Source organism: Eretmochelys imbricata, chromosome 9, assembly GCF_965152235.1.
Source record: "Eretmochelys imbricata isolate rEreImb1 chromosome 9, rEreImb1.hap1, whole genome shotgun sequence".
Classification (NCBI taxonomy): domain Eukaryota; kingdom Metazoa; phylum Chordata; order Testudines; family Cheloniidae; genus Eretmochelys; species Eretmochelys imbricata.
Genome location: NC_135580.1, coordinates 89730814 through 89857106, shown reverse-complemented (window position 1 = coordinate 89857106; position 126293 = coordinate 89730814). Strand labels below are relative to the sequence as shown.

General features: G+C 42.0%; 1 protein-coding gene across 4 annotated transcripts; it reads right to left on the bottom strand.

Moving 5' to 3' along the window:
* Positions 1 to 35717: 35717 nt before the first annotated feature.
* KIAA1210 (KIAA1210 ortholog) lies at positions 35718 to 125944 on the bottom strand. 4 transcript variants are annotated; one of them, XM_077826971.1, is made up of 12 exons: positions 125907 to 125944; positions 75013 to 75089; positions 67019 to 67187; positions 61607 to 61736; positions 57595 to 57753; positions 53483 to 53548; positions 47750 to 47959; positions 46168 to 46264; positions 43086 to 44687; positions 42207 to 42358; positions 41198 to 41303; positions 35718 to 37876 (listed from the first exon to the last, which is right to left on the bottom strand). In XM_077826971.1, the coding sequence occupies exons 2-12, from the start codon at positions 75077 to 75079 to the stop codon at positions 37701 to 37703; spliced, it is 2934 nt and encodes a 977-aa protein (XP_077683097.1). In that variant the 5' UTR covers positions 75080 to 75089; positions 125907 to 125944; the 3' UTR covers positions 35718 to 37700. The 4 variants fall into 4 exon arrangements, with proteins under 4 accessions (XP_077683097.1, XP_077683095.1, XP_077683096.1 ...); XM_077826969.1 differs by lacking the exon at positions 125907 to 125944 and adding an exon at positions 102638 to 102792; XM_077826970.1 differs by lacking the exon at positions 125907 to 125944 and adding an exon at positions 102638 to 102792 and having other exon boundaries at positions 35718 to 37873.
* Between the last annotated feature and the right edge of the window lie 349 nt (positions 125945 to 126293).

The following is a 126293-nucleotide window of genomic DNA, read 5'->3' as shown; positions in this document are numbered from 1 at the left end:
TTTGCTATGTAGGGCTCCAGGAGGGCTCACAAGAAGGAAGGTATTTTAATAAACTTTCTATTTATTCCACCTCCACCTCCAGATTTTTCCATTAGCCACAAGTCTCTACCTGATCTTTGTGTCTCCTGTCAGACTGTGAGCAGCTTGATAGCTAATGGTTAAAACCCCAAAGGCAATTGAAAACTGGGTTTCACTTTTTCTGCATCTTTTGCACTGTGTAAGATTTTGGGCCTGATCTTGCTTCTGTTAAAGTCAGTTGGAGTTCTGCTATGGACTTAAGTGGGAGCAAGTTTGGGTCTTTGTATCTAAGCTATGGATCTCTCTTCAGAGAGCAAGTAGGATGGATGAAAATTCATGATATTGCCCAGAATAGTGTTTATTAGTGCATACCCTTCTGGAAAAGTCCTGTAGAATTTAATAGAATATTGTCTTGTTTCCATAGGCTTTTAAAATCATTTTAGTTTGAGATAATTTATTTCAGTTTTATAGTTTTGAGTAATTTATGAACCCTTTTAAGTTTCTGTAGAATGTAGTTTTTCATCCTTATTAAATTCTACGGCACTCTTCTTTAAGTGCCGTAGAAACAAATTGTCACACGTTTCAGTATTCCATCTAGTGAGGCAGATTGAAAGTATATTTTGTTGTTGCTTTAGCTACCTTGTAAATACTACAGGAAACTCATTTCTATGCTGTTAGTTTGCTACACTTTTCTGTGGATGGTACTGTGCCTGTTTGTGAGAATAATATATGTATAGGGCTTCTGTTTTGGGGGTTTATTAATTTCATTTTTTGGCATTTGTTTTGAGTTCTATGTAGATATCCAAAAATGGGGCTTTTCTCTTTGTATATACACTTAGTACAGTTTCAAACAGCATTACATTAGCGGGCACTAGGGAACCTTTTAGTGTGAATCAACTGGGTCTCTGCAGACCAATTAGTGTGCAATATACTAGTGAACTTCAGAAATCACACATCCCTAGTTCACATTAATGCTCTGTGTTGGCAAATCCTTACAAGCCAATGAGCAGGGACATCGCCTATATAAACAAACTGCACTATGAAACAGGTGAAGTCAACATGAATTGAGTAACCATTTCCAATTTCTTTTTTTAATTGGGATGTTTTATCCATGTCTATTAAAAACCAAAAATCAGAAGCCTTACGTATGTATTATGTACACCTGTTTTAAACTGTAAAATGCACAGTGGCTGCTGTCTGCAATGGCATCTGTGTCTTCATAATGAAGAAAACAGATGAGTCACTTCACAGAGTGACTTCTCATCTTAGTTGCAGGTGATGTCACATTAAATGCAGTTCTGACCGAAGCCATTTCTGTATTAGTAATGTATAACTTGAGACCGGTCCTGCTTCCATACAAGTCAGTAGGTGTTTTTGGTCCTCACATCCGTGGCAGCAGGATTCGGTCTTTAAGTATGTTGTATTTTGGGGCTGTTTTCTCACTGATTTTTTTTGCTCTTTTCTGCATGCTAGAACTTCTGTTACACATTCATGTTACTGGTTCACAGGTAACTATGGAGAGTCCTTTAATTACACTTGACAATGCCTATTTTTAAAATAGGCCAGCCCTTTCCATCACCCTCGGTGAGTTGAGACCACCAAGTTTCAACTCTTTTGGAGTGAATTACAGAACATCTACCAGTTTCTACATACACCACTGTGTAGTGTTTATTTTTGAGATACAGTAAATTTGGCATCTTTTCTGAAATGTGAGACAATAGCTTTAACAGTCACTTAAATTTTATATACTATGTTGATCTGATAGTATACTTATTATTCTTACCATCAAGTTGTGCCCATAACTAGGTGTACTAACCTACTGTAGAATAAAAACAAACTCAAAAGTATTGACTGCACACCAAATACAAGCTTGGGTTCATAGTTCTTTAATAGCATAGGGTAAAATTTGCCCCTATGTAGCAAACCCATTTAAATCCCATTTAACCCCTATTTTGGGGGTTTAAACAACATGTATGCTTTTTGCTGGTCGTTCACACAAGTTAAACTTTCACTGGAGCTCAATTCAGCAGACTTGAAGTCACCAGCAAAAGTTTGATTTCAGGGGGGAGTTTGGTCCCCAGTGACAATCAAATGAGAAAAAAGCTCAAACCATAGCTGAATGAAAGCCATCTGCCATACAAATATTGTAGGGCAAGCCAAAAAGCAGCCCGAGCATGGGTTTCCTGAAAGTTTTAGTCATTTACACTTGTTTGATATGATGACTTTGTTCATTTGCGACCTTCACCATTTATGAGATGTGATTTGTGCAAATGCATGAAAATAACTTAATATCGGTCATGTCATTATGCCACATTCCTAGGTAGGTGGAGGGACATACGTCAAATTTCTTCAGTAAATTTGTTTTCATGACACTAAGTACAAGGCAGACTCAAGCTAAATGACTCCTTCCTGCTTTGTGCACTACTTCATCTAACAACAAAAAACGATGATGGGAAAACATGAATGGGGGGGGGGGGGGGGAAAATACAGTATTTCTCTTGGCCAGCTCAACTTGGCCAAAAAACTAAAAATGGGTGAGAACGGAACAGAGTAGATAGAGCCTGATTCTGATCTCATTGACATGTGTAAATCGGAAGTAACTGCACTTAAGGCAATGGAATTACACCAGTATAAAACTGATGCGAGAACAGACTCAAGCAAAAGGTTCAGCAGACCCTGCTGGAAGTCAGACCTGGTTAGCCTCATGGTGGTAGCACTGGAGTTCCCTTTTCTTGAGTGCTATTTTTTTTATTAGCTGTTAAGCTGACAGCTGGGATTTCTCATTGCAAAGTGGCTGGTCCATGCTTGGGCTACCCCTCTGTCCTATATGAGTATTTATTAGCCTTTAGAGCGTGTATGAACCACTAATTTGTTAATCCAATAATTTTAATCTTGGTAAAAATGGAGTTTGACAGATTTGTATTTACTGGGTCTGAATCTGTTATAGATAGTGAGGTATAGAGGTTAGAGAGCATTTATAAACTGAAGTTTTATATTTTGGATGTGGTCACTCAATCATTTCTTTGATACTGGAATTTTACCAGTGTTTAAACTAGTTAATGAGGGCCACAGGTACATTTTCAATGCCTTGTTTTTTGGGGGGTAGTGGAGAGATTGATTCATGTAGCTTTTGTGAAAATAGGCAAAACATCTATCTAAGTAACCTGAGTCTAGTTTGTGCAAAATTCAGTAGACAATTGTGTCAATAGACTCACATTGACTTCATTAGGGGGTTGGATCAAGCCCACAAAGACTGCAGGCTCAGGAAGAATGCAGAAAAGTACCTTTGTAAATGAAATCCTCTGCCAAGATTTGCAGGATAAATATTGCCAATATACAAGAAACCAGATTGTTTAATACAGGATTTAATTCTTAAATGGCTGATGTTCAAAAGCTGAACTATTACACTGAGGTCTTGTCTACATGGCAGTGCAGTGGTAACTACAGCGGTGTGAACTGTAGAGTATGCTCTAATGGTCCTATGTAGACCCTGCTGGTGTGAACTAGAAAGTACCTAGTTAGCACTGCTGGAGCCCTATTTGAAACGGGGCAAGTACTACTTAGTTCACACTAGCAGGGTATACAGGGGTCAGAGCACAAGTTAGCATATTCTGCTGTTCACACCCCTGTCATCAGTACTGCCCTGCAGTGTAGACATGCCCAGAGTTATACATGCACGTATCATGTACAGAAGTGCTTACTAATATCTGAGGAGTTTTTTCGTAGGGTCTAAATTAACCCTCAAATAGAAGTGCCTGTATTTCTGTGTTGCTGGTTGCCATTCTTAATCTTCAATCATAGCCTACCCCCCCCACCCCTTTTTAATTCTTGACAGCAGATTGGAGGAACACAGGTTTACAGAGCAGCACTGTGGCAGAAACAATGTAATCGTTTTACATATATCTACTGGAAGGAAAAAAGCCGGTGGAAAAATCATTCAAGATATCTTCATGTGATGCTGTAGACTTGTCCTATTTAATACCATCAAGCTATGTGGTTATTAGAGAGCCAGAAATAAAATATCTATCAAGTCATTTTAAATAGTGACAAATTTCTTTGGGGGCTTGTGTATTCTACTTGTGTGTAAAGCATCCTTTTATTTTTCTTGCACTAATGAACTTGAAGTGAAATTAAATTCAATTAGTCATTGAACAGCAGTACTATTCCACTACCTCTACGTAAGTTTGACATATCTTTTTTTTTCCCATTCATGTTATGTTCAAGATATTAATTTCATAGTTCTGTCAGCCTATGTATCCAATAGTACTAATTATGTTGTATGGACATAAGTCTGTATGGATACTTGTTTGCTAATTAAAATTTGTGTTCTTTACTCTCTGATCTGTATCTGATAACAAGAAATTACAAAGATAGAAAGAATGCCCTAAATCACTATGGCACTTGTCATTTAAGGCCTGCTTCCCACTGCAGTTAATGGAAAGATTCTTATTGCCTGCAATGGATGCTCAGTCAGGCACAACTTGAGAAAAGCACTTAAGTATGTGCTGAAGTCCATCCCCTATTCAGAACAACAGATGCTTAAGTTCCATTGATTTCATAAGGATTGAACAGGGCTGCTTTTCTGACTTGGGGTCTTATAACAAGAGTCTCTAGAAAATATCCTGACACCTACTTTCCTCTAACAAGTAGCTACTGCATTTGTACAACTACTAGTTAAATTTTCTCCCTCCTCCACCCCCAAAGGACAACTGCACCACCTGGACCAAATTCTGCTGTAAGATAGGTGAATGGAATTGCTGTTGATTTCAGTGGGACCTGTCTATTTGAGCATAGAGTAAGGCTAACTTATGAATGCATATAGGGGATCAGATTTTAATACACAGGCAATAGGCTTTCCTCATGCAACGGAGATAAGTCACAAAATTTGCAGGCCCAGTAAATTAGGTCCCCTAAAAACTTGGCTTAATGGATATATTCAGTAAGCTGTATTGCCTCAAAGGAGTTTAACTTGCTATTCATTCAATGTTTTAATAAGAATCCTCAAAACATTTAAACAGTGAGCAAGTAAAACTGCTGCTGTCTTATTAATTGATAAATAGTAATAATTAATACTCAACCCTCTGTTCAAACAACTGTGCACACATGAATTGTCTGTAATAAGTGTGCTTAGTATTTATTATTCCTAGTTTGTACGTAAGAAAAGTAAGTCAAAGGAGTCTAAGGCCTTGTCGAAGATCACACAAGCCTGTGGATGTGGGCAAGTTCAGGAAACTGACATAAATGGGGAGTAACTTGCTTAAACCCTATGGTCTGTTGCAGGGATCTTGAGCACCCTTAGGTCCCTACCATTCTCTTGTGCGCCACAGGCGGTCTAGTGTCAGGAGGGCTGTAAGACTTGGGTCTAATTGTGGTGTGAGAGTGGTTGGTGGCCTGTGATACATAGCAGGTCAGACTAGGTGATCTGGTGGCCCTTAATTCTAGTTTTCCTTTCTGGGTCAGGGATGCTGGAACCAGGGCTGCAGGGTATGTGACCGCACCCCCAGCTTGAAGTGGTTTCCATTATGTAGAGGGTTTTATTTTGTTCAATGACTTTCACCACACACACCCAACCCACCCCATAAAAAGTTCCAACACCCCTGCTGATAGGTACATTAGGCAGGATTTGGTGCTCCTTTTTATACTAGTGCAGCAGTTCTCAAATTCTGGGTGGGGGGCCCCCAAAGTGGATAGCAACCCCTTTTTAATGGGGTCACCAGTGCCAGCTTAGACTTGGTAGGGCCTGGGGCCAAAGCCTGAGGGTTTCAGCCTGGGATGGCAGGGCTCAGGTTACAGGCGTCCTACTTGAGGCTGAAGCCCTTAGGCTTCTGCTTTGTTCCCCCCACCCAGGGGGGCTTCGGCAGGCTCAGACTTAAGTCACCCCTCCTGGGGGTGTCATGTAGTAATTTTTGTTGTCAGAAGGGGATCACAGTGCAATGAAGTTTGAGAACCCCTGCACTAGTCTCTCTCCATTATCATGATTGTGGTCTGTCTTGATTGATATCAACATAAGTGAGCTCACAATCCAGCCTAATATTTTAAGCTTCATGTTTCTCAATGAACACCATGTGTGCAAGCCAACATAAGTGAAATTACTTAGTCAAGCTACAGCATGTCCTGCAGTAGTGCCTGATCCCCAAACTCCAAGTGATTTCAATGCAATTTGAATGACGACTGTATGGCATGCTTCTCAGCAAACTGATGACCACATCCTATGACTGCTTCTGGCAGTTAGCTGCCACTACTTTGAGAGCCCCTAGTTTGCAGCTGTGATATGCCTTTCATTACCATAAGTGATATGCCAGCAACTACTGGAACCACGGATTCAAAATGCTGCAGTATTTTGTATTGCTGAGTTAGAGGAATTTTGGGATCAACATTTACAGCTTGCATATGAAATTTGGAGCAAGCGCCCTACAAGTTGCATTTCTCCACTATATAGGCTGTTTGGACTCTTCAGTCACAGACGGATTACTTCTCATATGATGCTAATCACAGTTAATATGGGTACATAGGGTGCCAGTATAATACCTCTTAACTTCCCTGGAGCTACTTCTGATTTACATAACTGTAAACAAAAGGAGAGCTTGAGGCCTTTCGTATGTATGTATTTTAAGGGTGACCTGAAAAGGAAAATAAAGTTGAGCTTGTGCTTTTTTTTTTTTTTTTTTTTTTTTGTGAGCAGGAGGGTGGTTTGGTTTTTGTAAGGCACAAAGAAGGCCTGGAAAGTTTTGTAAAAATAAAACAGAAATGAGAGTATTAAATAATTTTTCTCAGTGTGATTTCTATATTAGAAATTCAATTCTTGTCTCCCCTGAGAGATTTTTATGGTGAGTGGCAAACTTATGAAATTGACATAATTATGAAGCAATTTTTGCAGGTCTGCGGAATGTAAATTGTGAATATTCATAATAAACTCTGTTGGTTAGTTAAGCAAGTCACATGCTATTCTTTCTCTCGACTGAGAGAGTAAGTACCATTAACTGGGCCTGTTACCACTGATTATTTGTTGAAATTTTAATACGAATTTGAAATTCATGTTGCAGGAATATTGTAGCTTCAATGGGGTTTCCATGAGTATTTGCACCAGTAAAAAACTCAGGTTCTTGAATTCGCTTTCTGCAAACATTCTGAATGTAGTTGAACGGAAATTTCCTTTTAAATTCAAGTGACTAGTCACTGAAATTTTCCTCACAATTCCTGTACTCGCTCTCTCACCTTCTATCGTGAATTTTGACTGTAGAAAAAAATTCAGGGTCAGTAGAGTAAATGTTTCTGTCGCAACTGAGCAGACACACCCTTCATAACCCATAAAATCACTTTATAGATCGGCAAAACATGGACAGAGAAGTGCATGATGGGAAGTTGATGTCCAATTATGTAACAAGGGTAACTAAAGGTCAAAGAGAGCAATTGAATAACGAGCTTTTTGCCAGGAACAATAGTGCAAATAAACACACAGTGTTTCCAAAGACCAGCTGCTGCACAGTAGCAATAGGTTATATGGCCAGTTAGGAGCTACTAAACTGAAAAAGAACCGGGGGGGTGTGGGTGTGGGTGTGGGTGTGTCAAAGCTTTGAATAATGGGACTTCAACACCCTGAAACAACACACACACACGCTGATTCCACAAGCAAGTACTAGGGATCATTTTACATTGATGGAGGAATGGCTTCACCCAAAGCATGGCTGTTAAGCCTATCTTCCTAGCCCATTGCTATGACTGTGTCACTTGCCCCTCCACTGACTCACCCTTCGTCTTCCCCTCAAACACAGCTTTTTGTCCTTATTTTTAAGGCTCGTCATCACACGGCTCTCCCTTACTTATGCACTTAGATTATCAGGGCCGGCTCTACGTTTTTTGCTGCCCCAAGCAGCAAAAAAAAAAAAACAAAAAAAAAACCTGCTGAATACACCACCACCAGAGAGAACAGGAACTTTGGAGTGTTGCTCTTTTAAGACATCTGAAAGCATTCTCCACACCTCATCACTCTCACATTTTGGAAGGCTCTTCAGATTCTTAAACCTTGGGTCGAGAGCTGTATCTATCCTTAGAAATCTCACATTGGTACCTTCTTTGCATTTTGTCAAATCTGCTGTGAAAGTGTTCTTAAAACGAACATGTGCTGGGTCATCATCTGAGACTGCTATAACATGAAATATATGGCAGAATGCGGGTAAAACAGAGCAGGAGACATACAGTTCTTCCCCAAGGAGTTCAGTCACAAATTTAATCAACACATTTTTTTAACCAGCATCATCAGCATGGAAGCACATCCTCTGGAATGGTGGCCGAAGCATGAAGGAGCATATGAATGTTTAGCATATCTGGCACATAAATACCTTGCAACACCGGCTACAAAAGTGCCATGCGAACACCTATTCTCACTTTCAGGTGACATTGTAAATAAGAAGTAGTCAGCAGTATCTCCCATAAGTGTAAACAAACTTGTTTGTCTTAGCAATTGGCTGACCAAGAAGTAGGACTGAGTGGACTTGTAGGCGCTAAAGTTTTACATTGAGTGCAGTTATGTAACAAAAAATCTACATTTGTAAGTTACACTTTCACAATAAAGAGATTGCACTACAGTACTTGTATGAGGTGAATTATTTATCATTTTTACAGTGCAAATATTTGTAATAAAAATATAAAGTAAGCACTGTACACTTTGTATTCTGTGTTGTAATAGAAATCAATATATTTGAAAATGTAGAAAGACATCCAAAAATATTTAATAAATTTCAATTGGTATTCTATTGTTTAATGGTGCGATTATTAATTTTTTTTAATCTCAGTTAATTTTTTTGAGTTAATCGCGTGACTTAACTGCGATTAATCGACAGCCCTAGTACTTATCACTGTTATCAGCCCTCCAGTTGTATGTTCCACCATATTGTTGCCTCTTGGCTTAATTTAGGTCTTAAACTTTTCAGGACAGACTATATGTTTTACTATATGTTTACACAGTCCCTAGCATAATGGGGCCCTGCTGCGATTGAGGCCACTGGTCACTGCTGTAATACAAAGAAAATATAATAATAATAGAAAATAGGCAACTACAGCGTGTGTCTCTTACCAAAAGAAAAGGAAAGGAAAGAAAAGAAAGCTCAAAGGGCTTCCCGAGGTTTAGAAAGCTTAGAGCATGCAAAGTAAATCTACAGGTTTTGGAAAATTAGTTAGAAACCTGAGGGCTCTGCCGAAAAGAACCTAAAATGGTGCACTTTTATCACAATTACATCTCCTGCTAGAGCTGCACATTGGATAAATACATTAATCAAAATGACCTCATTCTAGGCATGAGTAGCAGAGTGTTATATAACCATGTTATGTATGCTATTTTATTTCCTCCTGCTGAGAAGAAATCGTGTTTGTCTTAAAAGGCTTCCAAATTAGTCTGGTTATAACGTGATGGGGGAAAGAAGAAGAAGAAAAAAAAGAACTAATGAGCAAAATGACTCATTCCCTAACTGCAGAAATGACTTCAGTAGAGCAGACCTGCATGTGAGCGACTCCACTGCTGAATATCACATAGACCTAATGTTATCACCAGAGATCCAAGCATTCCTGTGCTCCCAATGCTTCCTGGAATGGACGAGGGAGACAACCTGCAGAATTGAAGTCCAGGGCCTACTTCCCTTCAGCCCTTACAATCAGATTACACCGGTTTACATTGGTTTTATGTTTTCAAGGCTATTCGCAAAGGCCGTCTGTTGTCAACAAGGGGCTTGCGTGAGCCCTCTCCAGTTCACTGTTTCTGACTTCTCCGTGGAGGCATGGTAAGGTCAGGGCATGAATTCCGTTTAGGTGCTACTTATCATGCATGAGACTAGGCTCAAAAGCACCTTTAAGGGCAGAATATACCTCTCACACAGCAAGGCAAAGTCTCATCTAGCTTTGCAGTGCATTACAGACTAGGGACTGTAAGGTGAACATTTTTGCAGGATAAGATCACTCAGGCACAGAGCACTGATAAGTGCTGAAAATGAGAAAAGCAAATGGCAGGATCTGCATTTCCCATTTGCTCAGTACATAGATATAAAAGAAACATTGCGTGGGCTTCACTGCAGCATACCAGTATGTCCAAAACTCAAAGGTTAGTTACATAAATGACAAGGCGTAGGCTTATATGGCTTCATTCAGCTAGTTAATTGCTTGCTTTGTGGCCTCTGCCAATGTTCTGAAACAGGTTCATTCAATATTGTGGTGCTTCCTCTGCATTTCCATCTATGCTATTACGCTAAAGTGCTGCGGAACAATTTGTTGCAATATATGGGAGCAGTCTATTTTCTTCAGTGTAAATAATGTATTCTCTTTTAAATGTCCTTACTATTTTGGAAATTATATGCCTGATGTCTTTAAGCATTCTCTTTAGAAAGTGTGTGTGGAGGGGAAGGAGGGACACTGGCAACCACAAACGGATCATTTCAGTGACATTTGCATTCTGAAAAATCCCTCCTGTTCCTTCATTTGTTAATCTACAGAGCCAAACTGAGGAAAGCATTCACCAGTAATGTGAAATGACCTGCAAATAAAATACTTGAGAAGTACCTGGGAAGAAACTTCAGCCTGGTCTACATGACAATATTAGGTCAGTAGAACTATTTTGCCCAGGGGTGTGAAAAATCCATCCCCTGGAGCGACGCAGTTAAATTGACCTTCCCCATCCCCCACCCCCAATATAGATGGTGCTGGGTTGATGGGAGAATTCTCCCATCAACCTTGCTACTGACTCTCAGGGAAGGGGATTACCTATGCCAATTGGAGAGTCCCTCCTGTCAGCATAGGTATCATCTTCACTGAAGTGCTACAGAAGCACAGCTATGCCGCTGCAGCATTTCAAGTGTAGACAAGCCCTTACTACCTATCCAGACACCTGTTTGACTGAGATGTTTAATGTCCTGAGTAAGAACAGCCTACTCAGTTTAATCATGTTAACCTGAAGAGGAAAGGCCACCTGGTCACTTCAATTGGAGTTACGTGAAGGCATGAATTGGAGGACGAGAGAAAAGTCTGGTCTTCACTAGGGACAAAGGTGTATTTTAAATATGTTAGCTAGCATGTTAACACCCTAGTGTAGACAAAGCAAGTTGTAGTTTTAGCACACAATTGGTTGAGGCAATAGCTTGGCTAATTTGTTAAAACCAGAATTTGCCTTGTCTTCAGCAGGAGATTAACACGTTAGCGCACACCTTTTTTCTAGTGCAGACATGGCCAGTGAGAGAAATTCATTCTGCCCTCGTGTAGACTAAAGTGGAAGTGAACTGAGTGCATGTATCCCAGAATAGTATTTGGCCCCCAAAACTTTAAGAATCGGAAAAATCACTCTGACCAATATACCACAGTCTCACCATCTTACTTTTTTCACGTTGCCTATTAATCTCCTCCCACATCTTCTCTGATGAAGTGAGCTGGAGCTCACGAAAGCTCATGCTCAAATAAATTGGTTAGTCTCTAAGGTGCCACAAGTCCTCCTTTTCTTTCTATGATTACTGTGCTAGATGAGATGTTTCTGAGCCACAAAATGCAGATCTGAATTTCAAGCCTTCAGCATTCAGGAGTGTCTGTGCTTTTGGTTCAGCCCATTACAGATATAGGGGCCAAGTGCAAAATTTAGACCCCAGTTCTAATTCTGAACCCTCTTCCTCTCCAAAAGTTCAGGGCAAGAAGGTTGCAGCAGCATCAGTGATGCTAGACCCAGAAAGGAGGTGTGATGGAGCATGGTAGGACTTTTCCATATCAAGGATAAGGAACTGTAGTGGGGATGTACATGCTCCCACTGATTCAGAGTGCTTTAGCTTGAACAAAATCAGAATGCCTCCAGGACTTCATGCCGCCATCAGAGGTAGAATTGGACTAGTTATAGTGCTTTGGTGATGGAGTACTTGTTTCTGGAGGCTGCTATCTTGTGTACCATAATCTAAATTTTCATTTAAAATGAAAATTAAAGAGTCAGATTACAGTGCTCAGCACCTGAACTGTCACGGGTCTGGGCATCAGCTGCCAGGTTAGTGATCAGAGCCATGAGCAACTGTGTCTAGTGGTCGCAGCCAAAGGTCAGGAGACAGAGCCAAGGGTCAGAAACCGAGCAGGGCTGGGAACAAGGCAGGAACGGGAGTATTTGATGCTGCAGGTGTAAGTGTTGACCTGCTAGCTGCTAGGGCTGGGCTTCAGAACAGGTCTCTTGGTTTCTCCAGCCAATTGGATGGTCTGGCCAATCAAGTGATTCTGCTGTTAGTCCTCTGTTGCTCATCTGGGAGGTAGAACCAGCTGGTCCCAGGCTTAGCTGCAACCTGACATGAACTCAGTGGGAGTTGTGGGAGCTGAGAACCTTTGAAAATCAAGCTTAAGGGTCTCTAGCCTTTATGGTTGGGGTAACCTAAAAGATGATACTCCAGTGTGAATTGATGCAGTGATGCCTGTTTGCATCTGCAAATAGCCTGAAATAATACTCTGGAGGGCAGCGTAAACTGCCTCTGATTATTTAAAGGGTTGTTAATTCTCAAGTGTATTAATGGCAATTTCAGTGTCAGCACTGTAAGCTACTGAACTACTGATCAGATCAGGCAAGAATTTACTGTGCGTGGAAACTCATTTTGGTGTCTCAAGTGGGTGGTTTGTTTGTAGGTGGAACTTGGGAGAGCATCAGTACTTTCTTTTTTCCTGTCTGAGTCCTGCCTTCCATAAAACCTTTCAGGTTCCTTATTGTTACCTGGAAACACTAAATGTAGGTATTAGAAGCCATAATGGAGCATTATTGTAAATCATTATTATTTTCCCCCAATATAGTAATCAGTTAGACAGTTTTCTGCATATAGTTCTTTCTATCTTTCCATGTAAATTCCTCCAGATCCTTCATTATTTTTGTCTCTATCTTGTGAATTCCCTCTAGTCTGTTGATCTGTTCTCAGCATTGAGGATCCTGGAGCTGTGTGCAGCATTTTAGGTATAATTTCAACAGTACACCTCATTCATAAGAACCTCTACATTTCTCCCACCATCACTTCCTTTTTGCCATTATATTGCACTGCTGGTTATAGCTCACCTTACCTGATCACTCTGGTTACAGTGTGTATGGTAACACCCATTGTTTCATGTTCTTTGTGTATATCAATCTCCTCACTGTATTTTCCACTGCATGCATCCAATGAAGTGACCTGTAGCTTACAAAAGCTTATGTTCAACTAAATTTGTTAGTCTCTCTAAGGTGCCACAAATACTCCTTTTCTTTTTGCGGATACAGACTAAGACGGCTGCTACTCTTTGAAACCTATTAATTAAACAAATGGAATTTCATAACCTAGCACATGTCTGAATTCTGTTAGGAAGTGAGACTCAACCACATTATTTAGCTGATTTCACTATACAGATCGCTCTAGTCTTCAGACTAAATATTATTTCTTCAAATTGAAGATGAAAATTGTAATTGGATATAGCCACAGATGTTCAGAATACAGAGGACAAAAATATAGGTTTCATAACTCATGAGTTATGCAACCAGTAGCTTTTTCACAAATTAAAATGTACATTTAAAGCTAAATGAATGAACAAAATCAATCTAAGCACAAATAAAACTATACTCATATCCTTAAAGCAGTGTTTTTTAAAAAGTCCCTCAGATTTTAAACATTGTTATTTTTTTCTAGAAAGGCTCATCAGTGTTTAGTGGATCTGGTTCCATTGAGACTATTTGAAATTAAGGAAGTTATTTATATACCCAGGCACAAAAACAATTTAAGGTTACCTACAGAAGTGCTGGGGTGTCTGCACTGGCTTCTCATTGAAAATAGGACCCAGTTTAGAATCTCTATCCTTTATTCAAAGCCCTAAGTGGGATGGGTCCCAGTTACCCAAGAGAGATTGTATCTCCCTCCATAAGCATCACTTCCCATAACAACTACATTCCATTGGAATTACAAGGCTCATAAACACAGGAGACTGAACTTTCATGCTAGCTGGATCGAGATTACAGAACTCAATCTCACAAGAGATAAAAACGACCGGAGCACTAACCGCTTCCAGAATTTAGCTTTGCTCCATTAAATTCTACACATACACACAAGTAAATGAACAAAACCAATCAAACAGGTTCTCCTACAGGCTAGAATGGATGACAGCAAAGAGAGAGAGATTCTTATGTTATTTCTATTTTTAATTATTCAGGAGATGCTCAGATACTATGGTTGGGGGTGGCGGGGCATGTAAACACAGAGAGAAGGAAATAGAAAGTGAAAGAGCACCCTGGGGGAATGAGATTATATTCCCATATTCTTAGTACCAGTGGGATAGAAATTTGTTCTAAAATATATTCAGGGATTGCATAGGTACAACTGAGAGCAGATTTTGACGACCACAGGTTTGCCCATGTGTCACTCAGGGCAGATGTTGCCCTGCAAAATCCTAATTCCTAGTTATGATGCAGTATCTGGAAGAGGCCCTGATTGTATTTCAAATCCAAGTATGAGTTTGCAGGTCTGGCTGGCACTGTTTTTATTTTTAACCTGATCATGTTGATTGTATATCCAGATCAAATTTGGAGTCCCACAACGCCATTTTACAGACCCTTTTCAGAGCAGAACTGCACTTCGAAGAATTCAGAGAAAAAGAACTGAGATTACCCAAAATCTTGGTTTGAGTAAACACATAACTATTAATCCCTGTGAAGGGGATGAGAAAACAAGAAGCTGATCACTGCAGAAACAAAAGACTTTGAAAACTTGTTCTATTGCTCCGTTTATAAAATCTTGATTCCTCTAAATACTTCTGTTCATATAGGCATGTTTCCCATAGTCCTGCCAAGGCCGTCCCCAGAAACAGATGCTCCTGATCCCTTCAGAAAATCTATTAATCTTCCCCTCAAGAATTTGACATGACTTGGTTGGCTGTTGTCAGTTTAAGTCAAGCTGTATGAATGTCAAAAGAGTCAGGAGTAGAATCTTATTAGAAACTAAGAGGGAGAAAAGCAGAGGGATGGTTATTTCAAATCCCCTGCAATAGTCAGGACAGTCCTGCTTCTGTGTATAGCACAAAGCATGCTCCTCACTGTCCCTAAATGCTTGGTGCAGTTACTAAATAAGAAGTGGCATCTCAGTGGGCTGCCTTAGTGGATTAATTTTAAATGCGTAATTCAATACTGTATAGACCACATAAGCCTTTAGGAATAGAAATAGAGGTTTTATAACTGAGTTATGTAAGCAAGTTTTTAGAGCTTGTAATGAGGCTTGGCAGAACTCATTTATTTATTTATTTATTTATAGTAATGTTGATGGACAATATTGATTATTTTTAAGCTTTTTCATTTGAATCCATTTACATTTTCACGGTTGTGTGAAATTATGGGTTTTAAGCATTTTTTCAATTTTTATCTATTTACATTTGTGCAGTTGTGGGAAATTATGGGAGGGTTCAGAGAATAGTTATTTAATTACAGTAGATGTTGAGATCCAAAAAGTTAAAACTTTGCAGCCATTAAAACAAAATTGTCAATATCACATGTCAAAATATACCAAGTAAATATCTTTAAATCAAACTCTATTAAGTTCTCAAGCAGCATTTTTCTTACTTAGCCTATCTGTAAATTTCGATTATCATCAATGAAAATATTTTTCTGACTGTTTCTGAGTGCACAGTGAAACTGGGGTTTACCAACATTTACCACTACAAGTCTAATCCTTGCAAGCCTACTTCTAACACAAAATTCCAAGTCCAATTCTGAGTGTAAAACAAGTGCTACCCTTTTTCCAATATTTTCATCTTCGCTTTGGTTAATTTCTTTCAAAATTTATTTCAGTGTATCAAATCAAAGCACTTTCTTCATCCAAGTGGACTACATTTAAATAAAAATGCCTCATTGCCAATGCCAGAATCCAGCTTCTTCCCTCGCTCCTTAAAGACAAATGTACCTCAGATTCCTCCAGTAGCTCCCCAGTCAAGGGCTTATGTCAATGACATTTAAAGAATGCCATTGAATTTGAACCCTCATTACCCTCAGTGCAGAACTGAATGCTCGGACCAAGTCTTGAAATGACCTGTGTGGTCTCACGAGGCCTAAAGTCAGCCGAAAAGATTCTGGGGGACACCTCTGGAGAGATCCAAGCTGGGGAAGCAAGCACAGCCCTTCTTCATGTCAAGGAAGTCACTTTGGCAGCTTTCAGCAAGGGAATGGGGAAGAGGGAAGCAAGTGTGTCACCTGCGAACTGGGCAAGAGCTTTATGTCCACTTCATGCCTAGTGTGGAACCACAAGGCTCAAAGCATGGCTCTGGGAAGAAGAATGAGTCAGGTCTCTTACTCTCACCCCATCCCAGCTGGTCATGGCCAGAATGAGAACACCAGGGTTATACCTCCACATACACATGAAATGACCAGGAGCAACTTTATAGTACCGGTGTTAGAGGAAGTGGTCACAGGAGTTATTAAGCGATTCAGCTATTATCTGCAATTTGATCCCACAGCTGTTACCTGACCAATGCAACAGACCCCAAAATACAGAAGCTTTGTGGGAAAAAAGGAAGTCCTACCTTAATACTGTTTTTCGTGTGCCAAACAAACTGTTTCCCACAACACAAAGGGTCGAAGCCAGTATCCATGCTATAAATAACTGTCACATTTCACTACATAAAAAGGACAAAGATGTCAAATTAGTGCAAAGATCTCAAAAATGCAGCTTCTCACTCTTCTTTTGGACACGGGATTAATAGTTGCCCTTGAGTAATATAAATCCCTATTTCTTTATATATATACACACACAAACCAGGTGTGCAGCTTTAATTAGCAGCTTCAACAAATTAAAAATATTGCATTACTTTGAAGTTAAAATGACGGACTTGGGCAACTAGCAGAAATACGTGTAAGGCTATGCTGGTACCTTAGCTAATGTGAGCTGCTCCCTTTTAAGATGTGCACTAATATATTCGGCATCAAAATAAACGGAGCTGTGAAACTCAGAGATTGGCATGAATAAGAATCACAGTTATAAACATTCCCAAATATTACCGCAGTGTCCCACAGCAGATCTGATCCTACCGCTTCACAATAAGCAGAACCATAAGCCTTTCTGAATTTTGGAAAAGTTTGTACCTAGCTTCATATCCAAACTTTGTGGCTCAGGTCCATCATATTATTGGTGTGAACAATTATGTTTTGAAAGTTCTTCGTAAGCGAGACAAACTTAATGATTTAGAGCAATCCAAAAAAACAGGCAGAATTGCCTAAACATGAAAAAAACATTAATTATGGGCCAAGTTCTGGGGGCGCTATACAGAAAACCCAGACAGTCATCTAGTCATTTTTTCATTGTGGAACAAATTCTGGTGGCAGGCACACTAGCATAAATCTGGAGTAACTTCAAGTAATTTCAGTGGAATTACTCCAATTTTATACTGGTGAAACTGGAAATAGAATTTGGCCCTAAATTCTTTTCCTGGATTTATTGTTGTGTCACAATGAAACAAAAGGCCTGATTCTAATCTTATTTACAGCAACATAATTCCACTGGCTTTAATGGATTTATTCCTGATTGACAGAACTGCTAATAAAATCAGAATGAAAGCCCAAACTTCCCCCAAAGTATCATTTAATACTGAAATCCTTCCTGTTATTTTACATTTTGCTTGGAAAATTGCATGAAATCTCCTCTTATTGCAGTAATTCCCTAGAAGGGAAGCTCTTCGCTGGAGGAACATGATTATAGACCCATATCACTAATTAAGATGGATGCAAAACTCTAGCAAAAATGTTAGCTAGGTGGAAAATTGTTGATCTTATCTGGTTATTCCAGAACAAATAGGATTTCTTAAGGTCTCTTCCTCAGCAGACAGCACAAAAAGACTGATAAACTGCCTGCCTGATGCACAGAAATTTGTCATTCCTCTGGTGCATTTTCAGGTACTTAGCAACGCCAACTGGCCCTACTTATTTCACATGTCATAGGCCAGGAGGAATTCATTTTGAGGACAAGATTATTATGCAATGGATTTGTTTACGTTAGCACAGGGTGGGCTCCTTTTGCATTATGGAACAGAAGATGACAGGGTTGTCCTTTCTACCCTCCAGTGTTGTGATCTGACAGCACAACCTCTCACACAGCTAAAATCAGGGGCCCTGAATAACAAGGCCTGAGAGTTCCTGGGATCAGTCAAAAACAGCGAGTAACTTGTCAGCGAGAATGGGGAATGACAGACCACTATAGTTCCCAACTCTGCCAACTTCTAATGTTCTGAACCATGAGTTAGGCCACAAAACATCACAAGACTAGTTAAAAATCAGGGCTTCTGGGCCTGCAAAGAGCCCTTGGCTCACGTTTTCTCCTCTTCTCAGTAATTGGGAGGGCCAGAAACCATTTTTTTCCTACCAAAGCCAAGACACTCGTGTAAGCACATGACCCCAGGAGCTGAGGCGCTAAGTGAACATCAACTTTTATGACACTCATGACAAAGTCATGGGAGCTGGCACCACATGCCTGGGAGATGGCTCCTCAGCTCTCTTCCACAGGGCCCTTCCCCTCTCTCAGAATATGTCTCCACTCCAAACCCCACCAAGAGCCAGTGTCCCCCCTCCAAAAAAAACTCCACCTCTGTGACTAGGTTTCCCTTCAGCTCCCTTCCCCAAAAGCTAGGGTGACCAGATGTCCCGATTTTATAGGGACAGTCCCAATATTTAGGGCTTTGTGTTATACAAGCACCTATTCCCCTACTCCCTGTCCTGATTTTTCACACTTGCTGTCTGGTCACCCTACCAAAAGCCCCCCAAGATCCTTGGGCCTCCCAGTTCCCCTCTCCCGTACCTGAACCTTCTTTGGAGGAAAGAAGTTACTGGGCAGGGCAGAACTCACCACAGCTCTTTCCTCTGGAATCAGCCCAGCCCAGCCCCCTGCCTTCCCAGAGTGGCCCCCTCCCTCTATACTCAGGGTCAGTGGAGGTGCTGGCAGGACTGAGAGTAGCCAGGAGAGACATAGCAGCCCCTAGTAACACTGCAGCTTCCTCCAGCCCACTCAACAGGTTGCTGATCATAGGGGAAGGTGAGAGAGAGACAGAGCTGAGGGCTGTCTCTCTCCTGCTCCCTCCCTCCTGGTGGGGGCTAGACGTTGGTGAGGAGAAATCTATTAATAATCCTCCCCAGCTGAAAGTTGGTTGGGTGGGGAGATGCCCCTTCCCCCCATGAAGTGATGCCTATGACCAAAACCTTTTGTGCTATGCTACCACCTAGCTATGGCATGGAAGATTACTAGCTCTTTCCAACCTGCTATCCTTTTATCCTTGTTCTTCCATATTTTATATTGCACTGCAGGAAACCTACCATGCAGTTAAAAAAAAGTATTGTCCAGTCCCTGAATCCAGTGTAAGCAGGGTTAATTCTCTACTAACTGTCTCTTCAACATTTTTTTGTTTATAAACAATTTGAATATGAACTAATGAAACAGGAAGAAACCATTTTGCCACCCTGACAAGACTGCATCAGCAGAGGAAGATCAGTGCTGGAGCCAGAGACACACAGAATGCCGGATTTCCACCCACTAAACCTAATCAGAAATATACAGAATGTACCTACACGAACTGTGGGAATCTCTTGCTGTCCCCTGTGTTTCTGGCTGAAATGCTCATGTTACTGGGACGCTTGGTTTGTTGGAGTTATCTCTATAATGACTGCTCGGCAGATATCACTGGAGATTTTGAAACATTTTAAAATACTGCTTTGCATTATTTATTAATTATTGTTATTGTTACAATAAAGGCTCAGAGCCTCACTGCGCTAGGCACTGTTCGGACAAGTAAGAAGATAGTCGGTGTCCCAAAGAAATCACAGGCTAGGTGTCAGAACAGAATTTCCCTTTTTTAATTTTCACGTTCTGATTAAGTGAATTTTCCTGTCCTGATCTAAGACTAATGCAGAGATATGAAAGGTTGCTTCAATTTCCCCTACAGGGAGTGAATTAATGTGGTCAAAACTAACACTGATTTCTTGTTAGGCCAGAGGATACCAGAGTGTGCATGCCTAAAATTAATGACACATTTACATATCTATGAGATGAAAAATAAACCAGGCTGGCCTCAAAGAAGTTACAAGTGCCAATGAAACTGGGAAGTCTTAACCAAAACAACCAGACATACTGCCTTTATTTTGAGCTGTACACTGAAGCAGTATCCTTCAGACACGGCCACTGAGGCACTCTCTGAGGAAAAAGAGGCAGAGCCTTTTCTCCAAGATTGAATCTAATCTAAACGCAGGGTGCCCGATGATATACAGACCCAGTCACAGGGTGACTGGCCCCTTTAAGAAGGAGTGGGGGTGGGGGGGAGTTTCCAGTGCACCTGGGATTCTTCAGCTGCTTCCCAGTTGGGTTTAAGAAAGGCACCTGAGCTATATAAAAAGGGAAGCAGGCAGGTAAGAGTTGCTGGAGGGAGAAAGTAGTGGCTATTACTGCCATACTAGACTAGAGAAATGGGGTGGGGGAACAAATGGTGAAGAGGGCTGTTGGTGAAGGCTGACTGGAGCTGAGGAATCCTGCTGAGTTACAGGAAAGCTCGTGTAGAGGCTCCGAGAAAGAAGGGCAAGAACCAGCTTGGTTAAGGAAAGCCAAGCCTGCGGGTAGATACGGGAGGGCGGATCCCAGGAGCAGCGATGGAAGTTGCACTGAGGGAGGCCTGAGTGAGTGAAACACTCTAGTGGCACGCCTGACTTGAGCCCCCTGGACAATGATTTCTTTCCCACAGCTCATCTGGGCACTCTCAGGTGGCTGGCCTGGGAAGTGGAGCCCAGGACAAGCCTCCAGAAAAGGAGGCTGGAGATGGCCTGTAAGGAGTGTGAGTGGGAAATGATCCCCTGAGGGGGCATGAGAAGCAGCTGTGATTTGGCTGTGCTTCAGGAAAAGTGGTTTTATGATGAGGGTTCTGTAGATTATTTTGGGTCTACAAATAAATTTGTGTGCCAAAGATGGGACTCTGAAAGGACATAGAGACTGCCTTCCTTTTTATGGGTGAGTGAAGGGGAAACTGAGGCAGGTGCACTGGTTGTGCTGAAGACTGCTGCAGGGGGGTGCCTGTGGCAGGGGCTGCCCTGTCACCCAAAATAGTGGGACTCTTTGGGAAGCCTTTCTGACTTGCTAGGGGTTCATTCAGCATGGTTTCAACAAGCCTTTCTATGGATAAACTCTCTCCTGAGGACTCCATCAGTGTGGCCCAGATACTTTTTAGTTTGCACCAGTGGGTTCGATATGGGGCAGTTAGAGCGCATATGTTAGAGCATTCTATAAATTTGTACTCTCATAATCTGGTCTGTGGCACCAGGTAGACAAGCCCTGAATCTGGGAAACGGAAACAGGGCCTACAGTGAGTCATCAACCTTAAATAGCCCTATGCTGGTGGGATGGGAGGGCTACTGGCAGAACCAAAGACTGTGAATGACCCTCTAGGACCAGCCACCCACAGGGGGATGGAAAACTCTAGAGTAAGAAAAGCAGGAAGAGGAGTCCAGCTGCTCCCTAGCAAGGAGGATCAGACCACTGCCAGAACCAGAAGACTCAGTGGGAGGAGTAGAAGCAGGAACAACTTGGCCTCCCTGAAGGACACATTAAAACCCAAAGACTCTTAGGAGTGGTGAGGAAGCTGAGGATGCGAATTGCGTGCAGCTGTGTCATGGGGTGTATAAATCCCACACTAATTAACCCTGGGTTAATAGGAGCCTGAGCCCAATTAGGCCACTGTAGCATCTGGTGAGTCTAAGGCATAATTGCATAGGCGCTGACTCCGTGGATGCTCAGGGGCTCAAGCATCCACAGGAAAAAAATATATATATTCATAGAATATTCAAGACCTCAGAGGTCATCTAGTCCAACGACCAATTCCCGCCCCAGATCCCTAAATGGCCCCCTCAAGGATTGAACTCACAACCCTGCATTCCCAGTGCTCAAACCACTGAGCTATCCCTCAGAACCCAGAAGACAGATCTTGAGTGTGGAGTCTGATGAGTTCTGTGCTGCTAACAACTTCTGCCCTTGGGGCAGGAAGTCTGTTTATAAACAGAGGCAGGGTGATTAAGATAATAGGCTGTCATTATAGTAAATTAAGAATCATTAGATGATCCTGAAAGCATTCCCAGGCACTCCAGTTAAAGATAGGAAACAAAGGGTAGGAATAAATGGTCCATTTTCAGAATGGAGAGAAGTAAAGTGATGTCCCAGAGGGACATGGTCATGGACCAGTGCTGTTCGACATATTCATAAATGATCTGCAAAAGGAATAAACAGTGAGGTGGCAAAGTTTGCAGATGATACAAAATTACTCAAGAGAGTGTTGCCGGCACCCAGTGCCGAGAGGCTGAACAACAGCTTGAGTTGTTCGTTACCCGGTGTGCTACACCCAATAATCACAACGGGGTGGAGAAGCAGAAAAGTTTATTTGCAGCTGCAAAAAGGTACAGGGAGAATAAAATCTCAAATCCTGCACACAGAGCAGGAAGTTACACAGGCTTTTATACATCCTTTTTCCCAGCATACTTATCCAATAGCAAGCTGCCCCAAGTATCCATATAGCCAGCCAATCCAGTTCCCAGCTAGTTCCCTGACTCTCTGTATCATTTGTTAAACTATACATAAAGCTGCTTTATTCAGCATTGTTCTTCCATATCTGCCCTGTTTGGCCTTGCTTAGTTTCAGGCAATCTGACTCTGCAACATATTGTTGCAGATCCTCAGCATAACTGCTGTGTGTGCCTCCAGGTGGGGGGGAGGGGTGCAAGGACACCTGGGCCTAGTGCGAGGGGGGCTTCATTGACACTCGTGGTCTTCCATCCCCTCGAGTTATCTAGTGGCCATGCCCCAGTGTCCCCAACAATAGTTTAGCCCAAAACAGACTGCAAAGAATTACAAAGGGGTCTCACAAAACGGGGTGACTTAGCAACAAAATGGCAGATGAAATTCAATGTTAAATGCAAAGTAATGCACGTGGCAAAATATAATCCTAACTATACATACAAAATGATGATGCCTAATTTAGCTGTTAACTAGCAAGAAAGAGCTCCTGAAGTCATTTCCAGTACTCTGGAAGCACTATGTTTCCAGAATACTGCAAATTTATAAATCCTTCTCACTGTGCCTATATTATCCTGAACTCATTCTCCAGTTTCAGAAGCCTTAAAAATTATCTCCAGTCATCAATGGGACAGATGTAACTGAATAATGTAGCTGTCCTTAATGTGCATCAAAACAATACCAGGGAACCTAGATGTAAATAAGATTGCTGACAGTTTCATCCAGAAAGCTAGTGAGTCATAATGTCTTTAAACCGGGATGTCAGTGAAGACAGCTTTTAGGTGATTGCAATGATTTTAATATGCTGTAATTCATGAGAATATAATTATATAGTTCATAACAATTGAATCACTAAAATAGTAAAGATACCAATGATAGACGCATATTCAATAACTAGAATATGAAAGAAGTGTATAAATATGCTGATAATAGCCTCCCCCCAAAAACTGGCAGAGTGTCTGCCCCAAACACGCACACCTCTTCTTCAAAAGCACCCATGGGCAAAACCAAAAGTCAGCACCTATGCATAATTGGTTATTAAACCCAGCTGGGGAGGAGTTGGGCCTTCATAAAGGAAGGAGCATAGAGCAGGGGAAACTGAGGCCAGAGAGGAGATCCATGGGAGAGATAACTAGGAACTTTCTCTCTTGGGCTAAAGGCTGATAAAAGCTAGGGAGGCTGGAAGTTTGGATTCAGAACAGGTTGGGAGGCTCTGCTGTGAAAGAAGAGCAAGAAAGGACTCTGCTGCTATTAAGCTGAGTCCCAACAAGAAGCCCTGATGAAGGAGGGTGGGGGACCTGGAAAGGAAGCCCAGGAAGCTGAGAGTGTCATGGAAGGCTGCTAGAGGCAGGGAAAACCCTGAGTATTGGCACTAAAAGGTAAAGGCTACAAGAAATGGTGATTTGCTCTCCTGTCTTCCTGGAAGAGGGCTCAATACAGAGCTGAGACCAAAGGAGTACCAAGCTGGCAGGAGATGAGGGGTTCTCACTGTGGGAAACCCAAGACAAGGATTGGTGAAGTACTGGGAGTTGAATGGGAGTAGGAGCACTAGAACTGATAGTTCCTTGTGTGGTCTACATTTGAAGATACCAGGTAGAACATGTGGATCTTAGGAACCACCATGAAGAGGGGCTGAAGGGACTGGAACTTTGGATATAGTGTAATGGGGACTTGGGAGTGGAGTACCCTGAAGGGGTTTGGAACTAACGTGATTTGGCTAGAGGGCAGAGTCACTGGAAGAGGCAAAGAACTGCCAGGCTGGAGTGACCCTCAGGGGGAATGATGAGGCGGAAAGGGCTGCTATGTCATGCCCTGCCACCCCAGTGGTGAGTCAACACTTCTACAAGCATTTTTTCCCATAAATCTGTCATTCTGTTGTGCTTACCAAGTACAAAGTGTGTGTGTCTAGAAATTCCTTTAAAAACCTATGCCCCTTGCTTTAACTGTCATGGGGTCCCAGAAGGGTGTACATGAAGAAACCAGAGCTTACGTAGCCACATGGATGCTGGAGGGAATGGGTCTAAGCAACGGATGAAGTGGGGTCAAGAGGGTTGTGGCACTGGCTCCAGGATCTAGGTGACTGGACTGTGGGACCCACAATCCAAAAAGAGATGTCAGAGTGTCTGCAGCTGGGGCCTCTGCCGGAGAGACCCATAGCTAAGAACGGTGATCAGTCACTACCCAGAGCCAGGTTGGTGAGCAGGACGTGGGATTCAGTGGTTGGGCCCCCTCACAACAGACTGCTGGCAGTTCAGAGAGTGGGACTGGAACAGGTTGTGGCCAGGAAATGCTGCTCCCTCGCTGGTCATGTGTGCATTTTTATGGATTTGTGATGGAGGCAAAAGAGGTTCAAAGTGGACTTTATTTAGTAGGGGAAATGAGTTAACTGCCATGAAGCCACATATTAACTCCTCTACAGTTAGCCTAGCTCAAGTAAGAGCAGCCAGACTGTAAAAATAACACTCAAGGCTACGAAGAGTAGTTGAGTTAGTCATTCATCAGCTGCTAACACAAGCTTTAGCCTGTTCCCCAGACGGGCCAGCCCATTTGAGTTAAATCACCCCCACCCTTGAGTGAAGGGTTTTTGTGTGTGGATGGGACTCCAGTTAGGAGCAACAGAAATTGCAGGGAAGACAAACTTTCAGTTTTCAGGGGAGTTGTTCATGTTTGTGAATTTTTTTCCTTTTATTTTGTTCAACATATTGGAGCCTGATCCTCTGCTGGAATAAATCAGTGGAATTACACCAGCTGTGAATCTGTCCCATTATCCCTTGTAGAGCAGCATCTTTACATTATGGATCTTACATCTATATGGGAACTTGGTTAATGTAGCCATTTGCTTTACTAAGTTTATATGGAATGTACAGTATGTCCTGTTTGGAGCTTATCATAACTCAAAAATGTTTCTCTCTCAGAAAAGGATTACTATAGTAGCACCAAAATGAGGGACTTGTGCTAGGCACTGTACAGAGACATAGTAAGACAGTCTTTACCCCAAATAACTTATCTAAATAAACAAGACAAAAGGTGAAGGCGGGGTGGGGAGGAGGAATTATGAATTGCCTAAAGTCTCACAGCAGGTCAAAGCCAAGACTCGAATCTTACCTGGTCTTCCAAGCCCCAGTCCAGTGATCCAGGCACTAGGCAACACTGCATCTCTACTTGGTGCACACTGCCTCTAAAGCAGTGAAACTGCAGCACCACGGTACAAAATGAACTTCAAGGGCCTTCAAAGGCACCAACTGTGTAGCAATTTCAAGCCTACCTGGCCAGACGCAGAAGCTCTCACTGTGAAACATGTAGATGTCAGCAAATCCTAACAAGTACGGTGTGTGGGTGGTTTTTTGTTTTATAAGCTTTCAGAGCAAACACACTCCACTGGTGCCTAGCACTTCAGCTTTACATGAAAGATGTTTGAGGATCCTGGCTGAAGAGAAGCTAGCAATGGTAATATACCTCCACCACCTATATTGTCACTAGGACACATTCATCAAAAGGAGAAATCTACATGAAAGATTATGGAGAAAAGCTTCAAACAAACAGAGTGGGTGGAGGGCATAAAGGGCCAAATTCACACCTGGTATATTTCCATGGACTTCAATGGATTTACACCAAGGATAGATTGGGCTCCTTACATTTAGCGCATGTTCAAGGCTGGTAGCCTGTAGTCTTCTTTTTTTTTTTTTTTTTTTTATTAAACCTGGTAAATAAATTGACAATGCTACAAGACACCAGGGAATACAGCGGGATAGTTACTGGCAGTAGCAACTCCCTCATGAAACTGTCAGAAGTGAAGCTGCATATATATCTCCTCTACTTTCTGTGGCAGTACGGAGCATCTGTCTGCCTGTGAAGCAAAACATACCGTTTTCAAGAGTCTTACTGGCATGGATGCAACTGTGCTATTCTGGCTAGCTGTTTTTTCACCTGCACTTAAAGAAACAGTACTTATCCCATCATATTTGGGGCTGAAGTCATACTTGTCAAAACCTAAAGGTTGGTGTTAACAGATCATTAAAATAGGATGCCTTTTCCCTACCAAAGAAAAAGACACAGTGAGAGCCATGACTCTAAAATAGTGTAGGGGGAAATATCTAGGGAGTAGGTCAGGGCTTTAACTGTACGTTCTGTTGGAGGTATGAGTGACCTGTCCAAGTTTCAGAGCCATATTGGATCCATCACCAATCCTGGATTCCCAGGAGCCAGTGGGTGCACGTAACATCTTTCATTTATGGCTGGAGTAAAGGCTGCAACCATGAACCTTGTTACAGTTATTCTTGAGTTTGTAACCTCCATGCTAGATTGATTGAATGCATGCTATTTGAGCCATGTCCTGTGCAGAACCATGCACTCATAGGAGTGGGAAGACATGCATGTTTGAGAGTCCTTAGAAACTATGTGAAACAGATTCACATTAGTAGGATTGTGCATCATAATAGAGATGGTAGTGGGGAATAAACCTAATTACTTACAAAAGTAATCTGTATAACACCTATTTTTAAGGAAGGTCAAATGTTGAGATAATACAACTTAAGTGTCCCTTCCAGAAGACTGGTTTAGGAATGAAAGGATGCTTCTCAACAAGCATCAAGGTAAACTATGCAGCTGGAAGGAGACACTACATATAGGATCAAGTGGAAAAGGAAAAAACATATTGCAGTACCCACCAGTCCAGGACTGTCAGCCTCTGCGCTTCAGACATAACTGGCTATTTAGATTAACACTTTCTTTATGCTTCATTCTCAGTAATGCTCTTAACTGCATTACCAGATTAACTAATGCAACCATTATTTCTGAAAATTAATGTTAAACTGTCCTTTTTATGGGCCCAATTCTGCTCCCACTGAAGTCACTGGATGTTTTGCCTTAGCTTCTGTGTGAGCAGGACTGGGCCCGCAGGCCCCAATTCAGCAAAATAATTAAACACTTGCCTAACTTTAACCATGTGCATAGTCCCATTGCAGCCAATAAGACAATTCACTTTGGCTTGAGCTTAATTGCTTTGCTGAACCAGGATCTTGTTGGTAGTAGTGGGAAGGTATATTAAACTGTTATGAGTAGATAAAGTACTTTTTTCCTTTGTCATTTTAAGTATTCTGTACTTACCCTTCTGTTGTATCATTCCATCACAGCAAACCATATTCCTTAAAACCAGAATTCTTGTTTTAGGACTGTCATGCAGTAAGGAGCTATTGCTGCAAAAGTCACATTTATTATCAGGGTGGACATAAACTTAGGGATGTTTACACATTAAAATACTTTTTCAGACTGAAAAAAGCACACTGTCTACTCTCAGATATCAATGACTTCCATTAACATAGGTATAGATCGTGCCATTTTTTATTTAAAATGAGAACTTCTAATTGATTTCAATGGAGAATTCTAATTTAAAATCTCTAGTACGTTATGGGTCTCGAACAGGCATGATTCAAAGGGGGAAAAGACTCTACTGTCTTTAAATATAGGTAAAGTGCAATGTGGAAGCATCCTAGGCTTTCATAGGACTGGAAGGAACCTTGAGAGGTCAGCTAGCCCAGTCCCTTGCACTTTTATATCCAGCTGAGACACAAATCACTTTTTTTACTCCTTTCCACCAATAAAACATGGTATCTCTGCAGCTAACGAAGCCAACTGATATGGTTTTACCCTGCCAAGTTTGACCTGTACAATGCTGCCCCCTTGGAAGAGCTGTCCAGAAAACGTGTTAACTTGCCCATTGCTTGTGACTACATATGCTGCAGCTTGGCATGGCTGTTCCGAGTGTTCACACCACCAGCAGAAGAGCATGTATCCAAAATATTAGGAAAAACTCTGCTCACTGCACTTCAGACAATAAACTTCTCTTCCAAAACATCAGATCAGAGCTGGGCTTGGTGATGTAACCGGCAGAGAGCTGTCACTGCAAACAATTAAAACAAACAAGTTTCCCATGACTTGGCGCCTTTCCCACAGGTTGCTGCTGTCGTTATTTTGTAAATTGGAGAGTTACCTAAATGCGGGTGGAAATGTTTAAATTTAGAAGCTTTCCACAGTGCTCTGGTATACAATCAGCCTCGCTCTTCTGTTCTGGAAAGAGGCCTCTGCAGAACAGAACTGAATTCATTAGCTCAATTTAGATGATGATCTAATTAGACAATGTGATCTAGTGCATAGGGCACTGACCTGGGACTCAGGAGATATGGGCTCAGCCACTGACCCCTTGTCTAACATTGGGTGAGTCACTTCACCTTTCTGTGCCTCAGATCCCTGTAAAATAAGGCTGATTATATTTAGTTTCTTTTGTAAAGTGCTTTGAGATCCACAGATGAAAAGTGCTATATAAGAGCTAAGTAGCATTAACAAATCCATTCTGAAATGGATAAAAGGGAGAATCTACTTTGAGAGTCATGTTGCAAATGACTTTTTTTTTAAACACAGAATATTTATGTCAAGCAATTGCTGTTGCACTAGTATAGTCTGTTAAATTTAAGTTGCTGTTTTCCGTTTAAATGTAATTTAAAGATTTTTTTGTACAATGTAAGAATGCAAAGAACATTTATCTTCAATAAACTGAATAGACAAATTATTTTCAGTGAGGCCTAGTCTACACATAAACTTTGAACTGGTCTAACTATATCAGTTAGGGGTGTGATTTAATAGTTATACCAGTAGAATCTCTCATGTAGAAGCAGTTATACTTGTATAAACGTGCCTTATACTGACATAGGAATAAAGCAATACTCGTATAAAGCACTTTTATATCTATATAACTGCCTGTACTAAGGGGGTTGTACTGTTTCAGTGATACTGGTATCGTTAAAGCAGTACAACTTTCTAGTGTAGACAAGGGCGACAATGTCCTCCACTGCTTAGGAGCAGGTCTGTTTCCCTCCCTTGGAGCGAGGCCCCCACTTGTTTCAGGATTTGTCCTATAGAGCAATAGCCTCGCAGCATGACACTATGCTTCCCACTCCCTCAGCTATTTAAAACAGAGACTTTGTTTGACATTCTGTAGGCTGGTCTTGCAATATGTTTGAGTCATCTAGGAAAATTGGGACAGGCGGCTGCGCCAGCCACTCCCTATTCACTTACTTGAAACCTTGCTCTTATAAAAACACATTTCATGACTTTAATGTGTTCTCTATATAGACTGGCCAGCTCACTGTGTGTCTGCTTGTTGACAGACTGATTTACTGAACTATATACCAGTTTAACAATTGACAGTATCCCTTTTTACATAACTTGCCTATAAAGTTTCCTGTAGATTCTGCATGATGGTTTACTCACACAGAAACTCTCCTCTGGTCCTAATGGCTTCTAACTGCAGCAGCACCAGGGGTTGCAGTGTCTTGCTAAAAGAAAAGGAGGACTTGTGGCACCTTAGAGACTAACCAATTTATTTGAGCATGAGCTTTCGTGAGCTACAGCTCACTTCAGCTTTCACCACACTTTTTATGTAGTTTCCTAAATAAACACAGAGTTATAAACAGAAATGCCCCTCCACTTTCTTGGATCTACCTTTCCTTTGCATTAAGAAAAGCCTTCTTATTGTAATAAATGCAACCAAATTTTGAAAGGAATCTACTGCTCATAGTCATTGGAATGCTTCCTTGCTCTTTGGGGAAGGTTTGAGCACCCTCTGCTGCCATGCAGCAGCATAGTAGGTAGCCTAAAGCCATATGCCTGAGCCATATACATGGAGTTTCAGTGACTGGCTTCCAGATGAGTCAGTAAAAACCCCAGCCCTAATTACCCATAACATTACATACCCTCTGCACGTCTATGCAGTTTATTTAAAATTAAAATCTTTGAAAAGTAATCTTAAATTTTTAAAAATACCCAGGTAAGCTTATTGCGTTATATGTAGCGAGGTAGGGCCCAAAAACCCAGTCAGGATTGTGCTGGGCACAGAAAATGGAAAGTCAAAGATACTAAAATGGCTGTATGAACACTCTCAGGAACATAGCTAGCTCTCATGCCTTTATCACAAATCTCATGATATGTGGTGGTTTTCTTAAAGCCCTCGCTCCTGGAGCCAAGTGATTACATTGAGACTCTCAACTTTTTTTAATGTAAGCTTCTAGCCTTCATGGTTGCAGAGAGAAGCTTGAAAATGTGCACCTCAAAATCCAGAAAACAAATAAAACGGACCCCAGATGTATTTTCTTAATCCCATGATTTTTTTTTTTTTTTAAATGTTTGGCATTGGCAATACTGAAATCTACTCTCATGAGTTTTTGCAAGGATTCCCGGGACCAGAGGACCACTGGCAAAAATATTGGTGGAAGGCCTGTTAAGCGGACTGTGTGCACTGCTGGTGCATAGTTCCAGCTTTCAATGCAAGAAGCTTTGGTGAATGCTGTTTTTGCAGTAGTTGCTCAGTTCTCCTGGGTGCAGTTATCACGCCCAGGATTAGTACATGTTGGCTCACAAACTGTACTCCATGAACCATGGGCTGGTCGTATGATGTTGGCTCCTCCTCCTTGTTGCCACCTGCTCATTTGCATTAAAAGAGAGCTGAAATATGTCAGCCTCCGAATATTATTTTTCCGTGTAAGCGATTGCTGTAGTGCAAGGGGAAGGTGGCCTATCTGATCGTAAACAGGTGGAGAGGTGGTCCCAGAGGTAATCTCTCTATTATCATAATAAAAGCCCAGAGGGAAAGTGTGGGAATCTCTGATGTATTATGTAAAGTCCTTCATAATCTAGGTACTAAATATGAAAGTGATTGCCTCTACTCCTAGCTAACACTTAGTCAGGTGGAGCTAGTCTGCTCTTGGGCCCTATGTATAATGTATATTTTCCACAGTATGCATCCAATGAAGTGAGCTGTAGCTCACGAAAGCTTATGCTCAAATAAATTGGTTAGTCTCTAAGGTGCCACAAGTACTCCTTTTCTTTTTGTGAATACAGACTAACACGGCTGTTACTCTGAAACCTGAGGAGAGTTCTGGTTTTTTTGGCCATGCCCCGCAAAGGACGGGCACTGCTGTCCCTCACTGGGTCTCTTTGTCTTATTTCTATTGTTCTAGTTTTTACTGCTTTTTGGAGGCCTCCACCCCTTGATTTTCCCCACTGGCTACCTTTTGGTCTCTCCTAGTCCTCTCACTAATTGGGAACTGATCTCTGGGAGCAGTGAAGGGTTTTGCTTGATGGCTGTTGTATATATCCTTGTTGCTGTGGACTGGCTTTAGCTGGACCTTTTATTTAGAACCTTTTTTTGAATTTTTTTACTGAATCATGTTTAGATGCCTTGGTATAGGCATGCACTGATTTGTAATCTAATCAATTTATTGTACAATCTGCTTTATTTTAAGCATGAGACTGTCATCATAGGCAAGAGAGATTTGAAGGAATGTACTTAAAGGTTATCATCAGTATCAGTAGAAAAGCAATAACTCCATGGTAAGAGATGAATGAGGAGATTCTTAAGGGAACTTCTTAATGGGGAATAAGTTACTGTGATGAACAAGGCCCATGGGAGTCTTGCAAAGGTTCATCAAACCTCAAAGGAAGAGCTGTATAATTCCTTCTATCCATCATATATTTTGTTTTTAGAAGTAACAATATACTGCCTTAAACATATCCAGTTTTGATTTTTTTGCAAAAAGAAAAGGAGTACTTGTGGCACCTTCGAGACTAACCAATTTATTAGTTTCTAAGGTGCCATAAGTACTCCTTTTCTTTTTGCGAATACAGACTAACACGGCTGCTACTCTGAAACCATTGATTTTTTTTTGTTTGTTTCTAGCCAATAAAGTTGGCTCTGGAAATATTTCAATTCTTCCTCATCACTTCTAGTTTCACCCTATTTCCAAATTCCCATTCACAGGAGGAATGCATGAGTCTCCAGTTCTCTGAATCTGAGGCTGCTCTAAGGAAATCCCTGAACCAGTTCAAGAGAGCTCCTCAGTGAGGAAGTTTTAAATAGGACATTTGGGGATGTTTGACCTACTGGAGATTGTGAGCCCATAGATCACTTATAGCAACATGTTAAATGATTTCTCTCAAGTTACATATGAATTAAATGCTTCTGTGCTCTATGGCAATAGGATGTACATCCAGAACCATGGTACTATGCAGCTTTTCAGCTTCACACAGCACGCTGTGCCCTTCCAGTCATTGAATGACTGCCTTGAACAAGCATACCATGTAAATTGGCAGGGCCCACAGTTCTCTGATGTCCTGAGAAGAGATGAAGCACGTCTATCCCTCCGAACTCCTCAGTCACCTAAATGAAAAGACACTGAATTGTTGCTGATATCTTGCTGCCCTAGGAAACTGCCTATATGGTAGAGCTTTTAAATGGATTAGCAACCATATTTTCCACTTACTAGCACTGTCAGAATTTGGAGACAAATCAATATGCCTTTAGGCCTTGTTTCTGCTACCACCATTGTTTAGGGGATCTGAGAGTTTTCACAAATGGTGCATAGATCTAGGGCCAGTATAACTAACTAAAACTGACATTGAATAAAACTTTATTTGGTTTTTATTTTTCTTTCCTATAACTGCTCAAGCTCACATTTATTTTTGCCACTTTCTAGAGATTCACTTTGGTATATTTTAGGTAGAACTGGCCAGACATTTAAAACTTCTTGCTTCTCTTTAATTGGAAAAAGAACCTTTCAAAATTATTCTCTTCCCCGCCCCCACAGATATGCCAAACTGTTCAAATATTTTATTTTTCAAAAAAGTGACTTTTCCCAATTTTTTCCAAAACATTTGTTAAAAATATTTTTCAAAATTGTCCTTGAAATGGTAACCATGTCTAGAACATCTTAGATAATTTTTTCAATAAAAGTATTGGGGAAAACATAGATCCATTTCAAACCCTGTGGAACAAAACTCTGAAACTTTGTAATGCTTCAAAAAACTAACTTTTTGATAAGCTCTAATTTCAGGGTGTTTGCATTTTGGAGAGTGAGAAAAGGATTGTATCCATCACCAGGAGAACCTAAAGAGCAGGGGTGGGCAAATTTTTTGGCCTGAGGGCCACATCGGGTTCTGAAATTGTATGGAGGGCCGGTTAGGGGAGGCTGTGCCTCCCCAAACAGCCAGGCATGGCCCTGCCCCATCCAACCCACCCTGTTCCCTGATGGCCCCCCTGGGACCCCTGCCCCACCCACTGCCTCCCACCCAATCTAACCCCCCCTCCTTCCTGACTGCCCACCTGCCCTATCCAACCACCCCTTCTCCCTGACTGCCCCCAGATCCCTTGCCCCTAACTGCCCCCTACCTCATTCAACCCCCCCTCTCCTTCCTGACTGCCCCCCCGGAACCCCTGCCCCATCCCCATCCAACCCTTCCTCTCCTTCCTGATTGCCTCCCTGGGCCTCCTGCCCCCATTCAACCCCCCTGTTCCCTGTCCTCTGACTGCCCCGACCCCTATCTATGCCCCTGACCCATCCCCCAAACTCCCCTGCTCTCTATCCAACCCACTGCTCCCTGCCCCCTTACCGTGCTGCGTGAAGCACTAGTGGCTGGCAGCGCAGCTGCACCAGGACAGGCAGCCACACTGCCCCACAAAGCACCGGGTCAGGCTCAGCTCTGCAGCCCCACTGTCCAGAGCATTGCACTGAGCAGTGGCATGGAACGCAGGGGAGGGGCCGGGGGCAAGCGTCCCGGGCCAGGAGCTCAGGGACTGGGCAGGACGGTCCTGCGGGCCAGATGTGGCCCGGAGTTTGCCCACCTCTGTAAAGAGGGTCTGAAAGGAAACTCCATTTGCTTTGCTTTGCTATGCCCAGGAGTATGAAGGTTCATAAGGGATCATCAAGTCTCACTATGAATAAATCTACTCTAGAGATAATAGACATTAAGTTAACACAGACTGCCCAAGGTACATTTATTCCACTCAGATTGCCTTGTTCAGCTGATACCACATTATCAGCTGTGTGCAAAGCTTAGTGCATAGGAACTTTCATGTAAATGTGAAGGGACACCTTTAGGCTAACTATGGTCTAGTTCAACCAAGGCCATGGGGACTCTTGACCCTGGGAAGATAGGCAGCAGGGCCAAATTCACAAAACGGTGGTGGAGCAGGGAACACAGCATAGCCAATCTACCCCTGGATTCTGCAAACACCTTGCTCAACTTTAAGCATGCACATAGGCCCACTGGAGTCAGTGAGACTATGCACATATGCATACGTTTGCACTGATCTGCTGATATACGCTAAACTGAGAGAAAACATTCATGCACTTTGCTACTGAACCACCTCCCCTCCAAAAGCAGCAGTCAACTATGCCATACAGTGGAGATTTGCTTATTTTCTATTTAATGTGAGAGAAGAAGCAAAACAATTGCTGAAGGTTGGAGCTAAGGAGGATGGTATGTTTAGTATTCCCATCTTTACTCAGCGATACATGCAAGATAGGTGCCAATGATGCTGCAAAGTTATATATTAGATAAACATTCTATAGCATTTCTATCCCCTGGCTTGACAGCCAAAGGTACCTGCTCCCTGGCTGTACCCCAAAGTGCATCATGCAGTATAACCAGCTGGATGTTTAAATGGACTGTTATTAGGAACTGTTAATTGAGGCTGGTAGGCCTAACATAAGGCCCATACACTTTGATTTTGTTGGGGCAGCCTATTGCTCAGTTTCTATAAACAAACATACTATAGAACTTTACAGAATCCTGCTCATGGAGAGTCAGTAAAATATATATAATAAGGATTTCTAGAATAGCTTCCTGTCCAGGCAGCAGCAGTTCTGCTGCAAGGAGTAGGGAACGTCTTCTCTGGTCACCAAATTCTTCTGATCAACTAATTTAAAAAAACAAAACAATAATTACTGATATTCCAGTTCATCAAGAGCTTAAGCTCCATTCCTGTCATCAGTGCTACTGTGCCAGCCCCTTGGTCCTGCTGACTTCAAGGTCCACATAGCAAGGCACAACCCAGAGCTTTATTTCAGAATCACTGAAAGAACCCCATACCCCAAAAGAGACTGCACCAGTTGTCCAATGACTTCAAAGAAGACTAAAGACAGTCCCTCACCTCTGTGATGCTCAGTCCAAAGCCCTGTAGGTAGAGTTTCCCCCAACCTGGAATCTATACAGTATATCAACCCACCCAGCACAAACAGTTCCTCTTAAAGGTCTATTTCCCTAATGCCAGTCCCTCCCCTCCACAAATCACAACGCATCCAAACCCTGAAAAATTCAATCATGACAATAGCATTTAATAGTAAACCAAATATGGGAATAGAATACAAAAGGGGGACCTCCAAAGGTGAGGATTACAAAAACGTATATACATACCATACAGAAAATGCGAGACAATATCAAGAACAAAAGCAACAAGGGAATAGATAAATGCTGTTATTTGCAGTAGTTTAGGTGTGTGGTTGCAATCCAGACTGGCAAAGAACAGGAGAGAAATAGCAGTATATAGGAAAGTGCATATTTTAAACAGAGGGTCCGTAAACCATGTTTGTGATGTCACCTGTAGAAAACCATAGTAGATAATGTTTAAATTTGTTTTTACATAATACTTTTAAACTTTAGACAAATACAAGTGCTCCGGTACCTTGCAGGAGGAGATAAAAGGTCTTAAAACAGACACTAAGTAGAAGGAAAACAGGCCTGTATTAGCGAACTGACTGTGAAACCTTTACTCTTTCCGATAAGCAGTGACTCATCAGAGCAGACCCATTAATTTAAGTGGGACTATTTGTGCGAGTAAGCTGTTCAGCCACATGAATAAGAGTTGCACAATCTTCATGAGCAGTGGCTACAGATTTCAGAAGTAGGGACGCATTTAAATTCAGGCCAGAGCCAACAAGAGGGAGTCCAGATAAGGGGTTACTCCAAGGTCAAACGTTGTTTCACATTAAAGATGCTACCCAACTTGTTTGTGAAAGACACTCTCTCAGACAAGTCATACTTCAATGTTTTCATTTGCTGTACACAGAAAATGTTTAGCAAATGTGCAATGTACAGGCAGGAGCGGTTTGGTTGTCATGACACTGATGTCACTAAGTCATTTTACAAAGTTTATTTTTAAAGGATCTGATTCTGCTCCCATAAAAGTCAGTGACAAGACTCCTACAGACTTCAGTGGCAGCAGAATTGGACTCTAAAAGAGCAGCTGTTTGCCAGCTGTGTGTCTTTAGATAGATGGTCAGCTTCAGCTTCCAGTTATGTACTGATGGGTAAGGTTGGATGTTGAGTGCATCTTTTTTTCCCCCTCTAAACTGTAAAGGAAATAGTCTAAAAACCATAGTGCCGTGGATATGGACAGTGGGATGCTGTTTGTGGCAAACAGGCATCCTTCTTCACAGAAAACAAGAGTGGGTCAAACCTTCCCCACCTCTGCCTTTAGCAGGGACATTTCACAAAAGAGGCTTAGGAAGAGAAATTGCTCTATGCTAGAAATTTATAAAGATTTCAGCTTAGATATAAGGACCAAATTCAGCATCTCCAAACTACGTTAAGGTCAGCGGAGTTATTCCAGATTTACAGAGGTAACTGACGAGAATCTAGTCCTTAGAAAGTACTGATTTTTTAAAATACATTACAATAGAACACAAAGGCAGTACAGTTCTGGGCCTGACCAGTAGGTGGTATAATACAAGGCATAAGGCCCAAGGCAGAGTGACTCTAGCCACCTAAGAAGTAAGAATCCCCTAAATCTGCATTGCTGCTTGTGTCTTATTTCATTTAAGAAACAGATACGTTAAAAATCAGAAGCACAGTCAGACCTGCCCTAGAGACATAAATGCTACTACATCAGCGACAGCCAGTCTGGATGCTCCAGTGCAGAGTTCTAAAACCATTTTGTGACACCAAACAAATTCAATGCTCAAAGTGAAATCATGCAGAATACTGTATTGTGTGCAGGGTACTTTAACCTCCCCTTTTAGAAAGGAAATGCTTCAAAGGCATGAAGCGCCTCCTCTTAGAGCACCACTGTCTCTTAGTCAAACGTGTAATCAGTATGAATCCGTCAATTGGAATTTCATAGTATTTTGTCGTAGAAAATGCTCAGTTTCCTAATGCTGGCGGTTACTGCAGGTCAACCCATCAATGGCATTTCTTCTTCACACATTCACAGCTACAGTCTGTGATGAACGTTCTAAGGCTTTTATCTCATCCCCCCACAAATGGTCTCAGCGAAGAAGTTACTATATGGAGTTAATACAGTTATTGGCAACACAGAGGAGGACACTCTTGTCATTTGCTATTGAACAATCTGAGGCATTTCACTCCAAGCTTTGGCTTTTTTCTTGGCCAGGGACAGCCAGGGTGGTTCAACAGAGCTGCACGGTGTCATTGGCAGATTACAGGATTGTCTCGTTTCCTTTTCAGCGGTGGGGACCACAGACGACTCCTGAGCCATAGGTCCAAATGTAACTGCTGAGAACAATGCCAGTCAGTCATCAGAACACAGGAGAGTTAGACAGAACTTATGCTAACTTTTTTTCCTGCTCTTTAAAGTGAGATCATCTAGAGGCGAAACAAAACCGAAAGTGACACAATTTCACAAAGCAACAGAGATAAAAGGAGGAATTGCGAGACTAGATCTGACCAGTGGTCCAGAGACCAGTACCCAGTCTGTAACAATGGCCAGTTCCAGCTGCTTCAGGCGAAGGTTTCAGAAACTCTGTAATAGGCACTTATGGGGATAGCCTTTCTCCCAACTCCCAAAATTTAGGGGAGGGCTTAAGCCCTGACGCATGAGTAAATTTTTCCAAAATTCCTGAGGGATTATCATTTTGTTGTTCATATAAATATCCAATTGCTTTCTGGATCCTGCTAAAAACTCTTGGCCACAATTATAGCTTGTGGCAGGGAATTCCACAGGCTAATTTTGCATTGTGTAACGCACAAGTGGCTCTAGGAATCAGCCATATGATCATGTGCTGCATGGGAAGAATCACTCCAAGTTTACCTTGGGCTAGCAGAGAACGATATGCATCTTCAACACTGAATGGCCTAGAGATTTACCTTCCAGTCTTTACTGCCAACAAAAATACTTCTACTATAAAAATGCTATTCAGAAAAAAATATGCATGAAACCCATACTACATCTTCTCGGACACGTTAGCCAGAGGGGATGGAAGTTGCTAGGATAATGTGACTAGATATTCTTTTCAAATATAGTTTTTGAAATCTGCAGCCTATCACAAGCCTGGTGACATCGGCAGATGCTAAGGAATGTTGATACTGTTGCTGGTAAGGCTCTGAGCTACTATTTAAAAGACGCCTACTTTATCGATCTTATAGAAAATATCGAAGACTGATGTCTTCTGACAGGTTGCATGAGACAGGACACAATGCAGCCTTACACATAAGCAACTAAAATATCTTGAGGGACAGTTCACAAGTCATTTGGCATTTGGCACTCTCCTTTCACTCCAACAGACTATTTCATTTGGAAATACAAATCAGGGCCTGAAAAAGCCAAACTTTTTCTTATGTTTAGTAAGTATCTACAAGTCTTTGCATGGCATACAGGAAGCGGGGGGCAAGGCAGCCCTGCTTCAACACAAACATGAATGGAAGCTATTTATGGGCACAAGTAAAGTTAAGCACAAGGGGCCTTGATCCTGCTGATGTTGAGACCAATAAAAAAATGCCCATTCACCCTGATAACACCTGTAGGCAAAGCCTGTCCCTGGGATCAGCTCAGTAGGACATTGGGCCTCAGCCGGGGTAGCCCTGCAGGGGGCAGACTATAGTGGAAGGGACAGAGCTCCCCTAATAAGCACCAGGTCAAGCTCCAGATGTAGGATAACTTTTTCAACAGTGCTTACATAATGTAGGGACGTAGGCCCAGATTTTTAAAGGTATTCAGGCACTGCTGCACTCAGCAGTGACACACCTAAATGATTTAGGAGCCTACATCTCATTTTTCAAAAGGGAACTAGGCACTTATGAGCCAAAATCCCATTGATAGTTAATAAGATTTAGGTTCCAGCAGGCTTAAATACCTTTTTTAAATCTGGGCCTCAAGTCTCAAAGGGAGTTAGGCTCCCAAGTGCCTAAGTCACTTTTGAAAAAGGGACTTGGACACTTATGAAGATTATACCCATATTCCTCTGTACTGATTGAAAGTCAGTCTCAAGTGCCTTGGACAGTCTCAAGAGCATAGGATTAAAAAAGGGCGGTGGAGTGTAGACAGAGAACGGGCACATCTGAGGAGACGGGCTTAAGGACAAGCCTTATCATGCTAATTGGGAGTCTAAATAAGCAATCCCCTTTTAGGTCTGACATTTGCTATGAGCAGTTGTCAATGCAGGATCTGGTTTCTCAGAACTCTGTCCTAATCATCCCATTTTACCTTGTGCTATACATGCACCAAGCCACACCTGCTGACTTGTATGGGATGCATATCATACACGCAAGTGTAGAAAGAAAAGTGTAGAAAGAAAACTTTTGCAACAGCCATTTACAAGAAAAAAGTGTGTCCAAGGTTACCACTAGCTCTGGAAATTATATACACTCCTTTCCCCTCAGCCAAGTCAAATTATTGGCTCCTTTAATAGGAGTAAAGCAAGGGGAGTCTAAGTTTTGAAAGTCTTCCTGTTTTGTTGGTCATGTGGGGACAATGCTGGCGGCAGGGCCTGGTGTTTTTCTGAACTGTTGGGTAATGGTGATTTTCTTGAGAACATCAACATAAGTCAGAGATATTCATAATTTTCAAGAGGTGAAAGAATTGAGTGACCATAGTGCTACCACTGTGGGGAAAAGGCATTGTACACCAGGATGATCCCTGGAGCAAGACAATGCAAAGAAAGGTTTAGTACTGCTGCAACTTTCATGGGTGGCATGAATTTCAGCCAAAGTGAAAATCTAGGTGACTCCAGCAGAGGCATGGGAGTAATATTCAGACCCGCCGTGACAGTACTCCAAAAGGAGACTTCTCAAACTTCCTAACTGCTTACAATTGTCTAGCTTTGTACTGAGTTTACCAAGTCTGGAAATGAAGCTGGCACAAAATGGAATCCTTAAAGGAAAAAAATGGATCATAGCTGAATCACACACTGTTGAGCTGCAGCTAACGCAGCACTGCTCTCTCATGGTGATTCCTCAGCCAGTCATCCATTGCTATGTCAGCGACCCAGGATGGGGAGGAAGGCGAGAAAGTCTATTCACTTACTTACAGGAAAGCTTTGACATTAATACATTTCATTCAGTAAAATATACTCTTAGCTGCAAGTCTGATTAGTGTTATCTGCACACAGTTCCAGCTCAACTCTGATTTTAGGCATAGCCCTGAACAAGGGCTGGGGCATAAGTTGGATCAGTCTGCTCAGAAAGCACCATGAGGCACACACCTCTCTGAGCCACAGTTACTCCCTGCGGGTTGTAATTTACTATTGACCTCTAGTCACAGTGAGTCACTACATCACCAACCACCCCTTCCACACCCTGGTTCAGGAACTTTGGCAAGCTGGCTGAGGATGGAACTTTTATCTTTTAACCACCCACCCACCTGCTCTGGGGATGGAGTAAGCAGGGGTGTAGCATTCTCAACATGTCTGGACACAGTCTAGTGGGTGAAAAAGCTGAGCATCCACCCTCTGAAGATTAAAGGTTTCTCAGGCTGGGCAGCCAAAAATGGACACACCCAAGAAGTCACTAGTGAAAATCTTGGCCATTACTGTGAGTGAGTGAGTGAGTGAGTCAGACAGACACACACACATATATATACACACATATACACACACACACCTGCTGCAGCAGACATAGTGATCTTCATTTGGGATTTCTTCTCCTGAGCACACAGGCTGGGAGTTACGTTCTTCCCCAATAAATTCTCACTCGCACAGGTCACTCGCTTTAAGGGAAAAAACAAAGAATGCAAATAAGGAAACCAGCAAGTGTAAATAATTACACACAGGAAGCAGCTCCCCTTTAAGATTCAATCAGAGGTGCACTTTGAGAATTCACCAGAAGAGAAATAGAAACAGGGCGCAGGTGCTATGGGGAACATACCAAGGCAGGCCAGGTGGTTCTCTCTTTACACGGCTTTTCAATGGCAGGTTTAACAATCATTACTTGTGATATCGTATCCACTTACCATTAAATCTGTAATACATTTATGATCACAATGATCACTGAAACAACAATACTGCTTTGTCCTTCCTTGGCATTATCTATCCAAGGATCACCAAGTCCTTTACAAATATTACTGAATTCAACTTCGCATCAGCCCTACAAAGAGGACAATTATCCCCATTTTACAGATTAAGAAAATGAGACACAGGTCAAATGACTTGCCCAATGTCACACAGGAAATCTGTGGATGAACCACAAACCTTTTGCCTCCAAGTCCACTGCCAGAACCACTGTTCTCAATGGCAGAGCAGGGGCTGCGGAAAACTGCCATAACTTAGAGCAGCTTTTTATGGCAGCTTTAAATTGTCCTGGGCATTGGGCAGACCTCTGGCATGGTTCAGAATATAAGAGGCACAAAAATGACTAGTGTAGGAAAGGCGTATTGCTGAGTCTGACCCCAAAATTCCAAGTACCTGAGCTGCAGATATGGCCAAATACACATCTATTCATTTGCATCAGCAATTGTCTGTGGGCACATTAGAAATTGGTTTTGAAAATTTGGTTATACGCATTACTAAAAACCTGCTGTCCAAGAACATCAAATTTAGTATTGTGTAGAGGCATCTGGTCAGACTGTCAGTATTCACAATGGTTCTAGTCTACCAGCCACTCAGTACCGTACCTCCTCTTGATCCATTTTGGTCAAAGTTTTGTCCTCCCTTTTATGTCCTTTGGCAAGAGGATGACCCTGGAAACCTTTCTGCTTTAGTTTTGCCATGGAGACCCAAGCTGGTTCAGAGGTAACAGTTTCCAAATGCGGACTAGGGACTTTTTCTATAAAAGAAGAATTTTGGAAGTAAAGAAGGGATTTAGGGCAAGTCTGTCAAAACCTGAATAGTTTTGTGTTATAAATCCTCCAGTGAATACACTTTGAAAAGGGTGAAGATTACATTAATTTCCCTGCTGATTTTGTCTTTGTTCCTTTGTAAGGATGTTTGTCCTTTTTATCTACTGGAGTCTTTAAAGTCAATCAGGACAGGATTCAGCCCTCAAAGCAACGTCCTGACAGTACAGGCTAAATGCAGAATGACTACCATTGTTCTGTTATGTAATCCAGTTAGAGACACGTTGCCTTTTCGTTTCCCAAATTTTTTAGGGGGGAAAAAAAAAATCACAACTAGTGTGATACCTGGTTTCTTTCTAAATTGCATTGGCCTGACAATTAGCTGCAAAACAAATTCTACAAATTCCACAAAATCTGGACAAAAACACCTCCATGTGAAAGAAATGGCCCATTTTATATTTCTGATGCTCTGTTACTATTCTAGCTTGAACATATTGTATGGTGGAACTTAAGAATTTTCTTGAATAGCCTAAACCCAAGATACAAGTCCAAAACGACATCAGCTGAGTTACAACAGGGCTGAATAGGATCCTGTATTTCAGGGTCAAGGCTATTAAAGAAATTTTTTACCCTTTTTGTGTCCCTGGTTTGCCTTTATTGAGAATAATGGCTGTGCAAGGCCATTACAGTCTTTGGATACAAGTACAGCGTAAATACCTGAAACTTTGTTAGAGTGTTGCTTCTTTGAGACTTCTTCAGATTTTGTTTTGGGGGCATTTTTCTCTTCCACGAGAGCTGATTTTTTAGCTAAAGCTTTTTGGTGGCCTGGAAGGCTGTGAGGTGGCCTCCCAGTGCCTAGTGATTTTTGATCCTCCTTGACAGAACCAGAAGAGGGGGTATGAACAGCTAATGGAATCTGCTTTGGAGATTCACTGTGGTACTTTAGCAAAGAGGATGTTCTTCTCAGTCTGATCCCAAATGGGTTTTCAGCATTCTGTGTTTCATGCTCAACCCCCTCCATGGAAGAATTCAAACTGGGCTTGTTGCTCTCATTATCCCTCTCAAAACCTTCAGGCTTATTTTTTGTAGACTCTTGCCTGGTAGTATCCAAGTGAGCTGTTCCTTCAAACAACTCTGGTCTTATGGGAGAGGATGGGGAGCTTCTAGCACAGGAATCTTCCTTGGAATTTGAACCCCCAGAAAGAGATCTTTGCCAGGCAGGAGCAATAGTAAATCGAACTGGTTTTGTAGCAGCAGATTTCAGTGGAGTCTTTACATTTTCCTCTGGGAATTTGCTCTCTTTCCTTGTTTTCTCTTGAGAAGTTACACCACCTAACTGGTTCTGCTTAGAACCACTAAGAGGGATACAACTCTTGAAGCCAGCCAAACTGGAGGCGGCAAGGCATCCGATAGAATGTTTTTCCAAGTTGTTGGATGCATCTGTCTCCTGATTGCTTTGGCTAGCCTTTGAAACAGGACCATGCATTATTTCTGGTTTAAAATGTAGCTCCTTGTTCACTTTACTCTGAGGCAGCATGCAATCTATATCTGACACAGAAACAACTGAGTCTTTTTGTAGGGATGTTTTTGAATCTACATGGTCTTTGGATGGCTGAAGTTCTGTAACTTTGCACATTTCTTTATCATCTTTTGCCGCTGGGGTATTTTCCAGCACCGAAACAGCCATCCACTCCACTTCAGAGGAAGTCTCCAAAGTGGCTAAAAGAACCTGTGACAGACACAGTGCAGGATCTGAATCAGGCCAGATGAAGTTGTTCTCATTGGTATAAGGCTGATCTTCCACTTTTTCTACAAGTGCCACACCACTGTCTCTAGGCTCTTTGTCACTTTGTTCTACAGGTTGTTTTAAGGATACCTTTGTGGCATCTGCCAAACTATTTATGTCCTCCTTTTCCATGGAAATGCCATACAAGTCAGATGCTAATGTGTCCTGAAATACAACTGCTTCTGGTTCAGTCTGTAGAGATTCAGAAAGTTCAATTACTTCATATGTATTTTGCAGAAGTAGTTTGAATTCACCAATAGATTCATCAGAGCAGTAAGGTACCAATACTTCCTCTGCCTTGTTCTGCTCCTCAGACTTTGCTAGAGAAGACTGCACGTTTGGAAAGGACAGTGTTACTTTAGATTGATGATCTGTTTCTATAGGGCATGCATCCTCTTCTAGCAAAGTACAAACTACGTCTGCAGGGGATACAGAATTCCAAGGGTCACTCGTGGAATTGTCAGTCTTTGTTATCCTCTGTGTCTCCTGAGCACCATTTCCTTTTCCATTATTCTCCTCCCAGACCAATGAACCTGTGTTGAACAAAAGAAAAACACATTTATGCTTGATGGTTACAATGAAGACTCCTGCACTCCTCAAACCCCCTTCAGTTGTAATTCATAGTAGGTACTGTGGTCATTTGCTAATAGTTTCCCAATATCTGGATACCATTTACTAGATGCCCCAGGCTGACAAACATACTTAAAAATAGGGGATGGACTGGCTGGCTCAGGAGACTGGTAATGAAATACATTATATTCCCAGTGGAAGCCAGCCAAGTAATAGTAATAGCTGAAAGCGGCTGTTGCCAGGTGCCTGCTCAGCAGCTGGTGTATCAAATGCATTGTTGCTTTCCGTTCAGATCCTAGTGTGACAGTATCCACATCAGTAAAATCACCATAACTATTGGCACTATTACTGGTAGTCTCAGGGATGCAACATCTGGAAGAGCAGCGTAGGGAAGCTCACCCAGCTGATATCTGCACTGTTCCTGTTCTTCGGCTTTGGAACCTCGATCTCTAGAACTGCCCCTTTTCACAAAAGCTGAATTCACGGATTACATCAAATACACCAGAAATAGTGGCAAAGAGATGCCCAACTACATACCACGCAGAACTGTGAGATTTTAAGAACCCTCAATCCCTGTTCACTTCAATATGGCTTACAGACGCTAAGTACGTCTTAGGCAACACTTAGCATCCTGCAGGATCAAGCCTTGAGTTTGGTTTAACAAAACACTGACAATGTTACAATCAACCAATGCATTTAAAACGCACTGATCAAAATCAGGGACTATAAAAATGGGCTGTTTGGGAGAAATGTCAGTGGATTTTACTATTGCAGTGAGCAGCGTTTCCCAGACTTGGGACGCCACTTGTTCAGGGCTGCGGGAAGCGGCGCGGGCCGAGGGACATACTGGCTGCCGCTTCCCGCAGCCCCCATTAGCCAGGCACAGCGAACCGCAGCCAGTGGGAGCTGCAATTGGCAGAACCTGTGGATATGACAGGTAAACAAACCGGCCAGGCCCTCCAGGGGCTTTCCCTGAGCAAGCGGCGTCTGAAGTTTGGGAAACACTGGCAGAGAGGATCAATTATCAGCCAAAAAATAGAGGAAAATTGGACCTGCTTGTACATAAGCTATTTAAAGTCACACTACACTGTCTCACAAGATAGTTTGTTCCAAAAGGTATAATGCTCAGGCAGTATTTACAGATGTAGGATAAAATTTTCAGTAGTGCCTAGGTTACTTAGAAGCATAATTAATGAGATTTAGGCTCCCGTGAGATATAGGCGCTTTTGGAAAATGTTACGCCCAGTGTGATGTCTTCAGACAGCCTTCCACAGAGTTCATCATTTTTTTCCCTCACTTTCAAGCACAGTCTGACGGCTCTCAGGCAGAGAGGATGGAGTTGGGGATTTTTTTAAAAAAAGTAAACGCTGCCTAGTTTTAAAAGTTTTAAAACAGAATTCTGTTAACAGACTTAACAATTTAGCCTTCAGAATTATGCCTTACCTGCCCGATTTTCATACTGGTCAGCATCAAGGAATTTTGTTGTACTTTTCTTTTCTGCAGTTACAGGAAGAATCTGCTCCTTTTCCAATTGTTCCAGCTAGTGGGATTCAAAAAGACACTTGGGTTGGTTCAAAGTAAAGACTTTTGCACAAAACTTAACTGTATGTAACTTCATTTTGAAAAATATAAACATACACAAGGAAAAAAATCCCTGTATTGTAACTTCAACAATACAATCAATGAATGTTGCTACTCCAATGAATTACACAGCAAGACATCAAAGCTTTAAAACTACAAATACAGTACTTCAGTTTTTGGTGAGTACCAGAAACATTCTAAGACAGATATATTTTGAGAGAGGGCGTTTTCAAGACATCACAAAGTTACATGGGTGTACAGAACAGAACAAGTCAGAGATGTCATTATCAGTTCATAGTGGTAGCCATGTTAGTCCATAACAGCAAAAAGAACGAGGAGTATTTGTGGCATCTTAGAGACTAAAATTTATTTGAGCATAAGCTTTCGCGGACTAAAACCCACTTCATCGGATGCATGCAGTGGAAAATACAGCAGGAAGATACACACCTTCACACCATGAAAAAAATGGGTGTTGGCATACCCACTATAATGAGAGTGATCAGTTAAGGTGAGCTATTATCAGCAGGAGAAGAAAACCTTTTGTAGTGGTAATCAGGATGGCCCATTTCTAACAGTTGACAAGAGGGTGTGAGTAACATTAAGGGGGAAAAAAGTGGCATCTTTGTGTAATGACCCATCCACTCCCAGTCTTTATTCAAGCCTAATGTAATGGTGTCCAGTTTGCAAATTAATTCCAGTTCAGCAGTTTCTCGTTGGAGTCAGTTTTTGAAGGTTTTTTTGTTGTACTATTCTCACTTTTAGGTCTGTGATCGAGTGACCAGGGAGACTGAAGTGTTCTCCAACTAGTTTTTGAATGTTATAATTCTTGACGTCTGATTTGTGTCCATTTATTCTTTTGCGTAGAGACTGTCCGGTTTGGCCATTATACATGGCAGAGGGGCATTTTGGTTTTGGGGTTCCCCCCTTTCTTTTCCTTCCAGTGGGAAAAGGGAGGTGGGATAGAGAAATGGGGGAGGGAGGGGACCAAAAAGAGAGAAATTTTCATTTCAATTGGAATGACAGCAACAAAACAAATTAACTGTGAATCATTTCAGTGAAAAATTCCAAACCAAACAAAATTTTAGTTTCATTCAAAAATTTCCTTGGAAAAGAATTCCCATTTTTGGACTAGCTCTGAGACAGCTACAGGAGTTCTCTATTCTATTGATTATTCCCATGTCAAATTCTACTTCCACAGTTTAATTCTCACTGTAACAAAATTCTCCCCTTCTTGGGCATTCAGTCAGAGTTTTAAGGCCAAAATAGGAGTACGTGTCTGTTCCAGTCTCTATTAAAGCCAACGGGAAGATTCCCATTGGCTTTAATCACTTATCCTCCTGTATAACACATTCATGAACCCCAGAGCAGGGGAAGAACAGCAAAGGCTGTGCACACTTGCACCCGTCTCCCTTTGCTTTGCACTCATCCTCCAGAAAAGACTTACAGGGGTTTGCTGGTTCTTACTGGTAAAAACTCTCTGTTTTCGCGGGTTTATTGCTATCCTGTGCCTAGCTGCCGAGGTATCTAGGCAGCCCATGGGACTGGCAGGGGTGTTGAAGTCAACGGGAAGCAAGCTGCTGACTTGTGTCGCTGGAATCACAAGCGCCACAGAGGACAAAGGGCTGACAGGTCTAGAGGAAGCATCAGAGGGTACCTACAAAACACAAACACATCGCTATTAATTTTCCTCAGATTTTCTGTGCATCTGATCCTGGTTCCCATTGCCTGTCTCACCACATTGGTTTAGAAGCAAATATACTCAAAATTAGATCTATAAAAATATTAACAGCTGAATTTTTGTGTGTGCATAAAACAGACACGCTTCCAGGATGTGTCCATTTTTATATCTGCTTCTACTTGCAATTAACATTTACACTCAGTTTTGTCTGATCAATGGCATTGTACACACAAAGTGAGACAGCTTTCAGAGTGGTAGCCGTGTTAATCTGTATCAGCTAAAACCCACTTCATCGGATGCATGCAGTGGAAAATACAGTAGGAAGATATACACACACACACCTTCACACCATGAAAAAAATGGGTGTTGGCATACCCACTATAATGAGAGTGATCAGTTAAGGTGAGCTATTATCAGCAGGAGAAGAAAACCTTTTGTAGTGGTAATCAGGATGGCCCATTTCCGACAGTTGACAAGAAGGTGTGAGTAACAGTATGGGGAAAATTAGCATGGGGAAATAGTTTTTACTTTGTGTAATGACCCATCCACTCCCAGTCTTTATTCAAGCCTAATTTAATGGTGTCCAGTTTGCAAATTAATTCCAATTCTGCAGTTTCTCGTTGGAGTCTGTTTTTGAAGTTTTTTTGCTGGAGAAACAAGTGAGAGACACACAGTCACATTCCTCTCCCAATTCCTATTTGAATGAGCAGTTAGCAATATCTTCTTGTACCAGCAGGAGACACTGCTGCCATTTTTATAACAAGGTCGTCTTGCTTTTCCTCATGACAGCAAGCAGATACGCTGCAGCAGTGTGATTGCTGAAGGTCACAAAAGAAGGACCACTCTCTGTTCCCCACCAACTCTAAGAAAGTTACTATCGATTAATTTGTTCTTTCACTCTTCCCTCTCCCTCAAATCGCAACAGAAGTCACATGTCCCTTTCCGTCTAGCAGTCCTGTACTATTTTTGAGATAAATACACTACGCACAAGACAGCCCCACAACACTGCTATCCTTGGGAATCAAATATTTGTCATCTTAGCAAGAAATGATGCTATTATAAAGGGAGTCAGGGGAAATGTGTGCAGTGAAACCCAAAACCATGCAAAGTTTGTCTGGTTTTGTTACAAACTTGAAACTCAGACCAGGTTTGCTGGAAGGTTCGCACAGATGCATAGACACTTCAAGCAAGCTTTATAGGTGTGAGAAATCTGCGGTTTTCCATGGTTCCACCACAATACCCAGTGAAACATTTGGATTGAGTTTGGCACTCTCATTTTGGGTTTGCTTGAATTTAAAACAGGGTCAAGAAGGAGTAATCTATGCCGATCAAATAAAAAGTTCCTACAAACCTCTCTGAAGGGAATATGCAGAGTTTGCCACATTACAAATAGTATGGGGAAGTTATAATGTCTTATTACTCTGTTTCAGTCTCAGGGTTGGTAGGCATACATCAGACAGTGAGAATACATGGGGAAATAGCCTTATAAGGATGCTACATAGCTCCATTCAGATGAAAATTCCATTGTAAAGACCCCTGGGCAAGTATTTAATAAATGAATATTTTAGATTCGCTGAGCCCATAAAGTCAGAAACTCACAGACTTAAGACTTCAGATGAAAATATTGATGACCATGATGAAACACAGTATTGTGCATTAAAGAAGAATCATGATCTTCAAGATCCTCCAGCGATACATAGTACGGTCACTTTAAGAAAGTATCTGCTCTCAATCTTGGCCTGGGCCAAGGCCTGTCAGATTTAATTCAAACCATCAGGTTGCATCTGGTTGCCTAAAATTTATTAAAAATCCTTTTACTCTGATTCTAGGAAAGTACTCATTCTCAGCTTGGGTTTTAAATGCAAGATTGGAACTGGAGCTGTGCTCTAAAAAGGCTTTCCCCGTCTGATCTACAGTATTAGTCTAGATATATATATTACATGCTTTTAAATTAACAAAAAGAAAAGCAACTCCCTCTTTCTTAATCACTGTTGACTTTTTAAGTTCATGGAGCTAAAACAAAATCCACACTGAATTTATTAATTCAGTTTTAGGTTCTCTTTTTCACAGTGTGTAAATTCAGGAGAAGAAGTAAAGCAGCAAACTATTATTGCTCCTGTAGAATTATAATAGGTTCAGCAAATCTTAGGGGGAGGGAAAAAACCAAAACAAAAAAAAACCAAAAAAACAGTAACTGTTGCTCGTTTCCCTCATACAAGTTCTTTCCTCTAACAGTTTTAAAATTACTGTGGCACTCTGAATTCATGTATGAAAGGCCCAATCCTGCAGTCAGGGACATGCTGTTTTATACAGCAAAATCAGTTGCTGGGCTTATATGTGCACCAGTACCTGATTTTGCAAGATATGTGATGCATTGCCACACGTTCAAGAGGCACAAACTCTGAAACTCTAGTTTACAGGTGGACAAAACAATTAATAGTACTTGCTTATTTTTGTCCTGTAAGTCTAGACACAGTAACCCGTTTCTTCTCATAGGCTAGCAACATTTACTGAAACCTGAGGCTAGAGGTGGTCTTGACAGGGACTCCAAAGCTATGACAATTTACACCAGCGGAAGATCTGATTCTAGGGATGATAAACTTTCTCCCTAACACTGATTGGATGGTGATTTCCTCTTCTCTGGGGCAGCCTAAAGAAGAGTAGATAGAAAGCCGTCTCCTTAGTGCTTTGTTTTAAGGTAAAAGGGAGAAGTTTGGGTTAGACTATTACGGGAAGACATCTGTGCTGCAACTGGAATTCAAGCAGAAGGAAAATGTTGCAACTAGAGAGGATTTTCCTTGCGAAGTGTTTGGGCCAGGAAACTTTCCTTCTGTGTTGGGACTTCGCTTTGCTCTTTAATTAATTAGAGTTAAAGCAGCCAACAGGGAAGTTAGATTGCTGTAACAGCCATTTGGCAAAGGGGTTTAACCCTGGGTGAAAGCTCCGGAAGAGGGACGGGGGAGGGGGAAGATTTGCTGTGATGTTTTTGGAGTAACAGCCCATCCTTATCTTTTAAACAGTCAGGAAGTGTACATTTATAAATACTTAGGCCACTGATGGGAGTCACACACATGCCCCCTGACAGCTTCCTAAAGATGAAGACAGCAGCAGAAGCACTCAGAGAATCCTGGAAGCCAGTGGAAGCCTTGATGTCACATTACCCATCCATTTCAGCAAACCCAGCAGACTGCTAAACTCAAACCATTACATGGGTGTGAAATCCACTTAAGCCAGGACTGTGATAAAGCCCAGTTGTTCTTTACTTAGCACGAAGCAAAGGGAATTCTGTTAAACAGAACAACTAGCTACGGATTTATAATTGCTGTTCTGTTCAGTTTACTGGTTCATGCTCTACTAATTCATAGCTTGATATTAAAGCAAAGAGAAAAAATGTTACTGCACAACTGATGATTAAGGGAAGACATCTTAATTTTAGATGAATGTAAATACAACATCAAGCTAGGCTGCTGAGAAAATCTTTGGGAGAAAGGACAGATGCTGCACTGAGAAGAAGGAGAAAAAGCCTATACAGCTTCCCGGAAATTGGAGGAAGAAAGCAGGAGCTGACAAGCAGTGGAACTCTGTGCCACAGAAAGTTACTTCTCTTCTTCCCCCCTTTCTCCATAGAAGACCAGGACATGAAACAGGCAAAGTAGGGGGGGGAAGGAAATCATGGTCAGCAAGAAGCAGATATTTTACATTATTTTATATGGAAAAATTAAAAGGAACCACCAGTAGCCAGGCTACGGAAAGGATAGTCTGGCTAATATAAATGGGCAAAAAGACTGATTTTGACTAGCACTGGTAGAATATTAGTTGAACCAAGGATTCAATACACATAATGAGATTTTTATTTTTTTTTAAACAAGTGCAAGTTACTTGGACCGCTTTGGCTTTAGCATTATTTGCCCAGTCCAGTTTGTGACCCACTAGGAGATATAGTTTTCTGGGTAGAGCAGTAATTGCGGGGGGAAAGAGAAAACGGTCTCAGGGAGAGAGCAGAGGCCTGCCATTTCTAAAGAGCTTTGCATCCTCCCCCCACTCCAGAAAGCAATAATGCCAGAAACTACCAGGCGAGGCAGTACTTGCTGTCAACCACAGGCAGAGGAGCAGGGTCCATCTTGGGAAAACACCCTCCCCTCCCATCCTTCTCAGAGGCTGGCAGGAGAGAGTGTAAGGGAAGAGAAGGCCCCCTGAGCAGTTTAATTAGAGACTGAGGGTTTGGCCTTGGAGACGCTGCTCTACCTGAGTAGGGCCTTGTGAGTGGCGCCCCCTCGGGAGGGTGCACGGAGCTATACACAATCTTCTGCCACCATGCTGCCTTAGCCTTACTTGCAGTTCCTCCTAGATAACTGAAGAGTTAATTCTTTTCTTTTTTGGCAGGTTTCCCGTACGGGGCGGGCAGTATACTACTCCAGCCAGATCAGCATTTGTTGTGACCCCATGAAACGGCCCTTCCCTTTCTTCTCCATCAGGGTGGGATGAAGATATCTGGTGCTCGGGGTGTAGCCAGGGAGCAGGAAGAGCCCTCCCACTAGGCAGTGGCTATCTCATGGGGTAGGCAAGCTCCTCTGCAGCCCTATTTATAAGTGATGGCCACTCGTGTAACAGGCATTTGAGGTCACCTGGGGAGGGTCGGATCGTTTTCCCAACCGCTTTATTGGCTGTTGGAGAGTGGGTGGCTGGAAAGGGAAATCTGGACCATTAGGTCTGCCTTCAATGGCTAAAGTAGGCTACTGTCGGTGGAAACATGCCCTCTTGCTCTGCAGTCAGCAGGGATAGTTTGGGGGAGGGTCACCCATGCATGTTCTTCGAGCACATATACTGGTGAGTAGAGCTGGCTTAAGCCCTCCCCTCCTTAGGTCAGGGATAGGTTGTGCTGGGCTAACTGGAAGACCAACTGCTCCTAGTTATCAGTTATATACTAAAGACAAGCTGCAATTTAGCTCAGTCCCTTTTCCCCAGGACACCTGGGGTTTAGAAAGGGCCAAGAGCTTTACACATGCCACTCCTCTAGCCATTCTCATTTGTCTGAGAGAGGAGTAGAGTGTCCCCCACAATCTTCTGATGACAGACAGGACTTACTGAGCAGTGGCTGCTGTTAGGGCTTAAGGGTGTATATAGGGGAGTGAATTGTTTTGCAATATTATATTGTGCCTCTTAGATTGACCAATACCTGCTAAGTTACACAACAGAGTATGCAGTATGTCACTAGAGCCAGCTAAGCTATTCCCATGAACAACTTATTAGTGGTTTGTGCGTTATCTGCAAACAGACTTCAAAATTTGTGTGAATGTGTTTGTTGTTCAAAACTCTGACACGTGTCTCTCTGGGCACACACGTCGTTCTCTGGCTTGTGCATGAACTGTCACATTCACAGTGGCTTTTTTTTACCCAGAAGAGAGATATAGCAGTAGTATGTGGCATGTATTTGGCTTCATACAGACCCTGTATGCACTCTCTCAGAAAACTTTAGTAACAGAAAGAGCGACTATTTACCTGTTCATCTTCACTGTCTGTCCCACCTAAACTCAAAGAGCTATGGCGCTGAACAGGGTTGGAGGACTGTGGGATAAAATAAGGAAAAGGGTAAGTCAAGGGACGCATTACACACAGGTATCTGGGACTGAATACAAAAGCATAATTATGAGAAAATACAAAAGGAAAACTTAGGAGGGGTCGTTGCAGGATTCCTAATTCATAGCATAGCCTCTTGGCCATTTGTTCATTCCTCATCAGTGATCAGACACAAGGGACTGGAACTTACATACATGTATACCTGTATCCTGCTATCAGATTCATATTGTGTAGACAGGGGACAGTGTACAAAAGCACAGTGCCTTGATAGATATGCAGGATGGGGACATACACCTTAGTGGGAGAATTGAGCCTATAGTGTTTTAAAAGTTACTTTGACCTTCTGCCACGGTTAGATATTCAGATTTACAACTAGGATTAGATTCACTCAAATACCTCTCCCCACTAAAATATTGCTGAAACGTTTTTAAAGTAGGAAGAAAGTTCTTGAAAAAAGACCCTGCTACTTTGAATCCGATTGATTCTGATGAAAAATGTGTCTCATAGCATGGTCAGCTTCACAGATGGGTTCAGTCAAATTGCCAATGTCCCTCATTCCTGGGCTGTTTCAATCCGAGTTATTATTATGGCCTCCATTACAGAAGCAGCTGAGAATCTCACAATCTTGAATATATTTATCTTCAAGACACACCCATCAGGTACAGAAGTCCTATTATTAACATTTTACAGATGAAGAGGAACAGAGAAGCTAAGTGACTATTTCATGGTCACACAGGAAGGCTGTAGGATCTCCCAAATCCCAGGTTAGAACCCTAATCACTGAATCATTCTTTCTCTCCCTATATGACCCCACATAAGAACAACCACTGCACAGTTCAAAACAACTGACAAACTTCTAGAAGGCAATAGTTTTAAACCTTAAGACATTTTCGCTTGTGGAAACTGTAAGACTATTATGAACCAAAGAAAGAATTATGTTTAGTTCTCCAACAACAGCAGATCAATCATTCTGTCCAAAGTGTGCAAAGAGATTTGACTTAAATGTACTTCTCTGATCAGTGGATAATCATATGCTAACATTATGCTGCTAGAACATTCTATAAACTACTTTTTAAAAAAACCCACAGTACAGATAGAATTTTATTGTTCAACTTATTGTGGAACTAGGCAGACTTCTCTAGAGACCTTATTAACAGATCAGTTTCACTCTTTAAAAGTGCTCCAAAGCATTTTATTATTTGCAGAATCCTAGATAAATGCATGCTTTCCTCTCCCCCCCCGCCATACAAAGGCAGTTGTTCACTACCAAGACTTTACAACAACAGCCCCTTTTAAAATCTGTCTTTTTCAAACTGAACTCTGCTTCATGCTAATGTGTTTTTCTCCATCTTTAAACATGCGAGTTCCAGGTCTTACTTAAGCATCCACTTATCGTAGTCCCAGTGCTGAAACAAAATACTGGCATCTTTTCCACCCCCATCTTCAAACCATTCTCTCTCCTGCTGTATAAAGGCTTCACCATGATGCTCCCAAGCTTCTCTCTTGGACACATACAAAATGTTCTGCAACAACAACTCTTTGCGACCAATGGGCCTTGCTACTCCCACCTGCTACTGGGACCAACTCCTCTTCTACATTTATAGTATTTCCATCTGTCTTGCATCTTGATCTATCCATTGTTACTTGAGTTCCTTAAAACATGTTTGCCTCCTCTTGGTTTGCTTTCTCTCTTGATGGAAATCCAGCCACTCTTTCTCCCTCTTCTGCCTTTTTGCTGAAGTTACCATGCTTACATTCAGCGCTGCACAACTGTACGGGAATATTCCAGATTTTTTCACCTTCCTCTGCAGATACATTGTAGGCCACTGCCAGAAGATTCCAGATTTGGCCTGTTAGCCCATTCTGGGATGGCACATCTATGTTCTGAGCAGCCTCTACTTAGGCTTTTCAAAGATGAATATTGCCCTTGCTGTCCACTGAGAGACACATCTTTGCTCCAGAACCTTGGAGCATTTAGGGATCTCTGGCCAAGTTCAGACTGGACATAAGCAGATAGAACTTCCTTTGTTTCACCTGTGTTATACCAGATCTGAATCTGGCCCATCACGTATTGCAGCAACCAAATCAGGGGGTTTCAAATAGTGCCATCTTTTGTTAGATAGGTTTTGAAGCTGGCTAGGAGTCTTCCATTATTAAAGGCTATGATTCGGTTTCCATCAGCTGCATAAATCCCTTTGCCTGGTTCTTCCCTTCAACTCTGGTTAATTTAAGGCTGAAGTATGAATTCACTTTTTGTTGTCTTTATGACTTTTATATAAATCTGCCAACTGCCTTAATCTTTCCCAGCAGTGTTTCACCTTTCAGTGTATCTACTGGTTTTCAAGACTGCTAAAAGCAGAGTTTGTTCTAACTTGATCCTTAACAATTTTGTATAATTCTTTAAGAGACAAGCACAGAACACTAACTTTTTGTGCATTTCAGGGACCTCTGTTACATGGTTGGTATTTTCTGAATACTGTTTGTCCATCCTTGTGCATTTGGAGATGTGGATGGTTATTATTATAAGATTTTGTGGAAAGGAAGGATTTTTAAAGCCTGGATCTTTTACATTTTAAATTGAATCAGGAACATCCTCTCAACTACGAATCTCTTTTATAGCAATTGTCATAACCACACAGCTAAGGGTAGCCTAGAATTCCTCCTTACCTGTAAGGGGTTAAGAAGGTCAAATAACCTGGTTGGCACATGACCAAAAGGACCAATGGGGAAAGAAGATACTTTCAAATCTGAGGGGGGAAGGCTTTGTTTTTGTGTTCTCTTGGGAAGCAGAGAAGCACCAGGTCAGAAAACTCCTTCTCCTATAAACCATCCTAAAGTGAGTCTCAATATTGTAAAAAGAGTAAGTGAATAAGGCAGGGCGCGTTAGATTACCTTTTGTTTTCAACTTGTGAATTTTCCCTGTGCTAAGAGGGAGGTTTATCCCTGTTTTTTGTAACTTTAAAGTTTTGCCTAGAGAGGAATCCTCTGTGTTTTGAATCCGATTACCCTGTAAAGTTACCTTCCATCCTGATTTTACAGAGGTGCTTCTTTTACTTTTTTTTTCTTTATAATAAAGTTCTGTTTTTAAGAATCTGGTTTACCTATTTGGTTGGTATATTATTCTCAAGCCTTTCCAGGAAGGGAGTGTAGGGCTTGGGTGGATATTTTGGGGGAATAGGAATTCCTAGTGGTCCTTTCCCTGATCCTTTGTCTAAATTACTTGGTGGTGGCAGCATACTGTCCAAGGACAAAGGATTTGTGCCTTGGGGAAGTTTTTAACCTAAGCTGGTAGAAATAAGCTTAGGGGGCTTTCATGCGGGTCCCCACATCTGTACCCTAGAGTTCAGAGTGGGAAGGGAACCTTGACAGCAATATACAGAGACGGACCAGGATTTAAGTATGGTGCAGATACACATCCACAAGTACCCCAGCATACCTACTTATCGTTAGGTATGTTTGACAACTGGATTTGTTTTAATTACACGCAAATACAAAATAGCCTTTAAACACTCGGTGACTGCTCAAACCTCTTTTCCACCACTGGACCTTGAGCATTCCTGTCTCTAACTTAATGATGGGTCTTCAATGACTATCTATCTATAAATAAGGCCATTGTTGACCTAGAATTGTAGAAGGACTGTCAGTTTAAAAAAAAAAAAATTCCGTGCACCAATTCTACCCACTATGGATTTAAACTACAGTAGATTTGATCTTTTTTATACTTCCAGAAATAACTCAACTTCTGTGAACCATTTTTTAACAACCTCCTCTTCCATTGACTTGCAAACTTAAAAAAATGTTTGTTTCTGACGCTGGTACTGAATTTGAACGAGGGAAACCACCATGCATGATAAATCAGAGAACCAGAGGTTTTGTACAAATGAACCCACATAAAAGATGGCATAGAAATAAAGGTAATGATTTATAGAAAAGCATTTTATTGACTGCAGACTTTTAAAAAAAAAAAACACACATTATTCTACACAGGCAATTCCATTTATCCCTCTAGTACTGAGGTGACATGATGAACATACCTTGCTTGGTGAACATGTTAGAACTTCATGAAGAGTGGAGATTTCTGGAGGGCTTTTAGGTAATCCATCATCTTCTGAAACAGCACCTGTATCTTCCAATTTCCTGCCAGTTATAACAAGAGGAGAAGACCCAAATCTGATGTTCTGTTGTAACTGGAGCTGTGGGGTGAAGGGAAACATAATACACAATCTTAAAATGGCTTTAACTGTACGGGATAAACTGTCATTATGTACAATTCTACCCGAGAGAAGTATACAAAGGAAAGGGCCATCCAGAAAGCTTAGTAAAGAGTGAAGTTGTATTTAGTTATGTTCTTCTAGGACCTTCCATGAACACTGGCTGCTACACAAAATATTGAAAAAACAATTTAATTCATCAGATTATTACAGACTGACATCTCACCATCCCCAGCAGAACCACAGCCACATTATTACAAAACACACAGCATTCATGTTGTACATCCCCACACTGTTTTGAATTCCCAGTTTATACCTTAACCCCTAGTCAACTCCACCATCCGACCAAACCCACAGAGTCTGGGCGAGGATAAGTCACCTAATCTTTCTTCAGCACTAAAAATAACAGTTGCCCATCTTACAGAGGTGGTTAATTAGCTAGTGTTGGTAAAGAATTACAAGTGATGGCATTTACCAGAATGCACACAGAATCTTCCAGAGTTTGGAAGGCTGGTAGCTCCTAGAACCCTGGTTTTATCTGGATAATCGTCCTTTGCAAAAAATTCCTTTGCAAAAAATAATAATAATAATAATAATAATGACTGCTATACCCCAACCCCCAACAAGCAACTGGGCCCCACTTCTGCACCAAGCAGCAAGGTATTGACAGGAAGAGTTGCTCTCACACAGAGATTTTATATAAAAGGGAGTCCTTTAAAATTTGTGGTGCATCCCAAAAGATCATTTCACTATCTCTCCCCCAAAACCTCAGGACATGGGGAGTGATTGTGGCTGACAGGAATCACTGATGTTTGTCAGAGGGGGGTGTGAATTGTTTTGCAAAGCTGCCCCAAAAATGCTAGGACCAGTCTGACCCTGGGGGAGGGCGGGTGGGAAACAAAACAAAAAACCCCAGAGTCTGCAACCTTACAAGTGGCCAGATGTTCCCTCTTAAAACACACAACAAAAAACAAATCTCAGGAAACACCAGTTCTGAAGTTCTTGGAGTCAGCTATGTCAGGGCTGGACAACAGACAAGGTCTGAAGAGAACTAAAAATGGCTCATCTGAGTACGCCTGACAGAGACCAAGACCTATGGTCATTTGCTTATTAAACCACAGGTTGGGGAGTTTACAAAGATCTAGGGGCTGATTCTACGTTGCCCCTCATGCTATATGGTCATTTACGCCTCTGCAAAATGGATGCAAAATGCTACTCTTCTGATGTGGCAGCATTTTACACCGGCATTGCTCTCAAATGTATGGGTGTGAACAACTACAGAGCCACAGGGAGTCAAGCCCAGTGGCGGATTTAGAATTAGTGGGACCCTGTGCGTAGCTTCATTTCCCCCCCCCACCCCTGGGACCCAGCCAAGAAAAAGCACACTCTCTTATCTCTCCCCCTGTTTTTCATTCTTTTTTTCTTCATCCTCCTCCTATATTATAAGTAATAGGAAGTAAATTAAATAAAGTGAGGTCCCTTGATTGGGGTAGGGGGTTGGAGTGCAGGAGGGGATGAGGGCTCTGGGTGGAAGTTTGGGTGCGGGCTCTGGGCTGGGGTGTGGGGGTTGGGCTCTGGGAGGAAGTTTGGGTGCTGGAAACAGGCTCTGGGATGGGGAAGGGGGTTTGGATGTGGGAGGGATTCAGGGGAGTGGCGCTTACCTCAAGCAGCGCGGCTCCCAAAGCGACCGGCAGACCCCTCTGGCAGCGGCTCCTAGGCAGGGGGAAGCCAGGTGGTCTCTGTCTGCCACTGCCCGCAGGTGCCAGTGCCGCCCCCGCAGCTCCCATTGGCTGCAGTTCCCAGCCAATGGGAGCTGCGGAGTTGGCACTCGGGCAACGCATGGAGATACCCCCACCCCAGGGGCCGCAGGGACATGCCGGCCGCTTCCGGGAGCAGTGTAGTGATGAGGAAGGGAGGTAGAGTGAGCAGGGAGCTGCCTTAGCCCTGCTGCTGGCACCTCTCTGCGTGCCCCTTGAGGGGAAGGAGACAGCGGGTCTCCATGCACTGCCCGGGGAGGGGGCAGCTCACAGAGCTGCCTCCCCCCACCAGGGGCACGCAGAGACGTGCCTGCAGCCAGCTGCTTCTGGGAGCAGCGCAGGGCCACCGGCCATAGCGTGCAGGCAGCCTGCCTATCTACCTGAACCCTGCTGCGGTGTCATATTTTGGGGGCCCCCTGTCGTTGGAAGCCCCGTTCCACCGCACGGTGTGTTTAATGGTAAATCTGCTCCTGGTCGAGCCTCTGTTCTACAACCTCCTTATTCAGATTCTACCACATCGGCCCAAGCGCCCCACAAATTTACCCCAAACCAATCAGAGAAAGAGAAGCAAGGCAATCTGCAAACGCTAGACAGATGACAAGCTGCTCAAAGAATGTAATGAATGCAGCAAGCAAATGAGACCCACTGCACATCTGCACATCTACTCCCTAAGTGGGAGTAAAATCTGCTTCCCTAATATTTTACAAACCCTGCCCACTCTTCTTTATTAAATGCAGAGGGCAAGACATTACAGGAGAAATGGAAAATGTACGCTCTCTCTTGTGCTGGCAATAGTTAATCTACTGTTACTAAGAACTATCTGGTTTTATTGGTGTGCAGCTTTTTTATCCAAATGAGAGTTAAGTTAAAGGTAACAGACTCTCCCCTTTGATTATAAAAATACCCCTGGCAGCACTCTGTTACTATGCAGATTAGTGAATAGTTGATAGAAGAGGAGTCAAGGGGATGGAGATAACAGAATCAGATTAAACAAATGGAAAGGAGCTTTTGCCCCCAGAAGATCTTGTCGTATGAAAATATTATCTCCCCCGACTGACCGCACTGTTTTGCGAGTAATATCTTGAACTGAAACTTGGCCTCATCTGTATTTTCATGAACAAGTCCCTCTGCGTATCTCCTGCTTTTTAATATGTGATGCAACCTTGCTTTGCAACAGCGGTTCATGCTGACCAATGAAGGCCTGTAGGCGGCCTTGGACTGCATTATCAACAGTTTGCTTCAATCCCCGGGAAAACCTTTAACTTTTATCTTTGTGTTTTATGCTGGCAGCTATCAGAATGCAAAAACCAAGGATTGATAAGGAGGTTGCCAAGAAGGGTTCAGCATGTGCTTTGGAAGAAGGAAGTGACCTAGGAGAACAGAGTGTCCTCAGCTGACAGGGATAGGAAGAATAATGATAGAAATAAAGCTGTTATTAAGAATGCCCTGACACATCTGTCTTTCCTCCACACATTCATAGTGGTGCTGGACAATACAATACAAAACATTTAAAAAACCTCTCAGGGCAGAACTGTAGCAGAGGGATGCCTTTAAAATAATACTAGTGAACATAAGAACGACCATACTGGGTCAGACCAATGGTCCATTTTGCCCAGTACCCAGTCTTCTGACAGTGGCCAGTGCCAGGTGCCCCAGAGTGAATGAACAGAAAGAATCATCAGGTGATCCGTCCCACTGCCCGTTCCCAGCTTCAGTGTAAGGGATACATTTCAATATAAACAAATAGCCTTAACCAAAAGGCAGAAGCTATGAAATAAAGAATGGAAGGTCCTTGGGGAAGAGGAACTGCTCACTTCAGGAAGAATATAGGTTATGAAGTCTTGGGGACAGGGGTTGTCACCTGAGTAACCAGCACAAGGCTGAGCACACCGGTGCTGCTTAATAAATATATCTATTTCTAAGCAGCAGAACAGATTCAAACAACAGCACATCTATTTTCCAACTCTCTGCCATACGCATTGAGGAATCAGCTGGTGAGCGGATCCAAGCAAGTGTTCAGTATGGCAGCTAACAACTAGTAAATTATCTAGTCTTGTGAACATGGAACGTGCTCTTACCTGTAATGTTTTCACTTTCCCAGGTATGTTTTCCTGAGAGGACATGTCACCAGCTGTATTTTCTGGCGCAGATTCAAAAATAAAGACACTGTCATGTGACAAGGCTTTGTTTCCCATGCTTCCTTTGGATCTGAAAGGGAGGGAAGATCTTTGAGCCCACTATCTAGATCTCTAAAATTTCATATCATTCATGTATTCAGATACCTTAAGAGGGGCAGAGTAGTCAGGATGTTTAACTAGGAATCCAGAGAGGTGGGTTCTATTCCTAGTTTTGCCACTGACCTAGGACATTGGGCAAGTCATTCTCTGTGCGTCTGTTTTCCCTCCCACCTTTTGTGGGTCTTGTCTAGTTAGACTGTAAGCTCTTCAGGGCAGGAATTGTATCACTATGTGTTTGTGCAGTCCCTACCACAAATAAAGCCCTGGTCTCAGCTGAGGCCTCTAGGTGCTACTATAATACAAGTAAATAATAATAATAAAAAAAACTCCTTGACTCACACTTTGGGCCTTGCCAGCAAGGCTTCAAAGACAAGCATGTCACAAGGATAAGTCCCCTTTGCAATCTTTCCCTCCCTTCTTACTGCCAGTTTGCTTTTTTGTTTTCTCCATGGCAACTCCATGTATGGCCCTGCTCCTCTAGCTTGAGGAAAAGTTACATTTTACACTATCGTTAGAGAAACTCCCCCTCCCCCGCATCCTTTAATGCAACCCTTCCCCCCAGAGTCCAGGGTTACATGGCCTATAAGCCATCAGAACAGCAGGATCTGAGCCCAATTCTCCATTCCAGTAAGGCTCCTTTATGCCACATTACCTGTGCAGAGGGCTAATACGGTCATTGGGAAACTCCTCCAGCGCAGGGGTAATCTCTGAGTGGCATAAAGCCAGTTTAGCAGCTCCATACCATGCCCTTGCAGGAGACTAGGGGCATCCCTCTGTCCAGCAGTTCTTGGTTGCTGGAACAGCCCCTTCAGGCCTTCATAGCTGGGTGTGGGTCAGATCAGCCCTGATTTCTGGGCAGATGGAACCATACACACAAATCTAGTTCAAACCCTGGCACATATAGAGGTTAAAATATGGTTCCCTAACAGGGTTTCTTCTGTCCACATAGGCAAAGAAAAACTGTTATAACATGACTGGACCACAAATATAGTTCCAATCTACATTTTAAATATGTCCAAGGCCCATCTACAATACAACTAGAGCCACGTCAGGGGACCCAGTTACACCTCCTGAGTACAGTTGGATGAATAACAGATTTCTTAGATAGGTGGCAAATGTAAAAAAAAAAGCTCAAAATGAAATGTTTTGTTTGACTTAAAATTTTTTTTTTTATTTGTAATTGGGCTTTACTAAAATTGACAGCGATTTCTAAACAAAAAGTCATTTCAAGATTTTTACAGAATTCCCCCTCCCCCCCGTATGAACAATTTGGGTAAAATTGATTCAATTTAGTGAAGTATTTCCATGTTGCCAAATCTGCATTTTTTACAACAACAACAACAAAGTTTCAGACCAAACTTTTTGCCTAGGTCTCCTCCTGAGTCCAGCTCTATGCTCTCCAGAGGTTTAGCTTGGCTAAGGGAGATGATTAGCTTCTGTCTATGCTACAGCTATTAACGGAGTTGTAACCAGGCCCCCTCAGTTATAGATGCTGTATAGACAGGTTGTAGTTGTACATTCCCTGTCTAAAAGGCAACAAACATGGGTTGCATCAAAATTTCACACCAGCACTTAGCTAGACACAAAGAGCTCTTTCCTGAGGCCAGACCTGTAATCCAGGTCTAAACCCCTTGGCCCAGCTGCCTTTTAGACAACGTAAATTGCATTTAGCAGACTGACTCAGGGTAAATGGAAATGACTAGGGACAATCCCTTCTCACAAAACTGTCAGGGAAAATCTCCGATTCGATCCAACATTTGCTTTATATGGGGATTCCAGATGGAATGAGGGGGTCTCATCCATTAGTCTCATAACCTAAAATTCCCTCTTTACCTCCAAAACAAACTCGGGGGGGGGGTTCATAAAGGAATACGCAATAAAAAAAATCTCTTTCTGCTCCTGCCCTACAGCAAAACCACCTTCTTCTCACATCACTGGGGAATGACACCTGCAGTGCCTGCTTGGCTAACTTCACTTTGCCATTTGAGATGTAGCCAATCATATACTTAGGTGGAGTCTGAAAGCATTCCCCCACTGCACGTTACTGTCTTGTCCAGAACTAATCTGTGCTCTTGCATTAAAAGCCAGGCCCAGAGCTCATGTTCTTCCCCTTTGCTTTAGCATTATCAGCTAGCTAATGCCTATCTTCAGCTGTTGCATAGCGTTTCAGTGCAGTGATAAACACTTGCCTGCCTTCACCCTCTAGGCAATCCCTAAGTTTTTACACTGTGTATGTCAATTTTTAGATAAGCACTTTTTGAATGAAAGGGACTATATCCAGGCAAGATAATTACTGAAGCTATTATGCTGAGGTTAGAAAGATGGTCTCAATTCGGTTTTTAATTAATATAAACTAATACTGATGCTCGTTGTTCTTCATTGATTTATTTAGAACAGATCCTGTGTCTGGCCCTGTATTAATCTCTTTTTAAAACAGCGATGTTCTTACTGTATTTATTTGGAGTCCTTTAGAAAGAGCAGCAGACATTTGCTTGTTCTGGAGACTGTACTGCTGCACCAGTTAGATGTTTAAAAAATATACACACACACACACACACACACACACACACGTAATTGCACAAGACTTTCTACATTTTCTTTTGGCAGTGACAATAGGAGCATAAAAGTAACTTTAGAATTAAATGCAGGTCTAGGACAGATGATTGTAGGACAAGCTTTCCTACATACAATATATTCACAGTGTAATCCCTTCCAGTGTATTTATATTTGCATCGAAATCTAAAGCTGCATTGTTAGCCAATAAAGAGAGAAAACAGATGTTTTAGTCATTATACTTCTACCCCAGTTTCCATATATGAGTCAGCCACATGCATTCCCACCAAGATGCTGTTACTTAAAGCAGCACGAACATGAAGATAGCATTTAAAACGAAACTCCACGACTTGAAGTTTGCTTAATTTCTGCTCCACTAAGTGGGTAAAATCAACCAAGGGGAGAACTTGGCCCTAAATAATCCTGCTCCAAATGAAATACACTGAGCAGGAGGGGCTTCTAAGTATGAGCTGGTGTTTTAATCTCAGCATGGGGGGGTGTATAATGCATTACTCTCGGGGGGGTGATTGATGGATGCTTTTATGAGAGCAGCATGTTTGAGCCGTGGTTGGAATGAGGAGAGAGTGGCGCACAAGGAGGTGGGGTGGAGCTGCAAAAGTAAAGGATAGAAGAAGGCACAAAACAAAAGTGGGTGATACCAAAGGGATACATGGGAGGGGTGACAGGTTTAGAATTGGGACAGTCTAGGGTTGCCAAGCCTCCAGGATTGTCCTGGAATCTCCAGGAATTAAAGATTAATTTTTAATTAAAGATAATGTCATGTGATGAAACCTTCAGGAATACATCCAACCAAAACTGAAAACTCTAGTCATCAAGGAGGAGTTCCCATCCCAGATCTTCATCCCATGGACCTCAGAGTTCAAGGGGCAACCACACAGAGGCCCCTGGGCCATAGGTGTTCAAAGTAGGGGTGCTGCCATACCACTAACCCACGGACAGTTGGCATGCTATGGAAGCTCTGCTGACACAACTCCCCTTACCCTTCCACTGGCTTGTATGGGAAGAGCTCAACACCTCTGAGGGTCTGGCCCATATAGTTAATATTTTTAATTAAATTATAAAAAAAGAGATTACATGGTAAAAAGGGGAAACCCTATACTTTCTCCACAACCACCAGCACCAAAACCACAGCTCTTTGGTATTCTACATAACAGGGATTACAAAGCTTGGGGCCCAGTTCTGCAAACCTTCCACAGGCAAAATTCCCATTGGCTTCAATAGGGTCCCTTGCATGTTCAAGAAGAGACCCATTAAAGAATGAGCTTGTTTAGTTTCTCTAGGTATTTATAAAGCACCCAGCTCACTGTGATATCTGGGTATGAACAGGTTTTTGAACAGCACAAAAAATATTTTGTTATAGATAATCAACTCAATTTGATTTCTTATAACAATAAAGTTTTATCCACTTCTTAATCTTCACTTTTGCACAATATTAACTTCAGTTTATAATCTGTGGATGATAGTGCTGGGATAAAGAGCACTTGGGTATGGTGTGCTGGATTAACTGCAAGAGAGAAATCTCTTCTTCACTTTTGCACTTGGAACAGACAGTAATATTCTTATGAATCTGCACCATTTCCACTCTGTGCATCAGCTAACAAGGTTTGGTAGGTTAGTTGTGTGGGTATAATTCCTCTTACCCTAGGTATAATCACTCCCTCTGTCATTGCTATGCTAACAAGCCAAGGCCTGGCAGATCCCCAAATTCCTGCCTACTGCCCAGTATGCGGCGTGCAAACACATAACTCATCAAGCCTCCTAAACAGACATTTTTAACTAATTTGTTCCAGGCTGGGTTTGAAAGCAAAACAGTTATGTGGATTGTATCAGAGTACTGATCAAATACTTATATTGAAACAACGGGGGCACATTGATTTTAATATTTTTGCAGGTTTGTTTGTTTTTTTAAAAGAATTTTCACATTTCTTGATGGTTGTTAATGGTTAGGTTCTACTGTATGACTTGCTGATGTTCTGGCAATACCTGCCTCTGAGGACACTGGTATCTGTAATAGGTTTGTGCATGTCTCCTTAACTAAGAGACAACAGCTCCTCCTTTGGGCAGGAACGTAACAATATTCAGAATCACATTCAAAGCAAGGGTTTCCCAGCACAGATGTGTAGTGTCTCCCTTGATATACTACATGCATGTGGTTGCAGGTGCAAAATTAGAGGCCTTTTAAAAACAAAATATAGCTCTAATTGTCAGCTTAGTCATAAGAAAATTAACTAAGTGGCTCTTGAAGGCAGAGATTCTGCTGCTAAATTATTTTCCTTTGTCCCAGTTATGAAGCAGGTTAATCTACACAGGCTCCATTGATGCTAAGAAACAGCCACTTGATTTCCTGTACATTCCCTGTATCAGCAGTACTCAGATCACCACATACTCTAAAGTCACTGCTGGTAAGACTTGCCAGGGTGGATTTCAAACACCAAACAAAGTCTGGCCTATCTGCAGTTTTACAGGCTAAACAGTTGGATATAGTTTTCCTCCTATGCTGATTTTTGGAGCCTGTTTCAAAGGAAAAAGGAAATTCCTGAAATTCCATCAGCAGCATTAGGACTTGTTTTGCACAAACTTGGACAGAGGTTGCTCCTCAGGGGCCAGCTCAGGCTTTCATTCTATTGCTGCGAAATGTCTGCACAACCTGGTAATTTCTGTGTTTCACTGCAAGCTTACCCAGGCTCAGTTGGTAAATGAAGAGCAATAGTATCGAGCGCAGGGATGCTGACATCGCTGCTGGACTGGCTTGGTTTTAAATTACTGTCCCTCCTGGGAGCTGGAGATTCTTTCCTTTTCTTCTTAGCAAAAAAGTTCTTGAAAGTCTGAAATTTGGATTTTTTCTTTCCTGCAATGTGAGAGAACAAAACTTTACAAAGGGTGCAGGCGGAGGTTACTATGGACAATGTTCCATCCGAAACTGCAGAGGGATCCTTTGGAGAACTGCAAGCCACAGCAACCCATTCATTTAACTGAGCAACTTTGTAAATAATTCAGTGGTGGAGTCCTGTGAAATGCAAAGCTGTAATTCTTAGTTGGGCTGTCTATGAAATATCACTACAATAAGCAGATGGTTCCAATATTTCTTTAGGTTTCCGTTTAGGCACACAGCTTATATATAACATACACCACAGATCCGCACATGGGCTATGTAAATCGAGTTTGGTTTACCATGAAGGATAAAGTACATTTTAAATATTCTAATGTCTTTACTTAACTCTTAAGGTCTTCAATTAGCTTAATTTAGCCCTGGATTTTTCAGCCAATTTTGTAAAAAAGACAGCAGTTAAAGGGATACAGACTAAATTTGGTGAAAAATTTAAAGCTTTTATAAATCCTAAGATCAAAAGAAAAAGTCTCCCCAATTTAAAAAAAAAATTTCCAGGAGGACAGTTGCTTTTAAATATATAACACTCTGCTGCAGCATCTGAAACCCCAAAACATTGGTACGCTAAGTATCCGACAGTGAAACTGGATACAGACAAAAGACTTCACTGGGTTTTATTGTCTAAACTCAGAGAAATACACAAAGTATCAAAGAGCATAAATAGTAAGATGCATATTAGATTTTTTTTTTTAAATTCCTTCACTTATATTAATCAACGGTATTTTAGGGTGATACAGTTTTGTTTGTTTAGCTATTATTTCTTTATTATTGACTTTTAAATTGACAGAGTCCCTTTAATGACAGTTTGGGGTTCTTTGGTCAAAACCTGTTGTACTAGGTACCCTCAGACTTGACTCTGACATAGTTAGAATGCAAAAACAGTGCAAGGTACCGGAGCACAAACCATTGTTCAATTCATATTCCAGAGTAGCTGGGGTAATACACAGCTGGAGGATTTCTTCATAAACAAGGCATTATTTCAGTACAATTATTTGTCTTCTCTCAGGAATAAGTTAGTCTGCAATGCTTTGTCTCAGCGTGTGCCCTGCATGTACGGCAATTTATGCCAGTGGCTTTACTGGGGCTGAAGCAATGCCACCATCCAGCTGCATCTTGCACCAGACAATAGTCATTTTGAGAAATACACAATGACTCCAGGCTCTAAACTATACAGTAGCAAATAATAATATTGTCACGCCCTGTTGAGTTGTAGCAGATGTTGGGGGCTTGCAGTTGGTTTCTGCTGGAGGAGAAATCAGTGTCTTGGAGTCTGGGTGATCTGCTAGTGTAACTTGATTTATTTACACTGAAACAGGGTACTTAGTAGTGGATTAGCCACTGGGCCAACGGGTCCTGTGCCCAGGGGCCCCAGCCAATTGGGGGCCCCCAGAAAAATGGGCACCCCCCTCACCTTAACCTGCTGCATCTACCCTCCTGCTGGGGAATGGGGTCAGGGCATGGGAGCTTGTCTCACTCCGCCCACCCAGCGCTCCTGCTGGGGACCCGCATCACGACCCGCTCTCTGGCAGGAGAGCCTGGTGGGTGGGGGAGGCCCCCACACTCCAACCCAGTTTACTGGAAGGAGTGCCGGGCAGGAGCCCGGGGGGACTGAAGGCGGAAGGGGTGGGGAGGGGCTCCCCGCCTGCTCTGGCCCAGGGCCCCACAAAGCCCTAATCCGCCTCTGAGGGTACTAGCCCTTTAAGGAGAGAGGAGGTTGTTACCCCATTCCATGTGTCCAGGGAAGCAAAGGAAGCAGTCACTGGGAGGGAGGAAGATGGCCCCAGGGAGTAGTCAGTGTCTGGGACAGGGAAGATATAGGCCAAAATTCAGTGTTACCATAAATACTGATAAAAAAAGGACTTCAGAGCCAAGTGCACCATTACAGGAGTATTTATAAGTACGAGTATGCTGCGGAAATAGTACCGATGCATTTATAAGGAAAAGTACACGTGCCAGGACTTTCAACTCCCATATTCCCAACTGTGCCCAATGGCTGTGCCCAATGGCTAGTAGGCATTTTCCACCCCACCCTACAGGGGATGCAGCTACTGGGCTGGTTCTCTCAGTGCAGGACACGGAGGTATTTGTCTGCCTGCTCTGCCCAACCCCCACCGACGCACTCCTCCGCTGGGCTGGGCAGTGAGTCTCCTTGTGGCCAGTTTAGTGACCGATCAAAAGCAAAGGGGGCTGGGAAGCCATCTTCCTTAGCTGGTGCTAACAGAAAAATGCCCTGGCGGCCGGACCTCAGGGTCTGGATCTTCCAAGCTGGGACAGTGGGCTCTGGGGCAAGTATGCAGAGTGCTTCAAAATACTTAAGTACCTACTGGCACACTGCATCTCAGTCCACTGCTGCTTTAAGGGCTTGGGACCAGGAGCCTGCTAAGGTGGGCAGGACAAGGCTCCCCTCCCTCCCAGCCCTCACAAACAGGTGTTGGGGTGATTAGACTCCCCTGGGGAGGCTCAAGAGATTCATTAGTTGATGGGGCAGGTAACTCAGAAGTAGAGAAACTGGAGAGGGGGAAAACTCAGCCAGGACACAGCCCCAGGAAGGAGGGCAGTGAAAGCCCTGTACCTGAGGGGATAGTCTACAGGCCAGGGAGACCAGGACTGGAAACAATCCCAAGAAGGAGGACTACAAGACCCTAAATTTGAGGGATAAGTGAAAAGGGGTCTTTTGTGAGTGAGTAATATTTAATAAATTAGACACCAGGAGAGTCGAAATATTGTTTGAAAGACCTTGGGCTGTGACTGGATTATTCTGGGAATTCAGAGGGAAACTGAGGCAGAGTGTTCACAGGTCCATCCTTGACCCCAAGGGTTTGCCATGGGATGGTACCTTCCTCCATACACCAGTTCCAGATTAGAGGTGGTCCTCAACAGCATAGAGGCAAACCCTTTTTCAGGAATCTCAATCAAAATACTAATGCCTGGTTCCCAGGGAGCAACTGTGTCCCAGGAATTGACTCTAGTTAGAGAGAGTCTCCCTTGCTCATTGCTACAGGTCCCCCAGAAAGAAACTTCATCACAAAACTAACAAAAACACAAGTATTTCTTCAGAGGCTGTACACTGCCCAACAACAGAGAGAAAGAGCGTGGAAAGACTGTGTAACACCACCACCTAGCGACTCTCACCATACCGATAATAATGAGACACGGCACTTTCCTGCCATGGCTTTCAGCTGAAGACCTCAAAGCACTGTAAGAGATGAGTATCTTATATTATCCTCATTTTACCAATCAGATATCTAAAAAGGGGAGTAAGTGACTTGTGCAAGATCACACAAAGCCCAAGCCAAAGCCCACTGAAGTCAGTAGAGATTCCTGTTGAGTCCAATGGGCTTTGGACCCGGCCCATAAACAGCCAGTGGCAGAGTTGGTAACAGAAGACAGGTCATGTGCTAGCCATTAGACCTCATTACCTCTCAAACAATACAGAAGTCAGGTGGTTCTTCTACTATCTTCAAACCACCACCAGTGCTCATATGAGTAATTAACATTCTAAACGTCTCTCTCCCAACAGTCCTGTACATACCTATACAGCCTGTTAGGTCTCTACATTATTCCAAAAAGCAGCTATATACCATCGGTCCAAAATGACTTATTCTAGGTAAAGGTAAAGAGCATGAAAAGATAACAGTAAAGTAGTGGGGGGGGGGGGGAGAGACACACACACACACACACACACACACACACACAGTATGTGTGTGTGTGCGCTCACACTCATCCTCCATCCCCAACAGGCTTCAACTGCTCAAAGAACAAAATGTCAGACCGCTGCAGGAAAATTTTTAGAAATTTAAAGGCATCTTATGCATTTATTTATTCATTCTAGTGCCAATGCCATTGGTGAGCCTAAACTAACTAGGTGACCCTCCCTGTTCGTATCGCCATGGGTGTCTGGTATGTATGTGTAGCAGAAAACAAAGGCATTACAATGACATCGCTACACATACATACCAGACACCCATGGCGATACGAACAGGGAGGGTCACCTAGTTAGTTTACAGAGTAACAGCCGTGTTAGTCTGTATTCGCAAAAAGAAATGGAGTACTTGTGGCACCTTAGAGACTAACCAATTTATTTGAGCATGAGCTTTCGTGAGCGAAAGCTCATGCTCAAATAAATTGGTTAGTCTCTAAGGTGCCACAAGTACTCCATTTCTAGTTAGTTTAGGCTCACAATGGCATTAGCACTAGACTAAATCAGAAGCTAATGGACGGGGGGAGGATCAGTTCACCGAGCTAGTTGTTCATATAGTAAATTATAAAAACAGGAGTGAAGCAAAGCAAACCAAGAAAGTTGCCATGACTGTTACTGCAAAAGATAAAACTAGGCAATTTCTTCCCTGATTTTTTTTGTTGTTGTTTTAATCAGTATGGTAAATAATTTCAGGATGGATGTCACGGAAGTAGTTTGTAAGCATCAGACAATGAGTAAACCGCAGTCGTTACGGGAGCGATACATACTACCCTAATACAGTTTAAAACTCAGAAACCGCCATCAGTTCCTTAACCATCATTTTAATGTTGGCAGTGCCTTGCACAGCATCTCAAATAGCCATGCTAACACAGTTACGTTCTGCCCAATTGAATCCCTCCAGCTGTTTAAACTAAATTAGAAAAAGAAAGCTCTTCCCTGAAGCTCGCAGAAACTAGCTGTCCCAACCATTATATCAAAAAGCCACTTCAAGATAACCCTTTCCTGTGTGATCTGTGTATTTAGACTATGAGCCCTTTGGGGCGCCACGTCTGGGTTCTTGTATTAAGTGCCAAATGCTCTCAGAACTCAAGACGTAATTCATAACGGTATTCACCTTAGCTTCATGTTGTGAACTGTTGGGCATCGGTTTTGTTTGCTGTTCAAAAAAGTTACCATGTTTCACCTCAGAGGCATTTCAGTACCAGGTGAAGTAACCAAATATTTCACTACGTTCATAAAGCACATTGTGATACTGGAACTATCTATGGGAAAGATAATCGGTGTTTGTACAGTATACAGTGCCCAGCACAATGGGGTCCTGACCCATGACAAGGGGTTCTAAAAACTGCAGTAATATAAATAAATAAAAAAGGAAAAAACTTAAGCAGATAACGAATTAAAAATCCAGCACAGAGAGAGGGAGGAATCCCACGTTAACACAACTGTGTATAAAACCCTTCATCAAACAGTTTATGAATGATGACTCACGATTTTTGAATGCTTGGGATTGGCAATACTGCAATTTAAGACGTATGTTTTCCAGATAAAATTTAAAGGGCTCTTGTCAACTTTAAAAAAAAAAATCATACTGGTATCTGAAAATGTATGGGCTGTTAAAATTACAAGTAACTACTGTAACTGCAAGACAAGAAAACAAACATTTTGTTCGGTTTTTTCAAGTTCATTTACTTTGTGCATTTCACAGCACTTTGCATGTAGCCAGTTTCATTTTTTCCCCTCTCTGGTCAGTTCGTTAAACAGTATCCCCTTGTTGTTTGTGTGATTCTTTTACACAGCAACAGGAGAAAGAAAAACATTTTTTAAAAGAAGAAAATGTGATTGTAAAATGACAAGACAAAATCTAGGAAGATACAGGGGTAGGAGTAACACCTGAAACGATCAGTATCGCCAACCTCAAATGTTTAAAAAATCATGTGTCAGATGCCCCCAAATCTTGAGACTGGCTTAAAAAATTTATGAAATCTAAACCAATCATAATAAATTTTAGGTACTTTTTATTTGCCTTCTGGGTTTTGGGCCTTTAAAGTGCACGAAGGTCATATTTGCAAGCTTTTTTCTCCAGCCATGAGGGTTAGAAACTTCATATTAAAAATATTAAGCCAAGAGTCTCATGAAATACCTTGACTCTAGGAGTTGAGACTTTATGAAAAATGCCAAATATTGCCAGACTTGCAAGAGTAGGCAATGCTAAGATTGTGACTTGAAGGTGGTCAGAGAGTCAAGCTTGTCTGGCTTCTCTCTGTGATCACAGCCATCAACAGGGAACAGCACATACTGAAAATGCTCTGCTACTTCTAGGAAAAAAATCCAAAATCTGTGGAGTAATCTAATTGACTGGAGCATAAACACTGGAAATCTCAGTCTCCAAGGTTTTTGCAATCCAGCCCAATTAAAGCTATAAAGGAGGATTTGATGTAATGCTACACTTTGTAGAGAGCTAAGAAAGGAAGGGTCTTTTGAAAAACCAAAGGAATGGGATAGCTCTGTTCAGTGCCAGTCTCATTAAACAATTCAGTGTTAGCTACAGCAAATCCAGCTCTAAAAGGGTTCGGGGTAAGTTGGAAACAAAAACCTTCTTAGGTTTTTTCATACCCAAATATATATTTAGGGTCAATTCAGCTGCAGACGTTGGACCAAATCCTGACCTCATTGTAATCAATGACAAAATTCTCACAGGCTTCACTGGGTCCAGGCTTTCACTCATGAGATGTGTATTTATGACCAGAACTAGCCAGAAGGAACTTAGTCCTTCCATGCAATAGGTGTCACACAGATGATAAAGTTCACTAGCTTGCACACTCTACTATGAGGAACCTGGGATGATTTGCACAAACTAGATTTATATACTAAAAAGTGTTATTGGTTAAGCATCCATCCTTATTCTCAAAAAGAAAAGGAGTACTTGTGGCACCTTAGAGAGACTAATCAATTTATTTGAGCATAAGCTTTTGTGAGCTACAGCTCACTTCATTGGCTGTAGCTCACAAAAGCTTATGCTCAAATAAATTGGTTAGTCTCTAAGGTGCCACAAGTACTCCTTTTCTTTTTGCGAATACAGACTAACACGGCTGCTACTCTGAAACCTGTCATCCTTATTCTCTATCTTCATTCCTTTATCTTACTTCCACCACCCATTCATAGTTCAATTAACAGACATTCTACTGTTCTAAAATTTGCTTATCTATGTAGTCCCATTTCCAAGAGCTCTAGACGCCCAGCATAACGGCTGTGCTTAACTGCGCCTATCTGCAGCCTTTATAGTGCTACATTGCCACTCCTTACTCTGACAGCTAGCAGTCCTGTGTGCATACAGGTCTCTCTCAGCAGCACAGTTTGATCTATACCGACGGGTGCAGATGCATTTACGCAGGATAAGCAAGAAGATGGTTATCATCTGTGAAGTACTGAACCAAACGCTCCATCGATAGATATTACAACTGCTCCGGAACTACCTCAGCCCACCTTACTGCTGCTGCTGATACGTGTCTCCTGAGGAACAGCCTGAATAGTGGCAAAAGGCTTTTTGTTGTTTAAGACAGACATCTTCTGACTAGACAAGACATTTTCCTTTCTCCCTAGACTGTCGCGCTCATTCGTGGGGCTGACAGAGTGCCAATCCAGGCCACAAGACTGAAGGATAAGCAAATGGGTGGACATCTGTAGCAAACACGGATGCTCATCAACCATGGGGAAGTGCTACAGTGATGACATGGTCCATCACCTCTTCCTTACACAGGAGTTGCCACTGCAACATACACTCAGGGCCAGATTCTAAGATAAGATCCAGGCAAAGCAGCCAGTTCTGCAGACTATGCAGCCCTGTTTGCTAGGCATCCAACATTAGAATTTGAGATAAATATCTTGCACAAATTTATGACTCTCTAGGACTCCACATTGGTTTCCCCAACAAGATTCCCCTGCATACATGGAGTGGCTCTTTCTTTCCATTACGAAAACTCATGAGACTCCAAAGAACAGTTCAGTCATGGCTCCCTTTTAAAGAAATGAATCCCGCTTTCCAACAGCTTGCCAAATTAACTGTACTTGTGAAGAGCAGCTGTTTACCTGCACATTCCTCAGTTATCTCCCCGGCCTCTGGTGACTGCATGACATCTGTTGGCCCTGTAGCCATGATGTAGTCACTGAAATAAAAGATAAAACCGTGTGTTAATTTTTAGTCAATGCACTCAACAATGTTAGAGAGACAGATTCATTCTACCCAGCAAGGACACCGAACATTGCTGAAATGTTCCCAGAGACTAATCACCAAAAAGAGCTTACACAGATATTTTGCACTCCAACCAGTGGCAGATTTACCATGAAACAAATTGTGTGGTGGCAGAGGGCCCCAAAATGCAGGACAAATCTGACAAATGACTGAATTTAATAAGCGTTGCAAGTCGCAAACCAGTCCAGGCTTTCTGCATTCTGCAAACTTATTCTGCAAACTGTGCTCTAAACATGGTTTTTTGAAGTAGTCTAGCAAAGAATTTTGCTTCACCATTTTTTCGCTGTCTCGGCAAGAGCATAACAGCAGCTAAGGGAAATCATCACTTGTCACTCGAAGTCTGTCTGCTTGATCTATTATCCAGCTGAACAAAAGCACCCTCCCTCGCACTTTGCAACAATGCCCGTGATTTGCCACAGGTATGTAATGGTTCAAAATCCCGTTTTTACAGAGCCTGGTTAAAAACGCAGGATTAACTGTGTTAAACCTGATTGGGTGGTCCAAGGCCTACCCAGGCCCACCTGTGGCTACACCCCTGCTTTTTAAGACATTTTTAATCTGCCTAAAATCAAGGTCAGTTTTTTTTTTTTTTAAGCAATAATGAAGCAACACTGAGTCTGGCAGTCAAAAATGCAAAAAAAAAAAAAAAAGGCAAGGTAAGGCAAGGCGATAAAGCTAAGCAAAAAGACAGTTTGTCGTCTTATTTTAAAAATCTTGAAGTATTGAATAGTGGACATTCATCAAAAAGTATGGACGAGGAAACATCTGAATTATCTGACCATTCGCTGAGTTGTGGGGATACCTCAATGACTGCAAAAGTTGAACAAGTGGACTCAAGTGACAATGGAACTATGAAATATTGGTAATTTTGTCAAAGTAAGGGAAGAAACCTACCCTTGTATTATGGCCAAAATCTGTTTAATTGGATATGATAGAATATTTCTTCTTAAATAAACCGAAAATCGTAGGTGCTATGGAAAATTTGAGAAAAAGAGTATAAGGTTGCAGGACGAAAGCAATTTAGAGGTCTTCATGAGTCCCATTTTCTGAGGATGAAGAAAAATGGGACAACAGAAATGAGAATTTGGTTGATTTTTTCGGAAACCACTAAGGCAGTCTACGGTTATTATTTGCAAATTATTCCCTGACCATAGTAAAGGAAAAAAACATTTGTCAACAGGCTCTCTAATTGGAGAAACGTTGCAAGACATATTGCTGATCATGAAACTTCCAAAGCTCATATTAAGGCTATGTGTAAGTTCGTTCCAAGGTGTAAAGTATCTGGAAGAATTGATTCTGTGCTATTGGCGCAGCTTGAAAAAGGAGTGTTCTTACAGGAGGAAAGTGCAGAGACGTGTTGTTGCCACGATTAAACTGCTGTCTTCTTTGGGACTACCTCGAAGAGGACATGATGAGTCACCATTGTCAAATCGAAACAGTAATTTTTTAACCTAACCTTGAATATCTTAGTGAATTTGACCATTTTCTCAAAGAGCATGTGAAAAATTATCAATATTGTGGCTCAGGGAAGACTAACTTTTTAACACACCAAACCAACGATGAATTAATCACTATAATGGCAGAGTGGCTCAGAAAGCAATTCACTGATGAAGTAAAGGATGCCAAGTACTATTCCATAATAGTCTATTCAACACCAGATGTGAGTCATGCAGACCAATTAACATTAATTTTAAGATATGTGACCGGCAATGGTGAAGTTGTAGAGTGATTTCTTTGTTTTGTCCTGCTAAAATCCCATACTGCTGAATGTCTAGAGACAACTGTTTTGGAAATCATTGCAAATTTAGGTTTGGATATCAAAAATTGTCGTGGGCAGAGTGTTGATAACACTGCAAATATGGCAGGAAAATATTCAGGTCTACAGGCAAGACTGAACGATGCGAACCCCTCTGTTTATTCATACCATAATGAATGAAGCTGACCATAAATGGTCAGTTTTCAGAGTGGAATGGTGCCCCCCAGGGGTCTGTTCTGGGACCAGTCCTATTCAACATATTCATAAATGATCTGGAAAAAGGGGTAAACAGTGAGGTGGCAAAATTTTCAGAGGATACAAAATTACTAAAGATAGTTAAGACCCAGGCAGACTGCGAAGAGCTACAAAAGGATCTCTCAAAACTGGGCAACAAAATGGCAGTTGAAGTTTAATGTTGAGAAATGCAAAGTAATACACATTGGAAAGCATAATCCCAGCTATACATATAAAATGATGGGGTCTAAATTAGCTGTTACCACCCAAGAAAGAGATCTTGGAGTCACTGTGGATAGTTCTCTGAAAACATCCACTCAATGTGCAGCAGCATACAAAACAGCAAACAGAATGCTGGGAATAATTAAGAAAGGGATAGATAATAGGACAGAAAATATCATGTTGCCTCTATATAAATCCATGGTACGCCCACATCTTGAATACCGTGTGCAGATGTGGTCGCCCCATCTCTAAAAAGATATACTGGAATTGGAAAGGGTTCAGAAAAGGGCAACAAAAATAATTAGGGGTATGGAACGGCTTCCGTATGAAGACAGATTAATAAGACTGGGACTTTTCAACTTGGAAAAGAGACGGCTAAGGGGAAATATGATTGAGGTCTATAAAATCATGACTGGTATCAAGAAAATAGATAAGGAAGTATTGTTTACTATTTCTTATAACACAAGAACTAGGGGTCACCAAATGAAATTCATAGGCAGCAGGTTTAAAATAAATAAAGGGAAGTATTTCTTCACACAAGACACAGCCAACCTGTGTAACTCCTTGCCAGAGGATGTTGTGAAGGCCAAGAGCATAACAGGGTTCAAAAAAGAACTAAATAAATTCATGGAGGATGGGTCCATAAATGGCTATTAGCCAGGATGGACAGGAATGGTGTCCCTGGCCTCTGTTTGCCAGAAGCTGGGAATGAGCAACAGGGGATGGATCACTTGATGGATTACCTGTTCTGTTCATTCCCTCTGGGGCACCCGGCACTGGCCACTGTCAGAAGACAGGATACTGGATGGACCCTTGGTCTGACCCAGGAGGGCCATTCTTATGTACCATGTTCCAGGCATTCCTTAAATTTAATCTGCAATGCTACAGCTGAATCTTGTGACGGAGCTACACCTTTTTTTGACTTTGTTCAAAATGTGTATGCCTTTTTTCGGTTTCCACGCATTGGTGGAGTATGCTACAATCATGCTTGGAGCAGTCACATGAAACACATTTGATAGTCAAAAGAATTTGTGACACCAGGTGGTCTGCTCATGCAGATGCTGTTTTGGCTTTGAAAATGAGCAGATGATGATGATATAAAGAAAACCTTATTAGACATAGCCACATCAAATTCTGAAAAACCACATGCGAAAACCGAAGCAAAATCATGAGCACAAAAGTTTGAAAAGTACAATATTGCTGTTTTTACTCTTTTGTGGAACCATTTACTTCAAAGAATTAATGCCGTCAGCAAATTGCTGCAAAAGGTTGATACAAATTTATTGAATGCTGCACAATTGTTAGCCTCAGTTAAAAGCTGTGTCATGGAAGTTCGAAATGACTGTAGCTCGGTTGAAGCAGAGGCACTAACATTAAACAGAAAAAATAGGTTTTTCTGATATATCTGATGAGAAGTGTAAAAAAAAAGCAACTAGAGACAATGTTATCAATTTAAAAAAGGGAAAGAAGATCATTGTTAAGATCGTCAGTGTTATTTGTGACAAAGTAATAGTGCAATTGCAGAGTAGAGGTGAATCTCTAAAGAAAACTGTTGATTTATTATGCATGTTTTTTGACAGAAGTATGGACAAAAAATGCTAAAAGCCACTACAGTAAGAAATTAAGTGAATTCTACCGAGAGGACATAGACACAAATCTTTTTGAAGATGAAGTAAAACATTTCATTCATTTTATCAAAAATGATGAGGTTGATTTTGTAAGAAAAAGTGTAAAAAAAGCTAACTGAAGAAAAATTTTTTTCTTCAAATTGAATAAGTTTCTTCCGAGGAAGTTAACTTTTATTTTCCATTCATGCATCATCTATACTTTGTATTTTTTACACGTTAGCAAAATGCAAATACAAGCTTTCATCGAGACCAGAAGTTCTCAAACTGTGGTCCAAAAACTCCATTCAGGTGGACCGGGGAAAGGTTATTAAGGTTTTTTTTTTTTAATAAAGCGCTCTTATCCAAAGCACTTTACAATAGTTAGCTAATGGTACAAACAACATTTGGAAAGATCATTAAGTCGTCCGACGAGATCCTCAGCAATTTTTAAGTAGTCTGTGAAAAAAAGTTAGACTACAAAAACAACCAAGGTACCTCACTTTATTTTCATTTACTTCCTATTACTTATAATATAGGAGAAGGATGAAGAAAAAAAAGGAAAAGAATGAAAAACAGGGGGGAGATAAAAGAGAATGTTCTTTTTCTTGGCTGGGGGCGGGCCCAGAAAATGAAGCTGTGTACAGGACCCCACTGACTCCAACCACAAGTCTTTTCTTCACTTTCAACAAACAACCCTCTTCCCCCCAGCCCGGCCAAAACTTCTTCACAGCACAGCTGTCTTTTCAGGAAGTCAGGATCAAAGCCATTAAATATGCTCAACTAAGAGTATAACACGTCCCAGCCTCAGAATACTGAATCTTTACAGGTTTCAGAGTAGCAGCCGTGTTACTCTGTATTCGCAAAAAGAAAAGGAGGACTTGTGGCACCTTAGAGACTAACAAATTTATTTGAACATAAGTTTTCATGAGCTACAGCTCATTTCATCAGATGTATTCAGTGGAAATCGCTATTTAGTAAACAGCCACAGCTCCCTCCAAGCTACAGTACTTTAAAAGCCTGTCAAAATCATGCAAAAAAGGACAATATGGTTTTTTGTTTTTTTTAAAGTCCAAATACAACTTGAGTAAGAGAGATGAGCTGCTGAGAATTCACATCCTGTCCTATGGTGTCTCCCTCTAGCAGTCATTGTGCTACCCTATCAGCATTATAAAAATGAATTAAGCATTTGCATTGAACCAGCATCCTGGGCTATGCTACACATGTGGACGCTGAGCTCAGCTGTTAGATCAAATCTATTTTGGATTTAGTGCAATCAGCTTTTCTCCACGAGCTTCAAAACCCTATCACAAATAGGTCTATTGATCAATCAAGTTAGCAGATAGCATCATTTTCCCCCTTGACTAAAACAAAATTAAATCTAGTTTTTAAGATCATACAAAGTTAAGTGGCTCCAGTTTGTATTTTCCAATGCTCCTTCAGATACAAAAGCATTAAAGCAGCAGACCACAAAAAAGTTACAGTTCAAATGTCAAGCAACAATGGAAATATGACAGTTTTAGCAAGACAGCTCTACAATAAAAAAAAATCGTGTCCTTTGATGCGGAAGATAAATGATACAATATGCCAGAATTTAAGGAGCAAAAAGTTTTTATTAATAAATATTAATTTAGATACAAAACCTGCTCCAATAGACTTTAATCTGGTCTTTATTTGCCATTTTCTGACTCAAAGTGTTTTGTCGATATTAGTTAAGACTTTCAACATCACATGAAGGGAGAATTTTTATACCAACTTTACAGACAGGTAAACTAATGTAATTGAGCCCCAAAAGTATGAAAAACCTTATAGTGACAGCACCAGCCCACTGAACTGAATAGAAAAGCCCTGCATTAGACACTGATTGAATTAAACCTTTTTAAACTACAGCTGGTTTGAGGCTGTCTTCAAATAACTGTTAGACAATAATAATAATTGAATGCTAATAGGCAAGTCCGGCTGCCATGATTTTTTCATTGTGATTATGGAGAGGCATTATGCCTTTCAGATCATCTCTTCTCTTTCTTTTTCCTAATGTTTTGTTATGTTCTTTCTTCTGTAATGTCTACCTTTCCCATGTATTCTGGTTAAAGTGGTGATCAACAGGATTTCACATGGAAGTTTTGTCCTATTTTTTTCCACTGCTCCTTATATATTGTAAATGTTTGTTGCATTAGATTTTCTTTCAGGTAGGGGAAAAATCTATTTGAAATTAAGTGGAAGGAAAGCGTTCAATAAAAGTGTTCAGTAAAACTGACAAATTTGCAGGTCCCCAGAACTTAACTCATTTTTACAGAATGGGCCAGATTCTGAGTAATTTACACCACTGCAAAGGAGATCAAAATTTGGTGCAATGTTGATTTCATGCTGGCTAGTTTTTCCTGCTTAGTTTTCATCTGTTATACATTTATATAATCACTTTATAATCTCATCTGCTCACTAAGAGTCTTTCTATGACTTCATTAAATTTTGACAGTCATGCTTCTAAATTTAATCATTTTTTTCAATTTGGTAATTTTTTTTTAAATGTACAGTGATGATTCAGCTGACAGGCAGTATCTGAGTCAAATCAGCTCCTGCATTTACCCAATTTTACAGCTGGACTGACTGAGGCATATGGAGGCCAAGTGATTTTTTCAAGGGCACACAAAGAATCTACATCTCGCACTAGATCACATAGCTATTATTGTCCTAAGTATGAAACAGTGATTTGGGAGGGAGAGGAAACATAAGAGTTTTTCCAAGCTTTCAATGAACAAATATGCAAATTACAAAACAATGAGCTCTACCAGAAAAATATTTGTTGAAATATTTTAAACAGCCTCAGAATTTAAGAACCTAGGTCAAGCAGGGTCGTAGTCCACTGGCTATGTTGTAACTTACCTGTACTTTAGAAAGAACAGTTGTCAAGATTATGGATAATATGCCCTGGACTGTGGGCATCTGTCATGGTAATGTAGAGAGAGAAAATGACAAACTATCAATAGAAATCCATGTGAGAGTACAGGCATTAATTGATTGAATCCTTGGAACTTCACCATTTCTAAAGCATAATGAGAGCTGACAGACACAGTGCTGTGGCTGGTGTATCAATACAGCAGATGTATCACTGCCAGTCTTTCAATCAGCTGTACTGACCATGTGCAACATGCGAGCTTTCCCACGGCACTAACCCATTAGGCAAGGGTTTTTCAAAAACGCAATATGTATATTGATTTTTGCTGATAAAAATATCAGGTCAAATAAAGGCATGACCATTTGCAGCAACATTTTCAATATACTCTTTGGGTCACGAGACACTGGAGCGCAGGGAAGGTGAAGGAATTCCCAGAGGGACGACACAGATTCTCTCTGGAGCGGTGCGAAATTTCTCAGCCGGCAAATGGGACTCAAGGGAGAGTCCTGGGCCCATTGCACACCCTGAGTAACCCCACTGTGGGACAAACCAGGACCGAGAGAGACCAGAGGTAGGGTGTTCCCCTCTATGACAGAGCAGCAGCAGAGCCGACCCACAGATGCTGCTGGGGACACAGGATTGCCGGAGTCCCAACGGCTGCTGCATTATCCCCCTGAGGGATGGAATGGTTCGTGCATGGGCAGAGTTACAAACCTACTAGCCCTGTCTTTGGTTCTCTTTCAACTTGCCCCCACAATCTTTCCCCCATTGCATAGGCCTGGTGGTAGCCCCTGCAGTGCAATCCACAGTGCAAAAGGACCCCTTGCTAGGTCTCCCAGAAGCCAGCCACAACCTACACAGAGACAGCATATTGGTTTCTCTATGTCCTGGCCTGTCTGCTCCCATGGGCCGGGGAGGAGGGAATGGAAAGGATTTAAAGCTTAACCATAGCAGCAAGGATTTTGGAGAACACTGTGCTCTTCCCTCCTTGCCATGCCCAATCAGGACAGAACCGATACATTAACGAATTACTTGCATTAAGCACAAAACAACAAAACGGTTTCCTGTATAGTTGTACATATCAAAACAAAACTGACTTTACTGGATCCAATTTGCAGCTGGCGTTCAGATCGCGGGGGCATATTTTAAATCAGTAAATCTCCTGCTGAGATGCAGAGTTATTTTTGAAGCAGTCAATAGGAACTGCCTAGCAATCAACATGGCATTCATCTTTTTTTGTAGTAAGTTTATTGAGTCAACACAGGCCTACAGGCTTGTATCTGCTGCTCCTTCAATATGCAGCTTCCATTAATAACCACAACATTTTTCATAGCAACAGCACTTACACAGAGCTTTTCATGTGGAAGAACTAATGAGGCCATAGGTGCTGGAACTAGGAGTGCTGCCACCTGGCTTGAAGTGGTTTCCATTATATACAGGGTTTACCATTTAGTTCAATGGATCTCAGCACCCCCACTATAAAAGTTGTTCCAGCACCTCTGAAGGAGGCCTCCCAACATGAGGGGCAATGCAAGGATCACTAGCCCCATTTTACAAAATGGGTGTGGTTGAGGGCAGAGTGCTTAGCTGCGTTACCAAGGCCACAACGGGAGGCGGCGACATAGCCATAGTTCCCAGGGTTGTGGTCACACCGCTCCCCTTTGCCAGCTAAATACATTCCACGCCCAAGTACTATACATTTGTAAAACAAACAATAAAAAGGAGACGCGATCACCATTTCCTTGATGTTTGTATCACCTATTTAAGATCACTTGCATCGTTAGAGCTCTGAGAGACTCATATTTTCTTTATATAGAAAAGTCTGAAGAATCAAGGTCACTGTATTTTGCATGGGTTTGGGGAATAAATATGGCTGCTGCATTGCCTCTCTGTAGCGGTGGAAAGGCTGGTGCATCTGCCTGGTCTTTAATCCTTCCTTAACTTGCGTCCTGAGTCACACACCCATCTTGGGCCTTCTGGGAGGAGCCTCTGTGGTGCAGAAATCCACAAGGGAAAGGAGCTGCTGACCCCTTGCTCAGTGTCTCTTTCCTCAAGAATAAATGCTGAAGGCAATAAAGTCTCAAGAATACATGGCCACACATTCTATCAGGCCTGGGAAATAGATATCTTTTTTCCTAAGGAAAAGTAACAATGCAGACTGGCCCAGGACAAGACATACAAGGTTTGGTTGCAGCTTTGTCAACCATTTTCCTTCAGATAAACATGCCAGCTTAATTCAAGCTTTGATTCTTGTACTGAAGACCATACATCATGAGATGGAGCCACATACACGATGGTCATGCCCATAACCTGGTCCTCCATGCTGCTATCCTCCCTCAAGGCGCTCTCCTTAAAACACTCTTCCAGCTGTAGCAGAACCATTTTGAAAAACTCAACCATTTTTGTAGGCCCGTGTGAAAAGGGTGCAAGGGGGAAAGTACTATCCCTTTAAGGGACTGGCTGGAGCCTGCAGCCTGGGGATAATCAACAATGCCCCTGCTTTGCGCATAAGGGTCTGAGTTATATAAACAGGACCAGAAGAAGGCTGCAGACTCCAGTCGGTCCTGTACAGCCCCCATGCACTCTTTCACTGTCCCGATTGCAGGTTTCTTGGTAGATTTCAGGAGAAGGGGGGATTCAAGCAGCATTAGAATTCAGATGACACTGTTCTTCAGAAACTAACAGACAGGTTACATTCCAGCCTGACTTACTTTTTTAACATCTCTGTAGAGGATGGTTCTGCTTCGAGATGTGGTGGTGGATGCAGTAGCACCTTCTTTCTCCAAAGATCTGCTCCTTGCGAGCATATTCAGTCTCGTATACCGGAAGCCAGCTGAGGTCACTCAATTAGGACAAACGGCAAAGAATGGGTCAGACAATCCCCAAAGCTGGTGGATATTCCAATACTTAGATTTACCCAGCCAGCACTAAACAGGTTCTGTTATACCTTGCTAGTTACTCAGAAGTCCAAAACACAGTTCCTTTAAAGTAACCCAGCCTCAGGCTTCCACCTAGTTACCCAAATCAGATATGATGAGGATTAATGAAAAATTTTATTCATCATATAAAAGAAAAGTTTCTACCGATCCCAAAAAATCAGACACATTACCTCCCAGGTTAATGAATATTCCAGATCTTACCCAAATACATGCTTATAGCCAATTCTTATTAACTAAACTAAAATTTATTTAAAAAGAGAGTATAGGTTAAATGATCAATATACATATAGACATGAGTTTAATTCTTGAGGTTCAGATTCATAGCAGAGATGGTGAGCTTTGTAGTTGCAAAGAGTTCTTTTAGAATTTAGTCCATAGGTTATAGTCCAATATCATATTCAGGGTGTTCCAGCTTAACTGGGACCTCAATCTTGCGACTCAAACTTCCCCTGGTAAAGCTTAAGCAGATCTGAGATGACAGGATCAGGACCCAAAGATCTTTTATACAATTTCAGGCCTTCTTTGACAAATTGGAGTCTCTTGGCTTATAATAGGCAATCAGGGCAACTTTGAAGTAGGTCCATCACCGGTACATAGCTACGCGAATTAACATAAGGCAATTGCCTGTTTTTCCACCATTCACAGATGATTGGTTATACATTTCAAAGAGAGATGAATACAGCGATATTCTATGTTTACAGTTCATTTAAATGCGAGGATGTTCTTTTGATCTCTGAATTAACAGAATACAGCATAGACAGGGACTGTTGATTACATTGTTGACCACTACCAATATATATGTCAATATACAAACATTATCTCCCCATGTCTTTAAGGGTTGAATTTGAGTAATTCATCCTGCAGGACACTTAACCCTTTCTGGTCATGTGTCACACCTCCCATTAGACCACCAGGGCAAACACAAGGCAGCGAGCTGGGTTCTGTTCTTGCTCACGCACCATCAACAGAATTGTTTACTAAATTCCACTGACAGGGCCAAATTCTGCCCTCAGTTTCCCTTCTCCAGCCCCCCTGAAGAAGATTCTAGAGTTAGAATCATAGAATATCAGGGTTGGAAGGGACCCCTGAAGGTCATCTAGTCCAACCCCCTGCTCGAAGCAGGACCAATTCCCAGTTAAATCATCATAGTTGATCATAGTGAAGCTAGTAAGAATACTGCTCAACTTTCAGAGCCCCTGAGAAAATTAGACCTGGAAGCTATTGAAACACTACAAATGTGGAACCTCACCGTGGTCTTTGTATGACGAGCACAACAAAACTGGACATTGAGGGCCAGATTCTGATCCCCTCACTCATGTTGAGTAGTATCTTACTCCACAAATAGTCCTACTGAGGTAGCTGCTAGTACAAGTAGGGGATCTGAACCTGACCCTGAGTTACTGGATATCAAAAAAGGATCCACAGCCTCTTCTACACTGGATTGATCTTGTTAAAAATTTCCCACTGTTGCTACCATCAGCAGTGAAAGCGCTAATGGAGACAGGCCACTGGCTGCTCTAAGCAGGCCTAACAGCATGGTAGTTAAAACACTCCCATTGTGATCAGCACTGGTCATAGTGAGAATGAGAAGTTTAAGAAAGAAAAAAAAACCCTCTAGTGACAGTGAAGCTGATAACTGATAGGATCTTAATAAAGACTAATTTGCATGCAGAGAGAGTTTTCATCCTGAAACTTAAGAAAAGGTTAAAGGCCTTTTCCCAAGGATCACAAAGTAATAATAGCCACCACGAAGGCTGGATAAGCAGCAAGATGATATTTAATATCAATAAAAATTCTCTGAGGATCACCAAGGGGTCATAATTCCCTGAGGCCTCAGACAGTGCTCGACTCCATGCCGCACAGAGATCTCCAGAGCAATGAACAGTTTGTAGAAAACGCCCTATTCATCACTTTCTTATTCTTGATTCAATCAAACCCCCTCTTGACCTCAATGAGGAGGTTTGCCTGAGTAAAGAGCAGGGCCCAAAGCCGCTAAGTTCTTTTCCCCCCACAGTTTGCATTCCGGAGGCTTTTCCTGACAGAGTTTCTGAAGGATTTCTGCTACCCAACAGTGTCCGAAGCATCACACTCTGCCCTCCTAGCGTGCGTGTGTGTAGCACTAATGGAAAGCAGCTGGTGTGCTGAATTCTAGTAATGTAGCAGGAGGAAATGCCTTTCATACAGCCACACAGGCTCAGTCTGTAATTGTGTGAAGAGCCAAAGGGATAAGGAGGGGGAAGGGCAAAATGAGACAAAAAACATTCATAAGCTACCCTTCAAAACTAGGTGGGAATACAAACAGGTGTTAACAACATTGGAACAAGGAACACCGACGCCTCTTTATGTTGTATGGTGCAGCATCTCCATCAGTTCATTCCCCTGTCTACAATCACAAGACTCAGGCCCAGATCCTCAAAAGTATTGAGGCACCTAACTTCTATTGATTTCAATGCTAGCCCTTCCACACTACGACCGTGCTACTTGCAACCGGGTTAGCCAAACCCCCTGCATAATGATCTACAGCATGTTTTCTCCAAGACGTTTTGCAGGAAAAAATATCCTGTCCACACAAGTCAGGAAAAGTATGCTGGAACCATGTTTTAAAGGATTGAAGCACATACAGTTAGGACCTCAGTGTGGGCAGGATTTTAGCCAATATTATGGGCCAGACAGATCCTTTGCTGTTGTAAAGCTATATTGATTTGCACCTGATAAATTGGTCAAAACTCCCCCCCCAGCAATTCGTCCTCTTTAAACTGCCACCAGGAAACTTTTAGGAGACAATTGGAATGAGGCTGCCCATTCCCAGATGTCTTGTTCTTCCACAATGACGATCCATTATTTTAGGATGGGAATCAGCAGAGAGTTATCCAGGAACTGCACTGGGAGACTTAAGTGCATTGTTGGCCTTACGTGAGCTTTTCAAAGCTTCTTGACCCTGAGAAATTTGGGGGTGGTTTGGGAAACATACATTTAAGATCCTCGAGGATAGTGCAGAACGCTGACTTCACCAGTTGGAGAGTGGACACATCCAGAAAGCCTTGCTGCCCATGGAAATGTTGCAAGAGCTCAGCAACAGGAAATGTCAAGCCACTATCGCTAAACAGCAGACATTCCTCATGCTAACGGAGTCAAAATGCCAGAGACTTTGGTATCAGGATGCAACCAACTCCACATGCTTAAAAACAAAACAAAAACGATTCAAATAGCTAGGCAATGGGCATGCTGGAACTGCTGTCTACTGTACTAAATACAATCCTTCCACTGTTACCTGGTCCTCTCCACCCCAAACTGTTTAGCTCCACATTTTGCATCTCATCCTACGTTTAGACCTTAAACTCTTTTGGACACAGATTGTCTTTTATATGATAGCCTAGTGGATAGAGCACTGGACCAGGACTCAGAAGACATAGGTGCTATTCCCATCTCCACTGCTGGATACTGTGTGAGCTTCATCACCCTGCGGCTCAGTTTCCCCATCTGTAAAATGGGGATAATGATACCAAAAGCACTTTGACATCAATGGATGAAAAGCACTATGTAGGAGCTAGGTATTGTTGTTATAATTACAGTGCCTAGTACAATGGTCTTCCAGCCCAATTGGGGCCTCTTGCATTTTACCACAATACAAATTATAAATGGCAACAACAACAACATTGCTGGTCTACATCCTTGATATATCTACATGTCTGAGTCTCACAGTTATCTCATCTAAAGGCACAATCTTATTGTAGGTAACAAAATCGAAAGGACCTGGACCCAAAAGAGAGATTCTGGAGTCTTTTTAATAATGAATTATACTTCATAAACACTAACAATGGTGAAGAAAATGGACTAAAACAACAATGAACTGAATGCCAGTTTTAAGACATCTGATATTAAGAGTGTGTCTAAACTTTTTTTAGATCCTCTCCAAAAACAGCCAATTATCCCTCAATTGGTAGGTTACAAAGTAGCTAGGGGGGCGAGGGACGGGGCGGGGGGGAAACACTTCACATAGATTGAATTTCCCTGGGCAAATTGGAATCCAAGAGGATTTAATACAGATATTTAGTGACCCAGGAATTCGAAGTGCATGGAGGAAAGGAGATGCTGGCAGAAACTTTCAGAGGTTTAGCTGTGCCATAAGAATTCACTCTAGTAAAAAACAGTCAGTCAATCCTCTTTAGGTTGTGAGAGTGCAAATAAAATACAGGCTTGATAATCTCAGATGCTGCTCTTGGCAGTAAATTTGGGAAATCTCTCTTCATCTGCCCTCCCACAATCCAGCTGGTGGTAACATCTACTGCAAGTCCTCAGTGTGGCCCATTTTCGTGACATTTTCACCATGACAAGATTTTGGCAGGGACCAGAGACCAGCCTCAGGAGGACAGAGAATTTCCAGCCCTCTAATGAATTTAAGCCCTTCCTGGAGAGAGAATCCCCCTCTGATTGGCTGCTTAACCCACTGCCTTCCTCTTGGGGCTGAGCAACCAATCAGAGCTGCTTCTGGAAAAGCTCTGTCCCCTTCACCTCAGCAGCCTAAAGCCAGTCTCAGAGGAGAGAGCTAAACTCCCCTTCCCCGTCCCCTCCTAGGAGCAACAGGCACTGGGGGGCCCCAGCTTCTCCTCCTTCCCTTGGCAGTACCCTGCCTGGGAAGGAGTGGGTGGGGTGAAGAGCTCCTGGAGCTGGCCCCCCAGCCTGGAAGGGAGAGAAGGAACCTCACTGCAGCACCCCCAGGCCTGGGAGAGTGGATAACCCCTGGACGGGCAGAGGGGGGCAGAATTAATAGGATGGGGGCTGGGTATGGGAACAGAATCAATTTAGTGATGAGGTGGGGGTCGAGCTCCTTCCGTGGGATCTAAAAAAATCACCTCATCCAGTAAATGGCAATGGGATGCTGGCCAGTGAGAAAGTTAAAGCAGGAAGGCCACACTTCATGTGCACAATGGGATCAGATCCTCAGCTGGAGTAAATCAGTAGAACCATTGCTGATTTACACCAGCCAAGAATCCAGCCCTTTGTATTTTAGACATGGAGGAGCACATGATGCACTGGAAGAAAACAAGCATCTATAGATGGTGCATCAAAGAAAATGCAAAGCAAATATTCGGAGAAGGAGCTGAAGGGACCAACATAGGGAAGGAGGAGGAGGAGGAGGAGGAGGAAATAAGAACTGAAAATAAATATTAGAAAAAGAAGGGGTAGGTGGGGGCAGAATTCTGTAGGGTCTTTGGGGTAAGGCCATGAGCTGCAGAGAAGGAATTAAGGAGGGAACAATGATACAATTTGTATTTTTTTAAGAAGCAAGAGGGATTCCACCTGGTGGGTTATTCTTGTGACGATGGGGCTTTTTGTACCATTAATCAGGGCCTTATTTAATTACAAATCTAGTAAATTCCCATTGTTAAACACTAGAGCTCAGCCTAGGGAAGGAGAACACTCACTTGATCTATGGGGTATTTTTAGAATTACTAGAAGAGCAGAGATCTGTTTCTTATCACAGCCCTTTCTTTGATCATTCATACTCTAAAATGTAAAACCTAAACCACAAAAACAGACCAACTCTTATCTGTAGGGAAACAGGAGAAAGTTGTCCAACTTTGCTCATCCCAGTAAGAGTCAGAAACAGAAAGCCAGCTTTTTACCTTAAATAATTTTCCCCTTCTTGATCTACTGGGGGTGCACACAAGATTTAATTCAAACTGCTGATGTGAATGGAGGCAGGTATTTTTAATCCTGGTGATTACTCAATGAGCTCTGGCTTCGTTTTCCTGCTGTCTGCCTTTTATACCCTTGCTAGTGTGAACAAGTCCCCCAGAGCCTGGCCAATGTAAGCCTCAGGGAATTAGCTCCAATTGGATTTAAACGGGTGTCTGAGGTCACACACATCCATATGATGTCAAACACTCAGGCCACGTAGTAGCGATAGGGAGTAAACTTCACTATAATGATGGCACATAGCCTGTCATGCCCTGCAAGTGGGTGGAAGTTAGCTTTAAGATCAAGCTAGTCAGATGGCCTAGTGACTGATCAGCCATGCTTTTAGTCTTATCCACTAACTCAAAACCAACCAGACTGAAACAAAATGAGGAATAGGGCTGCATAAAATGTCCTTTGTCTTTTTGGCTTGTAAGCCAAAAAAGACAAGCATGTACTTTCATCCTGGGAGATTTGTTTCCTACCAATGAAAGAAAGTCTATCTAGGTACTTATACGGCCCTTGTCACGAGAGAGAGCGTACACACTCTCTCTGTTACTCAGAGGATTGCCACCCCAGCAGACAGGCAGGCAAACTCCTTACATAGATTATAAAAGCAGAATGGACTATCAGAATCATCTCATCTGAGCTCCTCCATAATGCAAGCCATAGAAATGCATCCAGTAATTCCTGTATCGAACCCTTAAATTGCAGCTCAAGAAGAGCAATCTTTTAGAAAGTCATTTAAAGGTGCAGTACACAGAAAAGAGAATTGTAACATCTTCTCTGTATTTACACAGCTACACCCAATGCTGTTACTCCGGAGAGGAGTAGCCAATTAAGAATCCCGCTGGCAAAAGCCCAAAGCTGAAGGCAGCAATGGTGTTTGCTGAAACCCATAGTGACACCACTTCATGACACTAACTGGAAGGATGCAGTAGCCCACAAGGCATCCCTATTCATCTATCAAGCAGCCCAGGGGACTCCAGTGAGGGAAGGTAGGACCTGTGGGTGGAATGACAGCATCGCCTGTTCACAGATATCTTGAGTGTGATGCAAAGACTTCCCCACTTTCTGAATTTCACCTTGTTAACAAACATAAATCATAAACCTCAGACGTTTTTCCCCCCTGAGCTTGGCTGTTTCTAGGACTTTTTCCTCCAGGATACCCACCTCTGTGCTGTCCAAGAAACCGCATGAAAACCAACCAGGACACCCACCCACCATTCTCAATTTCTCTCTAGCTCAAAGGAAGATATTTTAACCCCTTTTGTAACTAACAGAAGCAACCTCGTCTGGTTGCCAAAGTGAATCAGCAAAATCACTCCACATCCCAATCAGGTTTCTAGCCACTGACATGTTGCTCCAGTTATATACAGTAGTTCAATGGTAAACAGAATTACACCAAGGGCAGCATGAGCCTTTTCCTTAGAGCTACATATTTCTCAAAACACATCCCACTTGAATCTGAGTGACTGTGTGACTCAAGAACTCCACAGTTGGACGAGAGTTATACATATGTTGTCTGGCAAACACATAGCCACATATTTCTCAGAATGAATAAGCATTAGTGAATTCTTTATGAATAAGAGTCAAAGAGCATGATTCACTTAATTAGCACCAGACTTCTGGAGTTACAAGGCCAAAAGAAACAGCCCCAACAAAAACTGTAAGTTGGAGCACCCTCTTTGTTCCTTAACCATTCATGCCAAAGCTAACTCATGGCTTGTCTACCCCCAAACATTATACTGCTTTAACTATACTGGCCCTCCATACTAGGGCTTGTATCAGTATAACTATTAGGTTAAAACAAAAAAACCTCCTAACTAGCATAAAAGTTCTGTGTAGATCATGCCTCTGTTTTCTAATCTAGATCATTCTGGAAAAGCTCAAGTGCTGGTGCTATCTTGATTGCAAATATAATAAATCAGCAATCACTGCTTAGAGTTTGTAAATAGCAAAGGCAAAATCAGATAAAACTGTAAGTGACTGTATTTTTGTGTGTTTGTACGCTGCTTAGCACAGTAAGGCCCTGGTCCATGACTAGGTGCTACCCCAATAACAATAATTAATGAAAATAAAATAAGATAAGAGCTGGGAAGAGCCAACAGGCCTGCAATTAATTTGTTTCTAATATTTTATTTAGTAAAACTCCTTGATTATTGTTTTACCAGCTTTGAAATGTGAACTGGAAGGGATTTGATTCAGGATTGAAAGGTTGTCCAATATCAGATAGAGGTTTGTGCATCTTCTGCTTAACTATTTTCTTACAATACTACTCTGAGCACCAACTTTCAGAATGACAGCTTCCCCCATATTATGCCAGGGGGACTGTTTTTCCTTTCCCCCCTGTGATAGATTCACTCTGGTATCAGAGACAGCTGGGTGGCATTTGGCTCTAAGTCCCACTACACCAATTCAATTAAGTCCTGCATTTGAAGTGCAATTCGGACCCAATAAACATTTTGCTGTAAGCAGCTGTAGCAAGGTTTCAACTTTGAAAGCCAAGTCTAGATCATCATATTGGAGATTTTAAACTCTTGGGGGCTCTATGTATGACAAGGAAATTACCGGCAAATCTCTCCAGATGGTTGGAAGGATACAAAGCCAGATACTTCAGGTTTGTCTACACTGCAACTGGAGCTCATGTGATTGCAGCTTGGGAAGGTGTACCCATGATAGCTTTAATCTAGCTTGCAGAGCTAAAAATCGCAGCGAAGATGTGGCGCAAGGGACCCTGGCACAGGCTGGACGAGTCCTGGATACGTACTCACATTGCTAATCCATGCCACAGTATCTTCACTGCTATTTTTAGCTGTGCTAGCTAGATTAAAGCTAGTATGGGTATACCTACTAAAGATGTAAGCACACCTCTGACTGTAGCGTAGACACACCCTTTAAGCAATACAAGTTTCCCTCAACAAAGACGCCACAATGAAAACTATGATTAAATATTTTCACTTCTCAGTCTTCTAAAATAAGATAAACACAGAATTCACATTTAAAATGCTAGAAAGAGTGCCACGGTACAGGGAATTATCTTCACATCTTTTGGGGTTGTGTCTACCTTAAAGGGTTCTGTTTGATTTTTAAAAAATGGGGAAAGAATTATTTCAGTTGTGTCGCCCCCAAATTCCCATTTGTATTACGTTAGGAAAATGTTCTTACTTGCTGAAATGGAACAACAACAAATACCCAGTTAGAAGGTTTGTGACAGCAGCCAATAAATATATCTGCAAAAACAAATACCATCCACAGAAATAAGGGGGAACAGAATAAAAATTAGGAGATATGGAGTGATTCATTACCTGCATTAGATTAACAACTGAACTTTCTATGGTAGGATGATCCAAATGGGATGAAATAACTAAAAGTAAATCAATGATCTAATTTTTTTTTAAAATGGTATGTCTGGTACCAACTGTAGCTAATCATATTGAATATGTCGAACAGCACTGGTCCCAGTATGGATCCTTGGGTGACACCGCTATTTACCTATCTCATTCTGAAAACTGACCACTTATTCCTTCCCTTTATTTCTTAACTTTTTACCCGTTACTGATCTAGGAAAGGACTTTCCCACTTATCCCATGCACTTTCGTTTAATACTTATATAAGACAACAACAAGGCCTGGTTCTGTAAACACTTATGTACCAGGCAAAGAGCTCATTACTGTGAGTAGTCCCAATGGTACAATGCCCACTCGTAATTGTTTGCACAGTCAAGCTCATGATTTGTATTGTCAACAATTCTGTTTCATCTCAGTAACAATGTTTCTTTTTAGTGGGGTGAGTATATGCAGCCTGAATTTCTTTATACAGTTCCCCTTCCTAAAAGGCTTCTAGCTAATCATTCTCATTTAGCAGAGTCTCATTGTAGCAGGCCTGAGCTTGGTGCCATAAGGAATCCCAGCCCTGGGCCAAATGTGACCATGTTCTGTAAATCCCGGGTTGGGTATTGGTTCATATCTCTGGCCTTTGAGTTTTCAGTACTACTAGACATATAGTTTATAATGCTAAATATGCTATAATTTAGTTACTTGAATAGTAACGTTCCCTGATGCTCAGAACAAACTGCCAATTTTCAAAGACAAATATAGTGCGTTAGAAGCAACTTGAAATACTTGGCTGAAAGTTCCACACGCCAGCTCAGAAAGTATTTCTATAATATACTACAATTAAGCGCACTTAACTGGTCCACATTTAATGTGGTCACTAAAGATTTCATGGTGCCTTCCAAGAGTACAAGAGTGTGGGTGTTAACCCTCGTGTCCTGGCCCAAAATCCAGTTTGGGCAAGTATATTCTGCCTTCCTCAATTCTCCTGCACTTTCAGTGGGCTACTGCATTACTCTAAGGGTCCAAAATTGTTGCGAAGGGGTGTTTGCATTATTACCTGGATGCTGCCTTTGCAGAAGACAGCAGAGAAGTGGATTAAGAGATTGCTCATAATGGTTTTTAAATGTACTTTGGATCCTTTGGAGGAAAGTATTATAAGATAATACAACTAGGATGAGAGCCCCGTGAAATTCTTTTTATTTTTTTTTTATTTTGGATGAATTTCATGTTATTTCATTTTATCTATCTTATCCATGGGATTTGTTGGGGGATCAGGTCCTGCCCCTGGCAGGAGCAGGGGGCTGCAAAGCAAGCCTGCTCTGCACTCACCTTGCAGTGGCAGGTCCTGTCCTGCAGGCTGGGCCAGGCTCTCTGCTCCCTGTGTTGCGACCTGGAGAATGCAGTTGCAGTGCTGCTCAGGTCTGGCCCAGCTGCCCCTCTATCCTGATGGCCAAATTTGCGTCAGGAGTGCTGCACCCTTGTACTTCAAGTTGCAATGCCCAGAGTGGGGAACTGGGCCCAGCCCTCTGGGACAGGAACAGCAGGAGCCACTGCTGCTGGGTGAAGTTTTTCATTTTATTTTGTGTTATTTCAGATTTGCAAAAACCATAAGGCTCTAACTATGACATTCGGTAAAATGTGTTTCCAATCCGTGCTAGGGGTTGTGGTGTGTTACTGCATCTCATTACCCATTCAAATGAACGTCAGAAAGACCATGCAAAGTTCATCGGCATATGTACTTTAATTCCAGTATAGAGTATTTTTGGGAACACGGATTGTGAAAGCCCCATTCTGTTCAGTCAGCTGGGCCTTTCGGAGGTTGTGCACAGCTGGGGTCTCCTCATTGAGACATATACAACCAGTCCTGAGGGCTTTTATGTTCAGTGTATGTGGAAATGTTGATGGGGGAGCACTACCTCAGTAAGGCACCCTAGTGGGAAGGGGGTAAAGTGTGTGTGTGGGGAGGTGTAGTAGTATATGGGAACTGCTAGTATATTGGAATCCACTTCCTGGACACTACAGTGTTCATAAGCGATGGTCACATAAACACCACCCTATGCCGGAAGCCTACTGACCGCTATGCCTACCTAAATGCCTCCAGCTTTCATCCAGACCGCACCACACGATGCATTGTTTACAGCCAAGCTCTACGATACAACCGCATTTGCTCCAACCCCTCAGACAGAGACAAACACCTACAAGATCTCTATCAAGCATTCTTACAGCCACAATACCCACCTGCGGAAGTGAAGAAACAGATTGATAGAGCCAGAAGAGTTCCCAGAAGTCACCTACTACAGGACAGGCCTAACAAAGAAAATAACAGAACGCCACTAGCCGTCACCTTCAGCCCGCAACTAAAACCTCTCCAACGCATCATCAAGGATCTACAACCTATCCTGAAGGACGACCCATCACTCTCACGGATCTTGGGAGACAGGCCAGTCCTTGCTTACAGACAGACGCCCAACCTGAAGCAAATACTCACCAGCAACCATACAGCACACAACAGAACCACTAACCCAGGAACCTATCCTTGCAACAAAGCCCGTTGCCAACTGTGTCCACATGTCTATTCAGGGGACATCATCATAGGGCCTAATCACATCAGCCACACTATCAGCGGCTTGTTCACCTGCACATCCACCAATGTGATATATGCCATCATGTGCCAGCAATGCCCCTCCGCCATATACATTGGTCAAACTGGACAGTCTCTATGTAAAAGAATAAATGGACACAAATCAGACATCAAGAATTATAACATTCAAGAACCAGTCGGAGAATACTTCAATCTCCTTGGTCACTCAATTACAAACCTAAAAGTGGCAATTCTTCAACAAAAAAAAAAAACTTCAAAAACAGACTCCAACGAGAGACTGCTGAATTGGAATTAATTTGCAAACCGGATACGATTAACTTAGGCTTGAATAGAGACTGGGAGTGGATGTGTCATTACACAAAGTAAAACTATTTCCCCATGTTTATTCCCCCCACCCCACCCCCAACTGTTCCTCAGACGTTCTTGTCAACTGGTGGAAATGGCCCACCTTGATTATCACTACAAAAGGTTTCCCCCCAACCCCCGCTCTCCTGCTGGTAATAGCTCACCTTACCTGATCACTCTTGTTACAGTGTGTATGGTAACACCCATTGTTTCATGTTCTCTATGTATATAAATCTCCCCACTGTATTTTCCCCTGCATGCATCCAACGAAGTGAGTTGTAGCTCATGAAAGCTTATGCTCAGATAAATTTGTTGGTCTCTCAGGTGCCACAAGTCCTCCTTTTCTTTTTGAGGAATTGGGTAGTATCCCTTTAAACAGTTTGAGCTTTCTTTGTTCCATGCTTAGAAATGTGCCAGACCAGCTGTGTGTGTGTGTATGTGTGTAAGTAAGTAAAACTAAGCCTTGCATGTTGTGTATAGCTAGTAAACAGTTATTTGGACCACACTGTGCCAATGTGGTTCCTTCATATTACATTTCCTGTGTAAAGAACACTCAGCCCACACCCTATATCCTCTCTTCATAGGGAACCCCTCCTCCCTCACATCTGCACGGAGTACAAACCCACCAGCCAGCCCAACCCACTTACCCATTTCCCATCCACATCAACTCCTGCTTTTGAGGAATTACTTCCTCAAAATGTTCCTCAGGAGTGGACTGTGGCATTCTGTTACTAGGAACTACTTTTTGTAGTAAGGAATACACTACATAAATAACTGCAAAAATGATTTTTAAAGTATATATTTAAAATAATGAATAAAATTAAAGAGCCAGAGTCTAACGATAGCAATAAGTCCATGCAGTTCTCAGCTACTGATGACGAGGCACTTCTTTGGTGCTTGAAAGCATGAGATTCTAACAGTACTCCTCAGGCATAAACCAATAGCATAATAATACACACTATGGGTGAAATCCTGGCCCCAGTGAAGTCAGTGGCTAAGCCACCATTAACTTCCATGGGGCAGGGATTTCATCCTTTGTTGGTGGAGTTCGTGATAATGGATCGCCAACAGACCCCGGTCATTGGTGGCGGGATTGAACCTGGGACCTTCAGAGCATAGTGCATGAGCCTCTACTGCATGAGCTAAATATGGCTGTTAGCTAAGTCTGTAGAGAAAACTCATGAATCTTTCTTTAAGTGGTCTCGGTGCCACTCAATGGGACAGAGCCCCACACCCAGGAGGTGCATGGTTTACACTAACAAGGAACTCAGGGCCATGCCAAATGAGTCCAGGCATAAAGTTTTCATGGATCCCAGTGAACCCAGGCTTCTGGATTTCACACAGGAATAATGGGAGCCAACTATTCTGGATGGTCTTTATTTTAAAAGATTTCTCTGTCCTGCGGTGTAAAAAGACCCTCACTGCTTACAATATATTATGGTGAATATTTGCAATAAATGGCTGTTGTCTCCCCTTCCCCGATTGTCAAGAATTTCCATTCCCTGACCTTGGGCCCCAGCCACGCTGCTTTCCAGCAAGGTGCCGGCTGTTGGGCTTAATTGCCAGCTGCAATCACACTTTCTTGAACCAGTTTCACAGTTTATTTCTGGTGGGAAGCTGCACATTTTTACCTTTTGAACTCTTCAGACTGCTGAACTCAGCAGAATGGGTGTTTTCCCTGCAAACTCTAATTCTTGCTGGCCAGCTCTGCAGGGAGAATGAAGCTACTTGAGTTACATCAAGACTTTTAAGAGTGAGACAGGCTTTGGCAGCAAGAGTATTCTTTACAAACTCTTTTGAGCCATAATGTATTAGCTGACCTAATACTTCATTGTTAGAACGGCTGCGAGCAATTGATTTTTTACCAAGTACGTCTCTTAGGTTACTAAAAATCTGCTTAGATTATATGGCATCCGGCCAGTCACAGTATCATGTGAGTGTGTAGTAAACCACCGTGACTCTGGGAGGGGTGCACACACTTCACTTTCTTTGCGAATATTAGTAATGCTGGGCATTGTTCAGCAGTAAATCACTATCCAGATAAAGCGAAATTACCCGACATTTCCTCCGGTTGCAGTTGAAAACTGCCATATCACATGGATATTCAGGAGAAAACTGGGCGAAATCCTAACCCTACTGAAGTCAAGTGTCAAAATTCCCATGATCTAAGGGCTGGTCCATATGATGCGTTACTGCTCAGCACACCAGGACGTGAATCTGCAGCGCACCAGCTCACGTGCAGCAATGTTCTGTATGGACACTGCTACAGGGCTGTGAGAGTGTTGACAGGGGACATGACTGCAGCGTGCTGTAGGTTTGCACCCTGGTTTGCTGCTCAGTAAGTGTAGACCCGGCCTCAGTTACAGGAGCCTCTTGGGGGTGTTCTATGGGCTACAGTGCTGCTCTGAATATCTGCAGTGCTGTGTACTGCAGCTCCGAGTCACACCTCTCCCCCTGCTCCTCCACACCATGTACTCCGGGACTTGCAAGGGGATCCTCAGGAGGAAGCAGCCTTATTGCTATCTACCACAGCACCTGCCCTAGGAGAATCCTTCCAGATACACATCCAGGCCTTTCAGGGCCTCTTTATGCTGCTCTGGCCCTTTTCCCCAACCTAAAGGGGTCAGAACAGGAGTGAGGATTCCACGTGGAGTTTGTAAGATCAGGAGCAGGACCCCAAATAGAATTGATACTTTAGATTTATCCATGGCTTAATTCCAGTGAAGTAAATGGAATTATGCCAGGAATGAATCTGGCCCATTGCCTTGCACAGTGCATGGATTGATTACTGAGCAGTATCTGTGTGAAGGTTTACATTTAGGGAGGCTGTTTGCCATGGCTCAGGAGTTACTTGCATGCTAACAAATATTAAAGTTCCACACATCTCATTTATTGGCTTGCTTTACTCAAAGCAAATTCCTCATCATGTACATTGTAAATGTACGTAAAGTAGAGCTCTGCAGTTTTGTCAAATTCCCAGGACTGACACATCATGGGAACTCAAAACGCTGGGAAAAAAGTTCCTAAGAGTCCCATCAAACAGGCACGGTGTGTCCTTGGGTTTGGCCTCAAAAACATAAGAGGCTTCTGACTCATTTTCAAGCTCATTACTGTGGACTTTACACTGGCTTTTCAGATATAGCACTCAGCAATAAAAGATTTTAACCTGCCATCTTCTTCCTCTCCCGCTGTCCAACCTAATTACAGTATTATATGCACTCAATAAGATGGTAACAAAGATAGTCTAACAGAACGCATTCAGGAATAGTCATGGCTCCAGGAGTCTTTATAATCAGGGCAACACATCAGCAATTCTAGTATGATTCAGTGGACAGGGCAATGCTCTTGGTCTCATGAGACCCCAGTTCGGTTCCCAGTTCTGCCAGTGCCCTACTCTGTGCTCTTAGCTTGTAAACTCTTCAGGGCAGGAACTGTCTGTGTCTATGTGTTTGTACAGCACCTCACGCTATAGGATTCCAAGGGGCTACAATGCTGAAAATAATGTGGGGAGAAGTGGTCTGCTCCAACGGAATTAAACAAGAATCATCTCAATATATCATTCCATCGCTAACGAGACTCCCAGATATCTCCAACTGTGTTTTTTTATGAATTGGTCTATGTCAGCATGATTCAAAAATCCTCTTATAGTGATAAGGAGACCTGGAGAAGATAAGATTTTGGTTCATCTGGTTCTAACTAGGCCACTCAGGCAACATAGCTTTCGAGTGGTTCTAGAAAGTTACCTTTAAATAGCCCTTATCCCAGCTGGAGGTAGTAGAATTCTGAATATATAATGGTCATTCTTCATCATAGATACTCTGACAGCATTTTACAAATCCCACTAGAAATACACACACACGTACGTGTTGGTGCATTCAGTCTAACTATTGGGGAAGGAGGTGCAGTAATTGTGCAAGTCACTGCATTGGGATAGATGTAAATAAGCACAGAACTGGAGGTAGAGCTGTAAAGACTAAGATAAACTATTCCACAATTGCTATTCCAGCATAACTCCCAGTGTAGACATTCTGTTCCAGGACAGACTTTTATTCTGAAGTAGAGTATCTGCCCGGGGGACACATGGGGAGCTATATATATTGTTCCTAACAGCAATAGCTATTCTGCTCAATTGCCCCATGTAGACAAGCCCTTAAGGTCAAATTCCTAACAATCCACATAAAAACTTAACCTTGTGCTCCAAACTGTATCACAATGGGATTTTTTAAATAATAGTTTTAACTGGCAATAGTCAAGATCAAAGTAGAATATGAACATCAAAAGTGAAGATTGCAAAGTGCTAATAATTGCACTAATCCACCCAGGAACTGATCACAAGACTAAGATGACAGTTTATGAAATGGAGTCAAAACATAAACCCAGAGCAGCACCCAAAATAAAGAAAGCCAGGATTTTTTAAGGAAACAAATGCAAACAGTCCATTATTCCACGTTACAAAGATAGAGATTCGATGAGATAGAGATTACAGACGTAATCAAAACCTATTTCACTGAACCCTCATCTGGCAATTTTTTATTTATTTATTTATTTACAAATGTTCTCCCAGATTACAGGATCCATTTTTGCCTCAGTCACACTGGATGCTGAATGATTCCTAAGAAAAGTGTTTGAGCAGAAATGAAACAAAAATCACTGGCTAGCCTAAGTATGGGGAGTGGTGTTTTGAGAACGGAAGTAAACAATTATATTTGCCTTGAAAAATCATTTTCTTGGGTTCCTAATTTAAGGCATGAGGTGGCTTTCTCACAAATGCAAGTGGAAACATCTACCTCCTCACCAAGTCTCCCTCTTGGCTTATTTTGTTAGCAATCGGCACATTCTCTCTCTTTGTGTGAGTATTACTTTCTCTTCTAAATATTTAAAACCTTTCTATAGATTCTGGCTGAGATATTCAGAGGTGCCTAAGGGAGTTAAAATCCAATGGAAACCCTAGCTGAAATACAATGGAGTTGGGTGCCCTTTGAATGTCTGAGTCTCCATCAAAGGAATCAATGCAACAGGCTCCTGGACTGAAGTATATAATCTGAGGAAGGGTGGGGGGAACAGAGGGTGAAATCCTGGCCTTATTGAACTCAATGGGAGTTTTCCCATTAGCAGGATTTCACTCACATATTTAACAACGCTGCATGACAGAAGGATCATGAGTTTATATCTTAAACTTCAAGATGTAACTTTGTTAGCCTTTTACTGCTATTTTCCTTCCAGTAAATCTTGTACTGTATTATAAGCAGAGAGCCCTCTACAGTCTGCTCACTTAAAATATCAGTCTCAAAACCACTGCATAGCTTTTACAAACAGAATATTTTGTTCTATTCCGTAGCAGGGAGAGTATCAATGGAAAACCAAGGTGTCTCCATAGTTGTCTCAAGCACAAATATAAGCAGACAGTGTTCAATTTTATTCTCCCTTCACAGACCATGACAGTATAGCAACCAAAATTATATATTTTAAATAAAATCAAAGGACAATTGGACAATGGAGAGCAAAAATGAAAAACACTTTCAGCCTTTATGTTCAAAAGCTGTGCACATGAATTTCTTAAGTAGCATCTAATGCTATGACTAGCTGAATTAATGCAGCTCTTTGAAACTAGTGTGCATTTTTCTGTGTTTCTTATTTTTATTCATGATTGTACAACCAATTTAGGTAATCTGGAAGAAAGATTTTTCTCTTCTTTCAATGTAATGGGACAAAAATCTTTTTAGGGATAGTAATTTTATTTGGTGCTATAGTTCTTAATCATTATATCAGAGACAGAATTTTAAAGTATCCACTAGAATCAACTAACTTTAGAAAAGGTAGAGGGGGAAAGGTTAGAACGTCACTTACTTTTTACTTTTCAGGCAATTGTAGAATCCAGCCATGGTCCTTCAAGTGAGAGATGTTTAATTCATACTCACATGTGGATGCCAGCACAAAGGTTCTGCAGCTTAGAATCCTGCTCCCCAAATGCCCACACACATACACAAGAAAGCCAGCATGCCGATGCAATTACTAGCCAGATAAAGTTCCTGATCTGAGGCCCACAGTCTCTGCTGAACTGGGTCCAAGGAGGGCAGTGCTTGTTCCATAAATGGTTATGAAATGTTAACTCCCCCTTTTCCTGTCTCTCTCCAACTTTTGGTAAGCACAGCATCCTAAGTGAAAAATACCATATGTTGTTTGACTCTGTCTCCCTACAGGGCTAATGAGGGACTCCATTGTAATTAGGATGTGAAGAAGCCCTGAGGAGATAACCGTGGTTTTTATCAGAAAAAGGCAGACAGAAAACAGTGTCAAGAGCTTGAAACAGCAATAAAAAAAAAAAAAATTAAAGGAAAGCCACTTTTCAGCAGTTAAGAAGTAGGGGACCCTTTCAGACACATTATCTATACTGCAAAAATAGGCATTATGCTGCCTCAGTGTAAAACATCTCTATTCCAACAAGCTGCTTTGGACACTACCATGATGATGATGATGAAATCCCATGCAACTACTGTAAACTCACCCCAAAAGTTTACTTTTGCATATTAACAGAATTTGCTTGGAGTTTAAAGTATCTAACCAACCCATTAGAAAAGGATTACCTGACAATGTCCTTTTAAGACAGTCGTATTTGTACTGGATCTCTCCATTACCACGCTACATTGAGCTAAAAAGAAAGGTACCATTTAATCTTACCACTAATATGGGGCTTTTGTGGGGTCACTAATCAAATGACACTACAAAGAGGTAACTAAAGTATTAATATTCCCATTTTCCCCAGTATTCAAACTGGGAAGCTGAGGTGCAGAGGTTAAGTAACTTGCCCAAACTCAGACACAGTAAGCATGTCAGTGACACAGCTGGACTATAGAACTCAGACTAAATCTCCCTGTCTCTAAAACATTCAAAAGTTTTTTTGATTACAAAAGTCACTGTTCAGATGCAAAATGCAGTAACAACTGTGGTCATGTTATCCAGAAAAATGTCTTGCTTTCGGTCCCATCTGCATTATATTAGAGATACCTATTTTGTTAGGTTCCAAGTTTCTATCTTTCTGCAAGGCTCACTGTAGGATTGCACAAAGCGGGCTACATGGATTCTTTTAGATCTGTCAGCAGCCTTAGGCACCACTGACCATGTGATTCAATTGTAGACCCTAGCAGGGTGAACTAAGCTGCTCTTGAGTGGCTCTATTCCAGTCTTTTGAGATCATAGAATATCAGGGCTGGAAGGGACCTCAGGAGGTCATCTAGTCCAACCCCCTGCTCAAAGCAGGACCAATCCCCAATTTTTGCCCCAGATCCCTAAATGGCCCCCTCAAGCATTGAGCTCACAACCCTGGGTTTAGCAGGCCAAGGCTCAAACCACTGAGCTATCCCTCCCCGATAACCCAGAGGGTAGTCGTGGACAATTGCTCCTCTGCTCTGGGGCCCGCAGGGATCCATACTGCTACCTCTTTTGCTCTACCCGGTGGCTAGAGTGGTTACATAGGCTGCAGCATGCACACAACGTTCAGCTCGATGTCTCCATCCTACCTGACCCAGCCAGAGCAATTAATTTAACTGTCCAGTGCTTGGATTAATTTGCGGTTTGGATGAGAGCTGGCTGGCTGTGATTCAGTCCTGGCAAGACTCAGATGTTGTTGGCTATGAGAAGCAAATGGAAGAGTGGACAGAAGGTATATCCCCACCCCTCATTAAAGGAGCATGTCCACCATTAGTAAGACAGGGCACAGCTGGAGCGTGCCGATGGGTCTTGGACTTGTCATGGAGTCCAGGTGGTGGTTGTGGCAACCAGCACTTTCCCCCCATATGTGCCTGGCAAAACAAGTGCGACCATCTCTTCCAATGTGGGCCTTGACTTGATTACGCATACCTTTGACACCTCACATATAGACTGGTGTAATGTGATCTATAGAGAAGTATACCTTGGGACCACTCAGAAGCTGCAGTTGGTACTGAATGCAGCAACCTGCTTAATAAGGGGAGTTGCATATTGGAAACATATTAGGCCAGTGCTACATGATCTGCACTGGCTCCCAATAAACTTCTAGCTGAAATTCAGAGGGTTGGTTTTTAGCTATAAAGCCCTAAACTGTTTGGGATCTTGATGCTTGAGAGACACCTCTCCCACAGCTTCCATACTGATGCAGTGATCAGCAGGGCTGTTCAAGTTGGAACTCCATCAGTGTAAATGACAGCCTTCTCTCCAATGGGTCCTCAGTTTTGGAACACGTTCCCTCCATCACTTCCCCACATTTGTTAACTTTTCAGGCACAAGTCAAAGCCTGTCTTTTTTTCCTCTTTTCTCCAGTGCTTCTGAGGAAGGGGGGAGGGAGGGGGAAGAGGGGGCTGAGGTAGAAATATTTATGAGCAGTCCTTTATTTATGTTGCGATGTTAATTTCTGGCATAGACACCCTGAGCAGAAGAAGGGCCTCAGAGAGTGTCCATGTTATAAATCTGAAGACATAAATAAATAAATTGCAACTTACCAAGTCCTAAAACATAGCCAAGGGTCATCCTCCCCCGTCACCACAGAGGGAGGACAAAGTTTAGTAATGACTGCCTTTTATTGCCAGAGAACTCAAACAACAAGCAGTTTCATCCATCAGGGATGATGCAGGTTCAAGCAGATAAATGCATACAGTTACCCTATTTCCAACATTAAATAGTATTTATATTTATATGCAAATTAGGTAGGTCTCTCAGAGTCTTGAAGAATTCCCTCCATTTACTAAGTTCGGGTTCACCCAGATGTTGATGTAAGAGCAGGTGCAAAGAGATCAAAGGGCAAGTATTGCCTAAGCATATCACCTCCTAAAATTCCCATGCTTGGGGAATCTCAGCAGCCAGCCACAGAACAGACTTGTTGGAGCCATTAAAGGAGAAACCCTGGATTTGTTAAAGACAGTGGGAGTTTTGCCATTGATTTCAGCAGAGCTAGGACTTCAATCTCAAAAGAGTGGACATAAAGGGTGATGTTGTGACAAGTCACCACAATAACAACCATGTTTGGGCTAACGTCCACCCTTAATTATACTTGCCCAATGCCACTTGAAGTTAACAGGAGTGTGGGAGTGTTTCTGAGGGCAGAACTGGGCCCTTTAACATGTACGACACTCTTCGCATGATGCATATTTGTATCAGTAGAGCAATGTCGCTGTCTCTTGCAATTTTATCACAAATCTCATGATAGTTGATGTTTTTCTTAAAGACCTAGCTCCTGGAGTCATGGGATTAGGAGATCATCTTTGTTTTGTATTTTTAATTTATTACAATAAATTAGTAGCCCTCATGGTTGCACAGAAAAGAATTAAAATATGACCAAAGGATCAAAAGCCAGAAAGCAAATAGAGAACGGCACATTTATTTTTTCCCTCACTCGTGATTTTGAAAGGCCTGAATTGTGGTGTTTGAATGCTTGGGGGTGGCAGTGCTGTAAGATAGGATTCCCTGAGGCATTTCCCTTGAGAATAGGGCCAGGCAAGAATAGATCTATGGTGCACCAGTCTCTCTAGAAGGGGAAACATTGAAGTGGAGAGAAGCAAAATTTATTGTGACACTCGGGGAAGGAAAAAAAAAAAAACACACCCTCAAATTTAAGAGAGCTGACAAATATAACCAGATTGGAAGTCCATTGGGATAGGGACCATGGGCCCAATATCCCACTCTGTTACACCAGTTGAATGATTGTGCAACTCCATTGAATGGATTTAGGAATCAAGCCCCATATCTTCATTCTCTGTAAAGCACCATGCACCAAGTAAAGGGTATATATGCACGTAACCCAGGACCGACTTGGTCACAGGGGCATTGTTTCCTGGCAGTCTCCATCTCTTCTCCAGGACAAAGTCACTGTATACAAACGTTAAATAATAGATGAACAAACATTACTATAGGAACTGAATCATAAAAATCATACACACACACTCCAATCCCACTGTGATAGCATGAAATCCATTTACGAGAACTGGGAAAGATGCTACCTGCAGCAGAATTGAGTATTATTCATAACAGAATTGAAAATCAAACCCAAGCTCAGCAGATAGACGCTTCCAGTCATTGGGAAGATGCTAAGAAGCAGAACATACACCCACCCACTACCACTTACATTTGTAACCTAATGAGTTTAATCATTGTACTGAATTAATGTATTTGTCAAGATGATTCCATGCTGAACTCCTAGTTCAAACAAACAAGAGTTGGCTAGAGACAGCGAGTCTCCACCCAACATAGAAAGCCAACAGAAAGAATGCTGAAATCAAAACTCCAGCTATTGAGTAGCAACCACCCAAAAAGGAATTCCCAGAGATTACTATGAAACTTTATGACTCGTTTACCCTATGAAGCCTTGGAAGTAGGATCTGGTCCTAAATCTGTCTGGCATTCATTTCTGGAGAAGCTGCCAACTGCAATATTTATAAGAAAAGAAGGAAACCCCATCAGAAATTTGAATTGCAGTTCAAAAAACATGACAGAATCCAGCAGCAGGGCCCAATTCTGCTCCCAGCGATCTCAATAGCAAAAATCCATTCATTTAGTAGGTACAGAATTGGGCCGATAATCCTCAATGCATCAGACTTTGTTAATATGAAGTAGATTCCCTCTCACCTTTCCTCCCAAGAGGTGAGCTTTTCCCCCAGGAAAATATGTGTTTCTATACTTTTGTTGTTGCCTTGAAGTTACTTATTTTAATACAAAAATCTGCATCTGCTGGTTTTTATTTAGGCAAATTATAGTCCAGTTTCCAAAAGGTGACATTTTATACACATATATGGATCAATGTCTGTAAAACCCTTTTCTTTTTAAAGAGTACTCACTACTTACTGCTATTATTCTTTATCATTTGTGCTGAGTAGCACCTAGAGACCCCCATATTAAGTTTTTCAGCTGTAGATATGAAAGCATTTTACAAATGCTGGTAAACATCATCATTCCTATTCTAAAATCGGGAAACTGAGGCACAGATAGGTTAAGTTACATGCCCAAGGCCACATGGCAAAAATCAGTGGCTGTGCTGAGGTTAGGGTACCCGACAATAAGTCAAGTGGTCTACCAATGGATCACTCACCCTCCAATAATTAAGCAAGCCTTAAAACACATGGAAGACACACAAAATCTCAGCACTTGGCCACATGGGAGCACTGTACTAGCCAAAACAACAGCAGCGTGCAGATCTCTGCAGTGTTGACAGGGTTTATGAAAGCTGGCGGGGGAAGTGGGGGTGCCCAGTTTTAGGGTTAAGACTCAAATCTGCATTTCCCCAAGGTTTGTGGGTTGGGTTTAGCTGCAGTGTTCCAGTCCAGGTTCATTTTAACTCCACTCGACTCTGAAGTACCTTGGCTTTGCTGACTCAAGCATAAACTTTCCCCATCATCTCAAGGTAGTTTGCATGCATTGTGTTTAATTGAAGTAACAGCTGACATGGCTCACATTCGCTGCTGCTGATCCTCTATGGCCTGACACCGAAGCATCACTCTGAGCCGGTGCCGAGCTGAGACGGACATTGGGCACCCAAATCTATCAGTGCATTGTTTCCCTGCTGCATGTGAAAGCAGAGCAAGGAGTCCAAGTGGCAAGTTGCTGAGTCATAGCTCATTTAAAGAGAGGTGTTGCCTCAGCACGGAGGAGCATCACTGGGGAATCAAAGGTAAAGTTTATTTAGGAATTTCTTAACTTCTGCACAAACCCACAGGGAATGAGGCAGGCATGTCCGGGCAGAGCCCAGTTACTCACCAGCCCATCTTTCTCATCTGAGATTACAGAGAAATGTCTTACATTAAAAAGTAATATCTGAAATCAGAGATTTTTTTCCAGACATCTGTATACATCAGTGTACACACAGTAGAAGCCTCTTCAAATTCAGAGATCATACAGCACCAGGAAATGCAATAGGGGAACCCAAAAAGAGCTAGACACACTGGCATAGTTCCACAGTCACGTCCCACCCAGTGCATCTGCCTACAGCAGAGGTGTTAGAAGCCGCAAATACAGCCAAGAATCAGAAATATGTTTCACATCCAACTTAAGTAGTGCATTTTTTTTGCAGCCCCTGGCAGCCAAGTCTCTATTGAGCCAGGATTTAAAAAAAAAAAAAAATCCTTCACATAGTTAGAACTTCTAAAAAAAAAAAAAAAAAAAAATCCACAAGAAGATATTCCAAACACAGCTGGACCACAACCATGTTTCACAACTGTTTTAAACATTGGGTTTTTTGTTTTTTTTTTTGGGGGGGGGGGTATTTTTTTTTTTCCTAGTACAGAGGGCCAAAATGTCACGTGAATTTTACATTGAGCAATTCTGGGGGAGGAATAGAAATCTTATAACAAACCAGCATTCATCCTCAGGGCTTAACATTTCTGCTTCTAAGTATATTTTAGGATCTCTGGAATGGCTTCTCATTAAAAGGGCAGACTTTTGGTCTCTCTCATTTTTAGCCTTAACCTCTCTTCTGCAAAGATCTGTGCAGGGTTTACCCATGTGATTGCCATAGGTAACCTATACAGTCCTTGGGGTGAATATTATTTACTAGCTAGTTCTTGCTCCCCCGTTGTATTTCCTCCCCAGTCAAGAAAAAATAAATCATATTGTGACTTTTTTCCTTTAAGTTTTGCTATTGTGAGACTACAGCAAAAAATGTTAGCAGCCATATATATGAAATCTATATGCATTTCTAATGTTTGCATCACCAGAATATCTGAGCACCAAACAAAACTTCACACTTCTATAACACCTTCCAACTAAGGATCTCAAAGTGCTTTATAAACTTCAGATCATTTAGCTCTATACCATCACCTTTTAGAGAGCTGCAAAAAATGAGGCACAAAAAAGTTTATGGCTTGGTTTTCAAAGTTGTTGAACATCTGCTGTTTCCATCAACTTCAACATCTCTGAAAAATCATAGTGACTTGCCAATGAGGCATTTATGGAAGAGCAAGGTCTTTTTTGAATCCAAGTCCCCAAGTCTCATCCTGTACCTTAACCACAAGGCAATCCAGCCTCCATGAATTGAGCATTATCATATTTTCTACTAGCAGAGGGGAGATCCTCCTCACACTCAGGCAGGATTTCACACTCTCTTGGTCTTACCAAAATATTTATTAAAATGTGACTTTCCAGTTGAGTTGCATATAGAATATCCTTTCCAATATAATGTAAGGAAACTTGTGTGGATCAAACCTTGGAAATCACTTTCTCCATAAATCATGCCACTATTCTCTTTGCATTTGCAGCCCGGATTGTTTAGCTGTATGTTCACAAAAACATGACTGAGGAAACATCTTCTTGAAGTAGGAACAGATCCAACAGCGAGATTCCCTTGCTGCCAAATGAGCTGGGCTTAGGCGTTTTCCGTGAAACCCCTTCATTACTACCGAGACTGCTGAGCAGGCATCACTTTTACAGGCTGCAGCATCAGAGCTTTAAAGAAACAGGACTGGAATAAAGTACAATGTTCTGGGGAAAAAAATAAACAAGAACAAGCAAGTGGAGATAAGAGGATTTCTGCCTTTCATAGTTTACACACTAGGACATCCATCTGTGCTTAATTTTAGAGAAAAAAAAAAAAACAGGATCAAATCCTGTCCCTGAAAATACAGAACTGAGTCTCTTAGACTGTATCTGCTCTTTATTCATGAGCCTGGGGAATTTTTTAAAATACTGACTTTGGAGTCTGTTGATCTAATTGCAGTCCTTTTTACTCTCTGTGCAAGATGTCTTTTCAGTTACTCCCCTGTTGCAGGAGTCTGTGTAAGACAAGCTCCTTCAATACCAAAGATATTTAAAAAGAAGAAAAAGGAAAATATTATTTGGTGCCAGGAGTTGATATTTCCAAGCATGAATCATCTTCTGTGGCTAGCTACAGAACATACCATAGAATACACTACTTATATCAAGGAATTTGAGATAAAGTTCAGTATGTCCTATCCAGATTATCACTGATTGTTAAAATATATTCGAGAACATACTGAATCTATCCTGTATATTCTGGGTCTTCTCAATGCATGAGCAGACAGACGTGAACTCTTCCTGGAGCATTTGGATTTAAAGGTCATGCCACGTGTCATTCAACAGGTAATTTCCCTTAGATTTGCAACCAGATCAGAGACATAGCTTTGGACCTCAGTGTAACACTGCATTAATCTCCATACAATATATGCGAGCATGTGTACTATATATAGTAGATTGATTAGGATTTTATTAATTTACAAGGATAAATGATGTAATATTCATTCATATATAAAAATGTGACTTATTTCTGGGGAAAATACCAAGGTCCTAATATGAGGAAATGCTACATTTCTGAAATCTGTTTTTCACAAAAAGATTGTAAATCCCAAAATGCAAGATTTTAATGGATCTTGATGAAAAGTGGATTTCTTTTTGAGACAGTGTAAGAGACTGGTATTTCCTGTAAAAATACGAGCACAGTCTCTATGTTATAGATTAGGAAATTATGGTTCTTTTGTTTGAAGATATATCAGGCAGAATCTGAACAAAGCAGCTTTATTTCTACACCTACAACACTGACTTAAGAAAATATGTTAAAAAACCACTAAGTTGTAACAACACGACTCTCTCTCCTTGGTGTCCAGTCAAACACAATTTAAGCCCATCTGCAAGAAAATGTGAGAACGCAATAGAGCAGTGGCATGGTCCAAATGCCTCTACCTGAGTGCTTTAGTGTAGATGTTTACTACAGCAACAGGAAGGGTTCTCCTGTCATCATAGGTAATGCACCTCCCCGAGAGGTGGTAGCTACATCAATGGAAGAATTCTTCTGTTGACCTCCTGCTGTCTACACTGGGGGTTAACCTGGCTCAACTCTGTTGGTAAGGGTGTGAATAAGGTAAGTTTTCTATGTACCCCTTTTTTCTCCATTGCACTTCTAGGGGCAGATCCAATGCCCACTGTGCGTTGGATCAGGCCCTGTATGCTACTAATGCCTGTGCAAGTATTAGCAATACCATAAAAGACCATTTCAGAGTAGCAGCCGTGTTAGTCTGTATCCGCAAAAAGAAAAGGAGGACTTGTGGCACCTTAGAGATTAACAAATTTATTTAAGCATAAGCTTTCATGAGCTATAGCTCACTTCATTGGACATCTAAGGTGCCACAAGTACTCCTTTTCTTTCTATAAAAGACCACGTGAAGTTTAATGGGCATGCTTCTCTCACAGTAGTTTCTGACCAATATAGCTCCTTTGGCTTCAGTAGAATTACTCTTGATTTGCACCAGTTTGAGTAAGAGGAGAATCCCCCTCACCCCTCATGTGTCTGGAATTTCCTTATAACCATCAACACCCTAGATATTAACTGGACTGAAGAAAAACAAATTCAAAGGTGAAGGTCATGTCTCAAGTAACACCTCGCTGGCCATTGATTTAAGCCATAATACAGGAAGACAGGGAAGTGCAATTCTGGGGAAAGGCTGTCTAACTCCAGTGCCTGAAAACACAAGGCTGAATATAAAGTGAGCATTGACTGCCTCAGAAGAGCAATAAGTTCCCAGAAAGTCTCCTCTGTCAGGCTTTATTGCACTGAGAAAAGGAAGGAAACAGAGAAGTAAAAATCACACCTTTGCATCTAGTTGAAATTGATATCAAATTAGTTGATGTTGGTCAATATCTTGTTTTCTTTATTTCACTTCTTCTAGACATGCTCAGAGATGTAGCATTTGGCCCATACTATAAATTGCAAAATAAAGTGTACAGGGTAATAATGGTACCTCACACTGATGCAGCATTTTATACCTTCAGAGTGTTTTACAAGCATTAATTTCTACAACCACCATGTGATATATATGGTTACTCCTTACCACTGTTACAGACGGGAAAACAGAGGAAAAATAATTCAGTGACTTTTCCAACATCTGTTTCAGGAAGGGAATGGTAAGGAATTCCCGATTTCCAGGTCTGTGCTCAGACCACAGCTGTCTCTCACCCTCCCCTTCCATTATGCCTACATCTATAAAAGCAATCAGTCAGAAAGGTATACGTACCACTGAGATGCTATAAAAATGAGTACTCTATAAATATGTAAGATAGAAAGATTTATGTCCATAAACCAGATCTTCAGCTGGTGAAAGTGTAATAATTTATTGAGTTGCTGCTCTGATGACTGGGAGATCGCTGAGTGATGTGCGATGTGGTAGCCCGTATCATAAGCGACGGACTACCACAAGGCTCTGTACTTGCGCCAACCCTTTTTAATATTTACATAAGTGACATGCCTCCAACTAAATCATGAAAATTTGGATAGGCAGATGATCTTGCCATGGCAATCCAAGCATCAAACCTCCAGGACATTGAAAAAGCATTCACTGAGGGCCTCCAAAATATGGAACAATATTTCCAGAAACGAAGGCTCAGACCAAACCCTGGAAAAACAATAGTAAGCGCATTTCATCTCGATGATAAGAGTGCCAAAACTGCACTGAAAGTTGCTTTCTGTGGTAAAAACGTGCAACACAATTACACTCCAACATATCTCAGAGTGAAACTCGACCGCACCCTCTCCTTCCACGATCATCTTGAGAAGGTAGCTGGAAAGATAAAAACAGGAGCCAACATAATCCAGAAACTAGCAGGTACGACCTGGGGTGTATCAGCATTGCAAACATCTGCAATAGCACTTGTATTTTCAGTAGCTGAATATTGTGCACTGGTATGGAGCAGATGCAGCCACACATGACTTGTGGATACCCAGCTAAATACAGTGATGTGCTGCATCGCAGGAACCCTTAAGTCGACTCCAACACCCTGGCTACCTGTCCTGTCTACTATTGCTCCCCCACCGATACGCCGAACTGCTGCAACATTCTGCAAAGCTCAGCCAACCTGTGAAAACAGAGGTCTTCCTATTCACCAAGGCCTTGACAACGCTCCCCCTCCCTGCAACATTGTAAGTCCCGCAAGCCTTTCTGGGAACATTTGTTTAGACTCATGCAATCAGGCTATGATCAGAACGAGGCTTGGAAAGCAGATTAGGCTAAACAAAAAACTTAAAAAAATAAGCACCTTGTGCCAGATCCCATGCAGAAGGTTTCTGGGTTTGACCTTCCACAGTCATCTTGGTCAACTTGGAACTGAATTCGAACCAGCCATGGTAGATGCAGGTATATAATGTACAAATGGAAAATCAAGGACTCCGCGGCATGGCTACCTACTGCCCAGCTTATAAATAAGAAGGAGGCATTTACTGCAATAAATCCTGCTACTCCTGATGTGGCCATTTGGCTCAATCAACTTCAGGTGAAATTGCAGTTGATTCTCTACACCAGCCATATGAAAGAAGAACTGTGATAGCACCAATGAAGTCAACCAAACTGCCGAGTTAAATTAGACTCAATGAAGCTTCACCAATTTGCTTCATCTGAGCATGTGTCCCCTTGAGTCAAGAGTTCTGAAATCATTATATAACAAAACATACCTTGTACAGAAGCAACTTCATGCCAGTTCTCACACAGCAGCACACTGGACTAGTCAGATTCCATTTCTGGGAATCCGTAAAGATCAGCAGTTTGTTCCCAACCATCTCTTAAATATGTTGGCATTGTTCCCACAGAAAAGGGAAGACAAAATAATCTACTATATTTCCAATTGCAGGAAAGATACAAACTTCAGCAGCATTTTAAAGCCTAGAACTATTTAGCAAATTTGGACACCTATTCAGCGAGCAGTACCCCCTGATTTCAATAGGGCTACACATGTTGGAGCTAAGCATGTGGTTAAGTACCTTGCTGAAATGAGATCCTCGCTACTGATCAGAGAAGTTGTGTTACATGTAAAGGATTTCAATCAAAATCACTCTAATTAGGTGCCCATTGCTTTTAGTATCTCAGTTGTCTTAATGTGGGGCTTAATTGATGCTTAGAGCCTTGCTCAAGCTCTCTTGGAGTGAATTTCACCCTGCATGCACAGGAATCAGCTTAACTTTGTTAGTCCTGGTAATATGATTAACTTTTGATGCAGATACACTGATTTTAGCTACAGATTCTTTTCTGCTACTAGATTTAATAAAGTAACTTCCATACAGAGAGATACCAGTCAACTATAAACTTAGAGTAACAGGAAAATAAGAACAAGAGGAGTTTTTAGTGTCATCATATTTAACTAGAGAGTTTTCCTCTATCTCCTTCAGGTTATTAGCTCCCATTAAAGCAGGTAGGCCCAGATTCTCTCTCACAAGAAGTTTCCATTTGGTGCAGTGAGAGAGGGGATCATATTCTCAAGGCAAATCTTTCCTGCATTGGTTAGAGTAGCCTGGGAGCTGTTGTAATTTGTGCCAGCTGGCAATGGTCCCCGAGGAACTATATACCACCTGGGGATAAGCCAGAGCAAAGTACTGATACCATTACTTGGAGGCCAGGTGTGGGGAGTGGTGCAAGAACCAGGTGTACTGGTTCTGCCCCCAGCTGAGAGTTCCCCCCACACCAGGAAAATTCTTAGACAGTCCTTAATGTTTTAAAGGCCTTTAACATATCATTTGAATTCCAGGCCCTTCTAGTATTTTAAAGCAACCAAAAGATACAACTGCTGAGTTAAATTATGGAAGGACTTTTATTGTTTGTTACCTTCGGTATCACAATATTCTATATTGTATTCTTTGCACATAATGGGTAAGGGTCAAGATTTCACTGAGACAAATGAAACTAAGTATTAAAATTAATGAGTCTTTTGGAGCAGCAACAGTACCAGCCTTTTCCCAGGACTGTGCACAGTATTGTCACTATGAATTGATAGATTATTGCAAAATATAACAGAAAACATTATTACAGTCGCCCCAGGGAAATACAATGGAAGAGTGTTACGGACTAACAACGCTGCACACCACGTAAAATGACAACATGGTCTGAGTTCTTACAAAGCTAAAGTTTGATTCCACTCTGAAAAAGCCACCCTGCTAAAGTGTTAAAAGTTGCAGTATTTGTCTTTCTAATTAACTCTCTCTATATGTAAAAATGCTTTCCTGCCTATCTGCTAGCCCTGTTAACTGAAAGTCAAACTGAGATTTTTCTGATAGCAGAAGTAAAAAGTCAGCATATATGACTCTTATACACAGAGGGGTGAGATCTGGTGAGTGAGAGTATGCTGTTTTTCATTAGTCACTTTTCTAACCCCACTCACATGCACAAAAGTGGGTGTGGTATAACTTCTAATGTAGATTCTTTAGACCCATTACTATAGCAATAGCAGGCTTGCTCTCCTTCTGTCTCATCATCTCTGGATTTGTGCTGGAAATGGCCTAACCTGACGATTACTTTAGATAAGCTATTACCAGCAGGACAGTGGGGTGGGAGGAGGTATTGTTTCATATTCTCTGTGTATATATAAAGTCTGCTGCAGTTTCCACGGTATGCATCTGATGAAGTGAGCTGTAGCTCACGAAAGCTCATGCTCAAATAAATTGGTTAGTCTCTAAGGTGCCACAAGTACTCCTTTTCTTTTTGCGAATACAGACTAACACGGCTGTTACTCTGAAACCTCTCTAATTAAGATGGTTGTTACATTGCTTATATTTTGATATTATCTTTTTAATTAGATTAACTTAATTCTACAGACTTGACAAATCAGCTAAAGCAAGAATTTCAGAGATAAAACTCAGATTTCCCTTGCTTTAAGCTGATTTACAATAAGAACCTTAACATTTTTAATGTATTTTCTTCCCTAATAAGCTATTGTTCTTAATTATTGAAGAACCCACTAGCCAGCAGCCTTGGGGGGGTCTAACATTCATTAAATCCACTCTTCAGTCATCACAATGGTAAGGTAAGAAAGCACAAAAGATGAATTCCAACAAAGGAAATTGGTACTGAAACATAAACCCTTAAAGAAACATATGCTGGCAGTTAGTAATACATGTATAAATGGTTTAACATTCCTCCACTTCTTGTATAATTATTGTTCCTATACTGAAGAAACACAGAGGTGAGGAAGAACACGGTGCAGTTGGCCAAGGTGTTGTGCTGAGATTTTGAATTCCAGTCTCTAATGTTGAGTTGCTATGTCATTTTCAAAAAGAAGGACCAGACACTGGGGGCAGTTATAGGGGGCAGACTTTAAAGCCCAGGTGCAGAGCGGAAGTCTGTAGACAAGGTCTTTCTTAACTCTTTTGAAGTCAATGTCTGGAGGATGTTTACAAAGGGCTTTCATAAGTGCTGTCATAAGGCAGTTACTATGTAGTATCTTCTGTTGATCTTATTAACCTTCTGTTGACCTAATGCAGTGGCTCTCAACCTTTCCAACCTACTGTACCCCTTTCAGGAGTCTGATTTGTCTTCTGTACACTTAACTTAGAAATTACTTGCTTACAAACTCAGACATAAAAACACAAAAGTGTCACAGCATACTATTACTGAAAAATTACTTACTTTCTCATTACCACCATATAATTATAAATCAATTGGAAGGTACATATTGTACTTACATTTCAGTGTATATAGAGCAGTATAAACAAATAATTGACCGTATGACATTTTAGTTTGTACTGACTTCACTAGTGCTTTTTAAGTAACCTGTGGTAAAATTAGGTAAATAGCTAGATGAGTTGATGTACTCCCTGGAAGACCTTAGCGTACCACCATGGGTACACGTGGAGAACCACTGACCTAATGGACAGGAGGTTTTTCATATCCCACTCTCTGTATATCATGGTTCCATCTCTTTTTTTTAAACTGAGATTTGAAGGATAAGCTAGACAAATCCAGTGTCCCATGTGGTGCCCTAACCTGTTAAATCAATTCATGCCAGACTTGAATATAACATGTACTGTAGCTGGAGAACCAAGAATGAAATCAAGAAAGCACCATTCACTCCCCAGTTTGGTACATGTTCCTGGATAATTATATTCATAACTTTGCACTACTAGAGCTTCTTTAAAAGGAGACTCTCAGAGCACTTCACAATCACCCAGAAGAAGAGCTCTGTGTAGCTTGAAAGCTTGTCTCTTTCACCAACAGAAGTTGGGCCAGTAAAAGATATTATCTCACCCACCTTGTCCCTCTAATATCCTGGGATCAACACAGCTACAACGATGATACTGAACCCCTTCTCCCAGGAAGGTAGGGGAGCCTACCCCCAAAAAAAACAATGAGATGTGGGCATGGGGTAGGATCTGACTTGGGAATACCTAACACCTGCCTCTACTTTGAAAAGGTCAAAGTGCTTATTAAAAACAGGGGTGGGAGAATATGTCCCCCTTAAGCCTCTCAGGCAGTGGGATGCCTCTGGGCTTACAGATGGGTATTCTAAGGGGACCTGGCAAAGCTTTGCAAACAGATGGTTTATTCACTGAACAACATTATTTTTAAGAAGTCAAAACACTTTAATTCAGCCTTTTCTAAATGAAACATTTCAACTTTCTTTTCAAATTGCAGAGTTACGTTAGAAAATTGCCTAGATGTATTTAAACAACAAAAAAGAAAAAAAAAACTGGAAACTAAATTAAACTCAATATCTTTTCAGCCAAACAAAACGTTTTCATTTTGGGTAGAACTAAAAATTTTGTTTGGGATGGAAGCAATTCTTTTCTGTTTTTTTATTTCAGTGAGAAAAGCCAAAAATATTCCATTTCCTACAACTAATTTTTCCCCCGGTTTAGTTTGGCTAACAAATTGAAAAATCATTCTTCACTCAGCTCTAATCCTGAGTCACAGAGGTAAAACTCCCACTGACTTTGTAATTAAATGCTAAACTGTATGATACTGTTCAGCAGCTACCTGGTGCTCTGTGTGTAATTTACCTTATCTGAGACCAGATCAGCCATACCTGGGCAGTGCATTAAAGGATCTTAGAGTGAACATCTCATGCATCTTTCTGGAATGGAAGCTCTGTGGGGAGTCCACATCTGGGACAGAGCCTGACCTGCAATCTACTAGGTACAATCAGCACCTGACCGACGTCACTGGGAAAAGTAGCAGGCCCTGTGTGATTTGCTTCAAGTCACACAGGAAGTCAGCAGCAGGGCTGGGAAAAGAGACCAGATTGCTTGACTCCTAGCCCCATGGTGTAACACTGGACAAAGCTCCTTACTTACACAGAAGGGGCTGCATCTAACTCTCTTAGGGAAGCTGAAAGTGTTTTAAAAGCAGCCTAGTCATTCAATAGAGCACAAACTGGTAAAATAAATGAGGGCAGAGTTAGTCAACAGGATTAACCCCTTCACTGCTAGCAGGGGTCACTTAAATCAATGGAACATCAGGACATTCTTCTAAAGGACAACTGCAGTGGAAAAACTGATTTTATGGAGATAGTCTACTTTCAACCAATGCTATGTCAACTTTTCCAGCAAACACAGGCAATAATATCGAACCAACTCCTATGAATTATGGTAGCCTCCATTTATTAGTAAATTTTAATCAAACTGAAATGAGATATATATTGCAGTAGAGAGAAATAATTAATAGATCCAGATATGCAAATCTGGTAGTTACAGAAAATGGCTTTGTGAGAGCAGTGCTTGTTGTATAACTCAACAGTAAATAGCCCAGATGAGATCAGCTGTGGGGGTGGGGTCAAAGCCATCAGAAAAATAAACCCACCTGCACTAGCTTCCATTTTTCTTTTGAAGGGTTAAGAAGCTTCTTATAAAGAGGCTGTGAAATTAGCTCCATGTTATTGTAAACTGCCAAAGCACTAGGGAGCACTACTGCCAACCCTAAACCTTTAAAAATCATGAATTAGGCTTCAATAAAATTATGAGATTAAAACAACTCATGATTTTTAAACCAAAAAATAATATTGGGGGTGATATTTGTCTTCTAGTTTCTGAGCCCTTGGGAGGGTACGTTCAGTTCAGATTTTCAAGTCTTTCTCCACAAAGGTAGAAACTTAGATATTTTTGTTTTTAATGAAAGCTCTGATTGTCACATAATCCCTTGACTCCAAGAGCTGAGGCTTTAAGAAAAACACCAATTATCATGAGACAAGTGATAACACTGTAGGCATTGGCAACACTGAGTAATATTGTTTAAAATGGTTCCTGTTATTGGAGTTAATTACATATCTCATCTGCAGCTATGTGAGGAGGTATTTTCCAGTTGTAACCTGTAGCACTCATTCTATTGCATATACAAGTTATCAGCAAAAGGTGTGGCGATAAACCTTCCCAGATCAAGACAAATTTATTTGTCTCTCTGTTTAAATTGCACTGTAGATTGGTCTTAAATAAGACACAGTAACTTGTTAGAGTCTTATTGGAAAAACTGCTTTCCAATTAAAACAGATGGTAAGTAACAAGCCCTTATGCAAATTGTTCTAATTACTTTTGAAGTCACTGATCAGTTTCAAATGAGGTCTATGCTTGTGTCATTGGCATTGCTTTTGAAAATTATTTCAGATTTAACAACTGTGTGCACGCATGATTCAGGATAACACTGGTGGCCCACTGTGCACGATAGGGTGTATAACGTGGACGCTGGTCACACTCCTATGTTTGAGTTGTCATTACACAGCTTGATGTTCACATTATATAACTACAGATTTTGAAACCAACCACATGGTAAACACAGGCTGTAGTATAAAGCCAAAGATTAATGAAAATCCTCAGAAAAACACTCGCTGGGCCTCTGTTCATTTTCTTTAGTTTCATTTTAAAACTATTTTAAAATGATTCAGCAATACGGATGAAAAATCCTGACCGGAAGGCTTAGAGGAATTACAGCTAAGATTATGCAGTATTGATTATAGACGCAAGAATGTTTATTTGTTAGCACCAAACATATTAGACTTTCTCCCATAGAAACCATCCAGAATAATCATGTAATGAGAATGAGACAAATACTGTTCAGTGCATCTTCATTTTCTCCATTGTTCAGAATTAAGTAACATTCTAACCCTTTCTTCAACAGTTATTCATGATCTTGACATTTTCATCTGTCAGCATCATCTAATTGCGAAACATTCCAAATAAGCGGACTTTTCTTGTATCACTAACAAGGGTTCTGAATGCAGGATCATTCTTCATTTCTTTCCTCCCTGTCTCCCCACCCTCTTCTTGGTAAATGAAAAGGCTAAACAGCCCTTTGGTAGGTATATTTTGTCTGCAGCAAATATACCAACTGATAAATTAAGACAAATTTGGAGAACAGACAAACATTAATTTTGAATCTGAAGTCTGTGGTAATATTTGCACTAGCACTAGTAAATCTTCTGAAGTCCTGAGGCTTACACTAAGACAGCAAAATTAATTTATCATGACTACTGGATCCCAGAGAGACTGGGAAGAGTGGATATTGATTGCACAATATGTGGCAATGGCTAAAAAGACTGTATTATAGGTCCCAAATTACAAGTAATGTTTGTGTAATCAAATCTGCACTGGGCATCTAGGAATCTTAGACATTTGGTTTTAACAAAATTTCACTGAGCATTAGAATGAAAACTCAAGCAAACAACAGTGGAGAAAAACATCTCATTTTCAACCCGTATAGTGATAAACACATGAAGATATTTAGTCTCTGCTGCTGGAGCATCTAATTAAAATTTAGTTACATAGTGAAAATCAGAGTGCAATCTGCACTGTACTGTTAATATATATGTATTGTACATACATTTACATTATGCATATATAAAGCCCAAGTTAAGGAGGTGCTGAGCAACTCCCACCTAAGTAAATAAGGTGGGAGTTGCTCAGCACCTAAGTAAATAAGAATTGAGGGCACAATTGAGGGCTAAAGAGTTATGGCTTCGAATCCTACACCAGGATTTAACTTCATACCCAGTCTGTGAGGATGTGGTCTTTTTGATCAAATATTTAGGGGCTCAATCTTGCAAAGAGCTGAGGACTCTGACCTGATGTTGCACAGCATTGAACATGTACTTAACTTTAGGCATATGAGCAATTTCATTGACGTCAATGGAACTACTCATGTACTCAGCACCTTTCAGGCTCAAGCCCAAAGTAAGGTATTTGGTTCAACAATAGTCCCAACAGTGCACATTGTATAGTGTTATGCAAAAAATAATAATAATAATAATAATCAAGCAGCATCTTGCTGACAGAAACACCCACTCACAGAAAGTGGTTTCAGTCATGTGTGACCATTTGTTTTTCATTGTATTAATTTTGCAGCAATATAGCACCTATATATCCACATTTCCTATAATATAACACGTCACCTGCATGTATACAAAGGTATTATTACATGCTTTTCAGGGGGGGCTGCTGCAGTGGAGAGAGTGGAAATCATGAGTATCTGAAGCTGGCCCTGCAAATATCAGAAAAGCAATTTTAATGCTTTAAATGGCATTACTTAAAAGCCCCCTCTAGCAGAACCTGCTGCTTCTAAGGCATGCAAACTATAGAAGCTTCACATGCCAAGGCGATAGCAGGCAGATATCAAAGATCAAAAAGAAAGCCACAAAAGCCACAGCAGGGGACTGCAAGGCTGCCCAGGGGGAGCAGTTTATGTAAATGAGTTTCCTCCCTCCCACAGTTCAAAGCTGTGTACCACCTTCAAAACTAATAAGGCCCCAGTTCTGCAGTGAGCTAATGCAGAGCTCCATTGTCATCATGGCACTCCATGTGAGTATACAGGGGTTCACCCACACCCAGGTCTTAACAAGATCAGCACCTAAGCAACATTGGGGCTCATCAGAATGGCTGTCAGGGCTGTTGCACTTCTTCAAGGCCTATCTTTAAGGAAAATGGTGTGACTACACAGGATTACGTAGAGGGAATGATTTGTTGGGTGAAGTAGGGCCATACTGAGGAAGACTGTGTGCACCTTGCTACCCAGGTACATGCACATGGTGCATGTGTAGGGCATGCTCCTAAGAAATCTGTCTCACATGAGTAATTCTTATTCACACAAGCATTCCCAATTGAAATCAATAAAACTATTTGCATGAATAAGGACTAACTCACAGGATGGGTGGTTAGCAAGGAGCAAGCTCTTAAACTGGGGATCGCATCAGAAAAGTGATGCTTAAACAAATGGCACAGTAGATGTGGTTCCCTAGCACTTGTGATTACAGATCATTTGTTCAGTTTACAAGCTGAGAGGATTTTTCTTAACGTCTGTGTGGCAAACCCATCCTGAGACCTGAAAGTCAAGTTGGGTTCCTTCAGTGTATTATAGCACAGTATTAAAGATTACACACTTGGGATTTAATGGACAATATTATTGATGATGCATGAGGCAGAATAAAATCCAGCTCATTCCCCAGTAAGCATGTTGGCCCTGTGGGGCTAACATAAGTTAAACACTGGTTTAGAGCATAAAGTACAAAGAGCTGACTCAAAGACACATGAAACAATATTCTGAGAAAGATGGTGCCAGTTTTACATATGATAAAACCTCAGTAATTCACATGAATGACAGGAAAACACTAACCAATACAATACATGAGCAATGAATATAACCAAGGATGTACTTTATTTATTTGACAAAATGTCATTTAATTTTAATTATTTATTTTACTTCATCACATTTAAACATTAGTGTTCTGTGGTATAAATTAACAAAGTAAAATTTTAGTAGAACAGGCTTAATAGAAGTCTCACTACAGTGGCCTACTGTTAAATCTTTGCTAAGAAGTGGGTAGAGCAAACCCACCAATTTCCTTGTGTGGGCTGTAAGACTGTCTGATTTCATGTGGGTATTATAAGGTGTGCATCGATGAACCCATTTTGGTGTTCACTTATGGGCCTGATATTGCAGCTATTCTGTACATACTGCATAATTGGGCTCTGAATCAGTAAGGAAAGTAACATACCACACATGCAAGTTAAGTGTGATATGCATAGATGCAACTTCCGCAATATCACTCATCAAGACTTTTTATTATTTCTTTAACTTTTTTTCCTTTGAATTTAGTAAAATGCTAATTTTTCCCTAAATACTATGGATATGTCAACTTTAGATCCAAACTCTGGCCCCAATTCTGCAGACACTTCTGTCTGAAAGTAACTTGGCACATGTGAGTAATTCCATTGACTTCAATTGACTACTCTCCTATGTAAAATTAAGCACATGCATAAGTGTGTGCAGGGATGTGGCCTACAGACAACTTAATAGTGGCTAGAAAGAACTGTACTAGAATCATAAAAAGAAAAGGAGGACTTGTGGCACCTTAGAGATTAACCAATTTATTTGAGCATAAGCTTTCGTGAGCTACAGCATCCGATGAAGTGAGCTGTAGCTCACGAAAGCTTATGCTCAAATAAATTGGTCAATCTCTAAGGTGCCACAAGTACTCCTTTTCTTTTTGCAAATACAGACTAACACAGCTGCTACTCTGAAACTAGAATCATAGAATATCAGGGTTGGAAGGGACCTCAGGAGGTCATCCCAGTCCAACCCCCTGCTCAAAGCAGGACCAAACCCCAACTAAATCATCCCAGCCAGGGCTTTGTCAAGCCTGACCTTAAAAACTTCTAAGGAAGGAGATTCCACCACCTCCCTAGGTGACACATTCCAGTGCTTTACCACCCTCCTAGTTAAAAAGTTTTTCCTAATATCCAACCTAAACCTCCCCCACTGCAACTTGAGACCATTACTCCTCGTTCTGTCATCTGCTACCACTGAGAACAGTCTAGATCCATCCTCTTTGGAACCCCCTTTCAGGTAGTTGAAAGCAGCTATCAAATCCCCCCTCATTCTTCTCTTCTGCAGACTAAACAATCCCAGTTCCCTCAGCCTCTCCTCATAAGTCACGTGTTCCAGTCCCCTAATCATTTTTGTTGCCCTCCGCTGGACGTTTTCCAATTTTTCCACATCTTTCTTGTAGTGTGGGGCCCAAAACTGGACACAGTACTCCAGATGAGGCCTCACCAATGTCGATTAGAGAGGAATGATCACATCTCTCGATCTGCTTGCAATACCCCTACTTATACATCCCAAAATGCCATTGGCCTTCTTGGCAACAAGGGCACACTGTTGACTCATATACAGCTTCTCGTCCACTGTAACCCCTAGGTCTTTTCTGCAGAACTGCTGCCTAGCCATTCGGTCCCTAGTCTGTAGCGGTGCATGGGCTTCTTATGTCCTAAGTGCAGGACTCTGCACTTGTCCTTGTTGAACCTCATCAGATTTCTTTTGGCCCAATCCTCTAATTTGTGTAGGTCCCTCTGTATCCTATCCCTGCCCTCCAGTGTATCTACCTCTCCTCCCAGTTTAGTGTCATCTGCAAAGTTGCCCAGGGTGCAATCCAGGCTATCCTCCAGATCGTTAATGACGATATTGAACAAAACCAGCCCGAGGACCAACCCTATAATAAAGGCATAGCCATACATTGGACCAGGAGGGCTAGAGAGGGAAATGAGTGCTAGTCAGCTAGAATATCAGGAACTTTTTTCTCCATTGTTCTCTGCTCCTTTGGTTTGAGTATTTAGGTTTGTTGTCCTCTGGCAGCTTGTTACTGAACAGATTTGCTGAGCCTGTACCATGGGTTTCAGATGGCTAAAGATGTTCCTTGGCTCAAACAAAGGGTGCTTTAAAATTAGGAGTATCCCGCGGAGAGGAGCAGTGGGATGCACTCACACACACTCAGCTCTACCAGGAAATCAGAGGGCGGATGGTACCGAGCCTTTCGGTGTCAGTGGCCTCCAGCTCTAATCTCTCCGCCTCCCTAGACACTTAAAATAGACATACGGAGCCTTTTGACATCCTGAGCACTGGCAGCACCGGCTGCATTAACCCTGGCAGCAAAGATTAAATACAAAAGGCACCGGGGTGAGGAAAGAACCAGCGACCCAGCTGGCAACGGGGAGTCCACCGTGCCCCTCACAGGCTCACCCCAGCGCCTGCCTCCGCCCCCCCGAACTGGGGGACCCCCATTCCCAATGCCCCCCCTCGGCTCCCAAGCCCCCACCTGGGGGCTGTACACGCGCCGAGCTCCTCACCTCTGGCCTGGCGAGGGGCCCCCCCAAGACCCGACCTGAAGCCGGCACAGGCTCCGAGGCGCCGGCCTCTCCCCCGGGTGCAGGGTCCCTGGGTGGGAGCGCCCGGCTCCCCCCAGCACCGCACCCCGAAGCCGGGGGCAGAGCGCAGGCTGGGGCACGGTCCCTCCGCAGGGCTCCTGCGCTCAGCCCCTACCCCAGCAGGAGAGCGCCCCGCACGGGGCTTGGCATCCCGGCCAGCCCGGCTTCCCCCCCCGCCGCCCGCGCCCGCTGGGACCCGCAGCCCCTACTCACAGGCGGGGACCCTAGGCGCGTCCGGCGCTTCCTTCTGCCGGGGCTCCGTGCGCTCCGCGCCGCCGGAGCGGCCAGTCGCCGCCCAGTGCCCTCCCCAGCCTAGCGGGCGGGGCAGCGTCTGGAGAGCGGACTGCTGTCGGGAAGATCCCCGGACAGGCCCATGTGCAGAGCCGGGCGCTTCCCCAAGGTGGCTCCCAGCTCCGGGTGGAGTCAAGTTCTGCGAGGCCCGATTCCGTCCGGCCCCCCATTGCCTGCAGCCCTGCGCTCCACCCCAGCCTTGCTTCCAATCCCCGATGGCTCCAGCCCCTGGCTCTGAATCCTTCCCTCTCTCCAGCAACAGCCCTCGGGCAGGGGCCCTGGATAGGGTATTTATTATTTCCCCCCTTT

Excerpts from the sequence above, each read along its gene's own strand:
- KIAA1210 (XM_077826969.1), bottom strand. The coding sequence starts at position 102,672 with ATGGCTGGATTCTACAATTGCCTGAAAAGTAAAAA. Across the intron at positions 57,754-61,606 it reads GGAAAGTGAAAACATTACAG|CTCCAGTTACAACAGAACAT; the intron begins GTAAGAGCACGT and ends TTCACCCCACAG. Across the intron at positions 37,877-41,197 it reads CACTATGTCTGCTGCAGCAG|CAGTTACATTTGGACCTATG; the intron begins GTGTGTGTGTGT and ends CATTGTTCTCAG.